The sequence below is a fragment of the Catharus ustulatus genome, chromosome 29 (assembly GCF_009819885.2).
Source record: "Catharus ustulatus isolate bCatUst1 chromosome 29, bCatUst1.pri.v2, whole genome shotgun sequence".
In the NCBI taxonomy this organism is placed as follows: domain Eukaryota; kingdom Metazoa; phylum Chordata; class Aves; order Passeriformes; family Turdidae; genus Catharus; species Catharus ustulatus.
Window position 1 is genome coordinate 4,827,512 of NC_046249.1, and position 140,361 is coordinate 4,967,872.

At 50.5% G+C, this 140,361-nt stretch overlaps 5 protein-coding genes across 9 annotated transcripts in view; 2 read left to right on the forward strand and 3 right to left on the reverse strand.

The window, feature by feature from the left end:
- Positions 1-7,704: 7,704 nt before the first annotated feature.
- On the reverse strand, positions 7,705-12,581 carry AMH (anti-Mullerian hormone). The gene is made up of 5 exons (XM_033081898.2): positions 11,118-12,581; positions 9,912-10,084; positions 9,195-9,315; positions 8,853-9,054; positions 7,705-8,698 (listed from the first exon to the last, which is right to left on the reverse strand). Exons 1-5 carry the CDS (start codon positions 11,659-11,661, stop codon positions 7,783-7,785), a joined length of 1,956 nt encoding a protein of 651 aa, XP_032937789.1. The 5' UTR covers positions 11,662-12,581; the 3' UTR covers positions 7,705-7,782.
- A 1,007-nt stretch (positions 12,582-13,588) lies between these two features.
- Positions 13,589-22,733, reverse strand: SF3A2 (splicing factor 3a subunit 2). Of its 2 annotated transcripts, XM_033082517.2 has the most exons (9): positions 22,674-22,733; positions 20,853-21,023; positions 19,942-20,013; positions 19,624-19,670; positions 18,778-18,887; positions 17,803-17,852; positions 17,071-17,211; positions 15,100-15,168; positions 13,589-14,063 (listed from the first exon to the last, which is right to left on the reverse strand). In XM_033082517.2, the coding sequence occupies exons 2-9, from the start codon at positions 20,976-20,978 to the stop codon at positions 13,731-13,733; spliced, it is 948 nt and encodes a 315-aa protein (XP_032938408.1). In that variant the 5' UTR covers positions 20,979-21,023; positions 22,674-22,733; the 3' UTR covers positions 13,589-13,730. The 2 variants fall into 2 exon arrangements, with proteins under 2 accessions (XP_032938408.1, XP_032938409.1); XM_033082518.2 differs by lacking the exon at positions 22,674-22,733 and having other exon boundaries at positions 20,853-21,260.
- A 174-nt stretch (positions 22,734-22,907) lies between these two features.
- PLEKHJ1 (pleckstrin homology domain containing J1) lies at positions 22,908-27,733 on the forward strand. Its single transcript, XM_033082224.1, has 6 exons — positions 22,908-23,041; positions 24,096-24,163; positions 25,122-25,188; positions 26,680-26,770; positions 26,941-27,004; positions 27,515-27,733. Exons 1-6 carry the CDS (start codon positions 22,927-22,929, stop codon positions 27,578-27,580), a joined length of 471 nt encoding a protein of 156 aa, XP_032938115.1. The 5' UTR covers positions 22,908-22,926; the 3' UTR covers positions 27,581-27,733.
- Positions 27,734-30,804: 3,071 nt separating this feature from the next.
- Positions 30,805-110,222, reverse strand: DOT1L (DOT1 like histone lysine methyltransferase). Of its 4 annotated transcripts, XM_033082018.2 has the most exons (29): positions 110,072-110,222; positions 93,432-93,475; positions 90,968-91,042; positions 88,645-88,708; positions 85,880-86,108; positions 83,342-83,436; positions 80,470-80,532; positions 72,092-72,147; positions 69,298-69,377; positions 67,687-67,755; positions 64,492-64,598; positions 63,239-63,280; positions 61,852-61,935; positions 60,668-60,902; positions 59,849-59,962; positions 58,475-58,566; positions 55,651-55,752; positions 54,958-55,095; positions 53,844-53,969; positions 52,475-52,956; positions 51,707-51,830; positions 50,822-50,968; positions 49,397-49,523; positions 47,522-48,105; positions 45,279-45,484; positions 43,866-43,930; positions 42,051-43,010; positions 40,330-40,924; positions 30,805-37,911 (listed from the first exon to the last, which is right to left on the reverse strand). In XM_033082018.2, the coding sequence occupies exons 1-28, from the start codon at positions 110,150-110,152 to the stop codon at positions 40,365-40,367; spliced, it is 5,151 nt and encodes a 1,716-aa protein (XP_032937909.1). In that variant the 5' UTR covers positions 110,153-110,222; the 3' UTR covers positions 30,805-37,911; positions 40,330-40,364. The 4 variants fall into 4 exon arrangements, with proteins under 4 accessions (XP_032937909.1, XP_032937912.1, XP_032937911.1 ...); XM_033082021.2 differs by lacking the exon at positions 40,330-40,924; XM_033082020.1 differs by lacking the exon at positions 30,805-37,911 and having other exon boundaries at positions 38,571-40,924; positions 47,522-47,730.
- Positions 110,223-121,726: 11,504 nt separating this feature from the next.
- Positions 121,727-140,361, forward strand: part of AP3D1 (adaptor related protein complex 3 subunit delta 1) — a 41,069-nt gene continuing 22,434 nt past the window's right edge. The window contains 6 exon segments of the mRNA XM_033082378.2: positions 121,727-122,061; positions 135,415-135,510; positions 136,305-136,385; positions 136,906-136,986; positions 138,729-138,836; positions 139,172-139,301. Of these exon segments, the coding sequence (XP_032938269.1) occupies positions 121,966-122,061; positions 135,415-135,510; positions 136,305-136,385; positions 136,906-136,986; positions 138,729-138,836; positions 139,172-139,301 (592 nt within the window). The 5' untranslated portion in view covers positions 121,727-121,965.

Here is a 140,361-nt window from a genome sequence, read left to right on the forward strand (position 1 = left end):
TCCATCCATCCATCCATCATCCATCCATCCATCCATCCATCATCCATCCATCATCCATCCATCATCCATCCATCATCCATCCATCCATCCATCCATCCATCCATCGTCCATCCATCCATCCATCGTCCATCCATCCATCATCCATCCATCCATCCATCATCCATCCATCCATCCATCCATCATCCATCCATCCATCATCCATCATCCATCAACCATCATCCATCCATCCATCCATCCTTCCATCCATCATCCATCCATCATCCATCCATCCCCATCCATCCATCATCCATCCATCCATCCCCATCCATCATCCATCCATCCCCATCCATCCATCCATCCATCCCCATCCATCATCCATCCATCATCCATCCATCATCCATCCCCATCCATCATCCATCCATCCCCATCCATCCATCCATCCATCATCCATCCATCATCCATCCATCCATCCATCCATCCATCCATCATCCATCCATCCATCATCCATCATCCATCCATCCATCCATCCATCATCCATCCATCATCCATCATCCATCCATCCATCCATCCATCATCCATCCATCCATCATCCATCATCCATCCATCATCCATCCATCCATCCCCATCCATCCCTCCCTCCCACAGCTCAGACACCCGGGGCTGGGGTCCTCGTCCCCTCCCGGTGCTCTCAGGATGTCACAGAGGGATAAACCCCCTCAGGTGTCCCTGAGAGCCGCACGCCGTGCCCGGGGCAGCCCCAGCGCTCGGGGCCGGGGCTGAGCTGCCTTTTGTGGTGCTCGGGCCCCGGTGATTGGGCGCTATTTTGCTCCGGCTCCCTCCGGCAGCTGTTGCTGTTCTTTACCCGGGAGAGCCGGGGCCGCCCGGGGCTGCAGCCGAGGAGGAGGCGGCGGCCGACCCCAGGTACGAATTTCTGTGGCTTTTGAGCCCTGATGTGGGGCAGCCCCCGGGCAGCCCTTGGCCACAGCCCGGCTCCCTCTGGCCGCGAGGGACCGGGAGCCACGGGGCTCATCCCGGGGCGAGGGTGACAGGGAGAGCGGGGCAGGCGAGGGAACTATTTTTGGAAGTTTCTTTGATGTGAGTCAGCGGTGAAGGCGACCTCGGGAGCCCGTGCAGGAGAAGTCCCGGTGGCAGCAGAGCGGAGCTGATTATTTGTTAAGTGCCGGCGATTTTGAGCGTTTACGGGCGGGTCTGGCGTGCGGGGAGTCCCGGAGAGCGGCATGGGCGGGCAGGAGGGATGGATGGGAGCTCCTGGGCAGCGGCTGCTGGGCTTGGGGGCTGCAGGTGACCAGCCCTGCCATGGGCAAAGTGTCCCTGGCATTGGTGGCCACCCCTGGCACTGTGGCCACCCCTGGCATTGATGGCCACCCCTGGCACTGTGGCCACCCCTGGCACTGTGGCCACTCCTGGCACTGTGGCCACCCCTGGCACTGTGGCCACCCCTGGCACTGTGGCCATCCCTGCCGTGCCTGGTCTGGGCAGGGGCTGTGCTTGGATCTCCAGCCCAGGAAGGTTCTGGCCCATCCTGCCTGGGGATGAGGATCCTGTGTGGGCTGTAGAGCTCCAGAGTGCACCCATCTCCTGCCAGGGCACGGAGCCCCATCTGCTGTGAAGAGGGGACAGACCTGGACATGGATGTGGTCAGCTCTGGGGCTGAGTCAATGCCTTTGGGGCACATGGCAGGGAAGGGCGCCTGCTGTCCCCGGGTCTGGAGGCTCCTCCATCATGGTGAAGCCAAGGGGTGGAGACATGGAAAGAGCCTGAACTTTGTGACAGGGCACTGGGCTCAGCTGGGACTGGGATGTGCTGTGGGCAGAGTGTTTGATCCCTCTCAGTTTAGAGAGGGTCCCTCAAAGTGATGTGGTTCCTGTGCAGCATTAGTGAAAGATTTGGGATGCCCTGAGGCCGCCAAAGGGCTTTCCAGGTGGCAGGGAGAGCTCAGAGATGGCCAAGGAAGGACAGGAGAAGAGGTTCCTTGTCCTCACCAGTGAGGTGTGTGAGGCTCTGCAGGACTCAGCTCAGCCTGGCAGAGATGGTTCTTTGTGGTGGTGTTGCTTCACCTGGGGCATTGAGGGACACTTGTGTGACAGCAGCTCCATGGGAACATGGATCATGGACAGGGAGAAGAGGAACAGAGGCTTGGGCCCTCCTCCCCTTCCTGGTGCTCATCTGTGCCCAAAACCAGGGTGAATGTTTGAGAAGCTCAAAAACATAGCGAGCACATGAGGAGAAAATCCTTTGAGGAGAAGTTCTTCACTTTTGTGCTTCCTCTGGGTCTGGGAACCCCCCACAGCCACCACGAGAGTCCTGGGCCAGCTCTGTCCCTTCCCAGCAGAGAAAAGACCAGACTTCCATCACTTAAACAAACCAAAAACTCATTTTACTTCCTCTTGAATGCAAAAACCTTTCAGATAATGGCCAAAAGGTTTCCTCTTATTTATCTGTTCTGCTTCAACATTGAGTTGGAGGTTTCATCCTGGGATCTGGTATCTTTTCTCTGTGTTCCACAGGGGGAAAATAAACTCAATCTGGCTCAAAGGGGGCAAAACTTCTTCCTTCTGGGAAGGATGTGACACCTGAGGCACTGGAGTTGGAGATGCCAAGAGGGCTGAGGCCAGTGGTGCTGGGACCTTGTGGTGCCTTCCCAGCTCTCCCAGACCCCCGAGGAGCCCAACCCCTCCCCAGCCCTTCCTTGTGAGAGAGCCCTGGGGACCCTCAGTTTGCTCTCCCACTTCCCAGCTGGGAAAAGCCCTGGGAGTCCTCCCTGAGCTTGCAGTGCCTTGAGTTCCTTTTTGAGGTCTGGTTGCTCTGTGATATCTGGGACTTCTCTTGCTGTCCAGGCTCTGATCTTCCAGTGTCCAGCCTTGTGGTTTTGGGGTGTCCAAGCACACCCCAGGCTGTTGGTCCCACCATTGGCAGAGAGGTCACTGTCCCTTTGGCTGCCACTCCCCTGGGATGTGCAAGTTGGTGACATTTTGGGGCTCAGTCTCAGACCTTCCCAGAGCTCCCACTGCACCCCCTTGATCCTGGGGCGGGTTTGCCTGACTGGGGACACCTCCCTCCATCCACAGGTGACCCAGCAACACCAACGGGGGCAGCACAGCCAAATTTCCCCTCTCTGCAGGCTGGGGAGTGTCCGAGGGGTCCACACCCCCCAGCCCCTGGTGATTCCCACCTCCCCAGATTTGTCACCTGAGGAGCTGTGCTGTGCTGTCTTTGACAGATGCCAACGATCCGGTAAGCAGCGACAGCCACGGGGACAGCGGCAGAGCCCATGTGAGTGCCCAGGGTCAGGGTGGGGGTGCCAGGGATGGATCCCCGTGCCAGGGCTGGGCAGGGGGTGCCAGGGATGGATCTCTGTGCTGGGGGTGCCAGGGATGGATCCCAGTGCCAGGGCAGGGCAGGGGGTGCCAGGGATGGATCCCTGTGCTGGGGCAGGGCAGGGGGTGCCAAGGATGGATCCCTGTGCCAGGGCAGAGCAGGGGGTGCCAGGGATGGATCCCTGGGCCGGGGCTGGGGGTGCCAGGGCAGAGCAGGGGCTGCCAAGGATGGATCCCTGTGCTGGGGCAGGGCATGGGGTGTCAGGGCAGAGCTGGGGCTGTCCCGCAGTGACATTCCGCCCGGCAGTGTTGCAGCACGTCCATCCCGGGGCAGCCCAAGGTCCCCCAGCTGTCGCTGTCACTGCCACTGATCCGTGCCGGTGGGCAGCTCTCTGTGGCACTGACCAACACCCAGCCCGGCCACCAGAGCCCGGAGCACAGCTCGGCTCCCTCCGCTCCCCACGCACCGACCTCAGTGGGTGCTGCGCCGGGGGTCCCAAGCGTGTGCCGGGGCTAACTCGTGGCTAAATCCAGCTTAAATAACGTCAATTATCCCCCTGTTTTAAGGCTGTTGAGGTGAACAGGCCCCAGGTGCTGCAGGAGCCGGGTTGGTGCCTCTCGCTGGGACAGCCCCGGCTCAACCCCGGGACCCCCAGAGCAGCGTGTCCCTGTCCCGCAGGGAATAGAGCGGAGTCCCCGGCGCGGTGAATCCGAGCAGGACCCGGACGGGCCCGAGGCAGAGACAGGAGCCGGACATGCCAGAGCCAGCCCCGCTCGGCGGGGACAGGAAAGCGGCGGAGAAGAAGCGGGTGGAGAAGGTGGGAGCCAAGGGCAGCGCTGCCGGGCCTCCAGGTGGGTGTGTGGGAAAGCCCCTCCCTGCCCCAGCACGGCCACCCGGGCCCAGCAATCCCGGGCAGCCCGGGGACACTGCCCGCCCATGGAGCTGTGACAGCAGGAGCTGTGCTCTCCGCAGTCCTGGGGAAATCAGTGACACGGGGATGGAAATGGGGCTCCTCAGCCGCCTGCCAGACCCTTCACTCCTCCTCCTCCTCCTCCTCTCCACCCTGCCCAGATTTGCTGCTGGAGGAGGAGCACGGACAGAGCTTTTCCCAGCTTGATCCTCAGGATGCTCTAACGCCACCATGGCCAAACCCCTCGGTCTCAGCCCCTGGGACCCTCTTGTTCCCACTCCTGCAGTGCAAACACATCCTGACCCTGTCCCTGACCCTCTCCCTGTCCCTGACCCTGACCCTGAGTGGGTTGTGCAGGAGGATGTTAAGAGCTCTTCCCATCCCCCAGCTCAGAGCCTCTTCCCAGTTCTCTCCAGTAACATTTTTCCGTGGGGTCCCCAGTCCCCAGGAGCCTCCCCGTGCAGAGCAAGGTGGAGCCGCCCAGCCTGGACCCTGCGGAGGAGCCGCTGCTCTGGGAAGGGCTCACCCTCAACAAGTGCATCCTGGTGGCCTCCGTCGTCGCCCTGCTCAGCGTCACCTTCCAGGTGCTCCAAGGTGAGTCGGGAGCCGGACGGAGCGGGAAGGGGGAGCCAGACCGTGCTGCCACCTCCTGGCTCCTGTGCCCTCCTCTCTTCCAGCGCCGTGCTCCAAGGACGGGCTCACCCGCGGCCGGCAGGAGCCTCCGCCCCCTCCCATTGCCGGTGGGTCCCGCGCTCCGTCCCTCCCCAGCCCCCCGGATCCAGCCACATCCCAGGGTGGGGTGGCCATGAGAGCCCCTGTCCGGGATATCCCAAAACAGCCTCAGCTACAGCGGCCTGTCCCTCTCCCCTCGCAGAGGTGCTGAGCCCCAAGGTGGAGGAGATCCCAGAGGCGGTGACTGCCCAGCCTGCGCCGCCACCGGAGAGCAGCGTGATGGAGGATGACGGTGATGACGAAGATGGTGACGATGACTATGACAGCGAAGCTGACAGCAACCTGGTACGGGTCAGGGTGGCACCTGCCGGGGCAGGGAGCATTTTGTCCCCAGGGGGAGGGATGGAGAGGGGTCCCCTGGGCTGCATCATCAGTTCCTGGTCCCCTTTGTCCCCACAGGCAGAACCCTGGATCTTCAAGAAGTGGTTTGGCCGCACAACACCAGAGGACGAGGACAAGGATGGGGACAAGGATGAGGATGAGGACAAGGATGAAGACAAGGATGAGGACGAGGACAAGGATGAAGAACCTGAAGATGTCCCCGAGGTGCCAGTGGCTGTGATGGAGGGGAAGAAGAGCCAGGAGAAGCATGAGAAGAAGTTGGAGAAGGAGGAGAAGGAGGAGGAGGAAGAAAAGGAGGAGAAGGAGGAAGAAAAAGAGGAGAATGAGGAGGAGGAAGAGGAGGAGGAGGAGGATGAGGAAGAGGAGGAAGAAAAGGAGGAGAAGAAGAAGAAGAAGAAGGAGGAGAAGAAGGAGAAGGCCCGGGAAGGCCGCGCTGTCCATGCGGAGCGGAGCAGCCGGAGGGAGGCACGAACCAAGGACAGGACACCGGGGGACAAACCTGGCAGAGCCCCCAGGGCCTCCAGGGAACCGGAGCAGCAGCCCCAGAAGAAGCGGGACCGGGAGAGGAAGGAGAGGAAGGAGAGACGGCGGGAGCGGGAGGAGCCCCGGCGGGAGGGGTGGAAGGGCCGTCCCGGCAGGGCTGAGGGCGGCCGGGAGAGCCCGAGGCGGGACTGGAAGCAGCAGAAGGGCAGGAGGCCCTGGGAGCCCGCAGCGGGCAGGGACGGCCGGGCCAGGGAGGGCAAGAGGCGCGACTGAGGCCGGGCCGGGCACGGGGCTCGATGACGCTGGGTCCAGGGGGATCCAATCCCGCCTCTGCCCCCTGCCCCTGCCTGTCCTCCAGAGACACCCCCGGGCACGGGCAGCCCCCCGGGACCCCCGAGCAGCAGCAGAGCGGCCCAGGAGCCTGGCACGAGCCTCCCCGGGCACTTTGGGCCCCCCTGGATCAAAGGCGACCCAAAAGGACTCATGGAAGGAGCTTCTTTGGGCCTCGTTGCTTCTGCATCCCCACCCAAAATCCCTCTGCAGTTCATCTCCACTCGTGGTTCCCAGAGAACAGAGCTGTGGCCAGACTGTGCAGCTCTTGGGTTAATGTTTTATTGAAAGCAAATCAAGAGAGAATATTCTGGGTTACAGAACCAGGCTGCAGCCGTCCTCAGAGGGACATCAGGGACAGATCCCCCGACCTCCCCGAGCCCAGGGGTGGCTCAGAACGTGCTGGTGACAGAGCAGGGCTGGAGCCCTTCACCCAGGGATCCCTGCGGGCCCCGCCTTCTCCGAGTCGCTTTTAGGAAAGAAACACAAGAGCAATATCACACAGCCAGAGGCGTTCACAGCCCTGACCCATGGCAGGTTTCAGTATCTGCTAAATCAACAGTGGTTAAAATAAACTATTTTCATTTTTAATAAGGTATTCAACTGGATGTTTTTAAAAAATAGGGGGGCGGGGTAAGGAAAATGAGAAAAGCCCTTGTCCTGGGTTCTGTGTTTTGTCCCTGGTTATGTTTTTTCCCTGGTTACACGTTTTGTCCCTGGATATGTTTTGTCCCTGCTTACGTGTTTTGTCCCTGGATGTGTGTGTGTGTCTTCTGTGCCCCCCAAACCCGAGGGGCTCAGGGCTGATCCTGCAGGGCTGTGCCTCCCCACGGGGACACTGCAAAACCCAAGGAGGTGCAGCCAGGGCAAGCCGAGGAGCTGCTTGCCAAGGCTTTGGATCCCCGGCTGAGGGCTGGGCTCAGCTGGAAGATGATCTGGGGCCGAGGCCGGCGGGGACGCGCAGCAGGTGCTCTGGCAGCCGCTTGCTCCCGCTCCCATGAATGGTGTGAGAAGCCCGGGACCTGTAATGGGATCGCTCCCTCCCTCCTCCCCCGGCCCCGGCAGCGGGGTCAGCTCGGGGTGACGCAGATGTGACCTGGCCGGGAGCCCCAAGCCACAGCCAGCAGCTCCTCACGGCCCCGGCTCACACAGAGACGTGGCCCCAGGGCAAGGCAGGTCTCTGCCAGGGGATTTGGGCTCTCGCTCTGCTGTCACAAGTGGAGCCTGTGGCCAGGGGGGGCCCGTGATGGGCCGTGGGATGGGGAATGGCCAGAGGATGCTGCAAGGCTTGGAGGAAGCAGCACCTGCCCTTCCCAGCCACTACAGGAGCAGAGTAAGGGATAAATAACAATGGTCCTGCCTGGATCTGCCAAGCTTTGCCCTCCCGCCGTGCCCGTACCCAGCCTAACCCGCCCCGCGGATCAGAACCCGCGGGCACCTCGGGCATCCTCAGCAGCGGGAGCGGGGACAGCCCAGGGAACACGGAGCAGCCCCAGGGACAGGCATGGATGAACCCAGAAGCAGAGCCAAAGCACACACGGGGGAAAGGACACACGGGGGAAAGGACACACGGGAGCTCCCGTCTCGGAGAGAAGCACCAGATCCCGAGCCGGGAGGGCAAACCGGGACAGGGCCGGGGTGGGGCGGGCGGGGAGGCCGCGGGAGCCTCACCGGCAGCCGCACTCCTCTGCCACCATGTTGGGGAACTTGCGGATCTCCAGCCCGTCCGAGGAGAGGCTGATGATGAGCTGGTCCGAGTAGCGCACGGGCACGCAGCACGGAGCCCTGCGCAGCGGCGAGCCCCGCTCCTGCACGTCCAGCAGCAGCACCGTGTGCGAGAAGTAGCTGGAGATGCGCGAGGACAGCGGCAGCCGGCAGGGCCCCTCGCAGTTGTTGGCCACGTAGGCGGTGGGCATGACGATGAAGTGGCGGTCGCGCAGGTCGATGGTGAGCTCCTGCAGCCGGCAGTGCGCCTGGTGCCGAGCGCTGCGGTTCTGCCGCTGCACCTTTCTGTGCTCCTGCCAGCGCGCCCGCACCGACTGCAGCGCCTTCAGCAGCAGCAGCGTGCGCAGCTTCCGCGGGCCCGGGTCCCCCTCGGCCGCCTCGGCCTGGCCCGGCTCGCCTGGGTAATAGCAGAAGGTCAGGAGGTGCTGGAAAAGCGCCGCGTTGGCTTGGAAAGCCGGGATGTCCCTGAGCTCCTGGATGAGCACCTGCAGTTTGCCCATCAGCAGCTGCAGCACGGTGCCCTCCGGCTGCCAGTCCCCCAGGTGCTGCTCCAGCACGGCCCCGCTGTCCTGGGGCAGCAGCAGCACCGAGGGCTCCTCCGACTGCACCAGGCGCTCCAGCGCCGCCTCCTCCGACAGGTTGAGCAGCTGGTGAGGGAGGGTCTCCATCACCTCGAAGTCCAGCCAGTGGTGGGCACTGGGCTGGGGGGGCGGCTCACTGGAGGAGTTCAGGAGCTGCCGGATGAACTGGGTCAGGACTGCCAGGAACTGGGCGCTGCCCCCGGGCGCTGGGGATGAAGTGTTGGCTTGGCTCGGGGCAGTGGGGAGCGGCAGCTCCTCGGTCCCGGCCTGGGCTGGGCTGCAAGGAGAGCACAGGGAGAGTCACGGGTACCCCGTGTACCCTGGGGGTCCCACCAGGCCCTACAGCCCCCCATGGTCCCACAGCAGGGATTGCCCCTGTCCCACTCCCTCTCCCAGCCCTGCCTCCCGTGCCTGCAGCCACGGCCACGGACCTGAGCTGTGGGTACGGAGCCGTGTCCAGCACCCCCTCAGCAGAGAGGTAGGAGGACGGGGCCAAGGCCTCCTCTTCCTCCTCTTCCTCCTCCTGCTGCCGTGACTTGGCCAGCAGCAGCAGCACCGGGGTCATGCGGGTGAAACATTTGTCATCGGAGCCGAACAGGAGCTGCTGCACCTCCGTGCGGGGCAGGGGAGCACCTGCAGCGGCGACGAGAGGTGAGGGCGCTGCTCTGGGGTCTCCTGCATGTCCCCACCGCCTCTCGTGGGCCTGAGAGGACCCCCAACGAGGACACGAGGGCAGGGATGCTGCTGTCCCCAGGGTGTGTCCCCGTCCGTACCTCCCGCGCCGCCGTGGATGGCCAGGGACGCCGAGAAGCGGAGCCGCTCCGCGCTGCGGGTCACCGAGGCTGCGGCGGCTGCCAGCGCCAGGTACTGCGTGTCCCTGGAGAGGCAGAGCCTCTGCACCGAGGCACAAGACACAGAAGCCCCGAGGGCGTGGGTGAGACGTCACGGGGGACACACTCCTGTGAGCCCCGCTGTGGTCCCTGCGGGCTCCGGCTCACCCAGCCCGCGGTGGCCCGGGGGGTGGGGATCACTGCGAGCTTCGCCCCCAGCCCCAGCCCTGCTCCGGGGACCGCGGGGTGCAGAGAATGCAGTGAACCCCCGAGAGGGCAAACGAGGGGTACCCAGAGCGGGCTGTACCCTCTGGGACCTCGGGCAGCCGCTCTGGCCCTGCGGGAGCTGGGACGGGACAAGAGCTCCATCTTCAGGCACGGCGGGAGCGGCAGACGGGGCGGACAGGCTGGGAGGGGACGGCAAAGGGACCGGGAGGGGTGACAAAGGAGCTGGGAGGGGATTGTGAATGAACTGGGAAGGGATTGTGAATGGACTGGGAGGGGATTGTGAATGGACTGGAGGAACGATGAATGAATTGGGAGGGGAGAGCGAAGGGAGCAGCAGGGGTTGTTGGGCGGACCGGGAGGGATGACAAAGGCACTGGGAGCAGAGCCGGGACATCCCTCCCGTCCCCTGCCCCCACCCAGCCCCGCACCCACCTGGTCCCGTGCCAGCCCCGCTCCGGTGAGCAGCAGCTCCTGCGGGGGCCCGGAGCCCTCCCGGCGGCCCAGGTAGAAGAGCATCACGGCCGCCTGCAGCTCTCCCAGAGCCCGTCCCACCTCCGCCTGGAAAAGCAGCTGGAACCGCAGCTTCACCTGCGCTTCCCACTGCACTGGAACCGGGGAGACACGGCCGTGAATCCCCTCCGGGGGTGAGGAGGGGGCTTCGGGCCGAGTACTGTCCCCATGCAGAGAGCAGGGACCGGGGACAGGAGCCGAGGGGGTGAAGGGACACAGCAAATCCCGTCCCCAGCCCCAGCGAGATGGAGAGCAGGACACACCCTGTCCCCGGCGAGCAGGGAGCTGCCTCCCCCCAGATCCCATGGAAATCTGCTCTCCAGGGCTCGGGGACGTTGTGGCCTCTGCTGGGGAAAGAAGAGCCACTTCCACTTCCCCACTGCCCGGCCCTGGGGAGTTCAGCTGAAAATCCAAATCCCAGGAGAGAAGGAAGATTTCAGGGACAAAAGTCACAACCATCATCCTCTTGTTATGGAGGAAATCGGAGGGTGTTACTGCCGAGAAGCACCGGCACCACCCCCGGGATGGGACGGGATTGTGTGTTCAGGGTTCTGTGCTCATAAGGCTGCAGGACAGGCCAGGACCCCTCCACAGCCCCAAGAGTGGGAGATCAGCACGTGCCGGGCTCAGGGCACAGCGGGACCAGCTGGCTCCAAGCCCCTCCCTCCTCCCCAGAGCTGGGATGGGACCCAAACCCATCTGTTAGGGCAGAGAGTGAGAAACGCTCAGGAGAGTGGAGCAGAAGTCACCAAGAATCACAGAATGTCCTAAGCTGGAAGGGACTGTCAAGAATCATCAGTCCCACCCCTGGCCCTGCACAGACACCCCAACAATCCCACCCTGAGCATCCCTGAGAGCGGTGTCCAAACGCTGCTGGAATGTGGCACCTGGGTGTTGCTCAGAGGCAGGGACAGATGGCAGAGCCAACCTCACTGCCAAACCTCCTTAAAAAGGTGCCCAGAAACACCTCACTCCATCACTTTGCTGCTTTTAAAGGGAACCCACCCTCCAAATTTAATTCTGTGTTTAAATCCCTGGCTTAGGGCCAGCAAACAGCATCACCACCCTGAGCCCTGCATCCTTCCCCTCCCTGCTCCACCTCGGAGCCTGCAGGGCTCTGCCACCAACCTTCCTCCAGGTGCAGGACAAGGAATCTCTCCAGGCCGGGCTCCAGCACGTGCTCGTGGATGCTCTGCAGGGGATGGGGAGCAGCCCCCGCCTCCCCGGCCCGGCACAGCCCGAAGGTCCCCGCCAAGTTCCCGTCCCAGCTCCGGCGCCGCCTCAGCAGTTTGATGAAGCTGCTCTCGTAGTGGCTGAGCACACCCACCACCTCCAGGTGCCTCGGGGTGGCCCCGTCCTGCTCCATCCTCACCCTGCACACGGGCCCTTCCAGGCCCCCGAGGGGCCAGGGCTGCGGGCTGGACCAGCCCAGGGCCCCCTCCTCAGCCCCTCCCTGCGGGCACCTGGCTCCTGGCTCAGCCTTGGAGAGGAGGTGAGTGGCAGCAGCTCTCCTGGACCTGGGTGTCTCCTGCAAACTTCCATTTCCCACCTTCCTCCCTTCTGCCTCCAGCCGCAGCTCTCCCAGCAGGGAATCCCTTCCCTGTTTCCTAGGCAGAGCTGCAGAGGGGAGCAGCAGCAGCAGGCACAGCAGGAGCTCCCTGAGAGCGCTCATGGTCCCACCTGAGCCGGTCCCTGGAGCAGCTCACGCATCCCAAGCCCTCGGCAGGAAGAGGGAGGGCGGCGTCTCCCTTTTAACCACGGGTGGCCTTGAGTGGCCGAGGCACAACAACCTCCCCTGAGCCGCCCCGGGGCTGTCGCGCTGCAGAGGAGCGAGGGAGGTGGCAAAGAAACTTTGTTTTGTTCTATTTTTGGGTCTGCAGCTCGTTTTGGAAACGTTCAAAAATCGAAGCTGTTGCACTCGCTCGTAGGGATGCACGGCCTTGACTCTGGATGTTTTCTAAAGGAGGATGAGTGTCTGGAATGGGATCCTCATGGGGACTGGCACGTCCAACCCCATCAGCACTGAAACACCGGGAGGGGAGAGCGAGCCAGAGCAGGAGGAGGGGGACAGGGGCAGATCATGGGCAGAAATCAGTCAATGTATGGAAAGCATTCTCTCTTCTGGCTGGAAAACCTTTTCCTCACACCCTGCAGCTCAACAGGCTGCCCTGGAAAAGGGCTTCATGCTGGGAATGAGAACCAGCAGCAGCCTGAGGGCTTTGAATACTCAGTACCTCCCTTAGAAACTCTCACACACGAGGACTTTTCCCTCCATGAGATGCCTGGACTCACTGGAACAGCTGCAATTGCCACCTGCCTAAACCATCCTGGAAACCTGCCCCCCACACCCAAGGGATCTCCTGATTTTGGCAAGGGGAAATGTCCCAATGGAAAAGCTCCCTGGAAAGTCAGACCCTTCTCTTCCCAAGCATTTGCAGTCTGGAGCTCAGGGACAGACAGAGAACCCAGCCTGGAGCAGGACATGGACACCACAGGGAGGGCTGGGGGAGTCTGAGGTCACTTCCCCAGGAGCTGACAAAGGCCATGGAGCTGCTGCCAGGGCTGGAGCCCTCTGTCCAGGAGAGCTGGGGGTGCTCACCTGGAGAAGAGAAGGCTCCAGGGAGAGCTGAGAGCCCCTTGCAGGGCCTGAAGGGGCTCCAGGAGAGCTGGAGAGGGACTGGGGACAAGGGATGGAGGGACAGGACACAGGGAATGGCTTCCACTGCCAGAGGGCAGGGCTGGATGGGATATTGGGCAGGAATTGTTCCCTGGGAGGGTGGGCAGGCCCTGGCACAGGGTGCCCAGAGCAGCTGTGGCTGCCCCTGGATCCCTGGCAGTGTCCAAGGCCAGGCTGGATGGGGCTTGGAGCAGCCTGGGACAGTGGAAGGTGTCCCTGCCATGCCAGGGTGGCACTGGATGGGATTTAATGTCCCTCCCAACCAAACCAGTCTGGGATTCTGTGACTGACTGGAACCATCTCAGCCCAGCAGCTTTTGTTTGCCCATCAAAGGGGTGCAGCTGCAGGGCTCCCATGACTCCAACCAGAACTGCTCAGGAACCCCAGCCCTGGCCATGCCCTCACTCTCTGAGCCCTCCAGGGTCCCCTACTGACCCCCCAAGTCAGGGACAGGAACCTGGGAAAGGCCAGAGAAATGGCAGAAGTGCTGCTTTGTTATGGGTACCAAGTGATGGTTGGAAGGAAACATTCAGGATTAATAAACCCACAGAGAACTAAAACCTTGCCTGAACAGAGCTGTCAGTGGGACACACAATAAAATCATGTGACAGCAGGTACTGACACTTAATGAATTATAATAATAAACTAAGATTTAATAGAGCCTTTCCATGTTCCCCTCATGAATGAGCAGAGATGAAGGGCTTTGTTTGAATCAAAACTGATTAATGGGAGGTCACTAATAGGGGTAATTAATGGGTGTGTCCCAGCCTGAGTGGGATACCCAGGCAGGAGAGGGCTGCCTTGAGATTCCCAATCCTTTGCCTCCTCTTTGGAGAATTTCCAAAATACAACCAGCCTGGGAATACCTCCTGTACCTAAGGGGTGAGGAAAGGGAACCCACAGCAGCACAGGAAACCAGAGGGAAAGGAAAATCAAAAACCTTTTAATGAACCTACAGGATTCAGCCAGGTTTCCAGACATACAAAAAGGAACTGTTCCCTGAATCAGGGGTGAGCTGCAGTTAAAAAGACACAAATCCCACGGGATGGAGTCCAGGAGGGGCTTCAGTTGGAGGGAGGGGGAGGGGGGATGGTGCCCGGCCCCTCCGTGGGGAGCGGCGGCCGCATCATGGGGGGCAGGGGAGCAGGGGGGGGCACCCCGGGGGCTGGGGGCAGCTGGGGGGGCACGGGTGGGGGTGGCACTGGCCCAGAGGGGGGCATGGGGGGCAGGGCCATGCCCCCAGGGGGAGGGGGAGGCATGGAGTCGGGCAGGGGGGGCCGTGGGGGCAGCCCGTTCATCAGGGGAGGGGGCGGCGGCCGCTTGACGGTCGGGGGCCCTGGGGGGAGGTTTGGGGGGGCTGGGGGCTTCTCCATCTTGAAGTGGAACTGAAGGAAGAACTGGGAATGGGAGGAAAGCAGAGAAAAAGGAACAATTAATTAGAGATTCACAGAATCCTGGAATATCCTGAGCTGGATCTCACAGGGATCATCAGTGCAGCCCCTGTTCTTGCACAGACCCCCCAACAATCCCACCCTGAGAGCTCCAAACTCTCCTGGAGCTCTGGCAGCCTTGGGACCATTCCCTGGGGAGCCTGGGCAGTGCCCAGCACCCTGGTGACAGCTCCTGTTACCCTCAGATGTCCCAGCCCTGGCAGCAGCTGTGAGTGGTGCCAGTGCTGCCCCAGATTTTAACTGCTCTGGACTCTGAGCACTGAGGTTCCTGTGAGGGGTGGGACCCCCCCAGGCACTGTCCCCTGCTCTCACAGGACACAGGGGAGCACCCCAGGCTCCCTCAGCCAGGTGTGTGCAGGCAGCACAAGGCACAGAGCCATGGAGAGGACACAGTGCTGCACATTTATCATGGAACCACCAGGGTGGGGAAAGCCAAACCTAACTCTACCCCTAAAATCATCAAGTGCAGCCATCAGCCCAGCACCACCACCACATTCACCACTAAATCATGTCCACAAATATCACATCCACGTTTTTGAACACTTCCAGGGGTGGTGACTTCACCACTGCCCTGGGCAGTCTGTTCCAATGCCTGAAAATGCTTTCAGTGAAGGAATTTTCCCAATCTCCAACCTAAACCTCCCCTGGCACAGCTTGAGGCATTTCCCTCTGGTCTTTTCTCCTGTTCCCTGGAGCAGAGCCTCACCCTCACCTGGCTGCTCCCTCCTGTCAGGGAGTTGTAAGAGCAAGAAGGGTCCCCCTGAGCCTCCTTTTCTCTGGATATTTATGCCCCATCCTGCTGCTGCCAGAAATTCAATCCTCTCCAAGATCTCACACAGGAGGATCTCTGTCAGGAACTCTCACTGCACAGGTGCATTGAGGGAATGGAGATTTGAACATCAGAGGCAGCAGGACAGAACTGATGTCACTGTCTCAAGTTGCTCTCTCCCCTTAAGGACAAAGATTACAAAACCTCAGTTACCTGTTTGGTTTCTCTGTTCCAGTGAGTCCAAAACTTTCCTTCTGCTTTATCAATTTCTCTGCTTGGCACCTGCACCAAAAGAGAACACAGAGCTATTCTTAGCAGTACCAGATTAGCTCAAAGGCCCTTTTTAGCCCCAGAGCCTGTGAGATAAGCACAGTTATTCCAGGCCTTGCAGGGCTGTTATTAGACAGAGGTGGGGGCAGGAAAGAATTAAGTTACTTCCCTATCGGTCAAGGACAACCAGCAAAAATCCCTCCCTGAACATCTGCACAGAGGCTGAGGAGTGAAGCCCAGGAGGCTCCTGTCTGTGCCAGACACTGGGAATTCACAGCTCCCCAGAGTTCAGCACAGTCTGCTTTTCATGCCAGAGTCTTCCACCAAACCTCAGTGGGCTTTAATGAATTCCAGCCACATCTTCCTGACCCCCCTTCCCACTCCATCAACCCCTGAGGGTCAGCACAGACATCAGAGGTTCAGTAGGAATTAATCACAGAATGTCCTGAGCTGGGAGGGACCCTCAGGGATCATCAGAGCAGCCCCTGGCCCTGCCCAGACCCCCCAACAATCCCACCCTGAGCATCCCTGAGAGCGGTGTCCAAACGCTCCTGGAGCTCTGGCAGCCTTGGGGCCGGGACCATTCCCTGGGGAGCCTGGGCAGTGCCAGCACCCTCGGGGGGAAGAACCTTTCCCTGAGCTCCATGCCAAGCCCTGACACAGCTCCAGCCCTTCCTGGGCTCCTGTCCCTGTCCCAGAGCAGAGCTCAGCCCCCGAGGAGTCTCCCCTCAGTCTCCTCTGCTCCAGCTGAACGAGCCAAGTGCCCTCAGCTGCTCCCCAGACCTTCCCCAGCTCCGTGTCCCTCCTTTGGACACTCTCTAATGGATCAATATCCTTCTCACATCATGGATGGTGAGGCCACCCCAGTGAGAGGAATGATGAATTTGGCTTTACAAGCAAGCTGTGGGTCTGCTGGTAGATCAAACCAGCACTGAGAGATAAAAGAAACAATGGGATGGATTCCACTGATTGGTGAATGGAAAAAGGTATTTGCCTTTACAAACAAACTGTAGGCTTGCTGATAAATGAAACTAGGTATTGGAAGATGAAAGAAGCAATGGGGAAAACCATCAATTCTATAAGAATTAAAAATTAAAATTGAGGGTTATATATTAAAGGGGAATCTTAGGTATCAGGTGCTCTGCGAAGTCTGTGCCTCTCAAGTATCTCAGCAATGGGGAAAGAGGGAAATGCAGCCAGGAAATTGGGATAAAAAGGAGGCTGCATCCTCCAAAAATTTGAGAGACTCCAGGGGAATGCCCCATGGCCTCTCCCTTTATCTAAATAAAGTTACAGGACTCCTCTGTTTTCTTTTTGGACATAAACCTCTGGTGTTTGTGGATTAATTCTCCTGACACCAGAGCAGAGCAGGACAATCCCCTCCCTTGACCTGGCAAAGGCAGGCAGGGAACTCTCCCAGCTCTGCCAGGTTCCCTATGGCAGGTGTGGCAGATCTCCTGTGGCAGCTCTGCCAGGTTCTCTGTGGCAGGTGTCCCCCAGGTTCTCTGTGGCAGGTGTCCCCCAGGTGCCCTGTGGCAGTGTCCCCCAGGTGCCCTGTGGCAGTGTCCCCCAGGTCTCCTGTGGCAGTGTCACCCATTTGCCCTGTGGCAGTGTCCCCCAGGTCCCCTGTGGCAGTGTCCCCCAGGTGCCCTGTGGCAGTGTCCCCCAGGTCCCCTGTGGCAGTGTCCCCCAGGTGCCCTGTGGCAGTGTCCCCCAGGTCTCCTGTGGCAGTGTCACCCATTTGCCCTGTGGCAGTGTCCCCCAGGTGCCCTGTGGCAGTGTCCCCCAGGTCCCCTGTGGCAGTGTCCCCCAGGTGCCCTGTGGCAGGTCTCTCAGGTCCCCTGTGGCAGTGTCCCCCAGGTCCCCTGTGGCAGTGTTCCCCAGGTCCCCTGTGGCAGTGTCCCCATGTCTCACCTTGAAGGCGATGGTCTCGTAGGGCTCTGCTGCCATCAGCAGGTACTGCCAGCGCCGGTCCGGGGGCTCGATGCGCTGCTCGTAGGCCGACATGAAGCGGTGCCGGGGCATGATGCTCTCAGCTATCTCAGGGTAATCGATCTGGGGGGGCAGAGCAGCCTTAACAACCCCCTCTGCACCCCCAGCTCTGCTCCAAACACCTTCCCCAGCGTGGAGCACACCCAGAGCAATCCCCAGTACAAAGGAAACAAAGAGCAGAGGAAAGAGCTGAGAATCCCGGGATGGTCCGGGCTGGGAGGGACCTTGAATACTGAAATTTCAGCCCCAAACTGAAATAGGTGAAATTTGGGAGAGATGTTGGGAAGAAGCTGTTCCCCATGAGGGTGGGGAGGGCCTGGCACAGGCTGTCCAGAGCAGCTGTGGCTGCTCCATCCCTGGAAGTGTCCAAGGCCTGGTCTCATGGAAGGTGTCCCTGCCCACCACAGGGGTTGGAAACAGAGAATTTTTAATGTCCCATCCAGCCCAAACTATTCTGTGATTCTGGGATCATCTCATTCCACCTCACACTACACATTCCTCTCCCACCAAACAGCCTGACAAGCTGAGTTCAGAGATTTGCTCAACACAATCAGCTGCAGAAACCAGGAAGATAAGGCCTCACTCTTATTGATTTCATGGAGCAGCAGTTTTACCTGGAAACCCTGACAAGGAGAGTTTTAACCCTGCCCTTACCTGGAAGAGAAGACTCTGCTGGCCTGTTTCTGGGTCCCTCTGTTTGGTCACTGTGAGGAAAAAAAAAAGCAAGCTGAGAACATCCCCCAGCAGGGTGAGAGCAGCATTCATCTGCTATGGGAACACACAAAGTTTCCAACAATTAAATATTACAAGATTTTTCACCTTAAATATTACCAGATTTTTCACCTGTTTATCAAACAAAATGTCACATTATCTTTAACTAAAGCTACTTCTGGGAGGGTGGGCAGGCCCTGGCACAGCTGTGGCTGCCCCTGGATCCCTGGCAGTGTCCAAGGCCAGGCTGGACATTGGGGTTTGGAGCAGCCTGGGACAGTGAAGGTGTCCCTGCCATGGCAGGGGTGACACTGGATGGGGTTTAATGTCCCTTCCAACCCAAACCATGCTGGGATTGTGTCACTGTAAAGCATTGGAAGGGGCTGTCCAGGAACCAGCATCCCTGTAAGGGTTAAAATGTCAGTGGATGTGGCTCCTGGGGACATGTTTTAGTTGTGGCCATGGCAGTGCTAAGTTTACTCTTGAACTCAATGATGTTAAATGTATTTTCCAACCTAAATTATTCCATCATTCTCTTCTACTGAAGTTCAGCTGCTGTGGGGCAAAGCACTGGCAAGATTAAAAAGCCAAATTTTGTACTGAAGGCCAAAATGATGGGATTTCATAAATAACCCCATGAGTTCTGCACAGAGTGAGTGATTTACAGCATTAATGAAAGCTGCAGCAGCACAAGAGCAGAGAGATGAAATGCCATCATCTCCCTGGCAGCCTGAGACACACCCATCTATTATTAAAGTGGAGCCTGTCAGCAATAAAGAGATGTTCCATGGCAATTTGAACAATAAAAGGACTCCAGGAGAGAGCCCATATCTTATTCATGGGCAGAGCTGCTAAAAAGACTGATGAATAATTCACACCCCACTGCAGGCACTGCCCACCAGGGACCTCCTGACTCACCTTTGTAGCCTGGGCGCCCAATTTTCACAAATTTCTTCACTTCCACTTTGACTTTCTCTGGGGCAGGCTGGGCAGGGGCTTCCTTGGCTTCCTTGGCAGCTCGTCGGGCCCTGGGATTAATTCAGAATTTCACAGTTACCCGCCCTTGTTTCTAAAGGATACCCAGGAGCAGTTTGAATCCCTCAGCACAGCACTTCACAGGAATCATGCCAGGAAAACCTATTTCCCTTCCCCAGCTGTATCCATCCCTCCTCTAGCTAAAGGCTGTCACTCAACCATCTGATCCACCCAGGCTCCACAGATGGATTTGAGAAAACTTTAATTCTTGAAATCAAAATGCAGAAGAAGAAAAAAAAAAGCCAAACCCACAGATAAAGCAAACTGAAGTCCTTAAAATAAAATTTACAAACTTCTCCAAACCTGTATTGACAAATCCAGATCACAGAATCTTGAAATCTCCTGAGCTGGAAGAACCCATAGGGATCATCAAATCCAACCCCTGGCACTGCAGACCCCCCAACAATCCTACCCTGACATCCCTGGGAGCATTGTCCAAAGACTCCTGCAGCTCTGGCAGGCAGAATCCTTCTAACTAGACTCAGTTTGCTTTCAAACCTCTTTCTCCCTCCTCCTGTAGAAATTTCACCACAACTGGATTTGAACTTTAGCTTAAAATGGAGATTTTCAGCAGCATTTTTAAAGCAGATCCAGGCTGTGTCCTGGCTGCATGAGGAGCCTCAGCAAAAGAACAATCAAGCAGAGTGCAATGGAGTTAAAGACACCCAACATCATCAGATTAAAGTGCTTCAGTAATGGAGAATAAAGTTGTGGTAGAGGATGACTTACAAATTGGTCTGATGCTTTTTCCCCTGGGTATGTGCTAAGTAACTGCCCTGAAAGGAAAACCAAGGTAGAAGTTAAATGAAGCCATGATTGAAACATGAGATTGCATCACACCCTGACAGGGGTGTTTTATCCTCAGTAGAGGAATCTCATTCCAAAGTTCAGATTGCCCTCAGTGTGCTGCTGTCACTGTCAGGTCTGACCACCCCTCGTGTCACTCACTGCCCAGTGCACAGCTCAGCACTCACTGCCCAGCTGCTGAAGCTACTGCTGTTCCCAAACTGCTGCTGCTGGGACCAGGACAGGCAGGGGTCCCCTCACCTCATTGTTGTGGAGCGTCAGGCAAAGCTTGCACTCGTAGGAACCCAGATGGTTTTTCATAAAATAGGGGTCCTGGGGAAACAATGACAAGTTATGAGCAAAGATTCATTGGCAAAGCAAGAGAATAACCAAAATACTGCAGAGTTCTGCACTGGAGGAAGTGCTGGGCACTGCCCAGGCTCCCCAGGGAATGGTCCCAGGGCTGCCAGAGCTCCAGGAGTGTTTGGACACCGCTCTCAGGGGTGCTCAGGGTGGGATTGTTGGGGTGCCTGAGCACGTATGATGATCCCTGAGGGTCCCTCCCAGCTCAGGATATCCTAGGATCCTGTAGCTGAGTTCAGATTTTAAATTAGCAGCACAAGAGAACTTTAGGAGGAGGAAACAAGAGAGAACCAACAGCAACTGTGTGCATTGGTGACAGAATTCCCAAGTGCAGCAGGAATCAGCACAACCCAAACCAGCCCTGAGGAGACTGGAAATGGGTGGATACACAAGAGCTGGTACCTCCCTGTGACTGTGTCCCAAGTATTCCTTATTCCCAACAACAGAAGTATTTAAACCCAATCCACACCTCAGCCTGGAGATGAGAAAGCTCTGGGGTGACTGTGGAGCCTAAAGGGCTGGAGTGGGACAGGACAGGACAAGGGGGAATGGCTTCAAATAGACCAAGTTTAGATGGGATATTGGGAAGAAATTCTTGGCTGTGAGGGTGGTGAGGCCCTGGAATGGATTTCCCAGGGCAGCTGTGGCTGCCCCTGGATCCCTGGAAGTGTCCAAGGCCAGGCTGGACAGGGCAGCCTGGGACAGTGGGAGGTGTCCCTGGATGAACTTTAACATTCCTTCCAACCCAAACCGTCCTGGGAGCCCATGACTGTGCTCTCCCCTCCGTGGGAGGCCCATGCTGTCCCCACCTTGTTGATGTCGATGGTTTCCAGGGCCAGCTGCCGCAGCCGCTCCCGCCGGTCCCGGTTGCTCTCCGAGGCCGAGGCCACGCCCCCGCTGCCCGTTTTACCCCCGGGCCGGTGCTGGAAATCCATGGCGGGCACTTCTGGGCTTCAGCTGCTCCCGGAGAAACGGAGAGTCTGCAGAAAGGAGGGGCAGGAGTGTGAGTGATAACTGAGCCACAGAACTGGGGATGACACCCCAGACATGCCATGGGATGCAATCCCACATGGAGCACATCCTGTACCACCAACCCAGAAACAGGAGCACAAGGATCCAGAAAATCCCCCCTCAGAGCCCTTCCCATCTCCTCAGCCAATCCCAAGCCCCAGCAGAGGCTCCCTGAGACCCCCAACAGGAGCCTTCCCTCCTCCCCTGAGGCACCAGCAGCCCCAGGAGCTTCCCCCTCCACCACCCAGGTCTGGTGCTCCCCCACCACCCCAACACCCCCCAAAGGCTCAGAAGCCCCAGGGCCACCCCCAAGCATGGGAGGGTCAGAGCCCTCCAAGCCCCCCAGCAGGGTCAGGGGCACTAAGCAGTGTCCCCAAGCCCCAGGTGAGGTCCTGGAGTCCCCCCTGCCCTCAGCAAGGTCAGAGCTCTCCCCAGACCTCCCCACACGGAGCCCAAACACTGGAAAGGGCTTTGAGGAACCCGAAATCCTTCCCCACAGAGCACCCAGTTCTCCCAGTGCCTCTTCCCGAGTCTCTCCCCAGCTACATCCCCCAGTAACTCCAGTCCTGGTTCTCCAGTCCAGGCCCACAGGCTCCCACTCAGGTGCTCCTCCCAATGCTCCCAGTCCTTCCCTGGTCCTACCCCAGTCTCCCACTTGTGATTCTGCAGTTCCCCCAGCCCCACCACCCCAGGCTGCCCAGTTCTCCCAGTCCCTCCTCAGTCTGTCCTGACCCTACCCCCAGTTCCCCAGCCTGGATTCCCCAGTACCCAGAGCACCCAGTTCTCCCAATGCCTCTTTCCCAGTCCCTCACCTCTAACTCCAGTTCTGATTCTCCTGTCGAGGCCCCCCCAAATACCCTCAGTCCTGCTTCTCCTGACCTCCAGTTCTCCCAGTTCCACCCCAATTTACCCAGTACCCCCAGTCCTCCCACCCATGTCACCCAGTTCTCCCAGTCCCTCTCCAGAACCTCCAGTCCTGACTCTGCAGTCAGGAGGCCCCAGGTACCCCCGGTCCTGCCCTCCCAATGCTCCCAGTACCCCCAGTCCTGCTCTGGTCCTACCCCAGTCTCTCACTCATGAGTCTCCACTTCCCCCAGCCTCACCACCCCAGTTCTCCCAGCCCGTCCTTTTCCAGCACCCTCAGTTTTCCAGCCCAGATTCTCCACCATCCCCAATCCTCCTACCCAGTTCCCCCAGTGCCTCTCCCCCAGTACTTTCCAGTAACTGTCCCAGTTCTGCCCCCGGCTCTGCCCCGCTGATCCTCCCAGTAGCCCCAATCCCACCCCCAGCTTCCCACTCGTGATCCTCCAGTTCTCCCATCCCCACCAGCCCAGGTCACCCAGCACTCCCGGTCCATTTCCCAGCTCTCTCAGTCTCCCCTCACCCAGCACTCTCAGTCCCCCATTTCCCAGCTCTCCCAGTCTCCCCTTGCCCAGCACTCCCAGTTTTCCAGCTCCAGTTTCCCAGTCCCTCCTTACCAATCTCTCCCAGTCTCCCCTCACCCAGTTTCCCAGTCCCCCCCTATCCAGCCGTCCCACTTTTCCAGCTGCAGTTCCCCAGTTTCCCAGTCCCGTCCCGGTTCCCCCTCTCCCCTCAGGGCCCCCTCCCCCGGCCCGTACCTGCACACGGCCCCGCTGCGGCCCCGGCGCATGCGCGCTCCGCCAGCCCGAGCGCTCGGCGCTTCCGGTGCCGCGCTCGGCGCTTCCGGTGCCGCGCTCGGCGCTTCCGGTGCCGCGCTCGGCGCTTCCGGTGCCGCGCTCGGCGCTTCCGGTGCCGCGCTCGGCGCTTCCGGTGCCGCGCTCGGCGCTTCCGGTGCCGCGCTCGGCGCTTCCGGTGCCGCGCTCGGCGCTTCCGGCGGCCCCGGGCGGGGCCATGGGCCGGGGCGGGCCCGCCATGCGCTACAACGAGCGGGAGCTGCTGTCCCTGGCCCGCCAGCCCGCCGAGAAAGCGGCCGAGATCCGCATGAGCGTCCCCAAGAAGGGCAACGGTGAGGGGGAGTCCGCGGAGGGGCCTGAGTGTGGAATCAGGGCTGGGGTTACTGCAGAGGGACTGGGAGTACTGGGAATGCTGGGGAAGAGGGAGAGGAGGGACTGCGAGAGCTGGGTGAGGGATACTGATGGGACTGAGGACAATGGAGAATCACGAGTGAGAAACTGGGGGTAGAACCAGGTCAGGACTGGGCGAACTGGGGGTGTTGGGAGCGGCAGGTGGAGGGGGAGCAAGGTTGGAGGGAGGTGTGGGGTGGGGGGGGCAGGTAAAGGTGACCTGAGGGGCTCCGAGTGCAGAATCGGGACTGGGGATACTGGGCAGGGACTGGAGAGAGAGGCTGGGTGTCCTGGGTGGTGGGACTGGAGGAACTGGAGAATCACAAGTGGGAAACTGGGAGTAGGACCAGGACAGGACTGGGGGTACATGAGAGTTACAGAACTGGAGTTACTGGGGGACAAGGAGAGGGACTGGGGGAGCTGGGTGGGAGGGTTGAGAATCCAGGCTGGGAAACCTGGATGGTGGCTGGGCAGGGCTGGGAGTGCTGGGAGGCAGGACTGGGGACAGGCAGACTGGAAGGGCTGGGAATGGGGAGCACGAGTGGTGGGATCCAGTCTGGGCACGAAGGGAGGTTCTGGAGCTGGGCTGGGGCCAGGGAGAGCCAGGGAGAGCTCCCATTCCCAGGGGATCTGGGGAAGAAGCTCCTCTGAAATCTCCCCTTGCAAACCAGCTCTGGTGTGTTGTACTCACTTCCTTGTCCTCCTGAGGACCTGGTGAACTTTGTCCCTTGGTGACAGCTGTGCTGGCAGCTGCAGGCAGGGCTCCCGGATCTGCAGCTTTACCTGGAGTGCCTGAGGCACTGCTGGTGCTGCTGTGAGCTCTGACTGCACAGGAGCTGCTGGAGCAGCTGCTCAGGGGCTTTGTCACCCTGAGGCCACTCACACTGTTTGGGGGTGGGTGCAGGGGGTGCTTTGGTGGGGGCAGTGCCCTGGCAGGGTTCCCCCTGCTCCCTGTGCCCCTGCCTCAGCCCTGCCCTGCTCCCCCTGTCCCTGCAGTGCTCAAGAAGCGCCTGGTGAAGCTCGTGGTGAATTTTCTCTTCTACTTCCGCACCGATGAGGCCGAGGTAGGGTTGGGACTCGTGGGTGGGGTCTGGTCCCCTCCTTCTTTCTTTTTCTGTGCATTGATTGTGTGGGCTGGGAAAATGGTGCAGGGGCAGAGCTGGACCAGTGTCCACCTTTCCTCTTCCATCAGCTCAGCAAGGCTCCAGGAGAGCTGGAGAGGGACTGGGGACAAGGGCTGGAGGGACAGGACACAGGGAATGGCTTCCACTGCCAGAGGGCAGGGCTGGATGGGATATTGGGCAGGAATTGTTCCCTGGGAGGGTGGGCAGGCCCTGGCACAGGGTGCCCAGAGCAGCTGTGGCTGCCCCTGGATCCCTGGCAGTGTCCAAGGCCAGGCTGGATGGGGCTTGGAGCAACCTGGGACAGTGAAGGTGTCCCTGCCATGGCAGGGGTGGCACTGGATGGGCTTTGAGGTCTCTTCCAGCCCAAAGAGTTCTATGAAACACAAGGTAAATCAGGTTTTCAATCTCTTCCCTGCTGCCTGATTTGCTTCTGGCACATTGTGTCACTTGGGCAAGGATTTCTTGTAGCTGCTCTTGTTCATGGCCAGTGTCACCCACTGTCCCCATGTCCCTGAGTAGCACCAGGTGGTTTTTTGTTCATCCTAAGCTGCTCCAGCTCTCCTCACGCTGTTTAAGCTCCTGCAAGGCTCCAGGACAGCCCTTGCACAACTCAGTGTTGGTTACTCTGGGCTCATGGTAGATGTTTCATCTTTGATTTAAAAAGCAAAAGTTTTTCTTTGCTATCACAGAGTGGTAAAGGCCAGGCTGAATCTGAGCCAGCATTAACAAATGCAAAGTGCTGCAGGTGAGATGGGCGTGAAAATGTCAATTAAAGGAACACAAATTATGGTGCAATCAGACTGAATTTTTTCAAAGTAGCTTGTGAAACTTGTGTAAAAGGCTCCAGGGAGGTGCTGGGGGCACTGTGGGTTAAACCATCTTTCCATGTGTTTTCCAGCCCATTGGAGCTCTGCTGCTGGAGCACTGCAAGATCACCAAAGAGGAGGAGAACGTTTTCTCCATCAGTGAGTGCTGCCTGGGCACCCCTTTGCCTTCCCCTTGTGGCACATGGGAAATGTTTCACTGCTCAGTTCCTGCTTGTCCCTGTTCCTCTGGTGACAGTGGACTCAGCTCAGCCCTTCCCCTCCTTGGTGGGGTCAGGCCCTGCTCCCAGGGAACAGGACAAGAGGAAATGATCACAAGCTGTGCCCAGGACAGGTTTAGGTTGGATATGGGGGAATTTACTCACCAAAAAGGTTTGGAAGTACTGGCACAGGAAACATGGTGCTGCTGGCCTGATGGTTGGACCTGAGGGTCTTAAAGGTCTTTTCCAACTTTAACAATTGCTCAGCCTTTCCCCTCCCCAGGTGCCAGCTGGTGCTCACTGTGCCTGAGGGCAGCCCCAGGGGCTCTCAGGGATATCCCATGGCACAGCCTGTGGCATTTGCAGAGCAGCACTGACAGCAGCCAGACCCCACTGGGTGCCTGTGGAATCCCTGTGGGGGGAGCTTGGTTATTGACAGATCTGCTCTGTGCTGCTGCATTTTATCCACAAAAAAAAATCCTGGAGAGGCTCAGATAAAGCTGCTCCAGCCCTGTCCTCCCCTGTTTGTCCTTGTGGGGGCTGCAGCTGGGCTGGCTCCCCTGGGAGCAGCCTTTGATCCTCAGCTCTCCCTGTGCCAGAGGTATGTGGCCACAATAACAGGATGTTTCTCCAAGGCCATCCCCATATCTTTTGGCCTGGCTGCCAGGCACAGCTGTGGCTCTGCTCTGTCCTTCCAAAGGAGCCTCAGACAGCCTGAGCTCACTGAGCCTGGAGCACCATGTGCTGCATTTTGGGGATGCTGGGAGCTCTGGAGGATTCCTGAGCAGGTCAAAGCCAGCAGTGCCTGGTGTTGGGATGTGTCCACAGCACATCCCCAGCTGCTGCTGCAGCCTGACCCAGGTGTTGGGCAGCAGCAGCCCTGAGGGTCTGCTCAGCAGAGCTCTGGGGACAGGAGCTGCTGGCATGTCCTGGCTCTGTCCTACTCAAGAACTGGAGTGGCACTGGGACCTGCTCTCCATGGTGGGAGTATCATGTGAAAATCCCCAAAATCCTCCAGCAAAGGCAGCTCAGGGATTTCTCCCAGTGCAGTTTGACTCCTCAGTTGGCTGCTCCCTGCAGTTCCTCTCCCAGGGATGTTTCCCACTTGGATTTAAATCCATGGTGTCCTTGCAAGGGGCCTCAGGGAGTCAGTCCTGGATTTGACTGTGCTGCTCCAGTTCAGTTCACCCTCATTTTGGAAAGTTGCTCTTCCCAAGGCCTTTAACAGCTCTAAGCTGGGAAATGCTGTGGGCAGCTGCCCCAGGCACCCAGAGCCACCCAGGGAGGGGGAGAGGGGCTGGAGGTTGGGGTTACAGACTCATCTTCATTAACAGAGCTGCTAATTATGGCCTGGCAGAGTCTGGGGAGGGTAGCAGGGGAGCACCAGCAGCTCTGCCAGGACCTGCCTGGAGCCTTTTCCTTGTCCCTGCAGGCTTCATCGAGGAGCCAGAGAGGAAATACTGCTTTGAGTGTGCCACAGAGGAGCAGTGCCAGGAGTGGGTCGAGGCACTCAGGAGAGCCAGGTGGGCTGAGCCCTCAGAACAGGGCACTGCTGGGGACTCTGGGTTCAGGAACTGGGAGTGCAGTGCTTATCTCCTCCCAGACAAGCTTCCCTGCAGCTCTAAATAGCATCTGAAACTTTCCCACATCCTTCTCTGCTCAGCCCTCCCTGTACTCTGTTCTGGTTTTGCAGCTACGAGTTCCTGAGGAGGAGCCTGATCTTCTACAGGAATGAGATCCAGAAAATGACAGGGAAGGTGAGTGAGTCCCTGCAGGGCTTCTCAGGTGGTGGCTGATGTTTGGATGGCAGCAGGGGCTGGTGCTGCCAGTCCTGCCCAGGCTGTGTGTGGGGAGGAGATCCCAGATCCCACAGGGAGCCGTGGTCTCCACAGCCAGACCTGAGCACCTTCCCTGGGTGCTCACTCCCTCCCTGGGTGCTCACTCCCACCCTGGGTGCTCACTCCCCCCTGGTGCACACAGTGCAGTGCTGGAGTGGCCCAAGGTTTGGAGCTGGGCACTCCAGGGCTGGCCTGGCCTCTGGGGGCATCTCTGGAACAGTTCACAGCAGCCCTGGGCAGATCCGTGGGTGGAGATGCTGCTCAGTCCCTGCTGGGTGCTGGGAGCATCCCTGCTTCAGGGAGGGAGGTGGCTGTGGCTCCCCTGGACACTGGGTGTGTCCTGGACCCTGGACCTGCTGTGTCCTGTGTGTCCCAAGGGCTGCTGAGCTTTATCTGCATCTCACTGGTGCCTCCCTGTGCTCCCCACAGGACCCCCTGGAGCAGTATGGAATCTCTGAGGAAGCTCGTTTCCAGCTGGGAGCACACAGGCAGTAACCCCCTCACCTGGCTGGAGCTGGCTCCTGGCTCCACCCCAGCCCCCTGGGAAGGACAGCAGCTCCCCACAGTGACCATGTGACTTTTTTATTTATTACCCAGACTATTTTGTATTTTTTAAGAGAATTCATTGCACATTCCCAGCTCCCAGCTGGGGAGGCTGAGCTGCTCTGTGGATGCTGCAGTGGGAGCAGAGCCCCAGCCCTGGGGTGAGCAGAGGCAGGGACTGAGAGCTCCCAGCTCCTGCTCTCCTCCAGGCCATGCTGGGGACACCTGAGCCAGCTCCAGCCCTTCTGCTCTCCCCTGTCCTGAGGGGGCTGCTGGGCTTCCCTGGCTCAGGATCCTCCTGCAGTCCCAGGAGCCATCAGCTCATCCCTGGCTGTAAGAGGATGTTGTGACTGATTTCTGGGCTCCAGGGTTAACCCCCTCCTGCCCCTCCAGGGAGGAGTGGGAATTCCTCCAGCTCAGCCACAGCTCCAGCTGATGGAGAGGGAAATCTGCTCCCCTGTGCCAAGGCAGCAGCCCTGTGCATCCACAGCCTCTTGGGCTCTTCTTTTCCCTCCCTGGGCAGGTGCTGGAATTCCTGGGGGCTGGATAATCCCATCCAAAAGAACAAAGCTGCAGCACACGAGGGAACAAAGAGAGGGAGAGATCCCTGAGCAGTGCTGCCTGTCTGCAGAGCTCTGCAGTGCTCCAGCTTCCCAGGGAGGAGAGGCAGATGGAGGAGCTGGCAAAGGCAGGAGCTGCTCCCTTTGGCTGGAGGATGGAGCTGCAGGACTGCACCAGCTCAGCCAGGCATTAACCCTTCATTCCCTGAGCCACTGCTGCAGCTTTTCTCCCCTCTGTGTGTCCCCTTTGTCCAAAGGGACAGACCAAAAAAACTGTGCCAAGGTCACGGAGAGCCAGGGCTGTCTGTCCTGGAGCTCCTGCAGGGAACAGATAAGGATTAGGAACAACATCCCTGTAGGATCAGCCCTGGCTGCAGCTGCACCAAGGAAAACTGCCCAGAAATGAGGGATGGGGGACACTCCCCACACCCAGGGCTGCTGCAGACCCAGATTTGTGACTGCCAGAGCAGCTTCCCTGGAACCAGCCTGGAAAAGCCTCTGGGAAGGTCCCAGGTGTGGCTGTCAGGGGTTGCTGGCAGCAGGAACAGGGCTGGGACAGGGCAGGGCAGGGCCTGGGTTTTGGGAGCTCTGGGTGTTGTCCCCCTCCAGCTGCCCAGTCCAAGGGGGTGGAGCAGCCTCTGAGCTGGGATTGAAGGGAATTTGGGGTCTTTTCCTCCTTGGCTGGGAATTAATGCCCAAACCAGAACCACACTGCAGCCTTTGGTATCCTGGTGTTCCCTCTTTACCTCATGCAGCTGAGTAGCAGGAGTGACACCTGTCACTGATGTTTTTGTTTTAATCTCAAAAGCTGAGATTTTTCCTTTTCCCTTGAATCATTCCAGGTGCTTGCTTCAGAAATTACCAAAATCAGCTGAGGGCAGCTGCCCTGGGGGATCAGCCAAGGGCAGCAGGGAGGGAGCAGAATCAGGGGGGGTTGCCAACAGATGGCAGCTCCAGGGGAAGCAGCAGTGAGGGATTAAAAAGCAGGAACACACAGAACTGTGCTTTAGGGAATCAGTATCCTTGGATGACTCCAAAGTGCATTTTAATCCTGTCCAGCCTGCATTTTTACAAACCAGAGCTGAGTTCTCAGCTGGGCTGCCACCACTGTAGCAGATGTGTCACCTGTGCCTTGCAGGACTCAGTGGCCTCCTCGCTGGACACCTTTCCCCAGGTGGAGCTGCCACCCTCCAGTGTCACTGTGCAGAAATGTTTTATTTGCTGTTCCAGGGAACAGTTGGGTGAGCAAGAGCAAAGCCCAACACTGATTTAAATGTTCATCACCAATGACATTTCTTAACTGAATGTACAACAAAAGCTGTGAAGAGTTGCCAGGGCCAGGCCAGGCCCAGGGACTCAGATCCATTGTGGGGCAGGGCTGGGACACGGGGTGGGATTCAGGGAGGGAGGATGGTACTTTGTAGACTTTGAAATCTGCATCAACTGCTGGTGATTTACAGACAATTGCTCGTTTTTCACACTCTGATTTGCTTGTTGTGTTTCAGCTAGAGCTGAGAGCCAGTTAAAGCCATTTCTCTGTTGTACAGTGAACATTCCCAATAAATCCTCTTTTAAACTTTGTGATGGTCAGATCTGTTCTACAACACCAAAACCTGCCTGGGAGGGGTGGCTGGAGCCAGCTCAGGGGCACCAGATGTGATTCCTGCTCCAGCTGGGGATGGCTCCACAAGGGGCTTTGGAGGTTTTTTCATAATCAGAGAATATTCTGGGTTGGAAGGTCACCTAATCCAACTGGGTTGGTTCTGGAGCCAGGGCAGGGCCAGGTGCCAGAGCTGTGTGGAAGAGGAGCTGGGGCAGGAGCTGTGGCCCAGCAGAGCCAGGGCTGGGGGCTCTGGGTGAGGCTGGGGCTGGGTCTCATTTTAAATCCTCCAGGGAATGAGCTCAGGAAGTGTTTGTGGTTTAAACACATCCCTGGCTGGGTGGGTTTGTTGCACTGCTGCCACTGCTGGCTACAAGGGAACAAAGCAGGGATGGGAATTATGGAAGAATTTAGGTTGGATAAGAATTCTGAAAAATCACTGAGTCCAACCCTGACCCAGCAGTGCCATGGCCACTGCCCCGTGTCCCAGGTGCCACTGCCCCATGTCCCCAGGTGCCACAGCCACACTTTGCTGGGGACTCCACTCCTGCCCTGGGCAGTCTGTGCCAATGCTTCACAGCCCTTTCAGTGAAGAAATTTTCCCAATATCCCATCTAAACCTCCCCTGGCCCAGCCTGAGCTGTTCCCTCTCCTCCTGTCCCTGTTCCCTGGAGCAGAGCCCGACCCCCCTGGCTGTCCCCTCCTGTCAGGGAGTTGTGCAGAGCCACAGGGGCCCCCTGAGCCTCCTTTTCTCCAGGCTGAGCCCCTTTCCAGCTCCCTCAGCCCCTCCTGGTGCTCCAGCCCCTTCCCCAGCTCTGTTCCCTTCCCTGCCCCTCAGTGTCCCTTGATTGCCCAGAGCTGTCCCCAGGCCCTGCTGTCCCTCCCCAGTGCCCAGCACAGGATCCCCAACCCCTGAGAGCTGCAGGTGCCCCCTCTGTGTCCCCACAAAATCCCCAAATTTCATTTCCCTCCCGACTCCAGCCCGTCCTGCTGAGGCAGTGAAAGTCCACACGAGCTCGGTGTATTAAAATACAGACACTTTAATATAAAGACAAAACTTCAAAGCATTATTTCAATTACAAATCAAGGGAGACACAAGAAATTAAGTGGAAGGAGGGGAGCAAAAACTAACTCTTACATTGTGGAGAATTAGAAAGGCCGGGTGGAAATATATATATTATACATACATATATACACACCAGAATTCACACTACTGCTAGGCAGGAATGAAAGGAATGACAGGACAACTTACCAGTATTTAAAAAAAAAAAAATTAAAAAAAGCAAAAAAATAACAACCAAAAAAAAGATAAATTAGGGGAAGTTTGAATTTTAAATAATTCAGTTTAATAGGCTAAACTATATAAACTAATTCCTATTCACTAGGAAACATCCCATATCACTGTCCTAAGAAAATGGGTTTTTCTAAAAATCCATTGCAAAATGGATTTTTATTAGTAGTTAAAAGTTTACTAATCAATTCCTGAGCAACAGCAACCTCATCATCTACTGCTTTCCCCATCCAAGTCCCACTCAGCGAGGGCAGGCTCTCACTCCTAAAAAGTTTAAGTAGAACAGAGACCTAAAAAGTTGGGTTTTAATTGGAAATCGATCACTTCAAAGATTAATAGGTTAAAAAAGCCAAGCAGGATGGATCAACCCATTCCACCTTTTCCTCAATAACTCCAGAGACAAAACCTTTAAAAAAATTATTTGACTGCACCAGAAAAGCAACCAGATGTACCTTGAGAAAACCAAAGGATCACAAATCTGAGAACTTCAGGGTTAGCATCATCAAACTTTGAATTTTTGGATGTGATTTTGTTTTTACACCACAAAGAGCTCAAGGAGCCTCTTCAGGAAGGTCCCAAACAGCAAAAGTACTGGAGAATTATTTCCCAATTTTTTTGTCTCGGGTTTAAACCCTGAAGTTCTCAATAACAGCATCTTTCAATGCAATATTCAGTCTAAATAGATATTTATATATTTATAATGTATAAGGATAAATAAAATATGGCACAACAACATTTTGAAACTGGAACTCCAGCTTTTAGTAAAAACCTGATCCGCAAATGGAGCGGAAAATGGAAATGAAGCAAAAAAACAAAGGAAGAAAAAACCCCTTTAAAACCAGTAAGACTTCAAATATTCACACACTGACTGCACATCTGTGCTCCCAAAACTCCACTCCCTGTGATTTTTCCTCAGTGCTGCAAAGATAGTTCACAAAAACACTTTGTAGTTTCTGCTCCCCAGAAGGATTTTGGGTTCACAGCCCTGTCTAAGGCCCTCCCCTGCTCCTAATCCTTAATCCTCTCTGTGCTTTTGGCTCAGGCAAAACAAGAAAAGCAGAATTTTCCACGACAGCCACGCCTGGGGGTTGGGATAACTCCAGGGTGGAGTTCCCAGGACAGAACACACGGAGCACACTCAGCTTTCCACGCCCTGGATCAGAATTCAGCACCCAAAGCAAAGGGGTCACACAGGATGGACCCACGGAAGCCACCCCAGCATCAGCCACAGCAGAATTCCCAGAATCCTGGGGAAATCCTGCCCAGAGCAGCCCTGGCTCCAGGGACAGGACCAGGGCAGCAGCCCCAGGCTCGGGGGTGCTCCAGAGCCGGCTGAGGAGGGAGGGAAGGGCCAGGGAAGGGTGAGCAGGGAGGGGAATCAGCAGCAGCAGCCTGAGAGCAGCTCCCAGAGCTGGGAATCTCCTCTGACCTGGAGGGGCAGGGCAGCCAGAGCACCCCGAGGGCACAGGTCCCACAGCTCCCCAGTGCCTGAAGGGACTCAGAGGAGCTGCAAGCACTGGCTGTCCCCTCCCTGAGCCAGGGCTGGCTGTTCCCTGCACTGCTGGGACTGTCCCTGCCACCTCTCCCTCGGCCTCTCCTCTGCCTGGGCTCTTCAAGTGGAAAAATAACAGGTGGGGGTAGCAGATGCTGCTTTCTGAACACACAATCCCAGCAAGAACCAAACCCCACAAGAAAAAACTTCCCCTGGAAGGGGCAGCCAGCAGAACAGGAAGATCCAGGCTCTTGCAAGGGAAGGCTGGGATGAGATGGAAACAATGAGCACAGGCAGGAAATTCCCTGTGCTGGGGAGCACCTGAGCTGCCAACCCCTGTACCCCACTGGGGTGGAGGTGCAGGAGCAGCAGGTGAGGTAGGTCTGGCTCTCACCTCCTCCCAGATGTGTCTGTACAGGGAATCAGAACAGTTTGGAAAGATTGGAAAGCACCTTTAAAGGTCATTTAGTCCCCCCAAAGAAGGCTGAAGAAGTGACCCTAGCACACATCTCAGAAGGAAACGTGTCCCCAGTGGGCTGAGGGCAGGGACACAGCCCAAGCAGCCCTGGAGCAATGCTCCAGCTGGAGATGTTTCCAGGTGGAAGAGTTGATGAGGCTGGAAACCTCTCCAGTGCCAGGCTGCAATTGCTCAAGTGACTTCCTCAAGGATTAAGTCTGACTAAAGAAAGAAGAAAGTGACTCAGCGCCTGAACTGTGTGTGACCCAGAGCTGGGCGAGTTTCACACTAAGGAGTGTCAAGTCCTGGGGATTTGGAAACTGGAACCAAAAAGAGATGAGTAAATCCATTCATGACCAAGTGATGTCACCTTCTGCCTGCAGGCCTTCAGGGACTGTGGGTGTGATCCCAGACTCAGACCCTGCAGCTCAGCATGATCCCACCAGTGAGTCCTGGCACAGGGGAATCCCTCTGCCCGTGCCAGGCTGAGCCCAGAGCCAAACCCCAGCCAAGAGCAGGGGAGCACAAAGCCTGCACTGCAAGATAAAGTGCTGTCCCCAACAGGAAGGAAGGAAAAGAGATGGAAGCACAAGAATTTCTGATCTGTCTGGTTGAGGAGACACAAATTCCTGCTGATCAGAAGGAGCTGGAGATGATGCTCGGTCCTGGAATGCCAGGGACAGTGAGGATGTGCTGCCCTCCCTGCTGCTTCCCTAAAACACTGCTTCTCCTCCTCCTCTCTCCCACTGCATCCACAACTGAACTGAGGTGAAGATGTTCCCTGGTTGTGCAGACTGATCTTCACCTTCCTGCAGGAAGAGCCGGGTTTGTGCCAAGCTGAGGTGATGGAGGGAAACCTCCAGTACCATGATCCCTGCAGCAGCTCAGATCCAGCCTCTACATCCTCAGCAAAGCTTTCCCACTCTGCCCCTCAGCAATCCAACTGCTGGGTGTCCCCACACCCCTGGCTGATGGAAAATTGCTGCTGAATGACTCATCTGCAGCAAATCCCAAATTTAGGTCCAGTGCCTTTGGAGCCCTCCCAGCAGTGTGGGTCCCAGGGGACTGGGCCTGGCGAGCCAGAGGTGGCAAATCCCCAAAAAAGGAAGAACCCACGCAATTCTTGTTCCTCAAGGCTGACATTTAGCTGCAGGGACAGGTTTTCCTCAGCACAGCACACAGGAAGTTCCATTTTTTGGCAGCACACTTGCTCCAAGATGTGTTTTTGCTTCCTGGCGAGTCCTTTGCAGGCAGCAGGGGCTTGGAGGAGGGGGAATTGTGTGACAGCCCTGGAATGACTGGACCAGCACCAGCAGAAATTCTCTTTTTTGAAACTGTTTGGCTTTGATTGCTCCAGAGGATCTTCAATTATTGCAAACAGGTTTCAGCTTCTGGCTCGGTGTTCCAGCAGTGTGGCCACATGGATCAGATCCCACCAGCTCCAAGGTCTGCATTCAGCCAGGTGAAAGCTCTTCCCAGTGTGCACACAGAGCAGTAAGAGACTGGCCAGGAGTTGGACTCAATGAGCCTCCAGGTCCCTTCCAACTCAGGATGTTCTGTGATTCCACAATTTTAAGTCAAGCTTTGCCCCAGATCACAGCAAAGCAATAAAAGCTCAGGGAGAGGGAAGACAAAACCAGGAATCTCTTGGCAAAAAACATCTCCAGCTCAGCCAGTGCTGAGGCACCAGTCCCAAACTGCCCCCTTGGCTCCCAACCTCAGTGCTGAGCAGGCCCCTCTGGAAGCACAATTTGGGAATTGCTACCAGGAGCAGAACAGTGCAGGGCCTGGGCTGGGGGAAGACTCTGGCAAGGCTGGAGCAGCTCCAGATCCCAGCAGTGTGGGGTGGCAGGGTGGGAACAGCAGGCACTGGTGCTCAGGTGATGCTCAGGCAGACTGGATCCCTTTCCAGGAATCCCAAAGATTCATTCCCAGATCTGGTTCCCTTGGGCCTTCCTGGATGACATCTGGAGAGTCACAGACTCAGAAGTCCTGGGGGTTGGCAGTGCCTCAGTCACAGCTGAGCTCCAGGGGTTGTGCTGCCCATTGCCAAAGCTGCTCCTGAGCCAGCCCTGCCTTGGACACTGGCTGGCCACCACAGCAGTGACCAGAGGTGACACCAAGGGACAGATGGGCTTTGCTTTTCCACATCACTCACCAAAGAGCAGGTGACAAACTCCTCACCCAAGGCCTTTGTTCCAAAGGGTCCTGGAATCATAGAATGGTTCAGGTTGGAAAAGTTCATCCAGATCAGTGAGTCCAGCTGTGAGGAGACAGTGCCCAGGCCACCCTGACAGCTCAGCCTGGCTCCCCAGAGCTGCTGGGTGCAGAGCACATCATTCCCAGCAGGATCTGTCCCTCCTCATCATGCAGGGAGTGCCAGGTGCCAGCAGGGTGACACAAGTGACCCAGGCCCTGAGCAGTGCTGGGAAGCACAGAGGGTTCCATGGAATCTGTGGGTTGGTTCCTTCTCCAGCACGAATCCTGTGAGTGCCTTGGGCACCAACCAAGCCTGGACAAGGGATGGCAGCAGAGTTTTCTTCCTGGATCTCCGTGGCTGGAGTGAAGGGAGGCACAAGAGCCCCAAGGGGCACCACATCCTGGTCCCTTTGCAGAAAAGGATCTGATAAAATCAGGGGCATGAAAAGCTTCTATTTGTATTTCCTCCTCTCTCTCTCTCACCAGAGATATAAACGATGGGGGAGAGGTAATTAGGAAATTAATTAAGGCTGCTGCCCCTCCAGCAATCATTCATTTACAGTCTCCAGAGGCCCCAGCACTCTGCTGTGTTCTGGGGAAGAAGCTGGAGCTGCCCAACTCCCAGCTGCAAAACATCTGGGTTACATTGTGCTCCTGGATTCCAGGACATTCACTGTGTTTGGCTCCTACGAGAAGCTACTGGATGTTCCTCTCACCCCGAGCATTTCTGCCCTTTTCCAGGATTTCCTTGTGCTGCCAGTCCCTCAGCAGGACACACAAAGCAGAAAACATTCCAAAATGCCCCCAGCTCCCAGGGCTTTCAGTCCCTTCCCAGGGGATAAGGAGGCAGAGCCAGACCCCAGAGTCTGCACACAGAGGCTCCCATGGAAGACACTCAGGAACCAACAAAAATCCAAAATCTCTCCTAAGACAGCCCAGGATGAGGCACAGAAAGCTGAACCCTGCAAAGAGTGGGAGCTGCTGTAGCCCCTCACCCTCTCTCCAAACACTTCCAGCCCTGTTGGATCCAGGCAGCAGGAGAGCACAGGGACCTCAGTGACTCCAAACCCAGAGGCAGGAGCTGAGCAGTTGTTTGTGAGCCTGGGATGCTCCATGGAGCTCCTGCCAGTGCCTGACTGCTGCAGTGGGAGCCTCACCAGGGAGCACCAGGAAGGATTTAAAGACAGTGTTGCCCCTCTGAGCACCAGGGTCAGCAGGGAGGTGTTTTCCAAAGCCTGAATGTGATTTTTTTTCCAGTCATTTTGCTGTTGCAATCCCCTTTCTACTGTATTTTCCTTTATTGGTGCTTGGCCCAGCCTGAACTCAGACCAGCCTGATTTCTACTTAAATGGACCCTCCTTCTCCTCCTCACTTTATGCACTTGAATAAGTAAATTTTTACAGGTTCATTGTGCATTGTACAACCTAAAAATAAAGGAAATAAAGCATAGGAAACGTAGAAGTTTTCATCACAGCTCTATAAAATCGGCCCTTCCTGCACACACAACACCGAGTCACGACACAAGTCCCTGCCCCAGGGGGGACAGTGGCAGCACAGGCAGCCAGGTCAGGGTGTTTTTGTGAACTACAATTCAAGAACCTACTCAAAAGCAAAGGAATACAAAAGCAAAATGCACCTTGTCAATCCATGTACACGGCCAAGCCGGGTCGGAGTCAAGTATCAAAACCCTACCAAGGAAACGCGTCGTGCTTGGAACGAAAAAACAACGAGCTGAGCAAACCCTGCACCCTGCAGCAGGACACAAGGACAATGTTGAGTCTTGTCAAGGGCTGCAGCACCATGAGGTGTTCACACAGCTGAACACACCCTGCTCATACACCAAGGGCAGCCCCAAGAAGCGTTACCAGACCAGCTACCAAAATTCACAGTGACCTGAGCGCCAGCAGCAACTGCAAATGGCCCAGGGAAGAGTTGGGATGGGGCAGCACTTGGATTTCTCCTGTTCCAACTGAGCCTGCTGGGCTGTGCCCACCCAGGCTGCTCCAGAGGGGAGCAGAGCCCTCGTTAGTCACAGACTCAATTAAAACCCACCCAGTTCAAAAGCACCTGGCTCAGTCCAAACCAAACCCCAGGGAGGAGAATTCTCTGTCAGCCCCAGCTGCCAAGCAAGTGGATTTTGGGATGTGAACAGAGTCAGGGGAATAAATAATCTGCAGACCTTTAAGAACTGGGTTTGGCATTGGTCAACCCCCCAAATCAGCACCAAGGATTCAAACCAGAGGCACAGTTCTGACGGACAAAATAGCACCGAGGAGGCTCTTTTACATCTCTGCTGGTGTGCCAGTCCTTTAGTATTCAGAGAATTTATAATAATAATTTGTATTTATGAGTCTAGGTGGAATAAAATAAGTCAAAATTGTTTTCACTTTAAAAAAAAGATAAATACTTTATCTAAACTATCAACAATACAAACTGGAGCTTTAAGCATTTCTTTTGCCTTTTTTTTTTCCTTTTTTCCTTTTTTTTTTTTTTAACTCAGATTCACAGTAAATGTTTGCTCTGTTGTTTAGGTCTTTTTTTTATGGTTTTTTATTTTGTCCAGTAGTAAGAGAGTAGAAACCCCTGCACAGGCCAGGTGAGCACCTTTCAGTGGAAGCCGAGTGAAGTTGGTCCACGTTGTCCTTGCATAGGTCACATTGGGTTGAGGTAGAAATCCTAGTTACCTGCACAACAGGAGGAGAGGAAGAGACTCATCTAAATAAAAGGCAAAAATCTGCTGTGTTGTTAGATGTGTCAGTCATTCCTACATTGCTCCAAGACCTCCTCAGCCTCCTCAGATGAAGCAAATCTTGACCCAATCCCAACTAGAGGAAAGGATGGATGTTCCAAGGGACACGTGGCCCCTCCAAATGCTGCAGTTTTTCAAGCTGTGACTGTTGAACTCTGTCCTATGGGACTGACATCAAGTGAGAGGAAAAGAGTCAAAAAAAAGTATTTCCCCCATCAGTACTTCACCTTTTTAAAGTACAAGTTAATTTGAGTTTTGTTATTAATATTGCAGGGGAGGGATTTATGAATCATAGAAAGGCTTGGGCTGGAAGGGACCTTAAAGCTCATCCCATTCCACCCCTGCCATGGCAGGGACACCTTCCACTGCCCCAGGCTGCTCCAAGCCCCAATGTCCAACCTGGCCTGGGACACTGCCAGGGATCCAGGGGCAGCCACAGCTGCTCTGGGCACCCTGTGCCAGGGCCTGCCCACCCTCCCAGGGAACAATTCCTGCCCAAGATCCCATCCAGCCCTGCCCTCTGGCAGTGGAAGCCACTCCCTGTGTCCTGTCCCTCCATCCCTTGTCCCCAGTCCCTCTCCAGCTCTCCTGGAGCCCTGCAAGGAGCTCTCAGCTCTCCCTGGAGCCTTTTCCAGGTGAGCACCCCCAGCTCTCCCAGCCTGGCTCCACAGAAGAGAAGCAAAGCAGATTCTTTTAGTCCCCAGCTCCTGGTTCCAGCCCTGGCTCCTCAAGGACTGAACACATCTGCTCTCACTGAACTCAAGGACACTGCTCCAGTACCTGACCTGCCTTCAAGTCACAGGACTTGGGATCACAACCACCTCTGGTACCATCAGTTCTGCTCCTGTGCTCCACAACCCAGCTTTGACATCCAGCTCCTCTTCTAAAAGTCCCTTTTGTGCCTCTATTTTCAGAATTTTTCAGTGACAGGGACTGTCACACCTGATGGATCCTAGACCAGCATGGCCTCAGTTCCACAGCAGATACTGTCACACTACCCTCATACACAGACCCCAAACTGACCCTCCTCACCATCCCCAGCTTCCTTCATGCCCATTCCTTCAATGTTTGGGATTTTCCAGGCCCACCTCTCTGCTGGCACACAAAGCCCTTCCTCAGCCTCCCTGTCCTGGCAATACTTACATGCCTCCCAAAAGCCTAACCAGGGGTTTGTGGTGTCTGAGGAGGAATTTGATGAGGAAGACACTACACACAATGCACAGAGGCTCTCTCAGGTATGTTGTAATCGAGTTTTATAAGCAGCAAAGTGTGTTCAACCACGTTTGTAGCTTTGGTACCAGTGTAGAGCAACAACATCACAGACCTACAAGGAAAGCACGGAGCCAGCTCCGGGGCTGGATGCACTTGGCAACACGAGTTGGTACAGCAGGATTGCCACAGAGTGTTTGCATGAACCACAGTACCCAGCTCTGTGGTGGTACAGTTTATTCTGGAGCAGCTCTAGAGACAGTTCAATAAATACCTGCTTCAGGAGAAATGCACACAGCCTCCAGAACCCTCCTCTCCTACAGCCTTTGTGGAGAGTGGAGCCCATTCCCCCTGCACATTCCCTGTGCTCCCAGGGCTTGGGAGCAAAAGTAAAACATCTGCTGAGACTGTTCCTGCTGGCCCTGGCAGCAAGTCCAGCACAGGGAAGTGACAGGGGAGTCACAGCCCTTCTCTGCTACCTGTGGTTGTGTTTGCAGTGGTGCAGGGGACACTGACTGCACTGCAGGCCCAGGGAATTCACTCTCCAGGCAAAGCTGAAGCTTATAAGCCAGATTTTTAACTTTATGACTATTTCGAGCAGCTGTTATTGACTGGTAGTTTTTACTGACCACCACATTGTCACACAGAGCCACAGAGGCACCTCTGAGAACCTCAATGCTATGGACAAGGACTGGTTTGGGATAAACAGGCTGTGCAGGAGGAGAGGGGGATCAGATGGGCAACACCCACTTCCAACAACTGTATGAAACCACATGGAAAACAGACATTTCCTCCTGTTACTACCTCCAGAAAGAATACTCTCTTTCTATGAAGAGATCTCAGCTTGAACATAACCCTGAGCCAGAGCAGAGTTACCCCTGTGAGCACTCCTTGTCGAGAAATCCTGACTCCCAGAACAGAGAGCACCAACATTTTCCATCCTCTGCCATCAAGTAATTTACTCCCCACACTTTAGAGAATTCTCTCCTCATTTCAGAGGTCTGTCTCCCCCATTTTAGGGGTCATTTTCCCTGTTTCAGAGGTTTCTGTTTCACAGAGCCTGGCCCCGACCTCTCTCTGCAAAGGAAGAAGCGTCAGTGAGCATCTCGCACGCAAACTCCTCCGGTTTTGTGTCTGGCCTTACCTTACAAAACAAGAACTGTTAGCTAAGCAAGCTCTTTATCGTGGCTTAACCCCCGAAAGGTGCGAAGCATAAGGAGGCTGCATGCCAAGGGTCACCCACATAGCGGCCGTGCCAGCGGCGTTGGGCTGCGGGAGCACGCGGGGCAGGGGCGGGTGGTGCACTGTAAAGGAGGGGCGGGAGGGTTTGTGCTGGAGAGAAGCCAGTTTAATAGACAAAGAAGAGTTAGACTGGACAGGAGCAGAGGAGGAGGGCAGGAACGTCTCGCCAGGAGGGATGGAGGGCAGGTTCTGCAGGAGAGCAGGCTCGGAGTTAGAAGCGAGTAAAGGAGGAGGGGGAGGCAAGGACACGTTAGGAGGGGGAGGAGGGGGATGGAAGACAGATTGCACTGGCGCTCTGTTGAGGTGCTGAGCAGGTCTAGCCTCACTAGAAGTTACTAAATTAGAGGAAGAGGGTGGGAAGGATGAGGATGAGGTGCTGGCAACAGCCTGCAGAGGGTTTAAGCTTAGCACGGTGCTGCTAGAGACAGCACTGCTGCTGAAACTGGCTCCAAATTGATGAGGAGAGGAGGCAGAAGGCACCGCATGGTTAAAAATACCTGCAAACAGGAGAGAAAAACTCAGCTTCAACAGATGGGCTTTGTACAGTCTCAAGTGACAAGAGAAACAAAACAAAAGAAAAAAAAAAAGAAACAAACAAACAAAGAGCAAAATTATAATAGTTACAGCCCCATACAAAAATATGCAGTGTGAGAAGGCAGCAAGCAATGAAGAGTAATGGTGCAGGCCAGGAGGTACAAAAAGTTCCACTTACCTTTCCTACTGCCAACCTCTAAATGCCACGAGGAAAAATGGCCAGACCCAAGAACTGTCAGTTCTATACCACACGGGCAGAGTTTTGATGAGATTAGAAGTGGTCTTTAGAGTTGGTTATCTGAAGACTCAAAGTGCTGCTCTTCCCTCCCCACCCTCCTGCTCCCCCACTTACAGGGCAGCAGAGGGGAGTTGTAATTCCAGCAAATCTACATGCTGAGAGATGTGAGAGTTAGGATTTCCCGACATGGTGCCTGAATGATTATGGACAGCTAAGAAAAACTGCCCTGAACACTTAGAAATGGCAGCTTCAGCCTATCTTCTAGTCCTGCCAGCTTGTCCCCGGTGTGGGCCACAGAAGCCAAGCCTGTGCAGAATCCCAGAAGTGCAAGGTGCATATGGCATTGCCCCTCCTGGCCAAGAAATGCTCTTCGTGTCCATTCAAGGGTCAGAATGCTACAGAACTCCCAACACCAGCTCCTCTGATGTTCTGCTCCTCCTGGATCATGCTAAATCCATTCAAGGCCTAATCTCAACCTTTACTCAAGTTGACAAGTTAGAGATCCTTAACATGGTACCATGACAAGTCAAATCTGTTACCTGCAGGCAGACCTAAGTTGGTTCCAACACAGCAACATCTGAACAAGCAAACATTATCAATCACAAAGTCTGGGTGTATTGTTTCATTAAGGTGGTACAACAAGCTCATCTAGCAGACAAAGCTCATGAGATTTCACTGTGGGAAACTGAAAGCATCCTAGCAATTCCAAGAGAGAGAGAGAGAGAGGAGACCGGTTATGTGGGACAGATCTGCTTCACATCCTGTAGAAATGAAAGGGTTTCACCCCTGGAGAGGCAGTGTCAGACTTTCCTTTAGGCCCTGTCTTATACCAGAGAAAGAGTTCTGCCTACCTCCAACTGTTCCACCTGTAACCCCAGGAGAGAAGTTCCCCATAGTGTGAGAATTAGTCAGTCTGGTTGCAGCTGATGACACGTGGACCAGACTGGCAGCAGCTGGCATTGAATTAAATAAGGACTGCAATACTGAGGAATTTGTCACCGAGTTGAGGTTTGCTTGCAAGGCCATGGGGCCGAGGGGGAACTGCGATCCAGTGGTCAGAGTGTTGAGGAAAGGATGGTGCGTCGGGACCGACGGCGCCGGGGTCCCTGCTGAGGAAACAGCAGTAGAAAGGCTTTTACCATTCAGAAGGCCACCAGACGAAACAGCAGCAGAAATGAAAAGGTTGTGGCCGTTTTTGAACTCCACATCTCGGTCCCTTCCCTTGCCGACCTTTCCGTTGTGCTGCACAGAGTTTTTCTCCGCAGACCCCCCCGCTCGGGCGCTCAGCTCGCTGAGCTCTTTGCCCTTCACCCCCGGCCGGCTCAGCTCTTCTCCCTTGGTGCCCAGACCCTCCAGCTGCCTCTTGTTGAGGAAAAGGTTCGTGTCTGACACGCCCAGGTCCTTGGCTCGCTGCGAGGGGAAGCCCAGGGAGCAGTTGGGAGCCGTCCCGTCCGCGGCTTTGTGAGGGAGGGCGGCGCTGTCCATGAAGCCGTGCAGGCCCAGCTCGGAGGACAGGCCCCCGTTGTAGCTGAAGCCATTGGGGGGGTTTGTGCCAGGGCTCAGCCCATCCGAGGCCACGGCCAGGCTCTTCCTGGAGTGTCCTGGGACCTTGGTGTCCATGGGCAGCCCGTCCTCGGAGGGCGGCCTGAAGGCAAACAGGGAGTTCTGGCTCAGAGCTGACACCGCCTGCAAGGGGCTGTCCGTGGTTTTGGTCAGGTTGATGTCAGATATTGGTGAAAAAGTCGATTTCCATTTGCTGCTGTTCATGTTCTCATTGCTTTGTGCTTGTTTCCTCCCTGATAAGCTGCCACCTGGTTGGGGGGAAGGTTTAAAATGTCAATAAACAGCATTCACTAAATCTGCCCCTTGAGAATGGGGATTTATAGAATCACTGAGTCCTTAAGGCTGGAAAAGACCTTTAAGATCATCCAGCCCAATCATCAACCAGCACCAACACCACGGTAATCACTAAACCATGCCCTCAAGTGCCACATCCATTGGTTATTTGAGCACTTCCAGGGATGGGTACTCCACCTGGGCACCCCCTTTCAATGCCTGACAATACTTTTAGTGAAGAAATTCTCACAATATCCAATCTAAACCTCCCATGGCACAGCTTGAGGCCATTTCTTCCTGTCCTGTGCCTTGTTTCCTGGGAGCAGAGCCTGACTGCCCCCTGGCTGCTCCCTCCTGTCAGGGAGTTGTAGAGTGAGGACTCATCCAGGCTGAGCCCCCCAGCTCCCTCAGCTGCTCCTGGTGCTCCAGACCTTTCTCTGGGCAGCACACCCCTTTTTTATCTTTCAATGCCCACCTTTTACCATTCTGTAATTCTATTTCTGAACTAAAGGCAGAAATATTTGTGAAGTCACCTAAAAGTCCTTAAAATTAAGTTTAACACTATGAGTGTTAAACTGTTAGAGGAAAAGTCTGAGAGCATTATCTTTGCACTACAGATCCCTCCTCAAACCCTGAGTCAGTGAAAAAACTGCTCAGATCTTTGGTGATCTGTGACTGCAGAAAGAAATGACCCAAAATCTGTAACTAGCAGCCACCTGGATTAATGATTAAGAATGGCACTTTGTTCAGCAGCAGACAGAAACCTCCCACTGCCTGACAGCTTCACCCAGCCCCACCCATCACAAACAATTCCCATTCCTCACACCTACCATTTTCAACAGTCTTCTGTGGAGATTTGCTTTCCAATGATATTGTTGCAATTTTCCTCTCAATTCTAGTGGGAAAATAAAAAGGTTATAGCACCTATAGCAAACCTTCTGTTGCACATTTACTCTCACATTCTATACCCCTCAGGATCAGGTCTGATCAGATGAGAGAGTATAAAAACCAAGTCACCCCCACAGTTTTGTGTCCCTAAAGGAACTTAAAAGCACCGAAAGTCCCACCACAAACTCTAGGCAGGAGCTATTACAAAATTACTGCTCTTTGACAGAATTAGTGCACGTTCAGAAAAATTTGATGTTGCTTTACTTTCAAAAAAAGAAGTAGAACCACATTTCTATGGTGATTATTTTTTCACAGAACCACAGGATGGTTTGGGTTGGGAGGGACCTTAAAGCTCATCAAGTGACACCCGCGCCGTGGGCAGGGACACCTTCCACAGGTTACTCCAAACCCTCTCCAGCCTGGCCTTGGACACTGCCAGGGATCCAGGGGCAGCCACAGCTGCTCTGGGCACCCTGTGCCAGCGCTGCCCACCCTCCCAGGGAACCATTCCTGCCCAATATCCCATCTGACCCTGCCCTTGGACAGCTTTCCAGCATCTTAAACATTAAAAATATTGCAGCCCTCAGGCAGGCAAAGGGTGCCAAAAAACCCATTTGCAGAGTAACACATCAATAGTTTGGGGCAGGAAATCAAAAATTTTAAACATTTTCAAACTGGGAGTGAGCAGGAGACAGAGCCTTAGTTAGAGACCACACACAACCTCAGTGCTCCTACAAAGCAGCACAGGAAGAAAATCACAGAGTCCCAGAATATCCTGAGCTGGAAGGGACCCTCAGAGCAGCCCCTGGCCCTGCCCAGACCCCCCAACAATCCCACCCTGAGCATCCCTGAGAGCGGTGTCCAAACGCTCCTGGAGCTCTGGCAGCCTTGGGGCCGGGACCATTCCCTGGGGAGCCTGGGCAGTGCCCAGCACCCTCGGGGGGAAGAACCTTTCCCTGAGCTCCATGCCAAGCCCTGACACAGCTCCAGCCCTTCCTGGGCTCCTGTCCCTGTCCCAGAGCAGAGCTCAGCCCCTGCCCCTCTGGCTCCCCTTGGGAGGAGCTGCAGCCCTGGGGAGTCTCCCCTCAGTCTCCTCCATTTCTCCCTCATTTCTCCACCAGTTATCTCCAAGGCCAGACCCTGCCAGCCTTGCAAACAGAGCAGCAGCAGTTTCCCACATTCTACTGCCTGAATACCTTCCCTGTTCACAGCTTCAGCCACAGAAGAGATTTTGGGATAATGGGATGGGGTTTCCAGCAAGGGGAACAAAGAGGTTTAAACACACCCCTCCTGCTGAGAGCAGTGTTATCAGCCCTCAGAGAAATCTCATCCTCAAGCTGTGCCTGTGCATTCACCTGCTGCTATTGTGCTCATCCTCAGAGCCCTGCTCGTCATCCGATGTCAGGGGGGAGTAATGGACACCGTTGCTCTGAACGAGGGGCTTCTCCTTTTTCAGCACTGGGGGCTGGTCATTGTCCTGGTAAGGAACAGGAGAGTTCTTCAGGGAGTTTTCAGGAGAGGAAATGGCTGTTATTTCTAAGGGCTGGTTAATGTTATTGACCTGGGTGAGAAGGAAAGAAAGCAGTTACAGATGAGAGTACTCCTGGAAAGGCAGCTTGTTAATGAAGGATTTTAATGTGGGTTTAACTTGCTCTGCAACACCCAAGAGCTGCTTGTTTAGCGCTGCTATATTCCACCTCCTGCATTAGAACTTGGGGTGAAAGATGGAAAATAGCTAATTTTCATTCTATGATTTTATGTCTGAAATCAGAAATGACAACCTGGGATAAACTTTTTCTTCTCAAACTCCACTGCAGGATCACATGCACACAACTCTCTAGCTGGCTTCATTAGCAAGAATGCCATATGCTTCTGGCACTCCTCTGCTGTTTAGTCAATCTTAGCTTAAACTATTTTCAAAATATTGAATCTACAGCTTTAAAAATCAACTTCAGTGCAGAAACAAGCTCTTTGTCGTGAGGGAGGAGATTATTTTTAATTTTTAATGCTCTGACAGCAAAGAGCTCTTTGAAGGCATTCTGCTTCTACACAAACTGTTCACCAACTTATTGAAAATGAGAGGCAGGAGAATTGCTGCAAAGAGGCTGCAGAGCAATTCCAGCCTGGAATTCTCCCCAATTCCAGGAGCTTTCCCAAACACTGCTCCTGTGGAGCAGTTTTAGTGTAGAGTATATTTGAACAATTTTAAGAGAAATTAAAAAAATATATAGTTTAGGGAGGTTTTTTTGCTTTAGTTAGTTAGAAAAATTAATTAAGATTAAAAAGAGAGGGCTTTTTTGTTGTTTATTGTTGATAATATAGTTTGTGTGAAGGATGAGGGGGAATAAGTGCAGTTTTTGATGATAAACTTTTTTTTTGTTTTTAATTTTTTGAATTAGTTTTAACATTGTAGAATTTAATATTTAATATTAATAGAATAGATGGGGATATAAGTATTATGAAGTTATTTTAACATATATATTTTGAAATTTTTATATTGTTAGTTTATTATTATATTCAATATATATTTAATTCTATAAATATATACTATAAATATAAATTTATATATAATATATAACATATAATATGTATAATAATATACAATATATAATATAAATATCATGATATAATATATTATATATAGCAATGTATAATAATATAGATATTATAGATAACATCTATAATTATATATTTATTTATAATATTTATATAGATAATGATAGTGATATTTCATAGTAATATTTATATATGGTATATAGCATATATATAGTGTATATGTAGTGTATATCTATATGTATATAGTTATATTAGATAATGATAGTTACATATACATAATGACAGTGATATTTAACAGTAATATTATGGTATATGGTATATATATAGTTTTTAAATATATATAGTGTGTGTATATATAGTATATTGTTATATATAGATAATGATAGTGATATATATATAATGACAGTGATATTTAATAGTAATATTATGGTATCTAGTATATATAGTGTTTATATATATATAGTATATATACATAGAATATAGTTACATATAGATAATCATAGTGATAGTTATATATATAATGACAGTGATATTTAATAGTAATATGGTATACAGTAAGTATATAGTTTTTTTATATATATAGTGTGTATATATATAGTATATCATTATATATAGATAATGGTAGTGATAGTTATATATATGATAGTGATATTTAATAGTAATATTATGGTATATAATATATATAGTGTATATAGATAGTATATAGTTATATATAGATAATGATAGTGATAGTTATATATATAATGACAGTGATATTTAACAGTAATATTATGGTATATAGTATATAAATAGTATATAGTTATATATAGATAATGATGGTGATAGTTACATATATAATGGCAGTGATATTTAATAGTAATATTATGGTATATAGTATATATATAGTGTATAGAGATAGTCTATAGTTATATATAGATAATGATAGTGATAGTTATATATATATAAAATGATAGTGATATTTAACAGTGATATTCACAGATGGTTTTCCCTTACAAAGTGGATTGTTTTGAGGCCTATGCTGTGCTGTGGCCCAGCTCCTTACCATGGAGTTGATGTTGAGGGGTGAGCCCGAGGGCTGTGTGAAGAGCCCGGCCACCGAGGGCAGGGGTTTGCGTTTCGGGGAGACGGCGCCGGTCCCGCCGGGGGTGCCAGTGCAGGATCGCTTCCGCCGGCCCCGCTTCTTCCCGTCCTGCGCGTGGGCCTGGCCGGGCACTGGGCTGTGCTTGCTGCAAGGGGATTGTTTTACATGTCCTGTATTAGGAGAGATTGTAAAGATGATTCTCCTCTTGGCCTCGTTCTCAGGATCTGAAAACGCTGCATCACACTGCAGGTCCCCCTTTGTTCCTTCGGCAAAGATCTTCTGAGCCTCTGCACTCTGCAGTCCCCCTGCCAGGCTCTGGGCCGGGCCACTTAAGCGGGGGCTCGAGTGCTGCTGAGCAGGGGAGTTCTGCCCAGAGTTCCTCATCATTAGCAAAGGATGTTGTGGAGTGGAACTCCGAGACCCTACAGAGTTAAAGAGACTCCCAGAGTCGTCCAGAGCTGCCTGATCAACACTATGGTTAAGATGGGCTGGGCTGTTTGTAAGATTTCCATTGACTGCCACGGAGCCAGAAGAGTAAGAAAAACCTGTTGAGAGGGAAAGTATAGATCATTGCTGGGGCTGAGCAAGGGAGAGGTCACTGAGTACAGGGCTGGGAGGGCTCAGAGGGATTCCAGCTCTGCCTGGAGAACAGCCACTGGACTACATGGAAAACACAAGGCTGCTTTTCCATGGGGCAGTGAGAACGTGGCTCTGGGTGCTGAGTTGCAGCTCGGGGTTAGGGACTTCCCCTGCTCTCTTGCCAGTTCAGGAAAATCCACATGGTACATGGAGGTATCCCACAGAACACGTGCTCCTCCCAGTTTTACATGGAATTCAAGTTTAAGCTTTGTTTGAACTATTACCCTCTACTCTCAACTCCTTTCTTTCATCAAGGAAATGGATGACTCAGTCCTTCCCTTCCCCAAAATAAAAAGGACTTTGCCATCCACACAGCCCACCTCCTCCAAATTCAACAAAAGGCTGTGATTTAGGAAGTGACAGGGGACCTTCAAAAACATAGTGGCAGAAAAATGCAACAAGGGATGAATCTTGGGAAGGGAATTCAGTGTTTGTCATGGGGTATCATAAATGGGTTTAGGGTTTTAGGGTGGCCTGGGCTCTCTAAATGAAAAGGGCAGAAAGGAACAACACTGTAATGGCTTACAACAAGGCTTTTTAAAATGCTTCATTGGCTTTATAGAAAAATGCAGCCAAGATCTTTGCAAAGCAGATATTGAAACAACCCAAGCCCCTCAGGGTGGTAAACACTGAGAACAAAAGCACTCTCTGCTGAGAGATCAGCTGTAGAACCTACTTTTCCTGGCCCACAACATTCTCAGAGTAGCTAAAGACCATGATTTCCATGGATCAGTGAGTCAGAAGCAATGTCTGCACCTAAAGGGATCTCCATCCTCTCCCATTTGAGCTTTTCCCACCCAGGTTCTTGTGCCTTTAGAGGTGCTCACAAGGCACCCATGTAACCTGCCCCAAAAAATCTGTTCTGCTATTTAAAGAGCCTGGTACAATAAACCTTTTAGAGCCAGATCACCAGCTCAGAACATGGCTGTGCAACACTCTGCAGCTTTGCCACACTGTAAATCTGTGGGAATCTCTGGATCCCCACAGAATTTACAGAAGCAGTTTATTTACAAGTAAAGGCACATCAATCCAACCCTTTAGGCCAGATGCACCCAAGCTGGAGGCACATCAGAGCAGGATGTCTCTGCTCTCACCCAGTGCCTCCAGGACCTGGCAAGAAGTGCTTGGAAAACTCTTGTGTGTGTGTTCAGGTGCTGCCCCAGCCCAGGAGCAGCTGTGCACAGGTGAGGCTGTTACCTGAGGTAGCCAAAGCCAGAGGCTTGTTTCCAGCAGCATTGCTCAAGCCATTATGAGAACTAGCACCAATCTGCTTTTCAAGTGTCGATGAGTCTCTGCTCTGGTGAACTGGGCTGGGTGTGCTTCTCTGGGGAGAGAAAGAGGCATTTCAGGAAACAGCAGCAGAAATCTACAGCTTAAACCAAATTGACATGCATTAGTACATCTGTCTAGGGAGGTGGCTCTACTTCCTACATGCTCTAGATTCAGCTTGTTTTGAGAAAATCATGGGTCAGCATGCTATGGGCCAAAAATGTGATTAATTATGCTGCAGTAGTATCTCAGACACAGCAGACACCATGCAGAGAGAGAGGCTCATCATCACAGAAGATTCAGACTAAGCCAGGAGCTCTGAATTCCAGCTCTGCCAGGAGCAGGAATGGCTCAGCTCACTGCTGCAGCAGGGAGGACACTGATGGTTGTATCATGTCCCCAGGCCTGTGCTCACAAAGCTCCCCAAAACAACCTCAAAGGGAACATGAAGTGCATCAGGCCATGTTCTCTGGGACATTCTCTGAGGATGTTCTCCTAAAACATGGAAAACACCTGTGAAATGGCAGCCTGAACAAACAGGGAGGTGCCACCCAGGGCTGGCATTGCCCTAAGGACACCCAGGGCTGGCATTGCCCTAAGGACACCCAGAGCTGGCCAGACTCTGGTTCTGCTAAAGCCAGAAGTCTTCAGCTGGAAAAATGCAATGGATTCAATACTGTGAACCAACTCCAGCTTTCCCAATAAAGGATTGAAAGACAAGCCATGAATGGATTCTAACTCACAGCTCTTAGGAAAAGCAGCAAAAGCTTCTCAGTTCTCTGCTGCAGCGCTTCTGTGACAAACTGGTGTGAGAAACTGGACCAGGCCTTTTTGAACTCCCTCTCCACTCAGAGAGGCAAGGACTTGTCACATCTCAAAAAGAGATGGCCCCAGAAGCTCTCTGCTACAGAGCAGTCACTCACATGGGAGGTATCACAGCCCCAAGGGGCTGCTCAAGCTCACTGTGAGGAGAACAGGCAGCTTTGAGGTGACTGGGACAGAAGAATTCTCTCCCAGGTTTCTGCAGGAAGCTGGACTAAGAACAAATTGACACATGCAATTCTCTGCTTCCACTGCCACAAACTCTCAGGCTTTTCACCCAGACACATATTCCAGACTAGGCTCTCCTGAGATATTTACTTTATTCTCCTTCCTGGCTGAACCCCCCATCACCCCACAGAGAAAGGAGAGGAAAAATCTCCAGGATCCAAGAGGATGCATCCCCCAGCAGCCTCCCCCAAGGAGCAGACCTCCAGGATGAGAAGCCCATGGAGGATCCTGGGGCACAGCACCCCATTCCTGCCCACTGGGATTTTAGTTAGGGATGGAAAGTGTTGACAATCCCTTACTCACCACCTTCTCAACACGGCTAGGTAGGACTACGCTGGCCAGAGGGATACTAACAGGGAGTTTATTGGGCTGCACTGTGCTCAGAGGAATACTGATAGGGAGGCTGGTGATAGTTTCTCCATTACTCACAGAGGTTCTCTCTCTCAAAACCTGGAAAATCAAAAGAGAAAGCAAAATTCTTACACAGCATATTGAAATTCTGAGAATTCTGAGAAAAGGTTTTTAAGGTAATGATAACCTTCTCATTTCTGAGTGTGTGTCATTCCTCCACTCCTTTTTTTTTTTTAAGGAATTACAGGACTAGGAGCAATGACTGTACACCACACAGGGAGCAGCTTGGTTACCAGCACCAGGCTCCTGGGGCAGCAGCATCCCACAGCACAGAAATGTGTAAATTAAAGCCACTGCTGGCCCCAAGCATCAGGAAAAGGAAGCCTTAGGCAAGCTCATTTCCCTGTGTTTTGGTTAGAGCTCTATGAAAAGCACTCAGATGTCAGATTTTTTATCTTGAGGCCTCTGTAGCAGCCAGATGCATTTCCATGGCAACCTGCTACTGCAGGGCACCTGCTGCTCTGTGAGCCCCAATATGCTCCATGGCTGCACCAATTACATGGACCATATTTTCTACTCTATTTTTATAACTGTGCAAGAGCCTCTTTTCCCAATCCAAGCAGACACGTGCCAGATCTAACAGCAGTCCCACTGCATTCCTGGTGCTCAGGGAGGAGCACATCCTCCTCTCCCTCTGACCAGCTCTGATTTATTGCATCACACCCACTGTATTTTGTGTTATTTCCCTGTGTTCTGGCCACAGAACAGTGTATTCCTGCATTCCCCAGAGTGACCACCCTGGAATTGTTGGCCCAGGGGCAGCAGCAGATCCTTTACCTTCTCTCCTGCACTGGGTAAGGCCGCGGGGGAGGAGGGCCGAGTTTCCTGAGGACTCAGCTTTATTCCATTTGCAATTCCAGGGCTTGGATATGTAAGGCCATTCTCTTTGACATGCTCAGCTCTGGAAGAGAGGTGTACAATTGTCAGGATACAAAAGCCAGCGACAGGGAACTCCTGTAGCACACTCAAGGCCTGTCCCACCTTATTTACACACATGAGGAGTTCTACACCCAGGTTACTCTCCCCTCCAGGGACCACTTGGCTTCTCACTACCCTTCATCTCCAGCAAGGACCCTTCTCCTCCCCAGCCCTTCCAGCATTAAAGCAAGCCCAGGATCAAGCCCAGTCTGCTGCACACAACAGGCACTAGCTGCTCTGCAGAAATCTGCAGGAGGCCCAGCTCAGACAAGGGTCATTGTCCCCATCCACCCTGCCTCAAAACACTCCTCAAAATTACTCTTGCCACAAAATAGCCCTCAAAAAAAAAAATCACTCTTTTGCCACAAAATATCCCTGAAAAAAAAAAAAAAACACTATTTTTGCCACAAAATATCCCTTTAAATCACTCTTTTTCCTCTCTCTCTTCAAGAGGCAATCAGCCCACTGCCTCAGCTTATTTACCCCATTAGCTCTCACCACTCATTTTTGTGAAACAAAACAAACAAAACGTTTTAAATCAGATCAACTTTGAAAAAAATCTTTCCACCATCTAAATTGCCAGTGTTATTACCACCAGGTACTGCTCTCCTTGCCCCTCCCTCTCACCTCTGTATCTCAGTAGCTGTTGCCTTCCCATTGACTCCGTGGTCCTGATTCAAGTGTCTCCGCAGGGCGATTTTAGCAGGGGAGAACCTGGTGTAATCAGGGAGGGACAGGCTGGTCACCTTGTCTGCCTTCTGCCTGCTGCTGTGGTTGGGGGTGCAGGGCACAATGTCCTGCTCCAGGTGGGAGTTGGGGTACTGGGGGGTGTTCTGCTTGGACGAGGGCCGGCTGAAGGCGTGCTGCAGCTCGTAGGGGGTGGCGTGGCCGTTCATGGACAGCTCGGGGCTCATGCCATTGATGTGGGGCATGGGGAACTTGGAGCACTCCAGCTCCAGCTGGAACCTGCCGTGCTCAGCCTCAGGGTCACGGCTCAGGTGGCTTTTGCTGTGCAGCTGAACTGACAGGGGCTCCTCTGAGGGCGTGTAGGACTTGAGCTGCAGCAGCTCCTGCTGCCGCTGACTCTTCTCAAGTTCCACGATGCTGATCTTTAAGTGAAGAGGAAAACAAAAATTAAACACTACACTTAACAATTCTAACACATTATAGAGTTTTGCTTCCAAATTCTTCTAAGTAAAAATGTCCCTCCTTCTGGGAACAATGCAAAATGAGGAACACAAAGTCTGAGAAAAAAATTCTGCTCTAAGCTTAAGACCAAAAGGCCTAGGTAAGGAAAATGGATCCAAGACCCTGAGAAAGAACATTTCAGATCTTAAAACCAAAAGGAAGATATCTCCAGCTTACAGAGAGAGTGGAGTAACTCAGTACTGCACAGTGACTCCATGCCAAGGCACCCAGCAAAAGGCTGGAATAGCCACTATCCCAGGGAAGGAAAAGCTCTTCACACGAAGGAGTTTTATTTCTTGTCACTATGAGAAATGTCACTCTGGGGGAAATGATTCCCACACTGTCCCTGGAAGTGTCCAAGGCCAGCTTGGACATCAGGGCTTGGAGCAATCTGGGACGGTGGAAGGTGCCCCTGGCAGTGGCAGGGGTGGAATGAGATGAGTTTTAAGGTCCCTTCCAACCCAAACCCATCTGGGATTCTGTGATTCCTGAACTGAGACAGGAGAACACACATGAAAATCATCAGCTTGTGAATTTTAATTATATGTAATGATAAATCATGATTCCTCCTTCCACAGCATCACCAAGCAATCAGGTCATGGTATCTATTGTCTTTACAAGTTAACCACATCCTTATTTACTCATATCCCCTAATAGAAAGCTCAATCTCTATGGGAATAAAAAAATAAACTAAAAATCAGCATCTGGTTCATCCTTTCCCATCATTTTTAGTGTAACACCCGTAACTGGCCCACGGCCCAAGAGCTACCCCAAATTGGTGACTCTGCATTTGTTCCTTGCTCTCTACCTGCAGTTCCAAACAGTGCTTTTGCTTCTCAGAAATCTGATTCTTCAAGGCCTGTTTCTCTTTCAGCAAGTTCTCCAGTGACAGCGTTGACCAATCCAGCTTCAGTTCTTCACAGCGAGCCTTCAGCTGCAGGGACACACAGGGACAGGGACACACAAGGGACAGGGACACACAAGGGACAGGGACACACAGGGACAGGGACACATAAGGGACAGGGACACACAGGTCAAAACACAGCTCTCACCTCTGCACACCACCTGGGGTCCCAGCAGGAAGCAGGAACTTTGCACTGAATGTGCAGGAACCCCTCAGCCCATTGAAAATTCTCCCAGTTTGGTGCTGGGGAGTGTGGCAGGAGGTGGCCTGGCTCTCTCTAAAATAGTGTTATCACCCACCCTCACTGCTTCCACATCCAGATATTCCCCTCATCTACCTCCTGAGAGGGCTCAGCCTGCAGAAAAGGAGGCTCAGGAGGGTCCTTGTGGCTCTGCACAACTCCCTGACAGGAGGGGACAGCCAGGGGTTTGGGCTCTGCTCCAGGGAACAGGGACAGGAGGAGAGGGAACGGCCTCAAGCTGGGGCAGGGAGGTTTAGGTTGGATATTGGGAACATTTCCTCACTGAAAGGGTGCTCAGGCATTGGCACAGGCTGCCAGGACAGTGGTGCAGCCCCCAGCCCTGGAAGTGCTCAGAGGGGGTGTGACACTTGAGGATGTGGTGTTTTGGTGACCACGGGGATGGTGCTGGTTGATGGTTGGACTCAATGACCTTACAGATCTTTTCCCAGATTATAAATTCCATGATTCTCAAGGTCTGAGTCACCAAGATGAGCACCACAGGAGTTCTGGCCAGAGCAAACCCTGCACAAACTCCCTGTCCAGCCAGATCCAGACCCAGTGACATCCAGAGTTGTTTGGGGACACAGCTGAGGCCAGAGCCAACTGCCACCTCAGGATTTGCTATGGGGTAAATCAGAGGTAAAAAATGGACTTCTGGCAGGTTTCCCCCTCTGTTTCAAAGGACTCTGAGCAACTGGATGTTTCAGAACCCAGCTCTTGCCCTGTCCTAAGCCCAAGGGCAGCACTCCCTGTTCCCAGCCCAGGTGCTGGACCCACCAGCTGCAAGCTCTGGTTCCTGAGTTCACTGTTGTCCTTCTCCAGCTGTTTAGTCTGTTCTTTCAGCTGCTGGTTGTGAGCAGAGATTTCCTTCTGAGCCTGGATCAGGTCGTTGTACGTCAGAGCTTTAACTCCCAGCTGAAAGGTGAAGGGTGAGATAAGTCAATAAGGTCCTGACACCCTCATTCCTGGTGATTGTCCCATTCCCAAGTGACACTGAGATCATCTGCAGAACTCTGCAGCTCTCAGGACCTCCCCCAGCACTCTCCAAGGCACTTTTGTGGCTGCTGGGGGATAACAAGGAAGGACTCAAGGACCTTGGAGCTGCTATTCCATCCCTTCAATGTAAAACTGGCATTAGGCTTTGCCAGGCAGCAGAACTGCAGAGCAGTCTGTGGAGAGCCCCCACATTTCCTCCTGTGCTCCTGGGTTTGGATGGCAGCACAGAGTTTGTCTGAGCAGCAGAGGATGAATCCTTCACCAAGCACACAGCTGTGGTCTGTCCCCTTCCTTGGGCACCAGACACACAACAATCCCAGCAACAAACACAAAACATAACCAGAGTGACACAGACTGAGCCTGATCTGCTGCAAAGCACAGGCTGAAGACTTGAAACTGCTCTGGTCTTACTTAGCTAGACCAGAAATGTTTGCATGCAGCTGGCTCAGGAACCTCCCCCCAGCACAGAGGTACCTCATCGAGCTTCTGCTGAAACAGGCGTTTGATTTCCTCTTTCTGGGCCTGGCAGTGGGTGAATAACTGCTGGGCGGTCCCCAGCAGCTGAGCATTCTTCTCCTGGAAGAGGGAACAGTGACAAAACACACTTTTAACACCAGCTGCAGCATGGGCCATCTCAAGGGGATGTTTGTGGAGCACTTTAGTGAATCTGGATGCAGGAGAGCTCACCCAGCCCTGCCCCAGACTCTGAGAGCCTGGATTTGTTGGGGTGTGATACTGGGGGAGTTAAGCCAGCTGCAAAGAGCTTTTAAATAGGTTTTTGTTCCTGTATGGTAAAATACAAGCAAGGCAGTCTTAAAAACTCATTTCTGTCCTCCTAGTGCATCATGAAGCAGCAGCAATAATCACATCCCACAGAGCAGAAATAGAACTGGAAAAGATTATCTGCATGAAATCTGCTCCCAAAATGGAAACTGGCTCTAAATCCCCAGAGCCCCAGTTCAGAGCTGTCCAATACTCAGGAAAGAGATGCAGTAAATAAAAATACACTGTGGGGGATGTAGGGGAAAGTCCTAAATAATCCAAACCAGTTTTCCTACCTGTGCCACCATTATTTCAGCAGTTCACTCATGCCTCTCACAGCACATTCCCTGCCCAGAACATTCCTTAACCAGAGCCTGCTCCCTCAATCCCTGGTCATGCACAGCAAAGGGCAGGACAGGACTGGCTGAAGAGCCTCACTAACCCAGCCCCAAATGCAGGATTAGTGCAGTAAGGACAGGGAGCTTTGGGATTATCCTGTTCTCCACCCTGTGCTGCTGAGGGCAAGCAGGGATTGCACAGACTGATCCACTGCTCCAGGAGAAGTGGGGAACAAGGGCAGAAAAGCACCTTGATCCTTTCCAACCTTAATAATTCCAGGACTCCATGACTGATCTTCCAAGGAGGGAAGAAGCAGTGCTGGAAATTCCCCACGTGCAGGAACACACAGACCTGGCTTGGGAAAACAATCCCTGCAATGCTGCTGTGGGGGATGCTGAAAAATCATTTTTGTTTTCAACACAAGGCATTTCATTCAGCCTTCCCAGGCACTGCAGGGGCTGACAGCTCCATCTAAGGGCACTCTGGGAAGCAGCAGCTGATTTCAAAACCATTATTACAGAGAGATTTTATTGTACTTGAAAACCTTCCTGTAAGAGGGACTGACTGAACAGACTCTACCCAGCCCCTCAGGCAGCTGAGTTCTGCCTCTGTGAGGTTTAATTTGCCATATAACACTCCATTAAAATATTTTCATACTGAATTCCTCATTTTAATGTTTAAAAGTGTGGAACAGCTGGTTGGACACCACCACCAAGTGATGACTTTTCCACACTCCTGATTCATTCTATGTGCAAGGCACAACCCTTGCACACCATAATTTCATTTGTGCAGGAGACAAGCTCAATTCATGCTGACTTTCCTGACAAGTGCAGAGCAAGCAGAAAATCTGCTGCTTAAGGAAAAAAATGGCAGTTCTAAGTGTTGATTGACTGTGAAAGCAAATGGAAATAACCACAGAAAAACAGATTTCCATGAACACCAGACCAGCATCACCACTGGTCACTTCTCAGTAAGGAAAGGGGTGGCACAAGTTAATCTCTCTCCTCTGGAGAGTTCCCAATGTGAAAAACACAACAAAAAAGCCCTGTGGCTTCTTTCTGACACTCTCACAAAGACTACAGAGTGAAGGAAAGCTTCCACAGGGAATGCCAAAAGCTGGACCTGGACAGAATTCCAGACTGGTTTGTGCTGGAAGGACCTTAAAGCTCATCCAGTGCCATGGCAGGGACACCTTCACTGTCCCAGGCTGCTCCAAGCCCTGTCCAGCCTGGCCTTGGACACTGCCAGGGATCCAGGGGCAGCCACAGCTGCTCTGGGCACCCTGTGCCAGGGCCTGCCCACCCTCCCAGGGAACAATTCCTGCCCAATATCCCATCCAGCCCTGCCCTCTGCCAGTGGAAGCCATTCCTTGTGTCCTGTCCCTCCATCCCTTGTCCCAAGTTCAGCTCTCCTGGAGCCCCTTTAGGCCCTGGAAGATTTTAGCTGGAAGTTCAAGTTTATTTATGAGCGTTATGGGGAAAGGCTCCTCCACAGAAGTAGCAGGAACAGACTCTCATCAGGGCCAATTGCTACAGCAATGAAATCATTCATAATTGAGACAAAACAAGACAAGAAGGGGCTCAGGCAGGAGATCTCCTCCCTCTGCTGGTGGCTCCATGGCAGCAACATCCCACAGCACAGCTCCAGGACTCTCCTTGCCTTTCCATGCTTTCCAGTCCATGATCTGGGACATTTACACTTCGCCCATCAGTGCAGTCCAATACCAATACCATACCAATTATCAATACCAAGGATGCTGTGCTGCTGATGACAGTTTGGGTTTCTTAATCCCTCTGAACTGTGATTCATAGAATCCTGGAATTGGTTTGGGTTGGGAGGGAGCCATCCCTGGCAGTGTCCAAGGTCAGGCTGGATGGGGCTTGGAGCAGCCTGGGACAGTGGAAGATGTCCCTGGATGGGCTCTAAGGTTTCTTCCAAGCCAAACCATCCTGAGATTCTGTGATTCTAAGTCAGCATTGTCAGGTGGGGGCACAGAGGGAACAGGGGAGGTGCAGCTCTCTCACTGTGCAGATTTAAGCAAACAAAAAGTGAGTTTGCAACAAAATCCCCTGGCAGTTGTTCAGCCTAGGCAGGACTGGTGAATGTGCACAATTCCCATCCCAAGAACTCTTCCCCACATCCAAGTAAATTCAGAGTCTGGTAATTTTGTTTAGAAATGTTAAAAAGTGAGACCCACCTTTTCCTGCTCCAGTAACTGTTGCAGACTTGCTTTGTACTGAGGAGTTTTCATGTATGCCATGAACTGCATGTACTGGATCTTAAATGAGTCTGCAAAAGAAATCAGATGAGGAATTTCAGCAGAGGGCAAATGCCATGCCCCTGTTTACCCCCATTTCCTCCCTGGCCACATCTCACTTGTCTCTCCCTTGCTTTTGATTTGGACTCTAAGTCAGACTAAGCCATTGAGGATGGATTTAAGAACATGCTGAAATTCCTCTCCTGGCACAAAAGGAACTCTTGGATCCATCAGATCCAATGGAAGCCATGACAACACATCCCAAGAGGCAGAGGAAGGTGCTGGGGGCTGAGGGTGTGTTTGCATGAGCAAAGAGAGAAGCTGAGTGCTTTTAGTGCTCTGTAAGCAGAAATAATAAAAGAAATGAGCTGCAGGAGCCCAGAGCAGCCTGAGCTCAGAGCTCTCACCCAGCACCAACACAGGGCCTCCTCCTCCTCCTCTCTCCACACACATGAGGAGTTCTACACCCAGGTTACTCTCCCCTCCAGGGAGCACCTGGCTTCTCATTACCCTTCATCTCCAGCAAGGACCCTTCTCCTCCCCAGCCCTTCCAGCCCAGGATCAAGCCCAGTCTGCTGCACAGAACAGGCACTAGCTGCTCTGCAGAAATCTGCAGGAGGCCCAGCTCAGACAAGGGTCATTGTCCCCATCCATCCTGCCTCAAAACACTCCTCAAAATTACTCTTGCCACAAAATAGCCCTCAAAAATCACTCTTTTGCCATAAAATATCCCTTTAAATCACTTTTTTTTTCTCTTCAACAAGGAATCAGCCATAAGTGACACAACAGCAGGGGAGCACAAGTTAAGGACATCACTGAAGACCTCGGTCCCCACACAGACAGAACCATTCTGCCACATTCCCAGAGCATCCTCAACTGGCTCATGGCCAAAGCCAAAAGCCAGAAACAGCTGGGAGGACACAAGCAGCAGAAGATTAAAAAAAACCCCTCCAGGTTTTCCCTTAAATCACCTCTTGCACATGAAGTGCATTTTCCAACCACACCTTTGCGACCTCACATTCTCAGACAGGACCTCATTTATCAGCTCTGAGTTCAGCAGAGGAAATTGTGTTACCCAGGATTAAGAGAATGGTTTCATTTCAAATGAAGCCATTCCTGACTATTCCTGCTAATCCAGGCTGAAACAACATCAGAGACCAAACACAGAGTAAAACACCAACTTCAGCAGGAGAGGGGACCTTGTGGTGATACCAAAGGATGTGGGGCAGGCAGGGGAAGTGGGGGAGGAGATAATCTCCCTCCTGCCCCATGCAGAACCCCAAAGGGGAGGTGAGCAGCCAGGGGCAGCCTTACCTAGCAGCTTCTGTAGTGCAGGGGGGGTGGGTGTGACCAGGAGCTGGTTGGACGAATGCCGTTGCACTTTAGGAGGTAGTTGGTAATATGGGCTATGAGGTGACTTGTAGGCATCTGGAGAGACACAAACACAAGCTCAGGTCAGCTCTCAGTGTTAGGGACAAGGACAGGAGCTTCACCATTGAAAACATGGCATTTGTCACGAGATCCAGCAGCTTAGTCCATCAACACACTGCTCCAAACATGTCCACACACTGCTCCAGACTCTCTGGGAGGGTCTGTGATCCACCCTAAGAGCAGCAGCAGAGAAAGGCAGCAGCCCCAGCTCAGCCCCAGCTCTTGGCTGAGCACCCACAGACAGATCCCACCCCCAGCCCCATCAATTCATTAATCACCATTAATCCCACCCCCATCCCATCAATACATGAATGCCATCATCATTAACACATCAATACATGAATCCCACCCACATCTCCATTAACATATCCAGCACCATCCATCCATCCCATCCATCCATCCATCCATCCATCCATCCATCCATCCATCCATCCCATCACCATCCATCCATCCACCCCATCACATCCATCCCATCACCATCCATCCATCTCATCACAATCCATCCCATCACCATCCATCCATCCACCCCATCACATCCATCCCACCACCATCCCCAACACTTCAAGGGCAGCTTTGCTCTGCTGCCAACAGGGAAGTTATGCCACAAAACCAAACTCAACCTGGCAATAAAGGAAAAACAAAAATAAGCAAATCCAGAGTTTCAGACACTTCTCCAGGCTCTTCCAGCAGCCCTGCACTCACCCTGAGGAGAGGATGAAGATGTCTGGGAGACAGTCTGAGCATGCAGAAGTTCTAGTGCAGTTTGGTTCTTCTTGGTCTTGCGTTCAGTACTTGCTGTGTTCATTTTCTTGGGGCGCCCTCGTTTCCTCCCTGCCATTTTCCTGCCTTTCTTACTCAGCTTTTTCTTCCTGGCCTTGGAGGGAGATGGCTTTTTAACAGAATTTGCTGCAGCTTTTTCTTCTTCAGCACCAGAATCCTGAGAGATTTAAAAAAACTTTGGTCATTCCTACCCCCATATGCAGCATTCCCTTTCAGCAAACATTAATAACGGTGTTTAAATTTCTGAAAGGAAACTGAGGCATGATGTTCCATAACTTGCCAGGGAAGTGGACTTGCTTGGGATAAGAGTTGCTCCTAAGGGGTTGAGCTCATTCTCTTCTAGACTTATTCAAAGAAAAGAAAATTCTTAAGGAGGGGAACTTCAGGCAGGATTAGATGGGATATTGGGCAGGAGGGTGAGCAGGCCCTGGCACAGGGTGCCCAGAGCAGCTGTGGCTGCCCCTGGATCCCTGGAAGTGTCCAAGGCCAGGCTGGACAGGGCTTGGAGCAGCCTGGGACAGTGAAGGTGTCCCTGCCATGGCAGGGGTGGAGCTGGATGGGCTTTGAGGCCCTTCCAGCCAAACTGCCCTGTGATTCTGTTCAATCTGTACCTGCTGTCTAACAAAAGCTGATTATTCATCCTTCCCTGACTACATTCTTCAACTGAATTTCACTCAAAGCTCAGAGTACAATCAATACTTTATATTTTTGGGCATGAACAGGCACTGCATTTCTCACAGCATTACCCAAGAAAGGAAATGAGTCTTTGCAGAAGAGACTCAGCATGCTCTGAGCTCCATTCAGTGGGCTGTGACTCAGGGACAGCTCTGCAAACTCCTGCTGGATGCAAGTGAGGGTGGACAACCAGCTATTCATCCTGCAACACCTTTTTTTTTTTCTCCTCCAGAATTAGTGGTGCAACTCCCAAGTGTAGCTTTTATTAACTCACTCCATCATATTTTTGGGCACTGCAACAGCTAGAGCAGTTTGTGTGCTCAGAGTAAAAGCCAGAAACTTCCCACAGAGCCAGGCTTCTCCTGACTCAGAGCATGAGCTCATGCACAGCCACAGGAAGCACAGAGTGCACAGAAATGCAGGATGCTCACCTTGTTTTCTTGGATCTTCGTTGGAGTCGTTGTGTTACTTTTGTTTTCTCTTTGTTGACGACGCCTAGCTGCCTCTTGTTCCTCCTGGGGAGAGGGGAGGGAGATTTCAGCACTGCCTTGGGTATTCTGCACTTTTTAATACACATCACCTTGGTTCCCAGCTTAGTTTTCCACAAGAAAAGGAAACATTTCCCCTTGGCTCAGGCCACACTCAGGTGGGGATTATATCTCAACCTCTTCCCACATTCTCCCCTCCCAGCCCCATATTGCTGGGTCAGGTTTCATTTGGACTTTTAAAATTATTATTATTATCATTATACATTTCAATAGCTTCTCCACATCCCCAACATTTCATGGTGACACCTTAAAAATCTTCCATGACTGGAAATAGCAAAGCCATTAATCATCATCTAATTCAACTTCAGCCAAGTTTATTGAGGTGACTAATAAAAAACAAAAGCAGCAACTTTTCACTTGATTTTCTCCCAGGCTGACAGGAAATTTCCTTGTTCAGAGAAAATCTCTTTTTCTCTGAGAAAAAAAAAACTTCTTTCAGACAGGAAATTCCCAAGAGCTCAGTTAAAGCCTTTCCTGCACCTTCCAGGTGAGGTTTAATCTGCATAAAACTTCTGGAAATTCCAACACTCATTTGATTTAAGCACATTATCAACCAAAGCAGTGGCAGGTTTAAGTGTGAAAACCAGGGAAGGTCAGAAGTACCCTGACCTTTTTTTTTTTTTCCTCTAAGAAGTCTTTTTTGTCCCAAATTTGAGTGGAGCAATCTGAAATAATTCTCTTTCAGAGCCCCCATGTGTCTGTTCTTACAGAGCCAGTCAGCCTGAGGATGAACATTTACCTGAAGTTTTAAATTAAGTGGCCTCACTTAATTCTCTTCATGGGAATCCATTGATTATTTCAGGTTAACAGAGCCTTGCACAGTCCCAAAAATCCTCTGGCATTTTAATTCCACGTGTAACAGCCCAGACTGCAGCAAATGACAACTCACTCTGTGCCTCCAATGGCACATTCCAAAAGGAACATTTCAGAGCATTGCTCAGCTTCATTTCAGGAGCTGAGCACTGGGACAGATTCAAACCATCATTCCCTTCTTTAATTCCAGTTCTTTAATGAAGAAATAGCTCATTACAGACCTCCAGTGCAAGGTAAAAGCACCTTGGGGCTGCCCCATTAATTCTCTATTAGAAATCCCTTGGACATGATTGAATTAGTGCTTGATGGCATCTGAGACTTCCCTTCAATTAGCTCCCTGTTCTTTGCCTACCAAGAAAATCTGATTTCCTATCAATTCTGTCCACCTGTGATTAAATTCCTCACAGTGGCTGCTCCCCTACTTCGAGTTTTCTACAGAAAAATGATTGAAACTTACCCTGAGTTTTGGATTTTTGAGACTAGAAAAATAATTTTCAAGCTGAAAATAGAAAGAGAAGAGAGTCATCCTCAAAACCATGACAGATGAACACAGAAGAATAAAATATCAGCTTAAAACAATTGCAGAACTGCAGAAATTCTGACTGCTTTGCTTCTGATAAGCTACATCAAGAACCATTTACATTTATTCTTTTCAGCCACCCAGCCTGTTGTGTAACAGGGTATAATCCAACCTCTACAAGGTTTTATCATCCCCACCACTGCCTGGCCTTGTTTTAAAGCTTTGTGTCACATATCTCCCCTCAGCAGAGACTGATTTTCAATGAAGTTATTTCCACTGAAGCTGTTGCACCTTGTACTCCACCATTTATCTGCACTCTGTACATTCCTGAACAAAAGCTTTATTAGAGTAGAGCAGAGTAAGGAAAACAGCCTTACAATCACACTGCAAAAACCTTGGGCTGGGATAAATGATTTGTCTGTGAAATTTTTCATTTCCACAGGGTTTGTTGGATATTATGTTTTGGTTTTCTTTTGTGGGGGGTTGGTGGTTTTTTTTGGTGGGGGGCTGTTAGGGGTTTTTTTTTGTTGTTGGTTGGTTCATTTTCAATTTTTTTGTTTTGTTTAATTTAAAAAAACAGTGAATTCATCGCCATTGTTATGGAGCTTGGGCTGCTTCTACAGCAGCTGAGAATTTCACTAAAATTGAGATTTACTGGTTGAATATGACTGAATGAAATGGTCTGCACCACACAGGAATCAAAGCCCCACTGAATCTTCCCTCTGAGAGGGAATTAGAGCAGGAGACCTCAATTCTGAGGAACTGCAGAAGGAATTTTATCAGTAAATCTCTGCAGCTTCAGTAAATCAACACTGCCCTTAATCCCAGGGTGTGTGGAACCCTGCAGCAGCCAGAGGGGGTTTGCAAACTCAGGTGTGTAAATCCACAAAGGGACACGAACACAAGTGCAAAGCAGAAGGATTTGGGGCAGAGAAATGCTGCCCTGGAGCAGCCAGAGGCATTTGCACAGTCAGGTGTGTAAATCCACAAAGGGACACAAACACCAGTCCCAGGCAGAAGGATCTGGAGCAGGGAAATGGAGCCCTGGAGCAGGGAAATGCTGCCCTGGAGCAGGGAAATGGAGCCCTGGAGCAGGGAAATGGTGCCCTGGAGCAGGGAAATGGAGCCCTGGAGCAGGGAAATGCCACCCTGGAGCAGGGCAGAGGCCCCATGGCAGCCCTGGTACTCACTATGGTTCTGTCAATCGTGTGCAGGTAGTAGGAGACTGGTTTCCCCGTCCAGGACACAGAGCCCTTCAGTGGTGACAGCTCCACAACCCTCATGATAGTGCCAATATCTGTGGGGGGAGAGGCAGGTTAGGGGAAAGCTCAGCTGACACCAGCCAGGCACCAAGACAGAGAAATCTGGTTTGCAGATCCTACAGAAAACACTGCTGGGAGTTTGGAAGGAATTTCTTCCTCTCCTACGTGCACCCCACAGAGAACAAACATGTGGGACATGTACCTTGCAGCCAGCCCAGCCTGAGCTCCTCACTTCTGGCCAGCAGAACTGTGTCCCACACGACTTTTCCAAGGAACACCACATGTGTGTGACAGCACTGAACAGTCCCAGAATGTCACCAGCCCAGCCCTGTCAGCTGCAGCTGCCCCATATTTGGACTGGGCACAAACATGTTTTGGGTTTGCTTTCTTGTCTATATTTGTTTTGTTCTCCAGAATTAATAGCTATGGGATGTGCCTTCAGCATTCCCACAACCACTGAGTGAGTGGCAGGGCTGCAGGAGAAATTATGGCACGTTTCTAATTAAACACAAATAACACAGAAGAGGCCAAAAGCAAGGTTTGGGATTCAGCAACCTCAACCACTATTTTAACCACATTTTAATACTTGTTTTCATTTGTCCCAACTCTTTCCACATTTCCACTTCTTCCTACAGATGGAACTACTAAGGACAAAAATGGTATTGAGGGAACTGGTGCCTCCTTGTTAAAGCTTGATCTTTTCCAGTGTTTTGTATAAATTATTGAAGTGCTCATACTCAAGATCAGAGTATTTGATAGACAGGTAAGACATGACTCAAGTCATGCTCAGGCACCAAAAAAAAGCCTTGATGAATAAAAGTATTATGAAAAGCTTTGTGGGGTAGCACAAAGGCAGAGCAGATCTGTGTCATTCCCTGCTCCATGTGCAGGGTACTGGCCATGGCAGGGGATGGCACTGCCCTGGAAGTGTCATTTGGAACAGACCCCTGGAATAAGCACATCCCACACAAGCTCATTTGATGTTGCCATTTCCCAAACATAATATGGTCTCAGAAAGGGATTAAGCCCTAAAATTTATTCACACAATTCTCCCTGTTAGTAGCATGCAAAGGTAATTTTTTATCTGAATCTCTGGAAGTTTCCTACTGGTGGAAGCTGTTTGCTCTCCTTTTGCTAAGCCTCTCACCCATCCAAACCCCAATTAATCATCTCAATATCATTTTAACATCAGCATTTCCATTCACCATTAAATAACAGCTGAGATCTGAAACTTCAGCATTCCAGAAAACATTCCCAATGAGTCCATGCTGGGGGGAGAACTGGAATGGGATAAAGATCTGGCTCCACTGGCAGTTGTAGCCAGGGCTGTTGTGAGGTGAAAGAGCAGCACATGCTGGCCTCAGTGTCCCAAATGCAGCAGAGAGAGAAGGGAATGGGAAGAATCCAGGAAAGAAAAGACTTGAGAGGCCAAAGCCCTGTATTTTTGTGGGCAGGTCTAATTGAAACCTCTCCAAGTGCATTCTTAGATTTCCTCAGGCTCTGGTGGGCTCTGCAAGAGGGCCCAAGCTGCATTCAGGCTCTCTTTGCCTCATTAGCAAACTGGCAGCCTGATCCCAGCTCTCTCGAGGCTCCAGGAGTTCCAGGAGCACCATTCCACTCTTTTTCCCTTTTATTTTCAGGTCCCTGTCTCCAAAGAATTGGCACTCCAGCTCCCAAGGGTCAATAAGGTTCCAAACCACTAGAGGCCCCAGAACAGAACTTCAAACAGGGAAGAAAAGTGCAGGTTTGGGTGCCTGATGTGTGGGACATCCACAAGAATTCCAGCTTAAAAATAACTCCCAAAGGCACAATTTACTTCATGACAGTCCAAAAATTACTATTCTGCAAAAGCAGTTTAGGCCAAAATTAGACAGCACAGCTTGAGATTTGGAACTCAGTTGCTCCCCACGTTTGCACAGGGAAGGAATGAGGGGGATTTGATTTAGGGAAAATTTAGCACTGGAAACAGCAAATACATGTAAAGCCCAGCTTGGACTGCTCTTTTGCTTGAGAAATTTCATAGAATAACCTGAACTGCAAGACACCCACAAAGAATGTCAGTCCAGCTTCTGCACAGACACCCCAGTTTCAACAATGAAAGTCTGAAAAAGGTCAAAAGCACAACCAACCACATGGAGTGTCCCAAAACCTCCTTAAACTGCAGCTCACGTCCTTGCAAAGGACAACACTGCCAAACATCAGGTCTGGCGTGTTCAGAGGAGAAGGAAAACACGACCCTGTGCTGGCAAGAAACCAGTCCCAGGCCTGGGTGTGTCTGGGAGAGGTTTGTTTGCTCAGTGCACAGCACAGGAGATGTTCAAAGTTGAACACTTCACACAATCCTGGAATGGTTTGGGTTGGCAGAGACCTTAAATCCCATTCAGTGCCACCCTGTGTCATGGCAGGGACACCTTCCACTGTCCCAGGCTGTTCCAAGCCCTGTCCAACCTGGCCTTGGACACTGCCAGGGATCCAGGGGCAGCCACAGCTGCTCTGGGCACTCTGTGCCAGGGCCTGCCCACCCTCCCAGGGAACAATTCCTGCCCAATATCCCATCCAGCCCTGCCCTCTGCCAGTGGAAGCCATTCCCTGTGTCCTGTCCCTCCAGCCCTTGTCCCCAGTCCCTCTCCAGCTCTCCTGGAGCCCCTTCAGGCCCTGCAAGGGGCTCTCAGCTCTCCCTGGAGCCTTCTCTTCTCCAGGTGAGCACCCCCAGCTCTCCCAGCCTGACTCCTCAACCTCCAAGCCTCAGGAATCCTGACTGGTGGGATTTACCTGCCTGGATTTAGGGTGAAAGGAACTCCCCTGTGAGTCCCTGCAGCTCTGTGGCTGAAGAAATCAATCACCCTTGAACTCCTGATTTCACTTCAGCTCTAAAATTGCCCAGCCAGGGACACATTGATGGAACCAACAGAAAAACACAGCAGCACAAACCCCATTAGAAGTGTCTGCTCCTCTCTTGGGTGGGGTTTTTCAGATTGATTTTAAGTACCTGTCACTTGGTGTGCCCTAATAATCCAACAGCATTTCTACTTAAGCAACTCTAACAAGCAGTAACACCCTCCCAGACATTTTCAGATAATGAATATCCACAACTGTAATGAACAATAAAAAGGGCAATCATACCACTCAAGTTTCGACTGTTAATTCTAAAATTTAGAGGTGCAAAAGGTTTTGAGGACACAATTCTCCCACCTGGAAAAAGGAGAAAAGAAAAAAAGAGCACAGTCAGTTATTTGTTACAGAAGTAACTACTTATTAAATACAACCCAGTACAGAGCCCCAAAGAGCAGTCCCATAAAACTGCCCCTTGTATAACATTAAAAAAGAAACAAATCCCTTAATTCTCATTCTGACAGCCCCAAGAAAGCCAATCTATGATTCCTGCCAGGTGACACCTCAAGGATTGCTTTAAAATGACAGATTTGAAACACTTAGGGAAAAAAAATAGAGCATATTAATTCTCAGTGGCAATCTAAAGAAATTTCAATTATCTCCTTCCTACTTGGGATCTTTTATACACAAGCCCCCAAAGCCCTTTTATTTAGAGGCCACTAATCTCCATTTCATGGAGATTTGGGGTCATTCAGCAGAGCCTGAAACACAGTCTGGGAACAGGAATCGGGTCTCATCATTGTAAAGAGTTCTTGAACCATCCCCACCTTCCCTCTGCTCTCAAGCTACCATTACACAAGTTTGAAAACCAAAAAATAATCCAGTTAAATTAAAGAAAACAGCTTAAGTTTTGGGGTTTTATGGTTTACAGCAGAGTCCAAAAGTCACATTACTTATTTCAGCACAAAGCTGTGCCATGGGAAGTCACAGCTGCTTTGTTCACACCACACATTTTTCTTTTCAGAAATTGTTATTTCTGTCATTTCTGCCACAACCAAGTAAAATTGTTACTTATCCCAGTGACTAAGAGCAAAGAAAATACACCCAGGGCAATGGAGAGCCCATGATGGGGTTAGAGGATGTGCCCAGCCTGCAGTTTGGCTTCTCAGGAGCATCCAGTGCCAGGGTCCTGTTTTTATGGAATTGTGGAACCATCAAGGCTGGAAAAGACCTTTAAGATCATCAAGTCCAACCATCAACCAGTAGCACCACCATGCTCACCACTAAACCCTGTCCCCCAGTGCCACATCCCCACAGGGTTTGAGCATTTCCAGGGATGGGGACTCCAGCATTTCAGCAGTCAGGAATGAACCCCAGCACTGAATGTGGCAGCTCTGAACAGGAGAAGCCAGGAAGTGAATTCTGTATGGAATTACAGACTGGTCTTCCAAAGCTGTGCCTCTGCAGACAAGAATCATGGAATGGTTTGGTTGGAAGGACTTTAAACTCACCCAGTGCCACCCCCTGCCATGGGCAGGGACACCAGGGTGCTCCAAGCCCTGTCCAGCCTGGCCTTGGGCACTCCCAGGGATCCAGGAAGTTTGGCCTTGGCTGTTGGGTGTTTTGTGGGCTCCCAAACAAGGGAAGGACAGACCAGCAGCTCCTCCCACCCCAATCCTGCTCCAGAGTCCTCCCAGCAGAGGGGATGCTCCAAGGAGCCAGGCAGGTCTGGGCAGACACAAAGGTGGGAAGCAGAAACCCCACTGTGGTGCAGACACTTGGCCCCAGGGCACAGAACAAACCCCAGGGCCTGGCTTTGCCAGCTGGAACTGAGCCCCACTCCCACCCCAGCTCCCAGAGGAATCAGGAAACCAAGTGAAAAACACTTGCAGTGTGATTTACCTTCCTTCATGTTCGCAAAGCGCTCCTTCAGCTGGTGATCCACCTCCGGCCCGAAGGCAAAGTTATTCACAAAAATCACACTGCAAAGCAATGAGCCAGTCAGAGATCAGGGAGCCAGGAACACCCCACCAGCACCCCCAGTCACACCACAGCCACTTGGAGCCTTCCCAGCCACTCCTGCCAGGACAAACCTGCTTGTCCCCAACTCTACAGCCCCACAACCCAACACACGGAGAGCAACACTCAGCACCTCATCCCTTATTCTTGATGGGGACTTCAAATATTACAGTGAAATATCAAAATGTATTTTAGAATCATAAAATGGTTTGGGTTGGAAGGAACTTTCTGCTATCCCAGGGTGGTCCAAGCCCCAATATCCAACCTGGCCTTGGACACTGTCAGGGATCTAGGGGCAGCCACAGCTGCTCTGGGCAACCTGTTTTTCTTCCAGCTCCAAATTCCCAATAATGCCAGAAGACAGTGACATCTTAGCACATTTTTCACTGTCCTAAACCCAGCATTTCAGCCCTACCCACAACAGAAGATTTGCATCTTTCTTTCTTGGTTAGGAATTTCAATGAGGGGAGGGGGATGTTCCTGGAAAAAAACAATCATATGGAAACAAAGAAATCTGCACAGAGGCAGAATCCCATAAATGATAAAAGGGCTCGGGAAAGAAACAGAATATGACACAGATTAAAAAAATAACACTCCTTCAGTTTTAAGGTGTAATCAGCCTTGGAAGTGCTTGAGTTCCCTGCTGAATGAACATGTCAGGGGAGGTTTGGCATGGAGCTCAGGGAAAGGTTCTTCCCCCCGAGGATGCTGGGCACTGCAGGGCTGAGCTCTGCTCTGGGACAGGGACAGGAGCCCAGGAAGGGCTGGAGCTGTGTCAGGGCTTGGCATGGAGCTCAGGGAAAGGTTCTTCCCCCCGAGGGTGCTGGGCACTGCCCAGGCTCCCCAGGGAATGGTCCCGGCCCCAAGGCTGCCAGAGCTCCAGGAGCGTTTGGACACCGCTCTCAGGGATGCTCAGGGTGGGATTGTTGGGGGGTCTGGGCAGGGCCAGGGGCTGCTCTGGTGATCCCTGAGGGTCCCTCCCAGCTCAGGATATTCCAGGATTCTATAAAGTGTAAAAGCCATCCTGGTCTATTGTTCCCACATGAAGAAGTGATTTCTTTTCTGGAAAACTCCCTTCCCAGTGCCTCCACATATGAAATGTGTTCAACAAGGACACTGAGTTTAAGAGCAGCAGTCAAAGCTATTAAAAACCCCAAATGAAAAAAATGTTTATGCACCAAGGGAAAAAAAAAGTTATTCTTGCTACGCCTTGCTCTTGGAAATTTGGGAAACCCTGCCTGGCAAGTAAAGCTAGCAGGGGTTTCTTCCTCCTCCTTCTCATGTGCCAAAAAAAAGGCCTTGAAAAGAGCCAAACATATTAATGGGACTAGAAAACATCCAGGAGAGGAAGGGAAAAAGCCAGAGGCTGCAGCTGTGTGTTTTTATAGTGTTCACTCTGGCACAGAACTCTGTGTGAGCGTGCAGGGCACAGGAACCCCGAATCCCCCTTGGGCTCAGCTCTTGTTCCAGGAGCTTTTGCCAAGCCACAGGCACAGGGATCCCCTGGAACAAATACACAGGGAACCATGTCCTGGTACCAGTCCCATCCCTGGAAGTGTCCAAGGTCAGACTGAACAGGGCCTGAGATACAGGAAGGTGTCCCTGCCCATGAGAGGTAGTACTGGATGAAATTTAAGGTCCCTTCCAACCCAAACCGTTCCACAATTCCCCAATCCTGCACTAGAGCAAGTTGGAGCAGCACTGAGACACACAGTGAGTGCCATGTCACACAAACCAAACATCTCCCAGCACTTCTGGGTGCAGTCAGAGCTCCTGCAGCCAAACATTCTCTAAAAATTTAAATTAATTCCAAGGAAAGTTGCCCGGGCAGCAAAAGATTGTGCACTTGGAATAACAAGCAACAAAGCCAAACCCAAGTGTGCTGCAAGGCTGGGACCAGTCTGTCCACAAATTAAAAGGCACCTCCAGAAGAAAGTGAGGGACAGAACCCTGCAGGAATCACCAGCCTGGTAGACGCCTCCTCCAGGCTCTCCAAACCAGAGCTTTGGGAGCAATCCAGAAATTGCCACAACCCTGAAGGTTTTCAGAGCTCTCTTTGACAACTGCCTTCCATTCCCCCACATAACAGGGTGGCCCAGAAGGTCATATAAAAATAAAGAGGTTTTTTCTACCCATAAGGCTGAAAGAATGCAAAGCTTTAAAAAATTCAGACAACTTTTATTGCTTTTAACAAATTTACTCCCTTTCTGCTCCTTCAGAAAGGAGCCCAACTCTCTGGTGCAGTTTTCTACATAAATAAATCTTCTAGACAATTAGTTTAAATGAACTTTCAATTTAAGTTGAAACAAACTCACTTGGGTCTTCTCCTTTTTATTAGAAAGTGAGCTTGTGTGCCCCAATAGCCAAAAGAGTGAGTGTTTTGCCAGAATCCCTGACATGAACTATATGGATTTAAAACAAATGAAGATTTGTGCTCCTCTTATAACCAGAATTTATCTTGGATACACCCTTGTATGGAATATCATGGGACATGCACTCAAAGCCATTCTTCTAGTCAGAAAACAGGATCTGAAGAGGCCCGTGTAAGAGTTGGCAGATAGACTTTGGGTATTTGCTATGGAAATTCTATATAAAAAGCTGGCCAGCCTCCCAATTTCCATTATACAAACTCCCAAATATCCAGCTCAGAAAGCAGCATTCAATTGCTGTACTGTACCTTGTGTTTGCAATCCTCTCTCTCCATTCTTCTGAGAGGAAGTCACCTCTTTCCAGCTTAAAACAAGACAAAGAACACAGAAATACAGAGGGGTTAACAGGGCTCCCTCCTTCTCCCTTCAGAGAGGGACAAAGGCTGCACCAGCTCCCTGATCCCACAAGCAGGGCCAAATGAAACCCTTTGGAAAGCCAGAGGTGGAGCAGGGACAGCTGACCCTGCTCATTCCTCACTTCCCAGAGGGTGGCAAGAACAGGGAAGGGTCTCTGGCTGCTCCATGGAGAAGCAGAAGTGCTGGCACTCCTTGCAAAGCTGAGCAGCAAATGCCTGCTGAAGGCCCCCAGGGCTGTGATCCCCCCTGAGCAGAGGGAGCTGAGCATGGCTTGGGAACAGCCCTGCCTCCCATTCAGGCTCCTGCTGCACTGCACAAAGAAACTGATTTTTGTGGTGCTAAATATAAACCTAAATATAAACCCCGAGCACTCTGAACACTTTCAAGTTGGAAATGAAGTAACATAAAGGCCTTGTTTGAAAATACAGTCATGACTTCAGTGGCTTGTGGAGCACCTTGCTGATGACACCACACCAAGTCCCAGGTGAACACTGAGCTCTTGCACACACTGATGTTTTCTCAGACACATTTGGGAAATGAGACAGGAACCCATGGCCACACTGCTCTGCTGTGCCACAAGTCAGGCAGGAGGAGGGCTGGGGGAGAAAGATAGGAGGAGAGAAAAAATAAGGTGCAATTCTATAATTAATGCTGATGACACCCTTTGAAGATGATGGTTTGTGCCAGAACCTCAGGAACATCAAAGCAACGGCAGCGACTGCTGAGGATCCTTTTCCTGCACTCATTTCTCTCAATAGGATTTCACATGGCAGCACTAATTCCCCTTAGTGACAACTCCAGCGTGCCAGCACTGCAGTGCAGGCACTGGAACAACATCCATCCCTCAGGGCTGCCTCAGCCTGGGCACAGCCAGAGGGAGCTCCAGGGCCTGGTGGCACTCAGGGACACACAGGGGATGACAAACCTGCCTGAGGCACTGTGAAGGACAAAGCCACAGGTGCCAACAGCAATGGGGTTGCTTCCAGGAGGAAAGGAAGGGCAAAACCACCAGAATGTCCTGCTGCTACACAAGAGGGCTGAGAAAAGTGGACATTCAGGGTTCTTGGGCAAGAGATCAAGAACTTTGTCAAGAGCCTGAAGTGCTAGAAACTGAACAGAGCAGGTAAGATTAGCTGAAGTTATTCAGAAATACCTGTTCCACCAGCTGGGCTGAAATCAGAGTTAAACCAGAACTACTGCCTGTGATCTCCCACCTGCTGGGAGGGGAAGCACCTTTGACATCCCTGCTGTAGTAAAAACAAAGGATAAGCTGGAAGCTGAACTCAAAGATCCAACCCAAGGACATTTTGCTGGGTACTGTCAGAATCCAAACCAGAGACTTAACATAAAAATGTTATAAGAAGAGTTCTTCTCATCTCATATAAGGAAAGAATTTTTTCAGGATGTCTATATGTGGATACCATCTCTAAATTGATTTTAAGAGATAATTTTGTCTCAGTCTTATCTATTCTGGTAGTGAACAGCTCCATGGTTGAGTAACCAAGACAAAGTCAAAGAAAACCCACATGACAGGCAACTCTGTTTATTTTATAATTTTTGCAAGTCAGCTGCTCTATGGCATCCTCCACACCACCAGTTTCTAAAGTCTCCACAGGGTTTTCCTACACTAACAGGGAAAGAAAAACATTGGGAAAACCAGGAACCACAAACACCACAGTGTGCAAGAGAACAGAGAACCAGTGTAACATGAAACGATTTTGAAATGCTAAACTTCATATAAAGGTCTTGAAATCCAACCTAAGTGGCTGTTAGGCCTCACTTAGGTCCAGTTTCACTGTGTGTTTGCCTTGTCTATGTGGTTAGAAGAGCACTTACAACCAAAATCTCCAGGTTTTAACCTGATATCACCCATGGAAGATGAATACTTTACAAGCCAGAGCCATTTAACAATTCAAATGAACCACAGCCCAGCTTAAACACATCTATTTTTGTGTGGCACTGTTTTCTCAGCTCATGCTTAGCCAAGAGTCAAGGGAAAACTTCACCAGGAAAAACATTGGAGTACAGAAATAATCAGATTATCAATTGTGGCTGGGAGAAAATGGGTTATTTTTTCCCTCTGGAAGCAAGGCAGTGATTCCTGGATGCTCCCCTCTAACAGGGACTGAGCTGCCTGACCCCTGCAAGCAGCTCCTCACCCACTGTGCTGGGGCAGTGATCAATAAATGATGCCCTGAAAGAAAGAGAGAAGCTCTTTATCCATCAACTGACACAGAGAATCTAAAAAATTTCCCCCTAAAATCCCACTCAGCTCAGTGGTTTGCAGTAATTTTGAGAGTGAAAGGAGAACTGGGAAGTTCTGATGAATCCCTGCCCTAGGGCAGCAGCAGCTGAAGCAGCAGAACTGGTCCATGCTGGTCACTCAGGGACAAGGGGACACATCCACAGGGTGACAGCCACAGGGCCACACTCAATCTCTTCCTCCATTGTCCCCTCCCTCATCCTGTTCCTCTTCTCTCTCAGAAACCTAATCTCCTTAGTGAATAATGAATGGAAGGGACCATCTGTAACACAGATATTTTCATCTGATTAGACAATGCAGGAGATGCTTTATCTAACAGGATAATTAGCTCAGCAAAATCGCCTCCAGAGCTGCTGCCTGCATTGCTTCTAAATTTAGAAGCCAGACCAGGTTTTTATTCAGGTTTTTCAAACAGACACTGCAGGAATACATTCAGCAGCATCTGATTCCTGTAATTCTTCCTGAAACTGGATGGAAAGCAGCAGGTCCCAGCCCGGGGGAGGCAGCCAGAGGTACACAGAGGGTGTGAGTTCCTCATGGAGCAGAGCAGGGATTTGGGAAGGTCAGGCCCCTGTGCTGTGGAGGAGGGCTGGATTGTCACCCCAGTGCTGGACAGGGAGGCTCTCTGGTAACTCCACAGAGTCATAAATTCACAGGCAGGATGCCTCATTGCAGCCGCCTCCGTGCAAACACTTGGCTCCCAAAAAGCCGGCATTTCTGCCTGGAAAAGTACACACGGTTATTTTTAGGTCTCTGTTCTTTTCAAAAATAACCAGAGGCACGAATCCAAACCTCCAAAATGTGGCATCATTTCAAAGCCACAGGGGACGTTTGGAGGGCTTTTCAAATGCCAAAACAGCAAATTTCCTGCTGAAATGGGGCAGTGAGAGTGCTGGGGGCAAACAGCTGGGGGCAAACAAACAGCTGGGGGCAAACAGCTGGCTCCTCCCTCCCTCAGAGCACTCCTGGCAGAAGCTCTGGGGTACAGGTGATGTCAGGCACCATCACAAACCAGCTCCTGGGCATGGGAAGTCCCTGTTCTGCTCAGAACAGGAAAAGCAGGAGAAAGGCACCCCAAGCTCAGGGAGAGACCTTGCACTGATCCATGGCCAAAACTCAGCCCTGATCCTCAGGGCTGAACCACATCCAGCCACCAGAAGCTCCTGGGGTTTCCAGGCATCCATGCAGCCCAAATCCCACCTTTAGGAATGCAGACCTGCTTCCTGCTCTTGGTTTGATAGTCATTGCCACCTCCTGCTAAAAGAAGCTTTTATGGAGAGCAGGGCAGGAATTCTGTTATAACAACCCTGAGTAAATAAACACAAAACTAATCCTGGTTCTCAGCAGAGTCCAACGTGGGACTGCACCAACTGCCAACTGCCCTGAGCTCAGCCTGGGATGCTTCAAGTTGTGCTTATTTTGTCTCCAACATTTAAAATTTTGGGACCTTACAAAGCATTTTGCAGGGACAAAGTTTCCAGAAAGACAAAGATGCCTGGCTTTCCATTCCACATCTTCCTGTGTCCTCCAGGTACACCATGAGCAAGTCTGCTCTGTGTTTTCTTCTCTCAGAATGGAACAACAGGTCACAGGCACTGAGAACTCAACAAAACCTGAAAAATAATGAAAACTTTCTCCAAGGGGAGCCCAGGAAGAGAAGCACTTTGTGCTGCTCAGCAATCTCAGCCTCCTGCCCCAGATACCTGAGATGGTTCCAATTCTGAAGCCACATGAGGATATTTACAGTTAGAAACCCTGAAAACCCATCTGCCTCTTAATTGCCATGCCGGGTTTTTAATTTGATGGCTGCACATATGCAGAAATTCCCCAAGAAAGACTCTCTAATTAGCCAGGCCTAATGACCTTCCAAAATCTCCAGCTTCCTTCAGACAAGTTTACTTGAAAAGAGTGGGGCAAAGTTAATGTTGGAAACTTCTCAGTTCCATGGGGAGAGAAAGGAGCAGATAACATGAGCTGGAACAAAGGGACATGTTGGAAGTGGGACTCTAGTTCAAAAAGCTGAAGGAGATGATGATGATGATGAAAAGCTCTAGAGGAGGAAGATCCTTCCCTTGGAATGCAGGAAAGAAGATCAGCAAAGAATTTGATTTTCCCTAAATGAGCAGCAATTGCACATTCCCAAGCAGAGCAGGGAATGTACAGTAATCTCACGATTATAAGCCACACCATTTTGACTAAAATTTTGGTCTGAACCCAGAAGTGTGGCTTATAATCAGGTGCAGCTTATATATGGACAAAGAATGAAAAGTTGCTGTTTTAGTTTGGAGGACAGGTGTCTGCTGAGAAAGGCAGCAGCCTCTCTTTGAAATGGAGAATGTAAACCCCCTCCCTCCAAATTATTATAATTTTGAAATCAAGGGTCTTTCAGGCAAAGATATGGGAATTAGGAATAACAGTTCTTTACTAGGGAAATTAAAATAGAAATACAGTACTACAAAGAAACAAACCCCAAGCCCTGACAAAGCCAGAGTACAATCTGACTTGGTAAGAAATGTTGGGCTCTTCCCCCTGGCTGGAGCACCTCCCAATGGGATGCAGTAATTTTATCAGTCACACAGTGGGACTCAATGGCCATGAGCAGAAAATGACTGGCTGGAGGAAGGATGGGTTGTGAAAAGATAAAGAACAATGTCCTGCCTGGTTTCAGTGGATGGCCCATTAGCAAAATATCTGCTGTTGAGATAAGGATCACTGCCCCACCTTCAACAGATGGTGATAGAACAGATACCTTTTATCACACTCTGTATTGTAACCCAAGACAGTTGCTGACATAATCATGAAATTACTGTAAATATTCATTTAAAAGGTTTATGAGACTCAGTGACCAACAACACCTGGGGATCAGGAGCTCCCCAAGGTAATGCATGAGGAGCAAATTCCTCCACTCCTCTCATGCCCCACATGGATCTTCCCCCTCCCCAGCTGTAGGGATGATCCAGCTGTGGCTCTGCAGTCTTGGGCACCCAACACCCCCAGGACACTTTGACACCTGCAGCTAGGGAAGTTTAATGTGCTTTTATCACCAAGTGACTACAGAAAAACTGAGGCTGCAATTCTGTGTGGAACCATTGCTCAAGAGGGATTTTTTTATATAATTGAGGACAAAATAGGAAATACACCTGGACAGTCAGGGTTTATTTTAAATGTTGGCACTGGGCCTTGCTCTCCAGAATTCATGTCCAGCTCAGAACTTCCAGCAGTAACAGGAACAATCCAATGGGGAAGGCCAGGAGGTGAATTTAAAGGCTGCAGAACAGTTTGGTGAGGTAACAGTGACTGCCCTTCTGTCCAACAGTTCTCAAACACAAGTTTATTGTTTGGAGAGTTTTGGAGTTGTGGGGTTTTGTTTGTTTACATTCCGAGCAACTTTCTTTTAATGGTAATCTGAAAAAATCCTGTTAGGAGGATTTGGGGCAGGTTACAAAAACATCAAGAGGTTCTGAGTCCCTTGGACTGCTGCAAAAGGCAAAAAGGACAGAAAATATTTCTCAGGAAGATTCTAGCAGGTGGGAAGGCTGGAGATGGTGAAAAGCTACAGAGATAATAATTTCCCAGGTAAGAAGGAACTGTTGAGATGCACAAACCCAAAACTGCTAAAGTCAACTTTTCAGCATATCACTTTTCAGGGAGAACCCAAAATCCATTTGAATTGGAAATCTCTAACTGTACTGGGATCTTGGCTGTTAAACCAACCCAAAACCCCAGCACAACTCTGCAGGCCCAGCTCCAGGATTTATTGCTGCCTTATGCACCAGAGCTTTTTCTTTTACAGCAAGACAGAACCACCATCCACAAAGTTCAGCCAGAGCTGCAGGTGGGATCTGAGATTCTTCCCACTGAACTCCTGCCAAGCCCTCCCCTCCTCCAGCACTTGATTCTTCTCAAGACACTGACTTTTCATATGACTGCCTGTAATACTGGAGTGGAATTCATGAGTTAAGCTCTGCTGATGACAGATTATTTCAATTTGTGCTTATTTTGTCTCCAACATTTGGAATTTTGGGACCTCACAAAGCATTTTGCAGGGACAAAGCTGTTTTCCAGAAAGACAGAGATGCTGGGCTTTCAATTCCACATCTCCCTGTGTCCTCCAGCTGCATCATGAGAAAGTCTGCTCTGAGTTTAGCAGTCACCTACAGCAGATGCTGATAAGGAGATCCTAAAGAAAATAAACTGCCTGGAAAAAGTCTGTTTGATGAATAAAAACTAAATAAAATCTGCCCCGTGTGCCTACTGTAAAAGCCCAAAATCTGTGTTCAAGCATCACTCCAAGGTGACAGGAAACCAACTTTCCTTCAGACAAGAAGTGCTGCAAGTTTTTAACTCTTCCCCCAAAAAACCCAGATTGCATATTCAGGGAGATTTTACTCTAAACACTGCAGAAAACAGAGTTATAAAAGCCAAAGAACCTGGCAAAAATAAATAGCTTTGTTTCAATATAGCACCAGACTCTGTCACTTGGAATGCTCAATATGGAAATGCTGCCTAAGGCAAGCAATATGCTTCCAATATTTTAGTCCAAGTTCCTCTCCTATTCCTTAAATTACCCAGCTCAGAAGCAGAGCATCCTCAGGAACAATTCCTTTCATGTCAAGCCAGCTGGGTGACACAATGGAAAAATGCCATATGGCCACTTCAGGAAAAGTGAAGCATTCCCAGTGCTTCCACAGCAGGAAGGAATTATCAGTCCTGCTGCAGACCAGGCCCCCAACACCCCCTGGAAGGGAATCCCTCTACCCAAGACAGGAATTCCAGGAGGGAAGTGTTAGGGACCATCACCTTCCCAAAGGGAGAGCTGGAGCAGCTCCACCACAAGATGAGGGCACCCAGGATCCCAGCAGACAGAAAATTGGGAAATAAAGCTGCTCAGCTCCAACCTGCCATTATCCCACAGTGCTGGGATGCTGAAACCACGTGGATCACACCATGCCAGGGACATGGCAGGGTGGCTCAGGGGGGAAGGGAAGGAGCAGTTCCCCAGTCCTTGCTCACACCTGGATGCAGGACAGCTGCAAACTCTGAGCAGTGACCCAGCTTCCCTGGGGTATTTGGGAATAGCCCTGACCCACCCAGCCTCTTCCCTGACCATAGCAAAGTGGCAGAAGCAGAAATAGATGTGTTTTCAAAACTCCCTGTGGGTTCCTATTGTAAATCCATTTCCTGACTGGAAAGTGATTAAGCAGGGAGTAGATTTTCTTAATGACAATTACAAAGGGGAAGAAAGGGAAAAGGGAAGGAATGGAACAGGACAGTCCATGGATTTGCACATCTCACCATCCTTGGAGTGCAAAACATCCTCAGAGATAAATAAACTTCAGGAGGAAGAAAAAGGAATTCCAACACAACCCTTGCCATAGGCAGGAAGATGCCCCATGATGACCCATTTACTCCTCCTGCTCCAGTTCTACCCTCAGAGCATCCAATCCCAAACCCTTCCAAACCAGAACTAACATCCCACCATCCTTCCTTGAGAACCATCCAGCCTGTAACTGTTCCTGGAGCTTCCTGTTCCAATCTCCATCTATCCAGAACCTCCCCATCCCCTCCAGAACTGGATCCAGGTGGCCACACCTTCCCCTGCCTGCAGAACCAAAACTTCAGCTTTTATTTCCAGCAGGAGAGTTCAGAACCCCAAGGAGGAGCTGCCATACCTGGCAAAAACCCCAATCCATGGAGAGAGGGAGGGAAAAAGGGAAAGAGGATTTAACACACACAGCAGCCCCAGACAGAACAACATTTTAGAAGAATAAATCTTCCAAGAGTTTCTGGAAAGACCTGGAAGTGCTCCCAAGAACACCATGCCCCACAGCAGGCAAGACAAAGAGAGGGGTCTGGGAGGATATATTGGAACCACCATGCCCAGGATCAAGATAAGAGCCAGGAAGCAGCTGTGGCTCAAATGCTGGTGGCTGAGGAAAGGCTGGAGGGGACTTTACAAACTCTGCAAGTGAGTGTGGATCCCGATCTGAGCTGAGTTTCACTCACTGTGTATTCTGCATGTTTCTTCCCATACCATTTCATCCATTTTCTGAACTCTCTGTCCATCGTCTGCAAGAGGGAGAAAACCAAAACCAGCTATTAGGACATCTCATATTTCCAATTCCATCAAAGCAATGGAGACACAGCTCTGAAGTGCTCACTGACCCCCAAGAATTCTGTCTGGTTGGAGGTTTTTGGCCATTAACATTCCAAGGACAGGCAGACACAGCTCCTGCTGTTTAGTTTCCTTAAAAAACCGAACCCTCACTTCCTCAGGGCCAAGGCAAAGCTGGCATCTTCACCCCCCCTTTGCATGGAAGTTCCATGTTCTAAGAAAAGCCCTTACACTGCCCAACACTAAAAATAGCCCAGCCTTCAGTTGTGGTGCATAATCCCACAAGGGGGAGGTGGGTGCAGCCCAGCCTAAGCCCAGGGAGCAAAGGGACAAGCAGCAAAGGGACAAAGCAGGGTTTGATGGGGTCACTGAGGAGGCAGAAAACAGCAGGCAGAGCATCCCAGAGGGACAATCCTGCTTCCCACAGCAACTGGGAGTGCTTCAAACTGCACCCAAACACCCCAGGGCTGCAGAGGAGGGAGGGCTCTGCTGTTTTCCATTGTCCAGAGAAGGGAAAAAGGAACCAAATCCCATATCCAGACAGCTCAGTGCCCCATACATCCCCATCACCACCTTCCCAGCAGCCTGGCCCCAGCTGATCTGGCCCAAATTTGGAGGTGAGTCTCCCTTCCTGGAGACATTCCAAACCCACCTGGACACATTCCTGTGCTGCCTGCTCCAGGTGACCCTGCCAGAGGCCCCTTCCAACACCAACTATTCTGTGATTCTGTGTGAGAAGCCCAGCAGAAATTCTGATCCCACTGACAACTCAAGGCAGTGGTTGTTGATCAGCTGCCCCATCAGCAGCTCAACAGAACTGTGTGTTGACAGACATGTTTTATGCTCAAAACCACTCCAAAGCTGAGCAGGAAATCAAATCAAAAATCCTCAGTATTTTCATGTATTAACTTAACTTTAATTTATTAAGACAACTTCAAAAAAACAAATCCGTAACATTCTTCCTCTTTAGGTGAAACTTTTCAAATTCTGTTATCCATTTATTATCTGGGTACTATTATCATGGTACCCAGAGATGTGGTGTCACAGCCAATTCAATTGGAAACTCAGGCCAGTTTCTTGCACAAATATTTGGAGGAAAACTGGCCCTAAGGCACAAGGCAGCTTCACACACTGGGACACTGCAGTTCCTTGGTTGTTAAATCTGGATTTAACCAGGGAAATAATGCAGAACATTTAGTTCACCCAGTAATCCCATGGAAGACTTGTGACACTGAAAACACCCCAGCAGTGACTATCCCCAATTCTCCATTTATGGGTTATTGTTTTGTTTGCTGTTTTCACTAAAGACTTGTTTGCACAGTCACAGGAAGGGGTAATAGTGAAAGTGAGAATTTCACTTTTCCTTATAAAGCTGATCTTTAAGTTTAATGGCAAACACAAAGGGGCCTTGTAAATGGTCCAAAATGAAACCAGGATGTTCACACAGAGGGACTGCAGGGCCCTCCAGGTAGAAACTTCCACTCAGTTCTGGGGAAATGAAGTGGATTTTTAGGTCCTTGATTGATTGTCCTCACCACTGTGTTTATGCATTTTTGCCCACATCACTAAAAAATGGATCAAGGAGTTTTATTTATTCCCTCCCTCCATGAGGGATAATTTTCCAGCCTGTTAAGGTTGAATCTGTGTTTTGACAATTCAGAGGGATCAGTTTCTGTTTGGGCTACTGAAGGAGGTAAACTTCTGGTGCTAAAACATGAGTGACCTTCCCTGTGTGCTTCTGGCATCCCAGATTTGCCTTAAACTCCTCATTTGTGTGTGTCCCACTGGCACAGAAACAGAAGTGTAAAGAAACCTGACTAAAGAAGCCTGACTAAACATTATCAAACCATCACAGAATGGTGTGGGTTGGAAGGGACCTCAATATTTCAGTTCCAACCCTTGCCATGGGACACCTTTCACTATCCCAGGCTGCTCCAAACCCCATCCAACCTGGCCTTGGGTACTTCCAGGGATCATGGGGCAGCCACAGCTGCTCTGGCCACCCTCTGCCACCCTCACAGCCAAGAATTTCTACCTAATCTCTAACCTAAATCTCCACCCCTTCAGCTTCAGGCCATTTTATGGTTTTCCTCACTAAGCAGTTACACACCAGACACTCAGCACGGGCCTCAGGAGGAACTTCTGGTGGTTTAATAACTGAAAAAGGGCCATCACCACCACAGGCAGGCACATGGTCTTTAAAATATTTAAGAACTAATTGTTTGCTGAATTTATTCCTGGATTTGCTGCATGCAGTAGCCTCTGGGAGCTGCATTAGAGCCATTCCAGACACAGGTATTTGGGTGAAGTTTATACTGCACTCCCATTTGAACAAGCCATGCATTATTGTTAAAAGAGTTTTCAGGGCCTGAAATCACTCTAGACAGATGCCAATGCTCCTTCTGAACACTCCAGACTGGACACACTTCTTTCCTCAAGCACACCCTTGCATTGCAGGTTGACATTTCACTGCTCCAGGACTGGCTGATCTGAGCAGCAAAAATCCAGCAGGGTTGAAAATCTGCTTTAGCTGCAGCAGAGCTGTTGTCACCCTGCAGCAGTGAGTGGCTGCTCCACAGGCAGCACAGCCAGGCTCACCCAGGCAGCACAGCTCACTCACCTCAGCACAGGCAGGCTCACCCAGGCAGCACAGCTCACTCACCTCAGCACAGCCAGGCTCACTCACCTCAGCACAGCTCACTCACCTCAGTACAGCCAGGCTCACACAGCCAGGCTCACCCAGAGGCAGCACAGCTCACTCACCTCAGCATACTTGGCTGGAATATCAGCTTTCTCCACTCCGTAGTGATGTTTGCAGTTTGTGGCTGCAGCCACTTGAAGCACCACCTGCCCCACACCTGCAGGGAACAAAAAGCCACAGCTGAGAGCATCTCCAAGGAGAGAAGCTTTTAGAGCAAAGTGCACACAAATGCAGCAGGTGATCTGTGGGACTGAGGGCACTTTCAGCTCCAGGATCTGCCATTCCCAGTTGGGCACTCCCAGTCATCCCCACTGCCCTGGTGCTGCTTAGCCCCAAGATCACAGTGAAAAATCTGATTTCAACCTGATTTCCTTCTGGGGATAGCAGATTAAAGGATCTGACATGGGCCTGTGACCCAGGGCCCCAGATATCATCTTGTTTAACCTTCCTGGACAAACAATTGTGAGAATCTATGGAGATTTTGTTTCCCTCCAGATGGAAAAGAGTTTCTCAGTCCTGATGTCTTTCTAAAGGGCTCATCTGAACATCAAATTTCAAGAAATTTCAGTCAGTCCCACTGACAGAGGAAGCAGGGTTAAGAAAACCACTGAAGAGCCTGTATGTATATATTTATATATTATTCTATTCTATATTATATTATATATTATTCTATTCTATATATTTATGTAATTATTATATTCTATATTCTTATAATGTATGTTAATATATTATTATACACTTTTAATAGTATACTATTTAATATTTAATTATTCTACAGTCTATTATTTTACTATGTATAACACATATAAATATAGAATATTTATATATAACTTCAATATTTAAAATATACTTTCAAATTCAAAATATATATATTTTTTTAATATATTTTTCCCCAGAAGTCCTGTATCACACACACTTGTTTGGGTTTAAATGTGTTAAAACTTCAGAGCACATCAAGCAAGAGGGGAAATTCTTACAACTCCTTTCCTGTTCTGAACCAGATTTTACCAAGAAAAAGAACATCTTCTTACTCAGTATCTCTTGCACATGTGCTTGAGTCATACCTGGTTTCCTCATCCACTAGACACATCAATTTCCTTTTAAAACTCAACTGTTGCAGTTGTGGGTTAGATTTTCTGGGGTTTCACAACTGTTCAAGTAGACTGTAGAACTTTTTTGACACATTAACAAGTCAGAGGCAAAAAAACTCCATTTTCAGATTCTACACCAAGTGTTTCACATGGGAAGGGTCAAGAAATCCCATTTTCAGATATGAAGGGCATAAAGCAAATCCACTGAAAACAGATGAATCCTCAGGAATGCAACTTTATGGGTCAAACATCATTTTTAACATTGCTTCTTCCTCACAAGTGTATCCAACAACACCAACACAAACAAAGGGGTTTGTAACAAGGGTTTCTTGCATTGCAGGCTGATATTTCACTGCCACCAGAACAGAGGTCTGGGGAGTTTGATTGGTCCATTTAATCCTGGCATAAAAAGCAGGAGCATCTTTGGGGATTATCTAGAAAAGATGCTTATCCTGTAATACAATCCCCAGTTCTGGGTTACTTCCCAGAACCACATAGGGATACATGGGGGTTTTCACAGTACAGTAATTTCACGATTACAAGCCGCACTGAGTACAAGCCGCATCTCCGGGTGTTGGTAAATTTTCATTCTCTGTCCATACATAAACTGCACCTGATTATAAGCCACACATTACAACACAGAGTGTAATAAAAGGTATCTGTTCTATCTCCATCTGTTGAGGGTGGGGGCAGTGATCCTTATCTCCTCGGGAGATATTCTGCTAATGGGCCATCCACTGAAACCAGGCAGGCCATTGTTCTTTATCTTTTCACAACCCATCCTTCCTCCAGCCAGTCATTTTCTGCTCATGGCCATTGAGTCCCACTGTGGGACTGATAAAATTACTGCATCCCATTGGGAGTTGCTCCAGCCAGGGGGAAGAGCCCAACATTTCTTACCAAGATAAAAACAGAGGTTTTGGGACACTCAGGGAGCCCCTTTCTCCACCGGACTCCAGAGAAAACCGGATTTCTCCACATCCCCACTGGAGCTCCGGAGGGAAACTGCACCTTGTACAGGAGCACTGCTCCAACTGAGCCACATCTGTCACTGCAGGAGGATGCAGCCACCATGGAATGGGACTGCTGCCAACACCCTGCCTGACGGGTGTCAGGTTGTACTCTGACTGTGTCAGGGTTTGGGGTTTGTTTCTTTGTAGTACTGTATTTCTATTTTAATTTCCCTAGTAAAGAACTGTTATTCCTAATTCCCATATCTTTGCCTGAAATCCCCTTGATTTCAAAATTATAATAATTTGGAGGGAGGGGGTTTACATTCTCCATTTCAAAGAGAAGCTCCTGCCTTTCTCTGAAGACACCTGTCCTCCAAACTAAAACAGCAACTTTTCCTTCTTTGTCCATATATAAGCCGCACCTGTTTATAAGCCACACTTTCGGGTTCAAACAAAAATTTTAGTCAAAATGGTGCAGCTTATAATGGTGAAATTACCGTACAAAGAAAAAGAGAAAAATCAAAGAAAGGAGAAAAAAGAGTTATTGGCCACTTACCACTGCCCAAGTCAACGAACAAATCATCCTCTGTCATTTTAATCTCATCGATCATTTGGGCCACCAAGTCAAAGGACGTTTCTCCGTAGACCTCGGGGGAGAAGGGCTCGTAGTTGTTGAGTTTCTCAGGGTCGGTGACCGAGTGGTTGTACACCTGCTGCAGGATGTGCCGCAGCAGCCCGTTGGACGGGCGCGTGTTCAGCTTCATGGGCTGCGTCGTCCCCTTCCACTGCAGGGACAGCAGGGACAGCCTGTGAGCCCACGTGGGGACAAGAACCGGCACCAAACCCAGCTGAGGAGTGAGGGACAGTCCCCTCCAAGCCCCCCTCCCTCAGCTTGGCTGCAGGTCCTTCTTAAAGATAAAAACAGAGAACAGAACTGGAGCCAGGCTGGGAGAGCTGGGGGTGCTCACCTGGAGAAGAGAAGGCTCCAGGGAGAGCTGAGAGCCCCTTGCAGGGCCTGAAGGGGCTCCAGGAGAGCTGGAGAGGGACTGGGGACAAGGGATGGAGGGACAGGACACAGGGAATGGCTTCCACTGCCAGAGGGCAGGGCTGGATGGGATATTGGGCAGGAATTGTTCCCTGGGAGGGTGGGCAGGCCCTGGCACAGGGTGCCCAGAGCAGCTGTGGCTGCCCCTGGATCCCTGGCAGTGCCCAAGGCCAGGCTGGATGGGGCTTGGAGCAGCCTGAGATAGTGGAAGGTGTCCCTGCCATGGCAGGGGTGGCACTGGTTGAGCTTTAAGGTCTCTTCCAGCACAAACCAGTCTGGAATTCTGTCCAGGTCCAGCTTTTGGCACTCCCCGTGGAAGCTTTCCTGCATTTTGTAGTCTTTGTGAGAGCATCAGAAAAAAATCTACAGGGCTTTTTTGTTGTGTTTTTCACATTGGGAACTCTCCAGAGGAGAGAGATTAAATTGTGCCACCCCATTCCCTAATGAGAAGTGACCAGTGGTGATGCTGGTCTGGTGTTCATGGAAACCTCTTTTTCTGTGGTCATTATTCCAAGGTCAGGTTGGACAGGGCTTGGAGCAGCCTGGGGTTGAGGAAGGTGTCTCTGCCCATGGCAGGGAGTGGGATGGGATAGGCTTTAGGGTCCCTCCCAACCCAAACCAATCTGTGATACTGCAGAAATTGCACACCAGCAGTTGCTCTGCATTGTCACACCTCAATTTACAGGTAATTTCACAGGGTATAAAGGGCAATTTAAAGAGATGCAAAAAGCAATTGGCAATTTAAAGCACAGCACTGAATAGAGTTGGGGTGGGTGTAAAGGTTGGTTCAGTCCTGTTTTCTTTGCTATCCCCCCTGAACTGATGTTGACTGTCAACACAAGAACAGGTTAATTTTTGCTCCAGGAGCTGTCACATGAGAGGGATCAGATGCACTCAGACAGGAGTGGCAGGAAAGAGATGGAAATCAAGCTTCCTTTCTTCTTGAGAAAAAAACCCATCCTAAGCATAACAGTTGTTAAGTTTTAAAAATGTCTACCTCTCCCTTTGATAAAAACAAACCAAAAAAGGGCAATTTCAGGACCTCTCCTAAACATTCCTGTGAGATTCAAATGGGAAGGAAAAAATGAAACCCCTCAGGTTTGCCAGTTCAGATAGCAAATGCTGAATAGCTGCTAATATTTGGCTACTAACCAACATAGACATGAAGGTGCCTGAATCCAAATAACCACAAGTTTTTAAGGCCCAAAAAATTAAGAAAATCCCAGCAAAAAAGACTTGGTGCCATAATACTGCATATTTCAAATTATTCCCCTAAGTACAGCAGAGAAACAAATCCATCTATGCTTTCAAATTAAGCAGAATAGTAACATTTTTCATTGTTCATGTTTTGCTTCCTCCAGTTCAACCTTTTTTGGGAGTAAGAGAACCAAAAACTCATTAAATTGGCCTGAAAAGAGATTACATTCTACTTTAGCCAATGATCCCACAGGCCAGAGCAGCTGAACTGTGGCAAGGAAATTCCTAAGCCATGGATCACTTCCACAACACACAGGAGAGTTCATATGGATTATTTAAGTACCCATAAGTCACAGATTTCCCTGTGCAAAAGTCAATCTACATGAGAAATCCCTGTGTTAAATGCAGATAAACCTTGCCTTCCCCCTAAAGGCAAGTCAGCTGTTTCCAAATGCCAAAATAACAGTGCCAGAAGTGCACAAGGAAGAGCAACAGCTCTGAATTTGGGAACAAAAAGTGGTGTTTAATTCCCTTTCTTTCTGTAACAATGTCCATCCAATACTAACTCTTAGATTGCCCAGGTGTGATCAAGAAAGGAAGTTTAATACCAAGCTCAAGCCTCCCAAAAACTGGAAGTGCTGGATATTACTGATGCTACAGGAGCAGGTACAATGCAGCACTGAGTCAGTTACAGCTTTCTGCTGCTCCTCACTACCTGATTCAAACCCAAAAACCATGGCAGAGCCCAAATTCAATACCCAAAAACCATGGCAGGGCCCAAATTCAATACACAAAAACCATGGCAGGGCCCAAATTCAATACACAAAAACCATGGCAGGGCCCAAATTCAATACCCAAAAACCATGGCAGGGCCCAAATTCAACACCCAAAAATCATGGCAGGCCCAAATTCAATACACAAAACCATGGCAGATGCCAAATTCAATACACAAAAACCACGGCAGGGCCCAAATTCAATACTCAAAAACCATGGCAAGCCCCAAATTCAATACCAAAAACCATGGCAGATGCCAAATTCAATACACAAAAGCCATGGCAGGCCCCAAATTCAAGACTTACCAACTGGTGGATGCTGTCAATGGCTCGGTTGTACTTGTCACACAGTCTCTGCATGCTCTCAAAGCTGGGGGAGAACACAGAGGCAGCTCAGAACAGGCAGGTTTGAAGGTAAAACCTTGGGCTTTTTCATCCTCTTGCCTAGTAGGTGTTTGGGTTTTTTTCTATCAGAATATGTGATTACATCCCTAGATTTAAGACTTTGTTTCCTTTCAATAATATCCTCAGTAGACCAGGATTAATATTAGTTCCTTTATTACAAGTCATACTTTGAGTACAGCCCTTTTCCTGTAAAGTTCTGTATTCTCAGAACCTCTTCTCCATATTTTCAGCTGAGCAGAAATTTAAGAGGTCTGTAATTTTCTCCTTTTTGCTATCATCTCTCCACAATAATCAGTCCTGAGACAAGCAGATGCTTTTCCAGAAATTCACTCTGGGACCAAAAATGCAGACAGAGCCAGAACACAGGCTGAAACATCAGCCATCAGGAAAGCCTGGGGATTGTTCCATGGGCTGGCTGGGATTATGGTCAGCCCAGGCAGATGCCCTAATGACACAAGCTGAGAGGATTAAAACAATTCATCTCAGGCCAGGAAAGAAAGTATATCCTGGGAACATCAATTGTTATGTAATCAGACCCACAAAGAGCAGCAAAAACAACACAAGGAGTTACAGGAGTGGCATTGTTAAACCATGAGCATTCCCAAAGCTGGGAAGGGATGGGGGCAGGGGACATCAAAAAGGACACTTCAGCCTCTTGTGATCCTCAGGGTCACTGTACTGGCCAGGACACCTCTGCTCATTCCATTCCAAGCTTCCACCTGTCCTTTCCACACTGGGAAAAGCAAGAGGCTGCAATGGGGTTTGTCTGCATTTCCATAACCTGCTGCTTCTCCTGCACATCCTTGGCTCAGCCCATCTGCTGCTAGTGATTTTTCTGACCATTTCTTTCAAAGGAAGAAAAAGGACTGATATCATTACCAGAATTCCAATCCATTACTTCCTTGAAAAGCTGCAGGAAGATATTGGAGGTGACTTCAGGGAACAGAGGGGTTTCACTTGAATTCAGCATTGCTGCCAACCACACTGATGGTCCCCAGGGAAACACACCCAGTGAGGACGCCAGAACCACAAAATTACAGTAATGCAGCTGCTGTGAGTAATCCACAGATCCAAATTAATGGATTTTAATGACAAGGAATGCTTGACCTTGATTGCTCCTTTTGAATTCTCCAGGAGGAAGACAGGGACTAGCAAGTCTTGCAATGAAGCAATTCAAAATTGAGAGAAGAGGAAGCAATTCCTTAAACACATCACAACAGAAGTTTCTGGTGCTGGGGAGGTTTGGTTGGAAAATGTTCTTCCCTCAGAGGGTTCTGGGGCACTGAACAGGGAATGGTCCCAGCCCCAAGGCTGCCAGAGCTCCAGGAGCGTTTGGACACCGCTCTCAGGGATGCTCAGGGTGGGATTGTTGGGGGGTCTGGGCAGGGCCAGGGGCTGCTCTGATGATCCCTGAGGGTCCCTCCCAGCTCAGGATATTCTGGGATTCTACTCACAGTAATGCAGTTTCATCTCTAAACTTTTTTCTAACAGTTTAGTCATTCTGTGGACTTGGATAAATTCAGTCTTTCCCATGAAGGCAACCAAGGAGGTTTTTGTACACTGCAGCTTGAGCATACTCCATTTTCCCAGTCTCAGTAGAGCCAAGTCCATGCACAGAACCTCAGAACTCTCCACAGACACACCCAGGGTAGGATCTACCTCTCCCAGCCCATAAGATATCCCATATCCCATAAGAGACATTCATTCTGAACTGCTTGTGGGTATGAATTCCCATGTAACTGAGGCACCTCAGAGCCCTTCCAACTGCCCACAACACTCCTGGGAATTTCACCTCTGAATTCAGCCCCCAGGCAGCAGGAAGGGGAGGAGGGGAAGGTGCAGCTCCCACTGCCACCCAGCTCTGCCATGCCCTGCTGAGCAGGAATTCCTGGTTACTACAGGAGTAGAAGCTCAGTGCCATTGAGACTCCCACCCTGGCTGCACTCCAAGGGCGCAGATACCGATCATTGTTTCACAGTGAGTAATTCAACGTACAGCAGAGCTGCACTGGAGCTCTGTGGAGTTTCCAATTATGTCCTTAATCCAACTGCCTTTGCCAATGTTGCTGTTACACATTTCCTACCAAAATAACTCCAGCAGAGCCCGAAGCCAGTTCTGAGAGAAAACTTCAGTTGGTAGTGTCTAAGAATAACCAGTTACACACTGGTTCACTACACCCTGTGCTGGCCTGAACTCCTGCTGGGAACAAAAACATTGCTCTCACCTTTTTGTATCATAGTCAATTAAAACATAGTTTTCCATGGCAAGCTTGAGATCTGGGATTTCTTCACAGACCCACCTGGAAGGAGAAAAGAAATAATTAAAGGAGGTAGCAATTAAGTATAATAAGGTCATTTGTCTCCTTTCTGGACTGCTTTACATGGAGAGGATACTGAGCAGCCCTGGGAGCTCACAGGATTGTCAGGAGGAAGGCAGACATCATGGAAACTGCAACAGTTCACATTTGTACTGAATAAACAGCAAGATGCCTGTAGACACTGGCAGGAGCATAAAGCTTCAAAATGAGGTGATAAATGTATTCCACGTGTCTAAAAATACTCAAAAGTCATGGCTGATGTTAAGCTAACATAAAATGCAGAAGTGAAGCATTTCCAAAGAATTCTGATTCTGCAGGAAGCTTTGACAAAGCTGAATGTGGAGAAGACATTTCCCACAGCAGCCCAAAACCCCTGTCACCAACCAGGACATTCTCCTCTGGGGAGTGTCTAAACTGCTCTTACACCTTACACACCCAACCAAAGCAGATTTTTTGAAGTTATTTTGACAAAAGAGCCCTTTGATATTCTGAATTAACACAGCCCTGTGTGTTGTGGCCATCAGAAAGGGAAAGCACATGCCCACTTGCAGTGCATCCAACAATGGCAGCTCACAGGAGAGAGCTTCACTTGTGGAATGGAGGAAGATTAATTCCCTTCAAAGGCAATTTAAATGCCACAGAAGCTTTGTACATGCTTTCTTCCACAAATATCAAATTGGAAAGCACTGTCAGAATCAAAAAAACCCACATCACAGGATGAATTCCAATAGGAATTGCAGAATTTCTTCCTTGTGAATTTTGTTCCATTCTTCACTATTAAAATGGGAAAAAAATAAAGTAAGATCCAACAGGTCTGTTGCTTCTGGCTGATTCACACATGGTTAATAACTACACAGGCCAGTGAAAACCACAACCTGCACACATATGGCTGGCCCTCTTCTGCTATCTCCCATCTCCCCTAAAAGCACCAGGGCTCTCCCTGCAAACTTCTCACTCTCAAACCCCAGGAACAGGCAGCCAACAGCAGCTCCATCCTTGTGTCCCCTCCAGCTTGGGATATTCCATGATTCCAGTGCCTGATGAGATAAAGGCTTCCCTGCATTCTCTCACCCACCACTTTCACAACAACACTCTGGGCAACAACTTTGCACAAGGCAAAGGCAGCACAAGAACTTCTGACACCAAGTTCACTCCAACCTTGCTTAAAACACAGTTGTGAAACATTATTTGACCCAATTGCTCCCTAAGACAGTTTCCCTTTGCCTCCAGCACAGAAAGCAACAACTCCAACTCCAGCCACCCCTCCAGCTCAAGCTCCCTCTGAGCCCCTTGGAAGGGTCCTTCTCCACACCCACCAACAAATCCACAAAATCCCAAGGCACAGGATCTTATCCCCATCAGTCCAAACTGGCAGCACCAGTGGCAGTGTTTAGTAGATAGGAAAAGAAACTCCTTTAGGAGAAAATAATCAGCTGCAGCCTCATTCCACAGCCTCTGCCCACCCAGACCATGGGAAATGCTCTGATTCCATGCATGTGAGTGATGCTATCAAGCACTTGGCTCTCTCACACTCACACTGGGAGCACACAAGGTTCACTACTACCTTTTCCTTTGCCATGTGACCAAATTTTAAGCTCAGGTGGTTCTGCAGGTAGAACATCTCTTCCCTCACCTGTATCAGCACCTCCCAAGCATTAAAACCTGCTACAGACAGAGCCTCAAGCTGAGCCAAGGGCAGCCTGTAAGGATCTAAAACAGTTAACAAGAACAGCTTTGTAATGGGGATAACTCATTCTCATCCCTCAGGTGTTTGGGGAATTGGTGTAGCATTTATTAAAAGTTGTTCTTTGGCAAGTCCCCTCCTAATCCTGCTGAAATAACAGCAAGTCACGTCCTGAGAGCCCGTGTTGGGAAATCCTCTGACTTCCTGCTCCTCACAGTTGTCTTTCACCTTTATCCTCCCATTTTCCCCATGCTGTTCCAACTCTATCAGCAGGATTAGGAGGAATTCTACAGGGAGATCATTGCCAAACAACCCAAATGCTGCAAGATCACAGCAACAGGGGAAACAGAGAGGGTGGGCAGAGGCAAGATCAGGACATAACACATCAAGCCAAGGATGCTTCCTTAACCTTGTCTGTCCAAAGCTCAAATACAAACTGCCACAAGTATTAAAGCTGAACACCACCACTCATTTTTAACTCTGTTCAAAACAGAATGGAATATGGCAAGATAAAACAAAATCTATTTGCCAGGGAGCTCTGTATTGCAGCAAATTCAGCCTAGAAAATAACTCAGAGCTGCTAAATGGTAACTGCTGCCCTCCTGCATGTCCTGACTCCAGCCATCCCCTCCCAGAGCTGCAGAGAGGCACAGGAAGGATCCCAGGCAGGCTGCACCAAGCACTTACCGAATTGTCTCAATAATTTCATGAGCAGCATCGTGGTGTTTGTCCTGAAATTAAATAAAAAAAAAAGACACATCAGGTGCTGTTTGTCAGGAGTTGACAGGAATCAGTGTTTTTAAGGATACAGGTGCCAAGCATACTGGGAAAGGAGATTTGAATTCCACCCATTAAAGCGATCAAAATGAGCCCTCCAAGATAAAATAAGGCTTAAGCAAATCAATTTTTCAAATATTTCTGATTGATATGAAGGAACTGTCATTGTACTTATTTCTTTGTCATTCCCTGCAGTCAGGGACTGTGTGGTTGGGAATTATGTGACAGAAGCCTTTGGGGATTATTGGGATGCAGCAGGTACTTGACTGCAAGTTCCCAGTGAACAGCTGATTCCCCTGGCCCTGCATCTGGCACAGGCTCCCAGCTCCAGATGGGCAGTGAGAGCCTCACAGGGAATGGCTTTCCAAAACCAAGCATCCAATAAACAGTGGGAGAGGATGTCAGTGCAGGAAAAACACCCTCAGGGCACACAGAAAAAGGCCTGGATATGCAGCCCTGCTGATGAACTGAAACCCAAAACACAGCAAACCTTGAACAACACACATCCACACCAGGGTGAGACATGGAGGTTTGCTGATTCCATCCAGGAGTTTATTCAAGAGCAACAGAAGCACGAGTGGGTTTAGCAAATTATTACAAATTCATGCTAAAAAGAGCCCTTGGAGCTGCATTTATATGCACCATTGTACAAAAAAAGTTCTATTTTAGGGAAGCCACAGGAGTTCCTTACACACATTGATGTATCCAGCTAGTGAAGCCTTAGTTACCAGAGTCCATCAGCACAAAGCTGGGGTTATATTTAGACAGTTGGTTCTGCAAGTGGCTTTGACCTTTTAATTAGGAGTCTTGTATCTACAGCCCTTCAAGAAATACAAGTGCAAAGGCTCCCTCAAATCATTTCCCTTGTCCTGTGCTGCAGAAATGTCATTTCTGTACTTACCAAGGGACATTCTGTAGCAAAGGGCAGAGACAGGTAACAAAGCAGAGAGGGAAGAGGGAAGGGGAAGGGGAAGACTGATGGTTTATGACGGAAAATGGTTGGACTATCTCATTTTGTTGACATGGAATGACATGATCTGAGTCAAATGGAAGTATTTTCCATCAGTATCTCAGCTTTCCTATTTTCAGGAGGAAACATTTTCCCTTGTATACCAGTTCATGCACTTGGGAACAGCCAGGCCTGCAGAAGTTCTCATTCCAAGAAATTTGTACACAGCCCTTTCAATGCCTGGTTAAAAATCTCAGAACAGATGGACAGACAGGCAAGAATTTGAGGTCTACCATCTTTCCAGTGCTGTAAAGGAGCTCATAAACAGGAGGGAGAGAAAATTTTAACATGGGGAGTAAGTGACAGGACAAGAGGGAATGGCTTCCACTGCCAGAGGGCAGGGCTGGATGGAATATTGGGCAGGAATTGTTCCCTGGGAGGGTGGGCAGGCCCTGGCACAGGGTGCCCAGAGCAGCTGTGGCTGCCCCTGGATCCCTGGCAGTGTCCAAGGCCAGGCTGGACAGGGCTTGGAGCAGTCTGGGATAGTGGAAGATGGAACTGAATGATATTTAAGGTGCCTTCCAACCCAAACCAGTCTGGGATTCTGTACTAAAGCTATAAGAGGACACTGTTTTAGCAGAAAGAAGTTCTTTTTTTCAGATAACAAAAAGTTAACCCTAAATCTAGAAGTCACATGGAAGACTAAGCCAAGAAAACCAAATCATTCCAGTTACAACATGGAGAAGGAAAAACAGCCAACAACAGTAGCCAGGACACTTGGGATGGAACACACAGAGCCTGGAGCTGAGCACTGCCTTGGCCACATTTCACAACTTGCTGCTGCCACAGCAGCACCCCAAACATCACAGAACAGATCTGGGGCTGTGTTTCCTCCAATCTCCTGGGTTAGGACAGCCCAAACCCTACAGAAAACAGCAGCATCCATAATCCAGTCTCCCAGGAATGTCAGGTAATTCTTTTGATAAATCGTGGCCTAGAAATCAGGGAAGCAACTGAACTAAAACCTGCTACTGCCTCTCAAATAAAAGACTGTGTTCTCTCCTCTTTTCTCTGTGCACTGAAAGGAGGGCACAAGGAGGGAGGAGAACTTCTCTTTCTTCTCATTTCTTATCTGCCAAGTGTAAGAATAACCCAGGACAGCAGCTCATCCATAAACATCCCCCAGGAATGTTCACATTTCACTCCATGCAGAATTATCCCAGCAGAGCCCCCCAGGCTGCTCCAGCTCTCTCAATAAACTGTGTTCCTGCAGAGTCAGAATTTGCTTTATCAACATAAGCACATTATACCAGAAAAGTGAATTCAGGCTTATTCTGGTATAACCATTTCCTGGGAGGAAGTTCTACTCCCCACTGCTGGGGTTGGACACTTGCAGTGTGAGCAGAGCATGTGAGAGACCCCTTGTCCTACAGATCTTCATGAAAACACCCCTGTGAGTAACAAAAATAGTTCAAATAACACATTCCTCTGTCTTGGATTAAAAAGTTTAAAAATCTATCTAAAAAATAATAATAATAATAAATCACAATTCACATCTACAACTACAGATCAGCCAATTTAAGTGACTTTGCACAACCTCACAAGAAAACTCCAGGCAGAAGGGGCCTTTGAGCTTAGTTTGTGATATTATCTAGGAATAAAGAAATCTAAACCAGGTCCACACCTACTGCTGCTGAACTTCTCATGCTGAAACACTTCCCAAGTTCACTCTCCAACAGATTTTGGCTGAGCAGAAAAGCTCCCAAGGTCTCAAACAAGTCTTGAAAAAAAAAAATTCAGTAGGATCTCCTACATTTCTTTAAAGCAGAGCTGGCTGAAAATTGAGGGAAGGGGGAAACATATCTGAAGGGAATACAGAGCAGCTTCCCTTTTCTTAGAGAAACTTCCAGTCTCACTCCATCATTATGGTTGTATGATTTAATCAGAAAAGACATTGAACAGCAACAGGCATCACATCTATGTCAGGCAACTGGTTATGGCACTGCCAGGGAGCCTGAGGCAACCAAAGGCAAATGGAACAGAAACACCCCCAAATCCCAACCCTGCTCCAGCCTCTGCTATTGGCTTTTCAAACTCCCCAAACCACAACCCCAGCCTCTCCCATGGGCCTTCCAAACTCCCCAAATCCTGACCCTGCTCCAGCCTCTGCTATTGGCTTTTCAAACTCCCCAAACTCTGACCCTGCTCCAGCCTCTGCCATGGGCCTTCCAAACTTCCCAACCCCCTGCTCCAGCCTCTGCTATTGGCTTTTCAAACTCCCCAAATCCTGACCCTGCTCCAGCCTCTCCCATGGACTTTCCAAACTCTCCAAATCCTGACCCTGCTCCAGCCTCTGCTATTGGCTTTTCAAACTCCCCAAATCCTGACCCTGTTCCAGCCTCTTCCAGGGACCTTCCAATCTCCCCAAATCCTGACCCTGCTCCAGCCTCTGCCACCAGCATCCCAAACAGATGCACTGCTTATGTCAGACACACTAGAGCTCAGAGCAGCAGCTTTAACTCCTTTGGATCCCCAGGGGATAAACACTGAATCCAGCAGCTTAGGAGGACTGCTGGTGATTCCTGACAGCTCTGCTGCAGCACCAGCAGCCTCATCAACCTTACCCTGCTCTGCCAATAACCAACCTTGCACCCCCAAAGGTGGCCTGAAGCTTCTCCAATTCAGCCATGGCTCTGAGTTTGGGTTTTGGCTCAGTTCAGGTGCTCTGTATTATTTTGCACAGCTGCAGTGCCCATGACTCAGGTTGCAAGCAGGTTGTGCTCATGTGTCGTGCTGGACTCTGACACCCACGGGGCTTCGGCAGTGGAACCTCCTGGGGAAGAGCCTCCCACAGACTTCATCAATCCTGGAATCCTGCGTGCAGAAGCCTTTTGGCCAAGGCTCAAGCAGCCTCTGTGTTCTGTTCCCAGTCACGAGATGAGATGATGCCACCACGGTGCTCCCTGTCACAAAGAGCAGCTCCATTCACCCTCCTCCTGCTCCAGGCTGCTCTCCCTCCCTCCCTCCTCCCTGCACTGGAGGGGATGGAGCACACTACGTGCTGCTCCTGGCCTGGATGTACTTTCCAATGTTCCTGGATTTATGTCGTGTGAGAGGCCCTTGGAATCTTCTGAGCCGCATAAATGGGAGCTTTTCACAACCATGCTTATCTCTTTAATGTGGAAAGTATTTAAAGAGTTGCAGTAATTATTGAGACTGCCCAAAGCTCTTCACAACCAGTTTTAAACAAACCAAGCTCAAACACACATTGAGCTGTTGCAGTCTACACTCTCCAGCTGAACTTTTCACAGAGTTCTGGTCTTCGACCTCAACGCTGAATTTTAAATTGAAACGTGAGTTCCCAGAGAAAGTTCAATAGTTTTTGCCAAAATATTTCATTGGAAAAAATAACAGAAAGAAAGCAGACACTTTCTCAAAAGTCACTTCAAAAGCATCCAACATTCAATGGAAAACAGTGGAGTACAGCTTCAGCCAGCAGGAATGAGCAGCTTCACACTTCCGATTCTCAGAGCAGGCTTCTCCATGCACATGTTCCACAACTGAGCACAGGAGTTTGGAGCCAAGGACTCCCAGTGCTGTAACTGAGCACACCAGTGCTCCCAGCACACAAACTCCTGTCCCATACACACAGCTGAGTCCTCCTACAGACACCAACTCCTGTCACCCCTTTAGGCCATGGAGCAATTTTTAAGAGTTCAATCTTCCCCTTCCACCTCCTCATTAACAAAAAAAAAAAAAAAAAAAAAAGACCTTTTGTATTTTACAGATGAGAAGTTCTAATATGTGTTTTGAAAGCCAAATAAGACAGTGCCCAAAAGCTCTTTCCAAATATGTATATTGAAGCAATCATTATCCTTTTCTATAATCACATTGTTTGTTAAGCCAAATTTTAAAATCACCAAAATGACCAGAACTCAGCGTGCTGGGCACTGCCCAGGCTCCCCAGGGAATGCTCCCAAGGCTGCCAGAGCTCCAGGAGCTCTCAGGGATGCTCAGGGTGGGATTGTTGGGGGGCCAGGGGCTGCACTGATGATCCCTGAGGGTCCCTTCTTGCTCAGGATATTCCAGCACTCACAGCTCTTCCTCTGTCACCAGGGTGAGAAAACTAAAGCAGCCCCAATAACCCATATTGTATATACAGATCACAGTGTGCATGACATGATCAGCACCAGCCACAGCTCAGTTATCTGTGCACAGCTTTGTTCTACAAAGCACCAAATTCCTACTAAAAGCAGCCAAATCAGGCATTTCTGCAGAACACTCTAGGAGAGCAAGGTAAGGTATAAATTAGAGTTTGCAACATTTTTGCCACAAGCTGGCTGTTGGAAGGGTTTGTAATTCCCCCTGAAAACAAAGCCCTACACTCCTCCTCCAGGGGTGGCTGCTTTGGTTACATCAAATTTTCAAACTAACATCCCTTAAGATACTTAAATGGCAAGATTTTGATTTTATGCTGTGTTCCAGCACCACATGCCAGAATCCTGGGTGTGTTTGTATAGAACAGGTAATCCCCAGTGCAACAATCCATAGTCTAAAGTGAATCTACAACCTAAAGCAACAGTTTTAAATGTTCAAATCCTCAAACACAAAGAGCTTGTTCAGCTAAATTGGGCAGCCAGCACTGCCTGGAGCAAGAAACACCACCCCAATACTCTTCCAAATTTACATCTTTTTTAATTTGAGTTCTTCTTATGAAACTGTGCTTAGCCTTGGGGTAAGCCTAAATTGGGGCTTGAGGGTGGACACCGTATTTTTCTCAATTTTATTTCCCCACATGCCAAGTGACTCCTCATCCAGGTTGGACAGCGCTTGGAGCACCCAGGATGGAGAAAAGTGTCCCTGCCCATGGCAGGGATGGGACTGGATGGGCTTTAAGGTCCCTTCCAACCCAAATCTGGGGTTCCATGAGACTCTGCAAGTGGGATTTTTGTGAGATCTGGCCATCCATACACCACAGGTAGTGAAAAGGTAAAAAGCCTGCAGACCTGAGCAGCGAACAGATGGTTTACAAACCTGGATAAGTTCTTAAAAAAAAAAAAAAAAGTCAACACACAGCTCAGGCTGCTTGCTTCAATCTTTCCCTCTCCCAGCACCACACAGGGACTTTATGACCCCTTATCCCCTCTTCATAGGCAGGAACATTTCTGGACATAGCTTTGGCTGCCCAGACTTAACTGTCTCCCACCAAAGCAAACCTTGCCCTTTCAGAGCCAGTTCTGACTCACCAGACCATGCTTCCTCCCTTAAAAATAGCCCAGGTGACCCAAGCAGCTCTTCAGAAATGTGAAAAGCAGCTGTGGTCAAGCAGGGGCAGAGCAGAGGGACAGATCTCCCACAGCTTTCCCCTGCCCACCAGATGTGTGAAAACCAAAGCTGAAACAAGGCAGTTACAATTAAATCAATGGCAACATTTGTGTACCTTTTAATGACCTGGCTGGATACACTTCCAGAGCTCCAAAATAAAACCAGCTCCTCCCAAATCCTGACCCCACTCATGGATTAACAGAAGTCATTTGGATTTGCCAAATTCTGATCCCCACACGACCCATTTAACTAACAAAACAAAAGAGGTCAGTCCCACCAGCCCTGGGTTTAAACAACAGCTTGGTTGCCTGCAGTGGCAGCTCTCTCTCCCCAGGCAGCAGTCCATAAATCCAAAGGAGAGGATGTTACAGCTGCAGACAAGATGGTTAGCAGAGATCAAAAAGATGGATTAGCAAAAGCCAATCAATCTTGCAGAAGGTTGGTGGGACAAGTGCCTCTTTCAAGCCCCTCACTTCCCTCCATCTGGGGAGGATGATAAGGGTTTCTCTGGACACCAGGAAAGGTAACATGAGCCACAGCAGCTGCAGCTTCCCTGGGAGCCAGGAAAGATCCAGCATTCTGCATGGCACACGGATGCCCTCACAAACCAGGGGTTTCAGCCTGTCAGAAGTTTGTGTTCCTCCTCCCACAGGGTTTAACTTCACTTAGAGAGACCCAGCAGCACAGTCCTGCCCAGCACACAACCATGAGCAAGAGTCTGTGAAAAGCCAAAGCTCTTGCAGCCACTGCAGCAGCCAGGAGCTGCTCAATGCAGGCAGGTCTGGGGCTCCATGCCCTGCCAGCTCTGCCTTCCAGCACTTTGCATTTTAAGGTGTTTGCCTTGTGTTCCAATAGCAGTTAAACCTTGAGTAAGGGAAAGGGAAAGCCTGTTCCTTGCAGTATTCCATACTGGATAGCAAGACTCAGTTTAATATTACCAGATTTTATCCCAAATCAAGTTGTGCCATTTTAGCTTCCATAGCAACAACCACAGCACAATTTTTCTTACCAAGAGAGGCAAGGACCAAAACTCTCCTCTGAACCACCCAATTACTGTCATTCCCTTAATCAAGAAAGCACAGGGAAATTCACAAGAATACATTTTTATTAGAATGTATAAAAAGAGATCTCCTGAAGAGAACAACTTGTATCCAGGCTTTTCCTCCCAGTTTCAAGGAAGACAAGACAAGGGAAGGAAGAGCTCCCAAGACTGCATTTGGAAGCCCATCTCCCACACAGCAGGAGGCTGGCACGCCTGAGGTAGTTTCTGTAGTTCCTAAGTTCCTGTCACACAAAACCAGCTGGAAACCATGGTGGTCACTATGGCCTCCTTAATGACTACATAAGGACATTTAAATAAAAATAAAAGGTTGGCCCAAGATCCAAAATAAACTAACAAAGGAAACAGGAATTGGGAAAGAAGATCCAAACTGCTCTGGATAATCATTTAGCATGGTTGCAACAGGGATTGCACTTTCACTGCTGCTGCTCCAGGCACAGTAAGAGTTCTGCCTTTGCACACAGCAATCCCAACTGTTGCTACGGACACTGCACACATGCAGGAGGGAATGGTTCCCCTGGTACGTGCAGGAGGGGCTGTGGCAATCCATTAACATGCAATCTGCCTGCAGAGTGTTGGAGGCACACAGGACAACCACAGCAGATGAGCTTCCTCAGCATGAGCCACACAAAAGGAGTCATTCCACTATGCAAAAAACAGTTTAAAATAATGTTAGAATCCATAACATAATGCATTCTAACATAAACAGAATACCTAGGGGGATGCAGTTATTTTGGCAAAACTGCAATTCACTGGTGTGTCCTACTGCCCTCCCAGGTGAGTTCTAGGCAGTGACACACCCTGCCCACACCTGGGCAGATGCTATGGTGATCCCATGTACACGTTCCCCAGAAGAAGCACAAGAACCCAGCACTGCTTGTTCTGGGACAGAGGGAACTGCTGGGCTTTCACCCCCTGGAGCAGAGGAAGGCAACCCTGCCACCATTTCACAGACAGTTTAACCCCACCCAGCCACCTGCCCTGCCACCACTTCCCCAAAACCACCTCTTGCTCTGGGCCAGCAGTGCCTGTGCTCACACAGTAAAGGCAGGGGAGGCCTAAACTAAAACTAAACCTATGTGAGGTTTTGCCTCAGTTCCCTTTCACCCAGACCAGATCACAAACACTGCTCCAAGGGTGAGAGCAGCTCAGGCACAAGAGAAGAGAGATGACAAATGTCATTTCTACCTGCAGATGTCCCTCCCCAGGAGCCACAAGCTGTGCTAGCAGGGAAATACCGCACTCATGCAGGGGAGCACAGGAGCACAGGACACCCCTGATCATCCACACTGCCAGAAACAAAGAACACAGGACCCAGGGAAGAAATGAACACACAGTCCCAACATTTTTGGTGCTGAAAGCAGCCACCATCCCCTTCTCCAGCCCAGGGTTTTCCCACACCCTTGGTGGGAGCTGGAGGAAGCTCAGAGCACAGCCTGAGCTCCATCTCCTGCAGGGAAAACCAGTGAGACAACAGCTTAAATAATCACTTCATATTCTGTAAAGATAACTCAGTCTTGGACAGCTCAGAACTTCTGCTCCTACTTAACACACATAAATATTCCACATAACAGAAATCAGCAGTAAAACCTTGTACTCTTTCTGAAGCCCACTGGGTGTGGAGTTTTGTTCGGGACCAAAAAAAAAAAAGTTTTCCTTTATAAGTTTCAACTTGCGGAGCAGAGTGATCCAGTGGAGGTTCTGAACAGCAGACATGAACTTCCAGCCACCAACCATTTCCACAAGCTTTTACTTTAAAGACTTATAAATGACCCTAAAATATTACATTGCATTCTTCACAGATTGCAGAATTTCAAATGACTGTTTGCTGTCATGAGCAGGGATGAAAGCCAAGGTAAGATCCACAAAGACTCCAAACCCAGCTCCAGAGGCCACCCTGAGCCAGGTCTTGTTGCCAACAGATGTGGGAACCAGAGGGAACCTCTGTAGCCCAGTGGGAATTCAGCTGAGGAATGAATGAGAAGCCTCAAAGTTGTTGGAATTTTAGAAGTGTCAAGTATTAATAATATTGCTGAGCTCCAAGAAGTAGATGACACATTAATGCCAAAACCTCAGGAAACTGCCCTTCACAGTACACAGAAAATAACAAACACTATCAAAATCCATCAGTTTTTACTAAGAAACTTAATTCAGAACTTTCTGTAGCATTAGGTTCAGAAAAGTTTTCCAATGCTTCGTTTATCTGTCTTCAGTAGTTCCTCTTCATTCAATACTGTAAAGTTCTTCCAGTACAAATTTTTAGAAAACTCTCATTCACTCGTGAAATGAAACAAACCAAAATACTCTGAACAGGAACTTTTTCGTTATTCACAGATCTGCTCCCATCTATGAAACCATCATTTCCTGCTGTAAAATATACTCACCCTCTTCCTATGCTCTAAAAATAGTTCCCTACTTGATTTGATAGCTCTAGCAGCATGTGGCCAAATTTCTATTCAGTTTTATTTCTTGTTCCTCTTCAGAGTTAGTTTTGTCCTTAATAATTACCATGAAAGTAAATATGTTCACAATTCCTAACATGAACGTTTCCTCCTTCTGTGGATCCTTCTGTTAGGAAGGAGAAAATAATTGAAGCAAAAATATGTTGAGACACTTTACGATTATCAATCTGTGATAAAAGACACTGCAAGGGACAAAAAAATTCATCCCACCCTTGATACTTTTATTGATCATCACAGTGCAAAACTTTAATCAGACAGTTAAAGGTTAACTCAAAGCAGGAAGAAAAAAAAACAAGTAAATGAGAAAGGGGAAAAAGAAGGAAGGAAGAGTACACAAGTAGACATATGGATGTCTGGGGAGAAGGGTGATTAAATCCCCCATAAATCTCACATACCAAGAGGTAAGATATTTTGCCTAAATTCCCAGAGGCAACACAATTCAGTCCCGTATCTGGGACTTGAAAGGATGATCATCTCCATATATAATAAGGCTGCCATGAAGGACAAGAGCTGGAGCTGCATGTGGGGGCATGGATTTCCCTTGGCACACTGAAAGCTTTCAGTGCTCTGTCCAACTGGAGCTGATGGGTGAATTTTTAGGTAGATAAATTTGAATTGCCTGAGGTGGAACTTTAGCTGGGACAGGAACATTAATCCTCACTCATCTGCTGGTGAATGAAAGGGGGAAAACAAGCAATCTTGGACAGCTACTCTGTCTTTCAACAGTTGCCTTTCAGATAAATCAGTTATATAAAAAAATAAATACTAGTGTGGTCTTAAGATGCAAGACAAGAGACCAACTTTCACTTTTCAAACTGGGGAAAAAAATGTCTGTTAACTGAACTCATGATTTATCTTGTATCCAACGGGTCAGAGCCTGGAACAAAAGGAGTTTGAGAACTGAACAAGCACCGATTGTCACTCAGGGCAAGTTCTACTTCAAAGGGTAAAGCCCAGAAGCAAAGTGCTCTTGTGTGCTGCCCACGTGCTGCACAATTAACGCTGGAGGGCTCTTCTGCCCCCCAAGAGCACATCCCTGAGTCCCCGTGGCACTGAGGAACAGGGCAGAAAAAGTGATGCAACTGTGCCAACTGTGTGATCTGCTGGGCAGCACAGAAACCCAAGTGCTTTTGAAATGACTGAGTCAGTGTTTCCCAGTTTCACTGCTCGTTCTCCCCACTCCAGGTGTTCTTACAACTGGGGAGGGCAGGCAGAGAGAGAGAGGTGCTGAGAAATCGGAACTGTGTTCAAACCTTTCCTTCACTAGACAAGCTTTTCGAAGTGATTAGTCATCCCCACAAGCATTTCCCAACAAGCTGCATCAACAGCAACGGGGAAAACCCCCGGGCTCAGCCACGGCTGCCGAATTTCTGGGCGATTACTCAGGGGGTGAGGAGGTTTGTGCCTGGCAAAGGCAGCAGCAGTTTCCTCCTCTGCCTCCTTTGTAGGGCCGGCTGCCCGGGGCAGGCCCTGACTCACATTTCACACAGCAGGGCGAGGGGGGCGGCTCTGAAAACACTGCAACATTTTTCTCCAGCTCAGATATTTGCAGCGATCCCATTCCCAGAGCCGCCCCACACACAGCTCCACAGGCACCAACATCCCCAACCGCAGGGAGCCTCGGGGGGGCTTCACCTTCCCCCTCCAGCACAGGCTGATCGCAGGGAACAGCCAGCAGCACGTGTAAAACGTGTTTTCCATCAGCTCATCCCACAGCAATGCACCGGGGATGGAATAAGGACGGGATGGACCTGTGGCAGAGGGCAGGATGCACAGGACCACCCTCAGCAGCAGGGCAGCTCCAGCCCTAAGGGAACAATTTAGCTCCCCTTTAGCTCCTTCCCAAACTCATCTACAGCACCATTCTATGGTACAGTGCTCCCACATCTGCCTCACTGCCTGGGAAATCACACAGGCATCACAGAAACTCTTCCCAGGAAAGCTGAGTGACGTGCACAAAAAAAGAGGATTAAACTCTCAAACAAGGTTTGTTATTCATCTCCACTGTTGATCTTTAATTTCAAAGGTGACAATCCCCGCTGGGCTGTGATTTTCATTAACACTCCCTGCCCTTGAGGTCTCCCTGCACAGCACATTCCTTTGGTGACAGAATGGTATCAGCTGGATCACGACAGTAGGGAGGGGGAAAAAAACCCAAACCCACACTCTGCACCCTCCCACCTGTACCAAATCCAGTAGTAAGAAGTTTGCATTCCATTACTCCCAGTAGCAGCCACAAACACACCTCCAGGTGTAGAGTGATGCTCTGACAACACTCAATTAGAAAAAGAGAATTTTCTTGCCATCACAGCTGAGTGGAAAGTCAGCAGTAACAATGAGGAACATAGACAAATAAATTAATTATTCAAGCCAGACTTCTCATCACAGGTGCTAATTTGGAGGTTTAAGCTCTAGCAGCTCAGGGCAGAGGCACCTCACCCAGGTAAGATGTGTGCAGTGGCACAACCAGGACTGTCCCCTCCTGGGATAGAGTCAAAAGGCTGGAAGAAGGCAATAAAATCAGTAAATGAAAAATAATGGTATTACCATATGGTAACTAGGGCAGAAGATAAATTCTGGCTGTGAGGGTGGTGAGGCCCTGGCACAGGCTGCCCAGAGTAGCTGTGGCTGCTGCATCCCTGGAAGTGTCCAAGGCCAGCATGGGCAGGGCTCAGAGCAACCTGGACTAGTGGAAGCAGGAGGAACAAAACGAGCTTTAAGGCCCCTTCCAGGCCAAACCATTCCATGGTTCTGTGATCCCATACCCAGAGCACAACCCTACTGGGATCCCCAGGGCTGCAGGAGGAGCTCCCAGGTGCTGTCACACCTCAACCCCCCCCGGCCCTTGCAAGCCAAACAGGGAGAGGGGAACACAACCCACAGCAACCTGATGCACGCTGACACTTGCAGCCTCCCTCCATGGCAATGCCACCCTGCAGGGAACAGAGCACAACAGGCATCCTGAAACTGGAAAGGACTTGCACCCTACTGGCCATGACAAGCAGTGGGGCCACCAAGGGCACGGTGCCAGGAGAGCCCTGCACGAGCAGCCCCTCCCTCAGCACCTGGCTGTGCCTCCTGTCCCTGCTCACACTGACACTGATCACTGCCAACCCCAGCAGTGCTGGCTCTCCTCAAGGAGAGCCAATGAATGAAGCACAGTGTCCTGTCTCTGCCAGACTGCAAACAGGCTTTTCCACATTCACCAACTCTGTGCTGCAATAGGGTGCAGTCCAGAAAACATCGATTTTGGAGACAATTATCAGCTTCAGCAGCTCTGAACCTCCTGCTGCTCAGTTCTGTGCAAGCAATCCCTCTCTGGTGCCACAGATATATCAGCAGGACCCTGCCAGACCAGACTCTAGAGCTGATCCACCCCACAACACTCCACCCCTTTCTCCCTCCTGCACACACAACAGCCTGCGACTCTATGCAGGAACTTGTCAGAAGTTCAAAGTACAGCCTGAGACACCTCACAGATCAGGCAGACCTTACTGTGGTACAAAACGAAAAATCTCCACATTTAAACCTAATCCATATTTAAATTTAGTTATAGTAAAAGTCAGAGACAAGAAAATTAACCATTTTAAGAAAACTTCTCAGGGGAAAAAACTAAGTATCTGCAAGTCTTAAAACTACACAAAGGGATTTCAGCCCTTGTACCCTTCAGATCTAAGCAATGAGTACCAAGTTATGCTTATCAATACTTGAAGTATAACTGAAAATGCCATCCTCCACTAGCATCAGCCTATTTAAGGCCATTAGCTCCAGTCTTTCACCCAATTACTTCCTTTATCTAGGCCTGTATCTTTCACAGTATCAAAATTAAAATTTTAACACTGTATCCCTGGTCTCTTGACAACCTGGCAGGGGCAAAAAGTGGGGCAGGTACGTGGGAGCCGAGGAGTTAACCAGAGTACAAAAGAGTACACTCACTTCAGCTCTGATTAAGCAGGGCAGTCACAAAAACAGAGGTCAACATCAGAAAATATTTTGTGAGTCATGAGGAGAGATTACTCACCATGCACTATTCAACTTACTCATCACAGTGTGGCACGGCCAGCACGGCTCACCACGGCTTCATTAGGGCACCGTGGCCTTTCCTTTGAGGGGCGGAAGGCGGGGGAAGGAGCCGCACTTTCAGTTTTGTGTGGAAGCCAGTGGGAGGCTGGAGCTGCACCACCGCCGCCGCTCTCTCTCCTCCCACGGCCCTAATTAGACTCGGAGGGAAATACATGTTTCACATCAGCCTCCCCGGCTCTTTTAGCATCCCAACAAGCGCCGGGTTGTCAGCCGGGCTATTATCCGGACTCAGCAGTCTGGAGAGACCCCGCTTTTCCTATTATACACGAAATAAGCAGCAACTCAGCAATAAAGAGACACGGTATTAATCCAGGCGTTCATTAATAGGGGAGACCAGCCTTGTACGCAGCAACACCGACGCCGCTAATTTAAGATGTAGTAAGAGCATAAAAATAGCCAAGTTACTCAAGGCAGGGTTACGTCACGCCACGGAGCCGGGCACGCAGCAGGTTCACACTACACAGCCTCGGATGTTGGGAAAGATGACTCCCTGCCACTGCTGCTGCTCTCACCAAAAATAACCAGCCGGGACCGTGAGTTTCCCGTTCCCTTTTCCTACAACTCTCATCGGAAAACACATCTCACACACTATAACAGGAAGCAACCAGAACGCTGCTAAATAAAACTCATTGAAGCGTGGTGTGGTTTTTTTTTTTTTTCCTCCCCTCAGCTATCCCACTTTGCTTCCTCGGAACCACGAGCGGTGAAACTAAGAAATGTTCTGCTTACGTCAAAGCGAGCCGAGCTCTGCCGGCACTCGGGGCCGCGCCAGCGCGGGGAAAGCGCGGCTGCAGTTCAGCAGAGCACGATGTCAGCAGGCCAAGCGCTGCCCATGTCAGCAGGCCAAGCGCTGCCACAGACACGGGCGTTTGTCTGCAGAGCCCCGGGGTTCAGCCACAGCCGGGCCGTGCGTGTGTGTGAGCACGCCTTGGCCGCTGCGCTCCGCTCCCCCGAGCTGCGGGGCGCGATGCTGCTCGGCTCCAGGTGAAACATCCGTGCGCTCGGGAATTACTCTGGAAAAGCTGGCGATGCCAAGCGGACAGTTTAATGGCAGGATGTTTGGGGTTTGTGGTATTTCTCTGTATATGGGGGGATCACGCCACCACCCCCATCCGCTGCATTTCTGATTAACTGAGAAGAAATTCTATTTATTCTGTCATGCTCAAAAACAGCTGCTCAAGTTTTCTCAAATCAACTAAATCCTTATCTCCCATACTGCAAAACACACGTTTCACCCTTAAAATAAAGGCGGGGGGTTCGGTTTTTCGGTTTTTAAGCCTGTAGGAATATCTGTGAACAGACACAAGACCATCCCTCCCTCCCAGAACAATCCCCATCCCGCGTAATCTTTAACCTCCGCTTCACACAACCCGCTCGGGGAGGGGGGTACAGGAGCGGGGACGTGAGTTAATATTTGGCGAGGAAAACCGAACCCGGTCATCGCTTGTACTTTCAGTTTCTGACATTTGAGCGGAGCGCGCGCCCGCCAACACTGACAGAGCTGCCCAAACAGGAAAGGCAGCGTTTAACCAGTGTGTGCTGGGAGACACGCCGGGAGCAGCACGCCAGCCTGCATGGAGGATGTTTTGGAAAGGCACGGCTACAGCAGCAGCCCCGAAAGGCAGGCGGCAGATAGGAGCAGGCAGCCGTCTCTCCCTGCCACGAGCGATATATTCCTAATCACTCACACACAAGCGATTGCCAAAGCGAGCAACAACATCAGCAGTATCCGCTGCCCCAGCCTGTGCGTCCCAGCGTGTTCTCGCCGGGAAACGGCTCACGTACAACAGCACAGCCTGGAACGCAGGGATAATCAACAGTGCCTGCGCCAAGTAAACATATAGAGAGACGTTCTGCCTTTGCAAACTGTGCTCCGACGGGCTACACGCAGTTAGGGGGAGAAATTGCTCAAGGGTTGATAGGAAGCCTACACACATCCAAAAATACCCTCCCCGGAGCCTTTCGCCTCTCGTGGGATTGTCGCTAATTTGAACATGGACATAGTTATCAAGGTCACACATCGCTCGACCGGGCTCGCCAGAAAGTCAGGCAACTTAAGGAAAAACGCCACTCGGTAGCTAAGCAAGGACAAGTGACATTTTATTTGGAAGCACGAGGACTGCGGCTGGCTCGAATTCTGCTCGGGATAATAAAAGGGGAGCTCCAAGGGCACGGCTGGAGGGGAACTGGCGGCAGCCCCAGACACCAGCGCTGCCTCCAGCCCCACAAGCGCCGCTGGCCGCTGTTTATTCCCACTCTGCGGCTGGTCCTGGGGGTCCCCACGACCACCCGAGGCCATCCATAATTCAAGCGCTATTCCCCCATCCGGAATCCCTGGATTCCACCCCGCTCGCAGCAACACCGGTTATTAACCGGTTACACGAGCCCAGCGCGAGGAAAACACGAAAACTTTTCATTAACCAGTCCTCCTCCTCCCCGCCCTTCGGTTTAGTCAACCAATTATAAAATGAAATTGGGGATTTGACTTCCAGGCGAGCAGCGGCGGCACCCGGGGCCGGGGCTCCGGGGGGGTTCCCGCACGGGGGGCGATGATCCCGATGGATCCCGGGAAGGGCCGGCGCTGAGGGATCGCCCGGCGGGTGCCAGGGCCGGGGCAGGGCCGGGGGCGCTGACAGGGCGCGGGGCAGGTGCGGGGCCGGGCCATACTCACGTAGACGGGCAGCGGCCAGGGGTACACGGCGGGCTCGGCTCCCACGGGCGACTTCAGCCGCAGCTCCAGCCTCTCGCCCATGTCGGCAGCCGGAGGACGAGGCGGCGGCGGCCCCGCACCATGCTAGAGGGGCCGGCCGGGGCGGGGTGCGGCGGCCGGGCCGGGCCGGGGGCGTGGGCGCGGTGCGGCGGGCGGGGGGCGGCGGGAGCGGCGGGGAGGGGCGGCCGGTGCCGGGGGGGCGGCGGGTCCCGTCCCTCCCTCTATTGTCGTTGGCGGCTCGCGGGGCTCTCGGGCGCCGCCGCCATCTTGGGCCGGCGTGAGGCGAAGCACAATGAGGCGCCGGGGCCGGGCCGGGCCGGGCCCGAGCGACGCGACAGACGCGGGGAGGGGGCGGGCGGGGAGAGGGGCGGGCGCGGCCCAGCGGTCCCTCCCCCCTTCCCTTCCCTTCGCTCCCTCCCTCCCTCCCCCCTGTCCTCAGCTGCCCCCGCACCGCGCGCGCTCCCGCGGCCCCCCTCGCGCGCGCGCACCCGCAGTCCCCGCTCCCCCCTCTCCGCGCGCGGGATGCGGGCGGGGGTCGCGCGCACAGGGGTGAGCGGGGACCGGGACCCCCGGACAGGGCGGTGTGACACGGGGGTGGCACGGGGACGCGAGAGCGGGACGGGCTGTGGTGTGACGCGCGTGTGACAGGGCCAGGGCAGCACATGGCACTCAAGCGCAGGAAGGACTGCAGTGTGACATGCGTGTGACAGGGCCAGGGTGGCACATGGCACACAGGAGCAGGATGGGCTGCAGTGTCACATGAATGTGATGGGGCAAAGGTGGCACATGGGCACAGGAAGGGACCAGCCACATTGTCCCACGTATGTGACAAGGTGAGGGTGGCACATGGGAGCAGGAGGGGCTGTGGTGTGACACATATGACATGGCAAGGGTGGCACATGGGAGCAGAACAGATCATAGCATGACGTGTGACAAGGCCGAGGTTGGCACATGGGCACAGGAGTGGGACATGGGAGTAGGACGGGCTGTGGTGTAACACAGGTGACAGAGTGAGGGTGACACACGGCACATGGGAGCAGAATGGGTTGCACTGTGACACATGTGACAAGGCCAAGGGTGGCACATGGGAGTAAGACAGGCCATATTGTCACACATGGCAGGGCAAGGGTGGCACATGGCACACAGGAGCAGGATGGGCCACATTGTCACACGTCACACAGGGGGAAGGTGGCCATGGCACTCAGGGTCTGTGTAAGGGTGGAGCACCCATGTGACAGCACAAGGCTGGGACCCTCAGTGTGACAGTGTGGGGCTGGCACAAGGCACTCAGGGAGGTGCCAGGCTGAAACCCTGTCATGACACAGCAAGGGTGGCATATGGCACCCAGTGGTGCCACACACGTGTGGCAAGGCAAAGGTGGGACCCTCTATGTGACAGCACCAGGCTGGCATGGGACATTGATGTGGCCTTGCAGGACTGGGTCACTTGTGTGGTTGTGTAAGGCTGGCACACCCATGTGAGGGTGCAGGGCTGGCGCACATGTGATGGCACACAGCTGGCACACATGTGATGGCACACAGCTGGCACACATACGATGGCACAGGCTGGCACACCCGTGTGAGGCCAGGCTGTGCTCATGGGTCACTGGACCAAGTCCCCAAGGCCATGTGGCTCCTGGTGCAAAGCCTGCACACACGTGACGTGTGAGCTTTGCCTGGACGCTGGCACAGTCATGGAGGGTGTGTCACACAGGGGGGCACAGAGAGGTGTCCCCATTGCACACAGCTGTATGTGCCAGGCTGTACAAGGGGCTCCACATAGCTCCAAGGAGGAGCTTTACTGGCATGGGGGAGCAGAGCTGAGCCTTGTGTGCATCAGTGTCCAGCGGGGACAACGGGACAGGGGACACGGGGATGGAGGAACGTGGGGACAGGCTCCATCAGCCACAGACACCAAGCACTGGGCGCCGAGGGCAGCATCGGGAACTACAGCCTTACAACACGGTGTAACCTGGGAGTAGGACTGAGTGCACCCCAGCCGGGCAGGGACAGAACCGGGAAGGGTCCTGGGTGGGGGCTGGGAGCGGTGACATCGTCCTGCATCTCTATAGTAGCCGGTGATGGGATCAGTGGCAGCATTTTGCATGTCTATAGGTGCCCGCAGGGCAGGGTGACACCGTTTGCATGTCTATAGGTGCCCACAAGGTAAGGTGACACCGTTTGCATGTCTATAGGTGCCCACAAGGTAAGGTGACACCGTTTGCATGTCTATAGGTGCCCAGCTGGGTGATAAAATCAGGCCAGAGTTTTCTCCTTCACAGTCTTTGGGGTGATAATTTCCCTCTTCAGGGGACATGCGCATGCCCTGGGGTGCAGGGACATCTAGGGGCCTTGCCACCCTCTCCTGAGGCATGGGGATATCTGAGTGTCCCGTGATTCTGTCCTGCCACCCTGCCTTAGGTTACAGAGATATTTTGGGAGCCCTGCCACCCTGTCCTGGGACCTGAGGGTATCTGTGTGTCTGCCCTGGGTTTTGGGGACATTCGGTGGCCCTGGCACCCTGCCCTGCACTCCGAGGGAAGAGCACCCCGCACCACCACAGCACCCACCCCCTCCCTGTCACATCTGCTCACACCTCACTGCCTGAAGGGGCAAGGGACAGTGACTCTGTGTGGGTGCCATGCTCCATCCGAGGGCTGGAAGAGCAGCTGTGCCCAGTGTCTGCTGGGGATGGGCATCGCTGTGGGACATCCTGAGGAGGTGCCCACAGTCCAACTGGGCATGGGTGAGCCCAGGCTCTGACCTGCAGCCAGGTCCAGCAGAGCCAGATGGCACCTGGAAGGAAAACCAGCCCTTCCCCATGAAATTGGTGGTGGAAGTGGTACCGGGAACTGCTGCCCTGCAATGCCAGTGCAGTGCTGGCTTCTCCCCCCATGGATCCTCACTTTCTCAGCCAAAGACAAGTAAACACGGCTTGGGGCAGGATGCTTTTGCCATCTGGCTCTCCTGGCTGTTGTCCCCAGTTTATTAATCCCATCATTCTTTTATCCTGCTGGAGAGGATGTGGCTCAGCCCTGCTGGGGAGGTTGGGGGCCATGGAGCTCAGCTTTGATGCCCCTGTGTTGGTGCCATCACACCCACTCTGCTCCTGCTCTGGGATGTGACTCCAGGGCCAGGCAAAGCCTCCTGCATTCAGTGAATCTCTGCAAATCCTTTGGGATTGAGATGTGGCATGGAGACATCCAGTGATTGGGCTGAAAACTGGCACTGTGGCTGGGGTCACTGCCTGTGTCCCTGTGCCCCACAGGAAGGCAGAGAATGCACCGTGCCTGAAACGCATCCAGAGCCGGCGAGTGCCAGAGCAGGACATTCCCTGCAGAGGGATTTTGTACATTATTTAACACCTGGATTTCCTGACAGATCTCTGCTTTCAGCACAGACAGGAGCTGTTTATTTGGGGCAGCTGCACAGCTCTGGGATGGGGGCTGGGATGTGCCCCTGCTCCTGTCACCACGGCCGCTCCCTTGTCCAGAAACCGCTCCAAGGCCGGCTCCAAACTCATCCACTCCCCTCTTTGTATCCTTTTTCTCCCCCTTAAATGTCCATACGTGCAGAAAGCTCCATAGCTAGGAACGCTTTTCTAAGGAAAACATTAAAATCATCAAGTCAGCAGTGCTTAAACTGCTCTGACTGCCTCTTAAATAATCAATTCATTTTTAATTAGCTTACCACAAAAATTCCATTAAATTTAAATAAATAGACATGGCAGGAGTTCTCCAAGGCACAGCAGGCTCCATTTAAAGAATTCTCTTTGAGTTCGTTAGGTTGGTCTTTAATCAGTTTGTCGTCCAAGTCCTTGTGTGGCCCAAGCAGGCTCCTGGGCTGCTAATAAAGAGTAATGGAAGCTTCCAGAATTTCCCAGATGAATCCCGACCATCTGGCCACCATGCAAGGGTTCAGTGCTGGAACTGATGTCTCCTGGCAGGTAGTGGGGAGTGGGTCATTTTTGAAGCACCTGTCCAAATCAGGACATCTTTTCACTGTTTTCTCTGAGTTTTACATCTGAAAGAGAAGGAAGCAAGGAAGAGCAGTTCCCTGTTTTCTGCTGGTTCAGTGAGCTGAAGTGGCCCCTGAGAGTTGTGAGAATCCCTGAGACATGGCAGCCACTCTGTCCCCTTGGCCAGCTCTGGATTTTTGCTTTTTTGGGTATCTTGGAGGTCTATGAGATATCTTGGGAGGGACTTCTGACCAGAGCATGTAGTGACAGGACACAGGGAACGGCTTCCACTGCCAGAGGGCAGGGCTAGATGGGATATGGGGAAGGAATTGTTCCCTGTAAGGGTGGGGAGCCCTGGCACAGGGAAGTGTCCATGGTCAGGTCGGACAGGGCTTGGAGCAGCCTGGGATAGTGGAAGGTGTCCCTGCCATGGCATGGGTGGCACTGGATGGGCTTTAAGGTTCCTCCCAACCCAAAGCATTCCCTGATTCTCTGCCCACTCACCCTGTGCTCTCCTGCAGCTCCTCTCTGCGCTGCACCAGGACATGCTGGGTGCTGCCAGGGGCCAATGATTTTCCAGGGCAGTGAGCTGCAGCACTGGCATTTCCAAAGAATCAAGAATCCACTTCCAAATTGGCAGTACCTGGATTTTTCTGGTGTGGAGGTTTGTAGGGGGAGAGGTTCCCATCCACTCCCCAGATGTGCTGGTCCTGCTGCATGCCCAAGCTGCAGCTCCTGGCTCCATGCTGGCACAATTCAGAGCTGATTCTTTTTTTGCCACCACCACAGAAACCATTTTGGATAGGGAGGAATGGGGATGCTCTGCACAGCTCCATACACACAACTCCGCTCCTGTAGCACTGGAAAAGAGAATTTTCCCTGGCAAGAATGTACAGTGGGCAGCTGGTGCCCACAGGCAGCTGGCACAGCCCCTCCTGGCCTGCTACTCCCACATCCCACCTCTGTTCCCACACAGCCCCAGTCAGGGATCCCCTGGAATGGGAGTCCCAACTGTGCAGGCGTGGGGGGACACAGGGAGGGCATTAATGCACCAAGGACACTTTGCACAAGCCGTGTTTGACACTGGGCACAAACCACGTGCAAAGGCACCTCTGGAGCTCATCTCACACTGGGATTGCTCCCCTTGGGCTGTGGGGTCGGCTTCTATCGTGTTCATGAGTCCATTGACTCTCAGGAAGGGCCAGTGCTTGGCACAGGGGCCTGAGGAGCACATCAGCTCTCTTCAGTATTGACCCAGTTTAGCTGACAATAACAAGCTGGATCACGAGGCAGGTTAATGTAGGCAAGTTTGTTCCCATCAGATTAAATATCCCAGCTGGAGCCCCCCATAGTGGCAGGGCAGGATGCTGGTGGTCCATAGCCCAGGGATGGAGTCAGCTCCCTGCTCCAACCCCCTGCTCTGATGGCCCTGCACAACTTCCCTTTCCCTCATGCACAATGCCCCATGTGCAATTTTCTGAGCCCCACTTTAATTTCTGGGGGTCAATCCTGCATGGCACCAGGGAGTTCACTTCCACATGATGGAGCAACATCTGTCCTTTCCATCTGTCCTGCCAGCTCTCTGGGCCAAATCTCTCCAGGGATGCTGCAGTTACCACAACAACAAAGTGATGCAACAGTTTCCTCTGCACTTGGAGTCCTGTTGATATAGAGGACCTGGGATGGGTGAGGCAGCAAAGCTGTGCTGGTGCCAGTGGAGGTTCAGGCAGGTTAACACCACTTGTGGCTGTCAGTGCCCCCCTTTTGGAACTGGTCTCAACTGGGTTTGAGCCCAGTGTGGGAGCTTTGTCTCCCTAGGGAGACATGGTTGCCACTGCTGGAGCCTTCCTCACACAGTGATGGGAGTGCTGTACATGAGGAGTCAGAGCTCCAGATTCAGCAAGGAACGAGATGGACAAATCCAGGGACACCGTGTGCCTGTGCCAGGCACAGCTGATGGCAGAGCCACCTGCTGAACCCCAGGGAAGTTACCAGGAATGTTTTCACTGGAACACAGTGGCTCCCTCCCACCCAGCCCTTGGGGGTTGCCATCAGCTCTGCTTTGCCAAGGGAAAATAAACCCAGTTTGGTCATTTTAGGCTCGACTGGAGCTTGAGCTGTTCAAAGGTGCAGCTCTGGCTGTGTCCAACCCCACACTGCTGGGGAGCTTCTGGAGAGCTCCTGGTGCCATCCAGGGAGCCTCTGCCCCACCCTGGCCCCTGAAGGAAGGGGCAAAGAGGCCAAACCAGGTCCCATGGGTGGGTTGGGGCGTCCTCGCTGCTGCCTCCCACCTCTCTTGCCCTTTTTTGCCCCCTTGTTTTGGGGCAGCCAGGGCTGGGGACACCCTGGCTCCATTTCACAGGCACACAGAGAGCAGTGCCCAGCTTTTCCCTGGCTCCGGGCTCTTCCCTCCACCTTGCCTGGCCGGCCCGCTCCAAAGTGGCATCGTTCGGGATCGATTCCAAGCATTTTCTCAGATGTGGAATTTGTGAGCACGAGGTGAGTGTTTAACCCTCAGGCTCCATCCCCGGTCCAGGACAGCCCCATCCCTGCTGCGTCCAACCCCGCGCCCCTATTTCAGCAGGGGATGTGGGGGGACAAAGGCTCTGGCTGGGTGGGGGCGAGGGGACCGTGCCAGCTGCGCGTGCAGCGGTGCCAAACCCGAGTCACCCACCAGGGACCCGGAGCGCCCGAAGGCAGCCGCGGCACACGGAGCCTCCTGAATGGGTCCCTTGTCCCCGCAGCTCCGGCTGGCCACGTGTCCCGCCCCGTGCCTGGCCCGCGGGGACACCGCTGCCCCCGCGCCCCACCCCACAGCTCAGCCGTCACCCACACCCTAATGCGGGGGTGGGACCAAATTTGGGTCACCCATAATCCAAACGTGAGCACCCATCGCCCTCAACCAGACAGCACTGACGCATCACCTCAGCCCCACACAGGGGGCACCCGGCACCCAAACTGCCCCATCCAGCCACAGCTCACCCATCACCCATCACCCAAACACGGGGCATCCATCGCCCCCCCACACGGGTCCCCACGCGTGTCCCCCGTCCCTGCAGGTCCCCACGCGTGTCCCCCTCCCTGCAGGTCCCCATGTGTGTCCCCCTGTAGGTCCCGCCGTGTTCCCCGTCCCTGCAGGTCCCGCCGTGTCCCCCTGTAGGTCCCGCCGTGTTCCCCCGTCCCTGCAGGTCCCCATGTATGTCCCCGTCCCTGCAGGTCCTGCCATGTCCCCCGTCCCGGCAGGTCCCCATGTGTGTCCCCCTGTAGGTCCCGCCGTGTCCCCCTGTAGGTCCCGCCGTGTTCCCCCGTCCCTGCAGGTCCCCGTGTGTGTCCCCGTCCCTGCAGGTCCCGCCGTGTCCCCCGTCCCGGCAGGTCCCCATGTGTGTCCCCCGTCCCTGCAGGTCCCCATGTGTGTCCCCCTGCAGGTCCCGCCGTGTTCCCCCGTCCCTGCAGGTCCCCATGTGTGTCCCCCTGCAGGTACCGCCGTGTTCCCCCGGTTCTCCCGGGCCGCCAGCGCCACCTCGCGGGGACGAGCAGGGACAGGAGGAGCGGGGTCTGTGCCGGAGCAACGCGGACACGGCGACAACGGCACCCCAGGACAGGGCACCCCAAAACGGGCACCCCGGCATGGTGCATGCCCCACCACGGGCATCCTGGTAAAGACATTCCAACACAGCACCCCAATATGAGCAAGCCAATATGGACACTGGGGCATGGGGCACCTCAAAACTGGCACCCCACAACGGGCATCCTGCCAGACACCCCGGCATGGGCACTGCAGTATGGGAGTGCCCCAATATGGGGTCAATGTTGTCACCAGGAGGCAGGACACCCTGGCACAGGCACGCCACCTGAGCATCAAGGACAACCCAACATGGGACACCCCAAAAAGGCATTCTGACACAGGCATCCCAGCAAAGACACTCCAACACAGGTACCCCAATATGGGCACCCAGGCATGGGACACCCCAAAAAGGCATTCTGACACAGGCATCCCAGCAAAGACACTCCAACACAGGTACCCCAATATGGGCATCCCAAATGGGCATCCTGTCACAGACACCTCAGTATGGTGTCTGTGCCCAATATGGGCACCCCAAAATGGGTATCCCAGTATTGTCAGCTGGGGACAGGGCACCCTGGCACAGTCACCCCATCCTGCGTGCCCAACACAGGACAGCCCTGAAAGGGCATCCTGGCATGGGGTTCCTGGTGAGGACAGTCCAACACAGGCACCCCAATATGGGCACCCAGGCATGGGGTACCCCAGAACGAGCACTCCAAAATGGACATTCTGACATGGGAACCCTGGCTGGACCCTTGGAGGCTGAACAGCCCCAATTTCATGTTGTTTTTTTTTTTCTTTCAGATCAATTTACACAAAAATCACAATTAATGTAACCAAGTACAACTTCTTTAAACCTTGCTGGGATGCGAAACCCACGGAGTACTCCGAGTCAGGAATGGGGGGAAAGCTCTTGAAAGCATTGCCATGGGGAAAAAACCAAAAAGCAGCTCAGACCCAGCTCCATCGGGGATGTGACGGCTGGGATTGTGTTTTCCCACTGACACTGGCACTCAGCAGCTTGTCACAGAGCTCTCCCAAGGCACAGCATTCCTTAGGGATGCTCACTGTCAGCAGCTGGAGATGCAGCAGGAGTGGGAAAATTCCTTCCCCAGGAATGCTGCCTGCATAAGTGCAACAGGGAAAACAGCAGGTGGCATAATTTTTAAAAAAAAAAATAGCTGAGCTGCAAAGGCCAAGAAAGACAAAAGCTGAGAATTTTAAGATTTAGGTATCACCAATGGCAGCAATTAGGTTAAAAGCAATGCTCTTAATTAAAGGTAATCATAAGAGGATTCCAAACCCTTCTGCAGAAAGAAGAGTGAAAAAGTCAATCATGTCCCAAATCCAATTTTTAAGGCTGAACTAAGTCAGGCTGCCTCAGAAGGAGAAATCCTTGGAAATTTAGTTGGGAGGGATCAAGTCTTAGGTCCAAATCCATCTGTAGGAGATGTTCCCCACAGGGAAGACACAGGGTGCTGTGTCTCCCAGCCTGGGCTTCCCTGCCTCACCCTGTCCTGGGGGTGTGAGAGTGTGACAATGTGATGGTGTGACAAAGTGACACTGTGACAGTGGCTGAGCTCCACTGCAAACTGGGTTAAAACACGGGATTCTCACAAGGGTTTTGGGGATCCCCTCAGAAAGCAGCCCAGTTAGAGGCAGGGGGACAGTGGAGGGGACAGTGACAGCACAGGTGAGCACAGCCAGCCCTTCCCAACCACAGCCTCATGCTGGCAGCTGGATGTTCTCTGTACCATGAGAACTCCAGCAAACATAACTCTTCCCTTTGACTTTTTCCCTTAAAAAGGGAAGCCTCCTGCATAGGGGCTGATGTGTGCAGCTATTTCTGAATAAAAGCAACACAACCCCCAGGCTCCTCTCTGCCCCAGGGCCAACATAAACAGGCTGCAAAGCCCTGGTTGAAGGCAGAGAACAAAGGGGAAAACACTGGAAGCATGAGAAATCCTTTTCCTTCCACTCTTGTGCAGCAGCTCAGAATCCCAGGTGGATCTTGGCAAGGTCATGTCTCCTTTTTGTTTGCAAGCTGCTTTCTGTTGATTTCCCTCTTTTCCCTGATGCTGGAATGGCGAAGGTGGGGTGGGAAAGCAGCTCCTGTACTTTTTATTTTCCCCTCTCCTGTTTCTTATCACCAGCCACCTGCAGTGGGGACACGTCACCGAGGGGTAGGGGCTTGTCCAGGGGTGTTGGGCACATGGGTAGAGGACAAGCTGTGGTCACAGGGACACTGAACCAGTGCCCACTCTGTGCCCACGTGTGGGGACACTCACAAGGCTCTCTGTCCGCCTGTCCATCACCCACCATGTCACCTGTCACAGCTCCCACACCCACACTGGTCACCTGGGCAGTGGGTGATGGTGTTTAGTGAGTGTTCAGGTGTGGAAGCCTATGGAGCTGCATCTCCAATAAAGACATGGACCAAAATTTGTATCTATTGGCTGTGCAGCCACTGTCGGCACCCACAGACAAAGGGGAGAGGTGAACCCTGCCAGCCCCACCCTGTCCCACCCTACGGAAGGACCTGCAGCCCCATGAAGGATCCACAGACCCATGGGGTGATCCCCATCCCTGTGGAAGGACCCCTGACCCCACGGGGGGACTCAGCCCCAGAAAGGACCTGCAGACCCATGGAGGTGTCTCCATCCCTATGGAGGCTTCTTCGGCCCCACAGAGTGACCCCTGGCCCCATGCAGTAACTCTCAGCCTCAGAAAGGACCTGCAGGCCCACGAAAGGAGAGGACCCCCACCCTCAGGGAGGGAGTCCCGTCCCCATGGAGGTACCCCCATCCACAGGGCATTCCCCTGTCCCCGTGTCCCCGCCGCACGTGGGACCCGCGGGAGCGGCCGGCGCGGGCGTGGCCAGTGCTGGCACAGTGACAACAGTGGCAGTGGTGACGCGGCTGTGGCGGGGGATGAACCCCAGAATAGTTCAAGTTGAAGGGCCCACACTGGGCCACCAGCTCCCACCTTTCTGCTCCGGCAGGGCCATCCCAGAGCACAGGGCACAGGATTGTGCCCAGATGGTTCTGGAATATTCCCACTGAAGGAGACCCCACTCTTTCCCTGGGCAGCCTGTCCAGTGCTTGGTCACCTGCACAGCAAAGAAGTTTAGCCTCACGTCCGGGTGGAAGCTCCTGGGCATCGGTTCCCCTGGTGCCTCACGGAGCAGAGCCTGGGCCCCGCTCTGACCCTCCCTGCAGGCACGGACACCCAGGGCTGAGGGCCGCCCTCCCCTGGGTCTTCTCTGGAGGCTGAACAGCCCTAGCTCCCACCGTTCCTCATTCGGGAGATGCTCCCGCCCCTTCTTCATGTCCACAGCCCCACGGACCCCACTCCAGGACCTCCTCTGGGATCCCGAGGAGCCCAGAGCTGGCACAGCACTCCAGCTGAGCCCCGCCAGGCCTGAGGAAGGGGCAGGAGCAGCTCCCACGTCCTACCACCGATGCTTCTCCTAACACAGCCCGGGATCCCACCGGCCTCTTGGGCCCTAGTTCAGGTCCAGCAGCTCATTAAACGCTCAGTGTTGCTCCAAGTGCCTGCAGGGTTGTGGTTTTCTCTCGCGCGTTTGCAGGTATTTGTTGTTTCCATCCCATGGGCTGAGAGGGGCAGGATCCCCCCCGGGGCTGCCTCCTTCTGAGCGGCCGAGTGGGCGGGGCCTGAGGGGAGTGGGCGGAGCTCTAGTGATGGGGGCGTGCTTTTGCTGAAGGGGCGGGGTGGGCTCGGGGCGTGGTCTGGGCGGAGTGGGCGGTGCTAGGGAGCGTCAGCGGGGCGGGGTCAGAGGTGTGGTCAGAGAGGAGGGGGCGTGTCAGGAGCGCAGGGAGGCGGGCAGACGGGACGGGGCGGGGACAGGGGCGTGTTCAGACCACTTGGGGGCGTGTCCAAGATGATCCGGGAGCAGCTGCAGAATGGCGAGGCGGGCGGGAGCCTCAGGGGCGTTCCGGGGGCGTGGCCAGGCCGAGTCGCGGCCCCGGTGGAGTGGGCGGGGCTGAGAGCAACACAGCGGACGGTGTTGGCCCGGGGGCGTGGCCGGTCGTTCGGGGCGTGGCCATGTCGGGGGCGTGGCCGAGCCCTCAGCTGACCGGCCGCCATTTTGTCGGTGCCGGATCCCCAGCACTGCCCGGAGCTGCGCTTGCGGCCGGGGTCGCCCGTGCCCGCTCGTTCGCCAGGGCAGCTCCGCCCGTGCCCTCCCGCTCCCCTCGGCATGTGAGCGCCCCGGCACCGCTGCTCTCACCCGGCTCGAGCGGCAGCAGCACCGCGGCGGCCCCCCCGGCCGGGCCCGGCCCCTCAGCCCGGCGCAGGCCCCGCCGCCGCCGCCATGGCGCTGAAGATGGTGAAGGGCAGCATCGACCGTATGTTTGACAAGAACCTGCAGGACCTGGTGCGCGGGATCCGCAATCACAAGGAGGATGAGGTGAGGGGACCCTTCCCCGCGCTGCGACCCGGGGGTGTCACCGCTGTCCGCTGGGGCCGTGGCTGAGAAGGGAATGTTGGCTGGGGAAGGGGGAAGCGGGAGTCAGAACGAGGAAGGTGACGCTGGGGTGTGGGGCAGGAGGGACAGGCTGGGTGAGCACGAGAGTTAATAAGGGTGGGTCGTGCTTGGTGCTCACCTTTCCATTCAGTGTGTTGTGGTGTTGAGATCCGTGATATACATACGGATACATATATCTACACAAATATATACTTTATTATTATAGAGGAATAATACAGAGGAATTCCTTCCTCTCCAGCCCTACAGTCACGTGCTGTAGTTACCTATTTATTCTTCACCCTGAAGCTGTTATACAGGAGAACTAAGCTCCTCATTCAGCTTTCAGACCATTCATGCTTGGTATCTCCTGACTAAAATGTCCTTCTCTCAGAGCTTTTCTAGGCAGCAATCAGTTCTCAGTGTTGGCCTGTTATCCATTCTTGTGTGAGAAGCACGTGATCAGGAAATTAGTATAGGTGAAATAATTAGTCATCAAGAACGTGTTATGTGAGGCTCAGCAGTGAAGTGTCACATGGTAATTGAGAAGTAACGGGCCCCAATGTCATTTATGTTCGTCTTCAAGTAACTCTTGAAGCCTGAGAAACTTTCTTGGTCTAACAGCTGGGCTTTGCTGGTGTGTTGAGGGGTTGCTGTGGAGTCAGTATCAGCTATCCAAAGCTTCTGGAAAAGTTGTAAACATGTAATCAAGTGAAGAACTTTACTAGGAAAACTGATCTTCCTTGCTGATGCTGTTGAACTGAAACACAAAATACAGCTTCCAAAATCTCTGTGAAACCCCTTGTGCACAGAGCATGGGGTTGTTGGGCAGTGAGCATACCTGGGACACTTTATCATAGAATGACAGAATATGCTGAGTTGGAAGGGACCCATTAGGATTATTGAATCCAATTTCTTTCAGCATATCTGAAATTTACAGTATTGCTTTGGTGGTAGAGGAAGGCAGGGCTGCTGTGCAGTGCCTTGAAAAATGTGGGGAACACCATGAAGTGGCAACAGCAAATTTGTATGGAATTTATGAGCTTAATATGTTCTGCCAGAGTGGGTGATCAGTATTCTTATGGAAACCCCCCAATGCATTGTGCTGCTTTTAGTAAATCTGCTTTATTCCTCTGTGCATAGGGCAGAAAGTGTTTTCATCAGCTGTCAAGCCCCTGAGGATCTTCCTGGTGAAGGTCCAAGCCTTTGTGGCACCAACTCTTTGAGAAGAATTGAATGTTCTTTCCTAAATTTTGTGACAAACAACTTCATAAAGAGAATTGCAGGTCACACTGAGCTTGTTCTCAGTCTGTAGCAAGAAACAGTTAAAATGTATTGGCTTTGGTGCCTTTTGGAGTTAGGAAAAAACACTCCTTGGACGATTTTGTTGGGCTCTGTGTACTTGTAGGAAGCTGTTACTCAGGTATGTGCACACTCTGGGATTCACTGAGGTCAAGGCAATGTGTTGTCTCTTACAACAGCTGGGCTGCAGCATGATGGGATTTTGAACTCCTTAGTTTGGAGTACTAATGGTGAGATTTTGAAATAGATAACTGTAAGGGATAATTCCTTTTTATATCCTCACAAGGACAGCAAAAATGAAAACCCAAATCAAGATGTGTTCAGCTGATTAAGATATTGCACTGGTAAAACCTGTGTGTTTGGGAATCCTTCAAACATTTTTCTTGATTCCACAGAGTGGCTGCAAACAGTGCAGGACTCTGCCTTTTCCTGGCTCAGCTGGAGAGAGCTGTAAACCTGCTGTTGAGCTTTTGGGTGATGATTCAGTGCTTCCCAGGCACTGGCCAGGGCCATTGGCTAATTTTCAGGTGATGTTACAAAATCAGAATGCTGTTTTAGAGGAAGTAGCTGCAGAAAATCTTCCTCTTTTCCCTACAGTGCTTCCATTGTCCATTGTGTCTGTTAAATGTTGCTCCAGTGCTGTAGTTCAACCAACATTTGTGTGTCTCAAGATAAGTGTCTAAGCCTAAGATAGACACTCTGTCCTGTTCAAAAAAGCAAATTTGTTTTAAAAAAAAGTGTTCTTTAGTGGGGAGGATATTGGCTGTTGGTCTTGGCTCAACAGGAGTTTCTCCAGGAAGAGTTGTCTCTGGAAAGGAGCTGCTGTGGCTGTTAAATAGCAATGATATGAAGAGAACCAAAGGCAAAATTCTTGTTTTGACTTCTGATTTACTTGTGCTTTTTACAGGTTAGTTTATTTACCTTGGGCTTCCTGTTTTGGAATTTAATCACCTGGAAAAATCTGCCATCACTTATTCCCACTTCTCTCTGGGCAGCCTCTCCTGGTAGAGCTGAGATGGAAAGGTTTATTTCTTTCCACTTCCTATGTGGGTGCCACATGAGCATACCTGGTATTTCACAGCCCATCGAGGCTGTACCAGTGCTTGGCACCCCCGTTCCCAGTGGGTTTCTCAAAGCAGTTCTTTGACAACCACACTGTGTTCTTGCTTGATGGGTTTGTGTTCTTCTTCTGACCATAAATCTCACCCCAAGGTGTGTCCTGAAGTCAGAGGAGGCCACATCTCTTTATTGATGAGTTTTGTGTGCTCCTCAGCTCCTGGCCCTCGAGCTCACAGTACTCTGCAGCCTGTTAATTCCCTGTCAGAGGCACTTCCATTGTGTGACCCATTTATTGAGTTTAAAATACTGAAGCTGAAGGGATGGGCTTCCCTAAGATGTGAGGTAGGAGAGGAGGTGGTTAAAACAGTCACTGCTCTGTGCACACTTACTCTGCCCGTTTGCCGTGTTCTGGGCAGTGCTGGAGCTGTGCTGTCCTTGTGCAGGCCCTCACTGTGTGCAGGGAATGAGGTGGCACAGCAGCATTAGCTCCTTCCCAGCTCTGACACGTCGTGTTTACTTTCCAACAGATGCTTTAGTTCTGTGCTGTTCCCCAGTGCCAGTTCAAAGCCAGACTTGATCCTACTATGTTTTCCTGACTTTTCACTTCCTATGCCTCATTCTCTCCCTTTCATTTGGAAGAGGAATGTTTTTGCTAATGAAAGTGGTGTTTTTCAGCAGTTATTAGGTGGTTATGTATGCCATGGAGTAACTTCTCCCACTTTGTCCCTACTGCTTCAGGATCTGCTCCACAGCATGCTCAGGAGAGGAGTGCCTTGTACCATAGGCTGTTAAAGTATACTGGATTTTTGCCTAGATAGTCCAAACTGAACAATTATATCTGTTCTCCTAAGTGTTTAATAAGGGACAGGATAATTCTTTGATGCTGTTTGGCCCTTGCAAAGTGTTTTTCATTCACAGTTAAGTTTGTTTTTCCCAACAAGGAAGCTCCTGAGATGGCCCTTTATTAAACTGGAATTATAAAGTAACAGAAGTAGATATTAATGAGTGTGCTTAGGCTCATTCAGACAGTAGCCCTTTGTTTCAGGTGTCTTTGATTTACTGCAGGACATTTAAGGAGAGAGAAGGGATTTTAAAAAGTCCTGTACAAAATATCTGTGCATGTCTCTTATGTGAGAAAATTGTCCCCTTTTTGCCTCAGAGACTCTTCTGTGTGTGCCAGGATTAACCCTTCATGTTGATACTTTCAGGAAAAGTCATATTGAAAAATTCACATTTTCCTGTCTGTGGTATTGGGTGATAAGTATTTCATTGCTGGTTTGCACTCAGACTTTTTGGAAGAGTGAAAGGAGGAATCAGTGCTGCTGATTGGGGAAAATAAACCAACAAACTTCAGTGACTAATATAATGCTAAATGGGAGGAGCATTGTGTGTGGTGCTGTGAAATGTGTGTTTTACTGTCAGCCTGAGCTTTCCAACCCAGCAGTGGCTTCTTGCTGCTTATGAGAGTTACCTGAGGACAGGGCACTTGTGTTGTTAAAAAAGCTTTTTCCCTCTAAGTAAAGGGCTGCTGTGTTCCACTGCTGATTTCCAGCTTCTTCTGAGACGCATTTTCAGACAAAACAATGATATGGGGAGTTTAGAGGAATCTTTTCACATCACAGAACTCTTGAGGGCTCAGCCTGTCCTCAGTGAGGCCGAAGACCTCCTCATGGTGTGGCTTCTGCCAGCCTGGCCTCAGCCACTGGTGCAGGATGTGTTTGATGGTAAAGGATGTGGGGTGGAACATAATCAGGGAATTTTGAGGAACGCTAAACAGCTTGTTGGTGCCTGAAAGAACAGACCAACTGCTGGGCAGTGCAGTTCATTGATGACAGACAGCTCTTTCAGGCACTGCTGCTCCATCAGTTACTGTGTGTCATATACGTGTTGATATCTTTGAAGGCAGCTCATTATTCCACCCACTTCCAAGTGCTTCTAGAGTTGCTATTGTTAATTCTTCGCGCGTGTGAATCACTGGAAAAGACAAAGTCAGAAATAGAAACAATACACAAAGAGGGTTGGATAAGGACCTCACAGCACTTGGTGAGAACTCAGTCTGGGACTGGCCTGCAGGGTCCAGTGTGACAATGTCCTGCCTCACCTGCTGTGTCACAATGTCCTGCCTCACCTGCTGTGTCACGGCCACAAGGAGCCTGGAGCGTGGAACCCAAGCCAAGTTGTGGGCTTGTTCTCCTGTGATTACAGGCAGCAGCAGCTGAGGCTTTGCATTAGTGCTGCCTTTCATTAGCTTCTTGCTTTCTCCTCTATTAAATATTACTTAATTGGCTGTGGCATAAGTGGGGATAATAGCTTTGTTCCCAGTCCTGATCATTTTATAGCTGTCTCTGCTGAGGGTTTGAAACACTCCAGGCAGAGCCACACTGGCACATGTGGAAGTAAATATTGTGCCCAGGCAAGTCCAGGGGAGAGGAAGAGCTGTCTGGTACCTAAGAAATGGAGTGACTGACCATCCACTGTACCTTTAGTGAGGCCAGGGGAAAAACAGCCAGGAAAATCAAAGTGAAATATGGATATAAATTACACTCCTGCACTGTGATCAACTGCACAGAGTTGCTTATTTGGTGCTTTTTGATGCAGACCTTTGTCCTGATGCTGAGTGCAGAAAATGGTTTGTTTTTTTTTGTGGTTTCTTGCCATCAGTGTCTATGAAAGTGACTGCAAACCTCTTCCTCTGCAGTGTGGGTTAGTGATTACATTTGTGTACAGGCAGCACCTTTAGGTTTTTCCCTTGGAGGTGCTCCTGGGAATACATCCCATTCCTGGTGCCCTGTGAAGGGCAGCACTGCATGACAGGCACCAGAAAGAACTGAGTCATGGGACTGGTTACATTTGTGTTCATTAGGTTATTAAAAAGTGCTGATCATTCATGCTGAGAAATTTAAATGCATCATCCAAGGGGGAGTCTGCTGAAATCCAGGTGTCAGGAAGCAGAAAAATATTTGACTAGAGTAAAAGTTGCAGAAAATAACATTGGTGGTGGTAGTGTTAGTAGCTCAGAAAGGTGATTGAGTGGGGTTTTTTTAATAAGAAACAAATGTTCAAGGTAGCTGAAATAAGTGAGCCCTGCTGAACCCTGAGTGTAAGTGGGTATTAGGAATGTTTGGTTCCTACCAGCACCCCCTCAGTCACAGCCTAGCAGTGATTGAGCAGTCAGTTTGCAAACCCCACAGCTGAGTGCTAGTTTTTGTATTAGCTGATTCTTTTTTGTTATTTCCATGATGACCTAGATGTAGAAACCTGACAACTTCTGCTGAGAAATTGCCATGTTGAAAGGTGTATAAATGGAGGGAATGTTGAAATTTTCTTCTGGTTGGCTCAATCTTTATGGCAAAGCTGTATAAAATACGTTGCCCCAAGTGCATCATTGTGTTAATCAGCTTCAGCCTTGAGAGTGGATGTTTATTTAGTGTGAGTGGTGTGATTGTACAGAAGGGAGGAGGTGAACAAACTTTAATTACACAAATATTTGTGCTGAATTTATCAGGGATGGCCATGAACCATCTTTGTCTTCATGGTCCTCCTTACCTTTCTATAACTGCAAAGTACTCACAGCTGTGCATGAATCACTGTTAGAGCTTTGTAGTATTTTCAGTGTTACATTTTTATTTGGCATTAATAAGTCATTAAACATTTTTTTTTGCTTCTCCCTGAACTACTTCAGTCATCTGAACCTCAGCAACAATAGCTACTTTAGTTCCTTAGGAGGAAGTGACTGTTTCCTATGCATCCAACAAAGCACATGCTTTAATGAAGCCTGCCTTTATCAGAGCCTGAAACTGCAGAGATGGCTGTAACAAGCAAATTGGAAAATCTACTGTAAAAACACTTGCATAACTTTTTGCATAGTGATGTAAAAATAAAACTTTGGGTACATCTTGTATTTGCAAGGATGAGCACTTTTATCTGACACATCTCTCCAGGCTTAAAAGTTGTCAGCTCAGATATGGTTTAGACACCACAGACCCCTGAGGATTGTTTAATTGCTGTGCAATTAAATTAACAAATATTGTGATCAGACTGGAGATGTGCTTCTATTAAGGGGCTGATCATACTGGAGACATTTAAGGGACATTTCTTGACCCTTGCTGCTGCTGCCTGCTTACTGATTTACCAGTGTCTGGGGCTTGGTGATTGCCAGGTGCCAGCAGTGATCTTGGCCTTGCCTACCTGGGAAGGGGCCAGGATGGCTCGTGTAGCTTTGGCTTCAGTGCCCTTCTGTGGGCATTTCAGTGTGAAATCCTGAATTGTCTTTGGGTAAACCACCACAGGGGAGCTGTCCATGAGAGCCTGCCAGAACACCCCAGTGCTTGGAGGGATGCTGCAGGTACTTGGAGTCACTTTGGACAAGCAACTCCAACTCTACAGCTGTTTCTTTCCTGAAATCCCATCTTTGTGTTACACACCTGTTCAGAAGATCCTGTGTGTTTTTCTGTGGTGCCTTAAGGGGCTGTAATGGTTGGTCTGGGGTTGGGTATCTGCCCTGAAATTGATGCACAATTGATGCATAGATAGCATTTCTGTGAATTTTTAGAATAAGGTTCAAAGGTTTTAATTGGCTTATGAGTCACTTTAGGATGGATGCATGCATGCATCGTGCCAGATTTCAGTTGGTGTGCATAACTTCAGCAAACATTAACAAGGAAAAACTGGAAACAGACTTTTTGCATTCCTTCCTCTGTGTTTGGCCAAGGAGTCTTGTGATCTCACTGTGCTTGTACCAGAAAGGGGGCAGTGGGTAATGCATCATGTTTCTAATAAATTATAGAGAAGTCTGCTGCAAACAAACCAGCAGAACCTCGTGCCTCTGGTGCTGTCACTCAGAACAGCACATTGGGCTGGGATCTTAAGCCTCCCTCAGGATGAGCCAGTAAATCCCTGGAAAGCTGGGTAGCAAGGACAAAGCTAAGGGATGTTAAAACATGTACAGAAATGCTGTTTATCAGCAGCTGAGTGAAAGAGAAGCTTGGCTTTATGAAAATGCCTTTCAGTTTCCTGAGCTCTTTGTTGCAGCTGAGTGCCCTCTGCGCTGCTGGACTCAGGCTGCTGCAAACCCATCAAGATGAGCATTGTGCAGCTTCCCACTCACTGCTGATCCTGTTCTGTGCTCAGCTGCTCTGCCGTGGTGTTGGTGAAGTTACTTGTGAGGAGCATGTGTGGGAGCACGTGCCTTGGGATTCTTTCTATCCAGCCGTGGAGTAGCCTTAACACAAGATCCTGTTATTTATCTCAAACAGCTTTTTCTACAGTATTTAAATAATATTGTATTTTTATGGCAATGAATGTGTAACGTGTTGGTCTCTAACGCTGTGTCCAAGTCAGTAGAAAGCAGCACAGTTTGTTCTTTGATGCCCTTGTCTGTTACTTCAGTTGATTCATTCCATACTGTCGTGGTACAACGTGTCCAGATACTGCAAACTCTAGAGGTGATCTCTGCTTCAGTGGTGTTTGACATCAAGTGCTGCTTTTGGGGTTTGAGAGAAGCCTGGCAAGTGATAAATATTTCTTCCCAGCCTTCTTTTGTTGTCAGGAGCTGGCAGCTGATCTGTGCTGTGCTGGGAATGGGATCTGCTGCCTGAAGCACAGACCTGGAGGTTCCTTCACCTCCACAAGGTGTCTTGTGGTGTGATTGCCTTTGGTGTTGAGCATCGTGGTCATGTTACAAAGTTGCAGTAGTGGGCATCTTCCTGTCATGTGAGACCATCATGTGCTTGTGCTCAGCCTGATCTCATGGAGTTCCTCTCAAAGTCCTGCCAAATATTGATAAATCTGATAGTCCTTAAAACAGAAGAAATGTTACACTCTGTGCTTATTTATTTTGATGTTCTAAGTATTCCAAACATTTCTGTTTTACCATGGTGTAGTTTCAGACATATCAGAAAATATCTTGCTCCTTGTGGCATTCACTGTTGATAATTCTTTCCTTAGAACACTGTATTTAACCCTGGAAGCACAAGGGAGATAGGGACTAATGTTCACTGACATTTTGCTCTTTCAGCTGGATGAAAGCACTTGGATGTTGCAGTGACAGGTTTGAATCTCAAATCGAGTGCATTTGGTTTGCTGGGCTGCAACCCAAAGTGATAGGAATGTGAGTTTGCCTTCTCTTGGGTTTAGAAGGTGTTTTATGGCTCAGATGAAAATACAACTTCCTAAAGACTACTGGAGATTATTAGTTTACATGATTAAACTTAATATAAAGGTTCTGCAGTGATCTCCATCCCAATCACTAGTGTGTTCCTGTCAGGTAATGAAAGAAAGTACAGCATGGAGAATCACATTTCTTAGCAATGTAATTGTTCTACAGAGTAGTGATTTTTTTTAACTTCACATACAGCTTGCTTGAGAAAGGTAAGTCTTTTGTGAGCATCTCTGAAATTGTCAGCAAACCCCAAGGTCTGGCTTGGCTTGGCATAAAGCTTTAGTGTTTTTCAAAGTCGAGTCAGAAAACATGGCTGGGAAATGAAGAATCCTATAAAATGACATTTCTGGCTTATTACCATGACCCACTCTCCCCTTGTGCCTTCCATTTCAAAGGGACTGTGTCTTTGATTCATGATGCCTTCTTTCTTATTTTAGCAACTCACATTCATTTAAATGCACATATTTTCTAGGTGAGGTCTTGGAATTCTTGAGGAATTTGGGCTTCTTTTAAAAAACAACTTGTATATTTTGTTAATGGATAGAAAATGTTCCAGCATCTCGTTGGTGACATACTTTGAGCAATGCAGTTGTGACTGTTGTCACAGCTTTGTTGAGTACTCACTGCTCACATCTACAGGCTGCACTTGGGGTGTTCCTTGGGAGACACAACAATCACCAGAGTGGTTGCTATAGCATTTCATTAAGGAACCTTTTCCACCGAGGCAGGGAAGGCTCCTTTCCTGCTTGGCAGCCTAGCAGGAATAAAAGAGCCTCAGCTCCCTACCTGCTGCTCTCAGAGCCTTCAGCTGTGCTGCTGGCAGGCAGCTCTGTCCCTGCTCCCACCTTTGCTCCTGAGAGGGTTGCTGTGCCTCATGGCTCTCCCTGTCCTCACTCTGCTGCCTGAGCATTGCCTGGCTGCCTCAGAGCCATCTGGCTGTAAATGTTGGGGCTCCTCAGTCAACTGGCCAGAATGTGAGCCATCAACATAAAACTGCAAATTTTACTTTTGCGTTTAGAATTAGTAAGGAATTAATAGCTAAGAAATATATTAATATTGTAATGAATACTGGGAGCATAAGTGAACTCTTGGCACTGCTCAGGCCCCATCTTGAATCTTGGGGTCAGGTTTGGACCCCTCATGATAAAGCATTGAGGGGTTGGAGAGTGTCCAGGGCAGGGACTAGAGCACAAGTGTGGTGAGGAGTGGCTGAGGGAGCTGGGGAAGGGGCTGGAGCCCCAGGAGTGGCTGAGGGAGCTGGGGAAGGGGCTGGAGCCCCAGGAGTGGCTGAGGGAGCTGGGGAAGGGGCTGGAGCCACAGGAGTGGCTGAGGGAGCTGGGGAGGCTCAGCCTGGAGAAAAGGAGGCTCAGGGGGGACCCTGTGGCTCTGCACAACTCCCTGACAGGAGGGGACAGCTGGGGGGGTTGGGCTTTGCTCCAGAAAACAAAGGGACAGGACAGAGGGAAGTGCCCTCCAGCTGTGCGCAGTGAGGTTTAGATTGCATAGTGGAAAAATTCTTTCATAGGAAGAGTGGTCAGGCGTTGGAAGGGGCTGCCCTTCCAGTGGTGGAGTCACCATTCCTGGAAGTATTCAGAAAACCATGTGGATGTGGCATTTGGGGATGTGTTTTGGTGATGAACGTGGCAGTGCTGGATTAACAACTCTTGAACTTGTTGATCCTCGAGGGCTTTTCCAACCTTAATGATTCTGTGATTCATGGGGCCTCAAAAGCATTTAAGGAGAAATGGAGCTAGTTATATCCTGGGAAATATTTGGTTTTAATTACCACACTAGAAATTCCTATATTAGAAGGATTTATACAAAAACATAATCAGTGCTGGGCAAGATACCCAGATTTTTTTGCTGTATCAATATGTAAATATGAGGGTTTTTTTTTTTTTCTTCTAAGCATTTAGGCATTGCTGAGTGACTACAATTTTTTTCACTGCATCAGGTGGTTGGTCTGCCTTTTGCTGTGTGGTGTGACCCCAGTGAGCAGCTCGTGGGGGCTGTGAGTGTGGATCAGTGGGAAGTGCTTTGCTGCAGGTCCTGTGCCCAGGTCGGCGTTCCCTGAGCCAGAGCCTCGCTGAGGATCCGCTCCCTCCTCCAGGCTCCCTCCCAGTTCTGGGGGTGTGAAATGTGGCAGCAGATCCAGCCGGGTGTGGTGCTTGCCTTTCAGATTTAGGAGGGAGACTGAATAGATCAGTTTTCCTCATATTGCTCATTCACGGCAGTGCTGCTCCACAGGATTAACAAAAAGTTAATACCTGCTGATCCTGTAAAGCTTTCTATATATAGTGCCTGTCATTCCTTGGAGTGTTTTGGGATTTGAAGTACAGCTGTTTTGGAAGGGCTTCTTTCTGCTCTCTCTAATCCCTTTTTTTCAGTTGCAGATCTGATTCTGAGTTCTGTAATATGCTTTTCCAGAAGCTGGACTGACTGGTAGGCAGAGATTTGCCTTTGGGATGTTGGGGCTGGTGACTTTGGAGCCTGTGTTTGGCTGTGCTGGGCACTACTGAACTTCCCTGGACTCTTTTTTTCCCCCACTCCTGCTCACACAGTGGGTTGTGTTCAGCTCTGAAGAGGTTACCAGGAAGCTTAAGCTAATGTTTGAATACTTTGGGGATAGATGCAGGGAAATAAGGGAGGCTTTTGGTTGTGGTTGTAAAGACACAGAATCTGTGTGTCAGTGTTCTTCTGCCTTGAGAACATCACTGACCTCGCTGCCCAGGATGTGGCAACAAGATACACATGTGAAGGATTCTGTGACACTGTTCCTGTGTGCTCTGCTGTGGGCATAAAATATTCAAGTCCAAGTACAATGTATTTGTGGATCAGTTGCATGTTGTGTAAGTCACTCAGCATCTTTGATGTATTTATTTTCTACCCTCAGAAGGTTTTTTTAGTTCATACTCCAGAGTTTAAACTTCCCATGTGAGTTGTCAGGACCTGAATCTCTCTCAGGTGAAGGGTTTAGAATCTCAAATCTGCTTCTGGGTAAAGTCAGCTGGTCACTTAATTGTTAAGTGTTTGGGGGTGATGCCATCTCCAGTTTTGGCACGTGGGATCCACTCACCTGTATCCAGGAGAACAGAAGGGATCTGTGTACAGGAGAGGCTTGTTTGGTGTTTGCAGTGCCCTCCCTTAACACGAGAATTCCCACTGTAAGGATAGTAATTCTATCCCAAACACAGGCATTTAGGAATATCTGAAATTCCTTCAAGTTCATTTGTCTACTAAACACCCCCAGCTGTCCCAGGCTGTCCCCAGAGCAGAGGGGCTCCAGCCCTTGCAGCATCTCCGTGGCCTCCTCTGGCCTGGCTCCAGCAGCTCCACGTCCTCCTGCTGCTGTTCCCCAGGGCTGGGGGCAGCTCTGCAGGTGGGGTCTCACCTGAGTGGGGCACAGGGGCAGAATCCCCCCCTCCCCTGCTGCCCACGCTGGGGGCTCAGCCCAGCACAGGGGGGTTTCTGGGCTCAGTGCCCATGACTGGGGCAGGGTGAGCCTCTCACCCACCAACACCCCAAATCCTTCTCCCCAGGGCTGCTCTCCATCCATTCTCCACCCTCTGTTTCTAGCAGCAAACTTTTGTGGCTTGAGTAGTGAGTGTCACTCTAGGACATTTGTAACAAGACTAAAAAATGGTTGCTTTAATTCCCCAAAAATAAAGGGGAAAAAATGTTGTTTAAAGTCAGGCCAGTAGACTTCTATGCTGAAAAATCATTTTGGAGGAAGGTGGTGGTATTCAGGCAGGGATTAGGTAATTGGGTTCTGACCTGGTTCCTCTGGCAGTTAGGAATGTGAAATACCCTGCTGCATGCATGGCTTTGAAAAGAGAGATTATTTCTTTACATTTAAATTTTCATGATTCCTGTAGCAGATGCCTTCAGTACTTAAATAATAATTAATTGTGAACTGGAAGAATTTTGGCTGAGCAAATTCTGCTTATAAATTAAAATCTGTACAGATAATTTTAAATCACATGTTTGCCACATCCTTCCCACAAGCACAGATGTGATTGCTTGGAAAGATGTGAAGCACCAATGTTTAAATGTAAACATTGTGACATTTGGCTCTTTGAATTGCTGAGAAATTCATACAAATAACTGTTTTTTTTATCAAAATGTGGAAATGGCAAAAGGGCTCATGGAAGTTGAGAACCAGAGAGGGAGTTCATGACTTTCCATGGACCTGTGGAACTTTCCATGGCTGGGGGATGCAGGGAACACCTGTGTCCCATCCAAGCCTTGTGCTGTCCCTTCAGGCACGGTGTTGTGGGTGCCCACCCACAGTGTCAGCATGTCCAAACGTGGGGTAGCTCTGGGTGTTTTCATCAGTCACCTTTCATTTGTGGGCTGGTGAGAGTGTTTGACAGTTTCTCCTTGCCATGTCACCAGTGGGTGTTCTCTGACGTCCCTCTGGGGGCAGTGAGCTTTCTAGCAATGCTGAACTCTGCTTTTGTTCAGACCTCTGCCTGCTCACAGTCTCCAGTGAACAACTTCATGTTTGCAGATTTCTGAATCTAGAGCTTTGGAGTGAGTGGTGTAATTGTGAGGGAGAGGCAGAAGCAACAACCACCACAGAAACATCTCATACTTCTGGTTTTGTAACAGAATTGTGGTGGGTTTTTTTAATAAGTAATTTTGTCAGAATTAAGTGCTTACTAAATAGCGTGTGTGTGATTGGTGCTTGCAAATGCTGAGTCCTGCTGCTTCTCCCCACCAGCATGCTGGAAACTTGAGAGACTGGTAAAGGAGCTCAGATTGTTTGTTTTCCTCAGGCAAAATACATCTCACAGTGCATCGATGAGATCAAGCAGGAGCTGAAGCAGGACAACATCGCAGTGAAGGCAAACGCAGTGTGCAAACTGACCTACGTAAGTGCCCTGCTGGGATCCCTGGGACTGCAGCTGCCTTTTGTTCTGTCCTGCTTTGGAGCCAGCCTTGGGGCTGGGTGCCTGCTCTCCCTAGGCTGCTCTTAGTGCAGGCTGTGGGGGCAGCACTCTCCCAGCTCTGACGTCAGAGGCTGCATGTTCCTGCTCTGTTTGGTACAATTGGATTTTATTGTGATGGGTCAGGAAGTGAATTTTGTATAAAACAAACAAGTTAAAAGAAATTGTTTTTAACTGGATTGGTTCTTACAACATAGTGACACGAGCACTTGAAACTGGGTTTGTTTCTGTTTGCTCAGTCCTTTGCTGACAAGGAGAAGACAGAAATATTGGTAAAGAATTCCTTTCATGGTCCTGTTATGGTTTTCATTAAAAAAAGCAGGAAGAAAACCCTTCATACAAGTACTTATATAATCGCATATCATAGAATCACAGCATGATTTGGATTTGAAGGAATCTTAAAGCTCATCCAGTGCCACCCTTGCCATGGGCAGGGGCTCTTTCCACCATCCCAGGCTGCTCCAAGCCCTGTCCAGCCTGGCCTTGGACACTGCCAGGGATCCAGGGGCTCTGGGCACCCTGGAACTAGTGCAAGCTGTTTAAAACCTGTGATGTCTTTCACTTACTGTAAGTGATGCAGTGTAACATTGCTCATAAACCTGTGATGTTTTCCAGTATCATTTTCAGACTCCTGTTGCATCTTCAATTTTGGAAGGTGTCTTGACCTATTTTCTTGAGTCTCTTGTTTCAGAAGTTGATCTTGGCTTCTCTGCTCACAGTTACAGATGCTGGGCTATGACATCAGTTGGGCTGCTTTCAACATTATTGAAGTTATGAGTGCTTCCAAGTTTACGTTCAAGGTGAGTTTTCTGTAGCTGCAGCTGTCCTGACACAGCTGTCAGGTGAAGTCAGGGTATTTTTATGTGAAGACACCTGAGATTCCTAGTACCAGGCATCTTTTATTTTGTAGTGGTTTTATAATTTTTCTTGAAAGATTGGTTTCATGTTCTGTTGCAGCCCTTTTTCACCAAACAGGGTGGAATATTACTTCCTAAGGAATGATTTCCAAATGGGGCTTTATACCTGAAACTCAGGAGTCAACACAGACAAAATTAATGTACTAGACAAAATAGAGAAGGTGAAGATGGTTTTATTGTACCTAAGACTGATAAATTATCAGTAGAACATTATTTGTCTGTATTTATCCTTTCCTGATATAACCTCCCTTTTCTAGAGGATCCTCTCATACCTCTTCTGTTATACAAACCTACTTGTTCATCTTTTTAATATTGCCTATAAAACCACCAGTTGTTTTCCACTTAAAGATTGCCTAAATTGACTTCAAAAACAAACCTTGTTTTCCTCCTTGCCTTTTCCCAGCGCATTGGGTACCTGGCTGCCTCCCAGTGCTTTCATGAAGGGACTGATGTCATTATGTTGACAACTAATCAGATCCGAAAGGTAAATGTTCAGTTCTTCATTTTTTTCTTGCACTCTCTCCCTGCTTATAATTTCACATCTGTACCAAGTATGTCTCCATTAGGAATACAGAGGTGTTTAAGTAGAATTCTTGATTTGAGGTGTTCTGTCATTGCACAAACTGAGGGATTAATGAACCACTCAGGGGCTGTGCACAGCCCTCCCTGTGCTGTCTCATACGAGCTCTGTTTGTTCAGCACAGAGAATGGTGACAGAAATAACTTTGCTGGTCTCTAGGCAGTGCTTATAAGAATGTAACAGGCAGGGAAAATGTCCCCATTCCTGAAATAAAATGAGCAGTGGCTCAGGAGTGACATGACTCCACAACATTTCTACTTGTGGGGGTTCTTTTTGTCTGGTATTCCAGATTTTGATTTCTCTGGTAGAATTGGGTATAAAAATTGGGTGAAGAGTGTTTGGAAAGTTTTGTTCTGTATTCATGTACCCATGTGTGTATTCATTTTCGTAGAGCTTCATCACTTAGAGTTATTAGTTTGCACCATAGTTTTCCCATTCTTGAAGTTATATTTTTTAAAACTCTTAACTTTCATTTTTTAAGTATCACTGCTTTAAAACTTAATTGATCCAGTACAATATGTGCCTGCATTTTTACCATCTGAGGAACCAAAATGTATTTTCCTTGCTTAAAAAAGAGTAGTGGGATGTTATCCAGTATGTTCCCTAAAGAACTCTACTTTTCCCTTTACCTTTTGAACTATTCTGTATAATTTGAATATCTGTTGTCTTTTTTATGGAGTCTTTACTGAATTTCAGTCACTTACTGGCTACTTCCACTTTGTGCCCAAGTTTTTACTTAAAAGCATCTTTCTTTATGCCTTTTCATGTTTTATTGATCCAACAACTTGAGATTTGAAGGATTTATCAGTTCTCAAAATACATTAAAGCCAGGATGAATTGCAGTTTTTTTGCTCGTTATTCTTAAAGTAGACTATCATTTCCTACCACCTGCAGCAGGTTTTTAAATGAGATGCAAACGGCACAGAACCCCAAAGGCCTGACTATGTTTAGCTCTCCTGAAGCAGTTTCAGTGTCCACGTGAATCTGGACTCTTAATTCAGCAGTCCATGTGGGAATGCCCTGCTCTGATACACAGTTTATATTCTCAGGATTATTTTTACTGTGGTTAGGTGGCTTCAGCTTAGAAAGACCTGAAAGACTCTGGAGGGCTGGGTAGGGTACTGACTACAAATAGATCCAAGGAAACTTCACCAATAAATGTGTTCCACACACATCCTTTGTGTCCTGTCTTTGTGGGTTGGAAGTTGTGGTGCTGCCAGCAGCTTGGGACAAGAATAATCTCATTTCTCTACTAGATTAAGGTGGGACCCCACTCACCAAGAGTGCTTGTTCCCAGTGAAGTTGATGGCACTTGGAATTGGATTTAGCAGGATTAGTGTATAATACCAATTTTCTAGGACTTTAAATATGTTTGTGATCCTATAATGAGAGTTTAAGAACTATTTCCATTCCCCAAACACCACCAAGGTGCAATCTCTGATTGCTTTTATGTTGCAGTCTTGTTTAATTCTGGTTCCTTGTGCCCATTATTAAACCCCAGGCTGGCTGTACTTTAGCAGGTGGTAGTAGTTGATAAATATTCCCATGAAGCAGAAGCTCTGCTTCATTTATGTTGAATGGATAAAATTAGTCTGAGGAAATTGTTTCTTGATCTTAAATTTTTGAGCGTGTTTCTCTTTTTTTAGGATCTGAGTAGCCCTAACCAGTATGATACTGGAGTTGCACTGACTGGCTTGTCCTGTTTTGTCACTCCAGATCTTGCCAGGGACTTGGCAAATGACATCATGACGTTGGTGAGTTGATAAGGTTGAAATAACTTTACTCTGTAATTATAGAATGTTAAGTTATTCAAATCTGGTAAATATCTTAAATTTAGAACTGGTACATGTGAAAACTGCTGCTTCATTCTTGTAGAGGTTCTGGGGAACTTTTACAGACCTTAGATCAAAAGGATCACTTTGAAATACATTCATTAGTTTTGGTGTAACAGTATTTTACTCTTGCCTCAAAGCTGAGCTTTCAAAAAGCAGTTGAGTCTCCCAGGAGGAGCTTTGGTGACAGCAGTGTGAGCATAGGAGTTCTGGCAACAGATGTGCTCAGAGGCTGACTGCAGTTGTTTTGTTAACAGATGTCTCACACAAAGCCTTACATCAGGAAGAAGGCAGTGTTAATCATGTACAAAGTTTTTTTGAAGTACCCAGAGTCCCTCCGTCCTGCATTTCCTCGCCTTAAAGAGAAACTTGAAGACCCAGATCCCGGTGAGTGGATTTTGGTGAATTCCTTCTGCTCCTACACTTGGAGGTCCATGTGCTTGTAGAGCTTGTGGAGAAAAGAATACATGGAAAATGCTGTAATCATCTTTTGGGCACTGTCTCACCTGTTCCAGGGTAGGTGAGCATAGGAGAGTTTTGACAGGTGTTGCCATATTAAAAATGTTCTTTAAAATGTCCATTTCTTCAAACCCAAAGCTACTGAAAATGTATCAGTGGGTTAAACCCCAATGGACAAAGCAGTTTAAAGTTTCCTAATTTGTTGCTTACTGGACTTGGCTATTGATAATATTTCAGTTGATTTTAGGGTTTGGGGTTCTGTTTTTGTTACTTCCTGCGCTTTTTCAGCAAGCTGCAGCTATTGGCTTGCACTGGACACACTTAACATCCCTTAGTGTATTTTTTTATTTATTTGAGTTCAGGCTGCTCTTTACTCAGTACTGTGTCAGTGCAGGTCAGCAGCAGCACAGGAAATCTGCAATTGCTCTGTATCATATTCACATTTTTGCTCAATCTTCAGGAGGTGCTGCTGTTCCCTCACAGCACCAAAACACTTGTTTGAGGAATTCTGTGTGTGGTGTGTATCTGATCTCCACTTGATTTGTATCTGCAATTGCAGGGAGAAATGTAATTGCATTTTCTGGACTGTTTTATTGTGGGCTTGGAATATTCATCTTCCAGGGACAATGTTATTAAAGAAAACCAAATCCCTCACCTGCAGAGAGAGGAAGAAATTGCCTGTTATGCTTTGTGGAGAGAAGGATTGCTTTCTGCTAGGACACCCAGCCTGTCTAGGCTAAAACATTCCAAACTGACAGAAGCCATGTAAGAGGCTGAGCAATGAGAGGGGAGTGAACATGTCCAGTCAGATTGTTTAAGGAATTGTTATTTTTGTTCTATACCTAAATGTTTTTAGATAAAACATATCAGAAGTCAAGAGTGATTGAAAACTTTCTGGTGGGTGATTATTGATTGTCTGTGTCCCACAACCAGCTCCCCACAGTCCAGGACAGGGATGTGGCAGTGTGCTGTTTCCTGTCATGCTGGA

Coding starts and splice junctions, on each gene's coding strand:
- DOT1L (XM_033082018.2), bottom strand. CDS start 110,152: ATGGGCGAGAGGCTGGAGCTGCGGCTGAAGTCGCCCGTGGGAGCCGAG. Junction 52,957..53,843: donor AGCACTGTTTGGAACTGCAG/GTAGAGAGCAAG, acceptor CTTCACTTAAAG/ATCAGCATCGTGGAACTTGA. Junction 40,925..42,050: donor TACAGGTGGAACAGTTGGAG/GTAGGCAGAACT, acceptor TCCTGTTTGCAG/GTATTTTTAACCATGCGGTG.
- PLEKHJ1 (XM_033082224.1), top strand. CDS start 22,927: ATGGGCCGGGGCGGGCCCGCCATGCGCTACAACGAGCGGGAGCTGCTG. Junction 24,164..25,121: donor TCCGCACCGATGAGGCCGAG/GTAGGGTTGGGA, acceptor TGTGTTTTCCAG/CCCATTGGAGCTCTGCTGCT. Junction 27,005..27,514: donor TCCAGAAAATGACAGGGAAG/GTGAGTGAGTCC, acceptor TGCTCCCCACAG/GACCCCCTGGAGCAGTATGG.
- AMH (XM_033081898.2), bottom strand. CDS start 11,661: ATGAGCGCTCTCAGGGAGCTCCTGCTGTGCCTGCTGCTGCTGCTCCCC. Junction 10,085..11,117: donor TGTCCTGCACCTGGAGGAAG/GTTGGTGGCAGA, acceptor CCCCGGTTCCAG/TGCAGTGGGAAGCGCAGGTG. Junction 9,316..9,911: donor CGGGGCTGGCACGGGACCAG/GTGGGTGCGGGG, acceptor GCCTCGGTGCAG/AGGCTCTGCCTCTCCAGGGA.
- SF3A2 (XM_033082517.2), bottom strand. CDS start 20,978: ATGGATTTCCAGCACCGGCCCGGGGGTAAAACGGGCAGCGGGGGCGTG. Junction 20,014..20,852: donor AAACCATCGACATCAACAAG/GTGGGGACAGCA, acceptor TTGTTTCCCCAG/GACCCCTATTTTATGAAAAA. Junction 17,212..17,802: donor AGCAGAGTCTTCTCTTCCAG/GTAAGGGCAGGG, acceptor CTGCCCCCCCAG/ATCGATTACCCTGAGATAGC.